The sequence below is a fragment of the Phaethon aethereus genome (assembly GCF_964289735.1).
Source record: "Phaethon aethereus genome assembly, chromosome: Z".
Lineage (NCBI taxonomy): Eukaryota > Metazoa > Chordata > Aves > Phaethontiformes > Phaethontidae > Phaethon > Phaethon aethereus.
Window position 1 is genome coordinate 32,083,212 of NC_138577.1, and position 144,179 is coordinate 32,227,390.

General features: G+C 37.2%; 1 protein-coding gene across 3 annotated transcripts; it reads right to left on the bottom strand.

The window, feature by feature from the left end:
• Positions 1–8,543: 8,543 nt before the first annotated feature.
• RFX3 (regulatory factor X3) lies at positions 8,544–69,740 on the bottom strand (the record flags this gene model as incomplete). 3 transcript variants are annotated; one of them, XM_082013538.1, is made up of 16 exons in its annotated part: positions 8,544–8,844; positions 9,777–9,819; positions 11,939–12,092; positions 13,087–13,295; positions 14,680–14,829; positions 15,139–15,236; positions 20,887–21,041; positions 21,526–21,641; positions 22,450–22,562; positions 23,806–23,927; positions 32,744–32,863; positions 33,416–33,597; positions 38,340–38,414; positions 50,010–50,268; positions 60,432–60,529; positions 69,616–69,740. In XM_082013538.1, the coding sequence occupies 16 exons, from the start codon at positions 69,730–69,732 to the stop codon at positions 8,606–8,608; spliced, it is 2,250 nt and encodes a 749-aa protein (XP_081869664.1). In that variant the 3' UTR covers positions 8,544–8,605. The 3 variants fall into 3 exon arrangements, with proteins under 3 accessions (XP_081869664.1, XP_081869666.1, XP_081869665.1); XM_082013540.1 differs by having other exon boundaries at positions 8,544–8,868; positions 69,616–69,732; XM_082013539.1 differs by having other exon boundaries at positions 9,777–9,843; positions 69,616–69,732.
• Between the last annotated feature and the right edge of the window lie 74,439 nt (positions 69,741–144,179).

Here is a 144,179-nt window from a genome sequence, read left to right on the forward strand (position 1 = left end):
GTTGGTGAAAGCGGGCTTTCCAGGCTAGGGCTGTCCCATTTCCTTGCTATGTTACTTACTGCACCATTTGATTTTGGCTGTTTGGCTTTCTTGGATGAAACTGGAGGAAGAAGGGGAGTCTAAACTTTTCTTAGGCATCAGAAACTGTTGAAAACCAGGGAAATAAAAGGATAAAGTGATTGCTGCTGTTCTGAACAGAAGTCACCTTGTCACTCACATGGGCCCGTAAATTCAATGCCTGTGTTGCAACTACACAATTGTTTGTAACCCTAACTTCAACTGATGTGTTATAGCAGCTTCTTCAGCCGTTTCTGCAGTCTTTCAATATTGGTGGAAGACAATACAGCCTCAAATTACAGCTTCTGCAAAGGACCAGCTCACAAAACCCTTCTTCTAAAGGGTATTCAGATATTCCTGTTCCCATTAATACTATTAGTAGCTCTCAAACTGAACAACTCAAGTATTATAAATATGCTTCTGCCAGTAATACTTCATGAAAGAAGATAAAGAATCTAAGAAGTGCTTTCAGCAAGTTGTCAGGACTTTCTAACCAACAAATGTCTCCAGCAGCAGAGACATTAGCACAGACCACTTTTAGCAGCAGTTTGCACAAAGGTGGCTAAACCAGAACTGTACCAGGACACCATCTATTCACGTGGCTTTGTTGTGGGGGAAAAAGGTAACATCCAGCTGCAAAGAGAGAACAGATGAGGCAGCAATATTTTATACCACTTCCAGCTAGATCTCTGAAAGTATGTCTGATTTATTAAGCATTAGTTACCAAGTAAGTACTGACCTAAACTCTGATAATGAAACTAGCAGCAGATCTGTGAACAGTGTGCCAGTGGAAAATGTCTATATTCACAGTGATTCTTACTAGAACAGTTCTGCTTATAAAAATGCTTAGAATAAACTGTCATCAGCAGCACATTGTGGTCAAGGAGGGGTTGTTTTGTTTTTTTGAAGAGAAAAGTCCTACTGGTTATGTTAATTTAGGTATTGGGGAAGAACATATACAATGGGATTTAGCAAAATTTGGAAACAGATCAGCAGAATCAAGTCAGAATAAAAACTCTTTCTAGTACACTGTTAACAGTGTCATCAATGTATCAAGGTTTCTTCCTTGCCTTGGTCAGACGCCTTTGTGGAAAAATAACTGGCTTATATTTCAGGTGGCTTTTGGCATAGACCTTGATATGCAACTAAACAACTGATACACATTGGATTGCTGCAAGCTGTATGGCATTTTACAGAATTAAGGTGAATGATTTAGGTAAGTCAAATGAAGTACACTTAAAATAACTTTATATAGAATGTATCTTACTTATTTGATATCATTAACATTGTGCAGAAAAAGACCTTACAGAAGTAATAGAAATAAACTTCCCTTATAAGCCTTCTTACACTCATATTTTCTTACAGTACCCAGTATTTCCAAATTTCTGCTATATTTCAGCTATGCTTCATGCTTTGAGGTCTGGATCGTAGTACCTTGGGATGCTGAACTGAACTTCCATTGATTAACTAATTAAACCACTTTAATATCAACAGCAGCAGAGGCTGAATTTGGTGTGGTCTTCGTGGAAACACTGTCAGTGGAAAAGAACTGAGTAGCGTAGCCTCTTCACTGTATCACCTCTTAGTTGGTGTGAGATCCCTCTAGAGGGAGATGTCCCTCTACAGATTGTTTCCTTGTGCATGTCTGCTGGAGCAAGACCTATTTAACCTCAGCAAGGCACCAGCTAGGAAATGAATAGATCTGACAGCTACTTATTTGAACTGACACTTCAAACTATTAGTTTCTTCTGCAGTCTGAGTAACACTCATTAATTAGTTCTGTTGCTGCTAAATAAAAAATTGTGGTCTTATTTAAAAGACATAAGTTGAAATAATTTTTGTCTCAAAATCAATAGTACTACAATCCAAAAATATCAGGCTATATAAAAATGGAAGCAATTCAGATATGTTTGTAACAAGAAAACAAATTTATTGATTTTAAAAGACAAGACACAATTTTGTTTTGAAAAACACAAGAAAGCTAGCCTGAGTTCAAGTCTGAAATATTCAGAAAAATCCTACTGTCTTTAGTATGTTCCAGTCATTTTTTTTAAACAACACACTAAAAGTTAATATATATTTTTATAATTATAAAAGTTCCCCAGTTATTGTACAGTACACAATACAAATCGCCCACAAACTATTATTTAGCTCCTGCCAGTTTTGAGAGGACATGATATACTAAAAGATTTAGCATTTCTCACAAAAATCACATCAGGAAATACGTATTTACAAAATCAAATACATTATACAAAAAACATCACGTTATTCTGTAAAGATGTCTCTTTAAATAATTAAAAAGTATATTCAACTGTAGTCCAAAAACTGGAAAAGAACATTACATTATCTCACACATACAATCTACAAAAAGTTGCTTACCTCATTTACATAATATATTCAGTCAACTGGAAAAGAAAAGTTTGAATATGTCCTAGTGTTATGATGTTTCTGTGCTGTGGGACTGAATAATGTAATCTGCCACTTACTAAGTGAAATTTAAATGATGGCACTTAAAAAAAATACAGTATAAAGTAAATGCAACAAAGGAAGTTTCCTAGAAGGTAAGAAAGCCCTGAGTGATAATAAAATTGCTGATTGGTAGCTCCAGAATTAACCTAATTGAAGTTTACCACCTCAGGCACAATTTTCCAAGTTTTTGAAAGGCACTCAAAGTTTCTTTAACAGCCTCATTGGTTATTAACTGTAAATCCAAATTTTCAGTGAAGATGAGTGGAGATGGGCAACTTGCTTTGGTACAAAGTGGTATTTTTCTAGCGTATTTTAAATTGCTTAATTGGGTTACTTTAAGATGGATATTTAATGTTTAAATACAAGGCAATCACTTTAACACTGTATTGAAGGAAACTTTACTTGGGGAACCCCTTAAGTATTCTTTGTGTAAAAATCTCTTGCTAGTATCAGTAAGCCAAAAAGAACTGAACTGAGTTCCTAGTAAATACTAATCCATGCGAGGTTGTTCCTCTGAAGTCTAAATTCTTCTTACAAAGACATTTCTTATTTCAGAGTAAAATTCATCCAGAACCGAAAATTCCTGTAAGATGTTTGCACCATAATCAAGAAAGTGCTTAAGAACATACAAAGAACATTTTCCTGATTTCGATTTAAGTGAGGCTTATTTTATGCTCATAGGCTTGTCCTGGGCCTTCTTTCCAACAGTGAATTTCAGCCTTAATGAGCAATCCACAAGAACAATTCTTACCAAATATTTAGCTACTCAGGGCTTCCAATCCCAAAATGCTAATTTATTTTTTCAATAGCAAAAGGAAAAAAATCAGAATAAAACAGTTAAATTATAATTTTCAAACTAAGGCATATTTTACTTCAAACAAACACTAGGCAGTCACTTTGTAAGTGGCTTTTACTATTTCTTAGTTAAACTGGTAAATTAAACTCAGGTCTACTGGCACATAAAATCACTAGCAGCAATGATCAAGGCATGCAAACTCAGAAGCATTTACAGTAAATTATGAATAAAAAAAGTTCTTAAAATAAAACCCTTTGAGTATTGCATTTATGTTAATTAATTATGCATGAATTAATTTGCATTAACTGACTAAAAATGTTTACAACTTACTTGCACTATACTACTGACGTAATTCCATTAAATAACTTAAAATGAGACCCTTTTTTTTTTTTGCCCTCAGCTAGACTTAAATAAGTGCAGCTGCACTTAGTGTTTGCTGACTGATTGGTATTGCAAGAAACCAGTAGAAAATGTATTGTACTCTCACTTACTAAGGTGGCATTTCTAACTGCAAGTTCGAAGAATCTCTACTTGCTACTACACTTGTTCCCCTGTTCTTGTAAGCAGTAAGAACAAAGGGGCTTTTTAAAATGGCAAAAGGCTTGTGCAATTTCTAGGTTACTTTTAACATTCTGACATTCAGTAAGGGTGATCCAAACTGTACCCCTGTAGATGAAGATTATTAATAAAATAGCTTTATTTAGCTATCTTTAGCTAGTCATTATTGCAGTGACTGAGTTTTAAAAAGAATATCAGCATAATTATGCACTTTTTGTTCTTGTTTGTCAAAAACACTGCCAAAAATTTCAATGCAAACATACCAAATATTCTGCAAAGTTTATTCTTCACTAAGCCTTCTTTTAATTCTAAAGATTCTCTTTCACAGTACCAGAGTATTCCAATAGTAACCTACCGCAGGTGATTTTCAAAATAGTCTGAATATATTTTCTAAACATTTATCTTCTAAAGGCATCTTAGACAACTTCCTATCTGAAGAAACATGTTTGATTTTCTTTATATATTTATGCAATCATGAAAACAAGGGAGCTGAAGTACTGTTTTCTGTTAGACAGTACACATCAATGGCAGTGAATATTTTGCCTACATTGATTGAGCTCAAAACCACTCCTGTATAGTATGCAAGTATTTACTTTAGACATAATTAAAAACAATTCTACAACACTATCAGCTATTTCAAAGTATATGCTCAATGGACTAATTAATTTATCTAAAAAGCTTTGTTTCCATCATCTAACTTACAATGCTCAAAGGGTTAATGCAAGACATTATATTAAATTAATTTTCTAATACTAGAACTAAGCATTGTGTATTTATGCTTCTATTCCAGTTTTTATTGTTTGTTATAAATCACCAAACAAATTATCAGAGATACTAGAATTTCATTTATTGATTTGTTTTAAACCATACAGAAAGAGGATGTCCTGTTAGAGAGACAAGGGCCCAATTTTCAGAAATTCATACTGCTCTCTCAATTGAATGTTTTAAACTCTGAAATTATTGTTGTAATATATTATATTACTAATAAATCTATTTTTCATCAGCACTTTTATGGCTATCAATGGTTGTTTTTATCTTGTAAAAACATTCTGAATTAAATTGGATTGCAGTGCATCTCTATTATAAAATTTTTTCTAAACAGTGCAGATGTCAATTGGTGATAATGACAAAGATATCAGATCATTTCTCCTACGGAAAACAAGGTGAACAAGAGAAGTGTTTTAGATATTTAAAAATACCTCGCTTTAAATTAAATTTGTATATAGACCTATACATTCCTAAATGACAGAACATTATCTATTTTCTTATTTTTGAACTAAAGGCAGCAATGCTGTAAATCATCATTTTATAGGTAAATAATTTAAAATCTATTTTCCAAATTTTTATGGAACTTTTTTTTTAAAGAAGGTGCTTAGAGCATGCTACAGTACAAAAGCAAAACATAGAAATAATAATTGAAAACAGAAAAAAAAAGGCAGCTTTAAAGTTTATATACCGTAAGAAATATGAAAAGGTACCAAGAAAGTTTAATAAATAAAAAACTTTTGAAAATTGGGCCCTGTGTTTTGAAAAGGTAGTTCAACAATACCCATTCCCCCACAGTGTTCACTGTGCTATTTGTGCTAATGGGGGAAATGCCTTGGAAATATTTTGGATTCCACGCCAAGATTAGATAAGAAACATAAACCATGTCAACTCTCATAATGTCTACCCTGTGGACACATGCTACACCCCTCCAGAGCATTAACAACAGACTTCAGAGCTGGTGTGGCAATGCAACCACATGCTACACATTATAGAATACGGACTGAGGTATTTGTATCTCTGTAGTTTAATGATTACTAAAACCCAACTATTAAATAGCAAGAGTGTGCAAAATGTTTTATCTAAGTGTTTGATTAAAATTTCAGTAAACGTAAAAACAAAACAGAAGACTCCCAAACCTGTGAGTATACAATGGCAGCTTACAGTAACATAATTCTAAAAAAATCTGGTAAAATCTTTAGAATTTAAGCATAGGAATACAAACTCCATTCAGTTTTCTGAACCTGGGATAGCTCCAATTTGTTTTGATAACTCATTATTTGTAGAAGCTATGAAATACATTCAATCTTTGTATTCAGATTTTTGTTCAGATTTGTTTTGCACTTTGTGAGCAGTGAACAACTGAGTGGAGTGGGGAGTTAAATAATGAAAGATAAGTCAGGTCCCACCTTCTTTAGCAATCTAGATTTACCTATCAGAATCGTACTCTTTCCTCAGCAACAACAAATCCAACATTAAACCAAGAAAAGACAAGAATAAGAAAACATTATAGGTCCATCAACACAAAAACTGAAACAAGTACTACAGTATTAAAAAAAGCTGCAGATGAAAAAATGTTGAATTATGTCACTTTAATTGTAAACATCTTATAATGCACAACGAAGGGGAGTAAATATCTATCACAGCTTAGTTTTAGCATTTTTGGTGAAGGGTACAGATGTGCTGATTTCCAGGGGAAAATCAGGACACACTGAGTGATATATGTGAGAACAAAATTTATAATGAGATTCAGTGCATTTATGAGTTTAGAAATAATGAATATAAGCCTCACTTTCACTTTTTACTGAAGCAAAAGCCATCTACTGACAATAGTAGGAATTATGCCTACATAGAATGAGCAGGATGGGTTCACCTCCCAATTCTGCAAAGGAATTAAAATTTAATTTTGTACACCAATAATGTTAGGACATTTTAGTTGATGTGCAGCTGTATTTGGAGCATATGTAAACTCTAGCAACAAACTTGTTTGCTATAAATATGCTGTTCATTTTACATGCTCTTCTCCCATTTGGTATATATGACTTTAAAGCCATTTTCAGACACGCTAGATAAACCAAAATAAAAGAATCCCTAATTTTCTTACACAGTCTTTTCTGTAAAGTTGATCTTTTTGTGCTCTCCCTCACTTTTTGGCTTTTTTGCTTATTTAATCCCACTATTTTAGTGTAGCAAATTCATGTGTCTGCATAATGAAATGTTTAAGAAAAATTTTAGTTGTTTAATGTCAATTAATATGGTCTCTATAAACTGTCATTATTTAACCATTAAAATGTAATATCTGGCTCATACCCCACAAAATATAGAAATTGAAAACATGCACTGCATTATGTACCTGTTCATTTATTTCATTTTTGTTTTTAAAATTAAAAGTAGGAAAGGGTTTAGAAAATATATAATCATGCTTGGGACTATGGTCAATCTATTTTGACATTTGAAGTTGGTATTAAAGCTAGTTTTGCTTTCCAAATTCCCAAGCAAATTTTATTTGTAATAAAGTGAAATCCAGCTAGAAACAAGAAAAAATAGGTTTATTGTCATTCCAAGAGGGATATTAACATCATTTAATAATAAAAAATTCCTTTTATTCTTTTGAAGGCTATGTAACCTGTCCTTACTTCTTAGGGAATTTGAAAATGACAGGCACACCTTGTTGAATTAATTTAAGAGTTAAGAATAACAAAAAGTACTAAGTCTTAGCTTCAGTTCTGTTTAAGGCACCATGTAATAGCCGAGGTACAATGATCCCTGATGTACATTCTTAAATGGCAATGGTCCATCTAGCCACCTATTCAAATTCTACACAATTGGGAATAAGTACAAGTGAGGTGTGCCAGCTACACTGCCTTATCTAATTTTTGTAAAAATTTAAATCCACTTTAGCAACAAGGAACTATTTTTGAAAGGAAAATGATGCAGGTTGCTACATTCCTTGCATTCTATAAATCATCTTTTCTAAGAGCAGCAGATTGAACCACTAGTAGGAAAAGACCTGGAATAGAAGAAAGTCATCCAAATGGAATGTTTTCCTATATGTCCAGTTCAGCATAAGTAGCATGTACATTTAAAATCAATGATAATAATCAAGTCACTTCTTTAACTTCAGTTTCTAAAAACTACAGTACCACTTGACAGCCAAAAGAACCTGGTCAGTGGCCCCACATATAGAATCAGTAGTCTTCAAAACAGAGGAACTGGTATGCAAATAATATCTGGAACTGTTGATTTTAAAGCAAGCTTGCATTGTTTGCATGATGGTCAGATAATTAGGTACGTTTATGACGTACACGTTACCACATTCTGTTATAATTCTGTCATTTAAACTCGCTTCTTGCTCACAGAAAGAAACGAGATCTTCCCAACTCTCCAGCGTTATTACAAAAATTCCCCCTGAATGCTCACAATTTTATCAAAATAGTGTCTTCTTGTTATCCAGTGAAAAGCACCTTTTATAACAAACTTGATACATCTGCTGTCAAATAAGTATGCCTCCAGTGTAAATCAAAGAAAATAGTTCTTTTGATATTTCACAGAAGTGCATCTAATTAAAAACCTATCTGACTGAAATCATCATAACTAATAATAAACATTAAAATATTTTTTAAAACTATGAAAAAAATTAAATTATTATTATAAGAGGACAAAAACATTAACATTAAGCTTTGCAAAAATCTTCCTTGCATTTGATACTAAGAAAACTCTTCATTTTGAGTGGCCAATGTAAAATGTTTCTGTTTACAAAAAAACTTTTTTTTAACAGATCTGGCAAAATACATACACCCATTCCATCTAACAACTCCAATAAAATAATGTTCAGCACAGCTAAAATTTGACAACAGTCGACTTTCAGACTCATTATCTTTATTTGGTTTTTTTTTTTTTCATATTAAACCCAAAGGGCTAGTGTAATGGGGGGGGGGTGTCACAGGGGGAGGTTTCATATTAGACTGCAGTATATGTATTTCCAGTAGCACTACATTGTCGGATAGTCTGAGTGGTTGCAACAATGTGCTCATTATGAATTGGGTTCAGGAGGTTCTGCTGTACTCCACTTTCAAGCACTGGCTGCATGCAGCCCACCTGGAACGCCTGGTTTAGCTCTGTTTTCTCCCTCTTGGCTTGTGGCTCTCCATTTTCATCCAGCTCTTCATCTATTTCACTTTCAACTTCACTGCCCTCATCTGCACAAACAAACCACCATGAAACTAACACAAAGGGAAAAATTCTAAAACAAGGGCCTTTATTTTGCAAATAATAGTTGGAATACAAAAATACAGGATAAACTAGCAATCTGACAAAGCACAAACTAAAAATTTAAACTTTTAATGGAAAAAGTCAAATCATTACCTCAAATAGGTAGACTCAGCTTTCATCACTTGAGTTACAGATACACTATGTGGAAAAAACAACTGCAATCTCAAAAACAATCTCTAACAATCTTAACTTCATGTTGCAAAATGCCTCTCTAAGACATGATGAACAAAAGAGTTGTTACTCTTAGTCACAGATAGGGAAACAGGTGAAGAGATTTGGAGTGACTTGACCTCAGATTTTGACATAAATTCTTATACTCACTAGTTGAGCAATCTGGGGTCAAGTCACCCCAAGTCACTCAACTAGTTAGTGTAAGAATGTATTCCAAAACATGGCATGAAGACATTAACAGGAGTTCATTTCTTTCTATCTTCTTCACTGAGAGGTTACTTGGCAACTATTTGCATGCAATTCTGCCTTCTTTACTTAGGAAAACATTTACTACAGATAAACATACATAAGCATACTCCTGTCTTCCCATAGCTGTTACCCTCCTCTGTCTTATCAGATACAACTGCATAAACACTGGAATATTTCTTGTGTCACTAATAAACATCTTTAAACTATATTCTTACCTTAAAACAAACCTACAATATTCTAGTCATTATTACATGCTGTATATTACATAGATAGCTTACTGTACCCATATAATATATTAGCATATCCATATACATTCAATTTAAAGCATGATACAGCTCTAAAGTCTGTTTTACTGCATTTTTAAAACATAAGGATGTATTTTGCTCAGAGACACATTGTTCTGTACAGACTTATACACTGGAGAGATTAAAATGCTTACCTTTATCCATGTTTCCAGGGGACACAGCATTTAAATCACCAAACTGCAAAATAAACAATAAAAAAACCTGGACACAGTCTTAAGCAATGTGAACTTAGAATTTCTGTGATGGAGCCCATCTGTGCTTCACTGGTTTGAGGCTAGCATTCAAACATGATCTTGGCTGCAGTCACATCCATAGTACAGCAATTCCTTTTCCATTCCATCCTAGCCTTGTGCTTATTAAGACAATTATCGTTAAGTAAACCCTCAAAAATTAAAATGGGGAAGTACAAACTTCTTAAAGATTTCTTCATCAGGGTCTTTGTTGCTTTAAGTGAGCTATTTCTTTGTTGTATAAAGCCATAAATTATGATGGATATCCATTCTGAACTGCCAATATTTTAACAAAAAGCTCTTTTTAAATTTTCCCAGGGACAACTTTATTTGTGCTGGCACAAAAATGAAGGTGTATCACAGTGTTGCAAATCTACCTGTAAGGTAGATGAAAGGCACTGCTGAGAAGGAGTTTACAATATGGTAACCAATTTACTTACATCAAAAAAGACCTTTTTGAAAAAGTTGCTCACAAGCTAGATGTACAACCTTCCTCCCTTTCCTTCCCCAAATCGTCTAAGTTTCACTTAAATAAGAATCGTCAGAGAAAAATTGCATCAATGTATCTCAAATGAAAGAAATACATTACTTGGATAAATACATTTCTAACCATATGTGATGAAAACAGTCTTTTTCAGAAGAATTTTGCCAATACCTGTGCCCAAAGTTGGGAGAAGAGAAAGGGAGAAAAATGAGAATGCTTTTCTCAGTTGCAACACCAGTTTATACTGTCTCATGGTGTTTGTCAGACCACAGTCTTAGACTTCCTCATTTTATTTTAGTCACAGTCATTGAATGCACAGAAACATAAGACGACACGCATTTAGTGAGTATTTACTACTTCTGTTCTGCCCCTCTTACCTCCAAAAGTTTTGGGTTACTTACTTCCTCATAATATCTCCATCTTCAGTCTACATAAACTTTTTAGAAGAGCCTGCACTACGTATATGTCTAACATATACAATGTCTATTAGTAAGACAAGAATGTAGTAGCTGTATACTTGAGTAGTACCTTATTGCAAATATAAAGCAGAGATTAAGCAAATATACTACTGGTGGGTCACTAAGCAGGAACATTGTTACTTAGTTTTTCTGAAACATGTCATAAATCATGACATGACTTAAAAATATGATATAAAATCATTTGACAAATAAAGCTAAGCCAATTTCTCTTCAAAGCATAGCACTATTTATAGTATTTAATGAGCCTATCAATATATCTTGAGGGAAGAATGATACCTGATGCCAAATTATGTGCAATTTATCGGTAACATAAAATATGACACAGTGACTCCCAAGTGTAAAAATGTAACAAATCTGTCCCATTAACTATCCAGCATATTTTCAAATATGTCCATTTTCCAGCACTTTTGAAGTGCAGTTCTTTGATGACAATTCATTCATTCTTCATTATGCGGGGAAAAAAGAGGGATAAGATAAACTTTGCATTGCAGATGCCACAGATGAGTATAAGAAACTAACTATGAGTTGAGACTCCTGCTCTATTTTTTTTTAACCGATAGTCTTTGAAAAACATGTATGAAAATGAACTGTCTTGCAGACCTCCGTGTATGTCTGCACTGGTTTTATTACATATATGTGAACAGTACCGTACAAGCCCAAACTCTGCATGTAAGCCATCTTTTTCAAGTCTATGGGGTACTAGCTGACATGTTAAAAATGTGTGCAAATACATATAAACAGATCCATGTAAGCAAAACTTTCCTATTACTCTGTTCTTTTCTTATATTCACATAAAATATTCAGTTCTCAAAAACTGGAAAAAGGCTCTGTGTAGATCAACATTTTTCAAACTGTGCACATGAATCTATATGCAGATTTGTAAAGGAGCAAGTTCATTTGGAAATAATTGGTTGTTAGAATTCAATGTGATTTTAGTACTCTGATGAAACAAGTTTGAAACTGTTGTATGTATTTGTAACCCAATCTATTGTTATATTGCAGAACATCCTACAGCTCCACATAAATGTTTAAAAAATTTGCAAAGACACATACCCAAATTCATCACTAAACCTATCAGTCTAGTCTCTTACATATTATCTTACCTCTCCCATAACTGCAATAGGTGTCTCTCCTGTTGCCTGAGCAACACGATGTTCTACTAAGTAAAACATGTATTCATCGTAAAGCAAGCGGATCAGATGAAAAGAGCCAAAGCTAGCAGCACTGCGCAAGGTTAAATCTCGAATCACCATTGAGCTATTCAAAAATAGAAAAATACATATATTTATGTATTATATGTCATAGCCATTTCAACACTTATCAATGTAGACATTTCACCTCAAAAGCAATATTCTCTAAACTACCATTATCCACAAATGTCTGATTTTTGGTGTCTTTAGAAAGTGATATCCAGGAAAGGCAACCATTTGCTTGTCTCCACTCTCTGAAGGTATTGTTGGACATCACATTACATAAGAAATAACCAGATTGTTTTCTTTTCAGTTTTTCATTGTTTTGATATACATATAACTACCGATACTCGAGCATGTGTAAAACCTAAAAGAAAACTTTGTTGAAAACATAAACAACTAAAATGTTGAGAAAAAGTATTCAATTTTAAACAAACTAATGCTTAAATTATGTCTGTTCCCTCCACCTTCACAGTACAAAGGTTTTAATTGCCACAATTTCAAAATTTTGAAACTTAAAATTACAAAAAGATAGCCTTGTGCCTATATATTACATTGACAAACTATAATATCTTCAGCAAGTAGTTGCTACAGCAATTTTCAAAGAACGAGGTTTACTCTGATAACTGTTTCAATAAGCAGCTAACATGGAATGCTTGTCTTAAAGTTCTTTTTAAACATTAAAAACAGGTTTTGACATCCTTATCTAATAAACATAGATAGCACAGTGTTTTAATAAATAACATTAAAAATAGTGGCTTAATAATTATGTAGATATTAGACCCAAAAATTCGTATTATGTATCTAACTCAGGACAAAATTCCACCTGCATTCATTTGCACATGGCCTTTAAAACAATCAACAAGGATCATTTAAATTCCTGCCAATTTGCAAGTAGCCCCAAGTTCAAGGTTAACAACAATAATTTTCTGAAAAAACCCCCACGGTTTTCATGACTTAGTGAGCCACTGTTTGATATTACATCTGCCAACTTTACTATAGTCAACAATTCAGTAAACAATAGAATAGTTAGAAAGTTTTAGAAGTCTATTACATACTACCTGTAGAAAGACCATTTTAACAGAAATTGCCGTGCTGCTTTAGGAAAGCTGGGCCTTCCTTCATATGGTTTCAGCGCTTGCATCATTACATTATCAAGCCAGGCAGCCCACTGCTCCAGAGTGCTTTGCTGTTGAAGAGTCATCTTGAAATCTGTTTCTAGTCTCTGAACCATGTTGTCATCACACTGGCACACCCAGGAAGCCTGCTCCTGTTACAGCACATGGCAACTTTTGAATTCACGATACAAGCCAAAACACAGAATGTAATTCTTTCTCAAAGATTAACCAATTCAATGGATAAAAAAGACAAAACACTTACTAGACAAGCTAAGAAGCAGTTTTTATTTTCATGTTTATCATAATTTTGTTGAAAGCAAATAGGTGGGAAAAGCATAACATATAAGAGCAGATAACAAATAAAGAAATGAGAACAAACAATGGAAATGACACAAGTATTTTGTAGTTTTCCACATTAATTTTCAAAAAAGGCTTCCACTTTCCTCATTCATCATTTTTCTACTGAAATATTTGGGACTTGTCATTTTTTCTGGGACTACAGGCAGGGCAAGCAGGAAGAACAGTTAAATGGGAGGCTAAAGTATTAAAAGAGGTAGCAAGAAATCAAGTGCAAGGTTCCTTTTGTTCTGAAGAATTTAACCTTAAAGACAATTTCTGTTATATCATCTTATAAAAGAAAGCTTTGTATGTAAACAAGGATTGTTTTGTTTGCTGACTATAGGCAGTAATAGATTACACCTTACTTAAAGTACAACATAATCTGCATACAAATGGAGAAATACACTCTGCATACAATAATAAGCAATTTAGTCAATGTTACCAAGTTTAAGTAAGTCTTGCTGGTCAATTCAGAAACTAAGAGACATAAATGAAGACTCAGTAACTGCAAGCCATGCCCTTAAACTCTAGCTATCACGTGCCAAGTTAACACCTCATTCACAGAGTAATGTGGATGTAAACTGGAACATTTCACTTTGCTGGGCAAAAGGAAAAAAAGTATTTTTCCTCAGACGAACAGAAACATGTGAAGAAATAAAGCTTAGTGAAAATACAGACTTACATTCTATAGCTAACTGGAAACTAGTTCTAATCTGTACTAATCTAATCTTGTAAATGTAAGCATAGGCCCTTACATAACATATACTAATGGTATTGTCTTTGAAATAATGAAACAGCTTCTAGTGAAAACAATATTGTGCATTTAATGGCTTTTAGAGACATTCAGGAGCTGTGCTACTATCTGAGATCCAAGATTTTCTATTTTGATATTCTAAGATATCATTTTTGCTGTTACTAAGACACCATTCACAGTACCCATTCTAAGAATGTATTTGCTCTACATTTGCACAGAAGTTGGAAGAATATCTGTACTTCAAGACAGTAAATGGAAACGGATAATGGTTCTGAGCTCTTACTTTCCTAAAGTGTAAGATGTCATGTTTGGACTAAATTACTGCATATATGAATCAACAAAATGGTCTCACTTCACTTTCTTGATAGAATAATGACAGCCAACAATAAAGTTAAAAGCAATTTTTTTTAAAAAAAAGCCTGTTATTTAAAGCTATCTTTTACCTGAACATTGGCAAAATCAACACGGTTAAGATCATTGAGCATCTGGTTGATCTGGGAAGTATTTTGAAGCACAGCACGAGCTGCTTGAGCCAGGTGATTAAGAGATGTGTATCTTCGCAGAGTCTGGGCAAAGGCACTTACAGCGGCAACCTATGAAGAAATTAATTTATTTTAAATATTGTACTCTTTAGCTGCAGATTAATTCTACAGATTGAGTCTTTACCTTCATTTTAATATTCTATATTAATGAGTCCTCATATGTGAATTATGTCCATGTAGCAGATCAAACAATGTCTTCCTTAAAATTTTTTGAGAAAACAAAGTTATTTCCTTTCCCACTATTTAATGTTTGATGCTAAACATGAAATTTAGCATTAAAGTTAAAATGTTACTGCTTTTAGATGCTACTGCCCACTTGGATTACCACTGCATGAATAATACTGCGTCAGTTTTGTCTACCTTGGTTTGTATCATCCTCTGTGGAATATTGTTCATGGCATTTGAAAGCCAACCTTCAAGGCTTTTTGCAAAATTGCGAATGGCTTGGGTCAAGGCACCTGTGCATTAAAGAATAAAAACAAATGAAAAGAAGGCAGTGTACCTGTCTTGAAATGTTTTGCATCCTCAGTACTTACATACTCAACATTCGGGTCCACTGCTTTTACTTACTAAATGACAAATCCAGTCTAGGTTCAAAATGCCTCATTCACATATAGATTATGCAACAATTATTACAGATTTGGTTTAATAAGCAGTTCTGACTTCCTCACCGAAAAATCTTTCCAAGAAGTTTGTGACCAGCAGTATTGTTTTGGGCAGTTCTATGGAAGAACATCAGTAATTGCAGCAGTTGTTGTGATGGAAATGTCCATCACAACCTTCCAATTTTCCATTTCATCTAAGCGCCTCTTTTAAAGACCAAAACTCTAGAAAAAAATCCGGTTATTGGAATACTGCAGTTTCCTCAAATAAGCCCAAAGTAATTTTAAGCCATGTCATGGTGCTGCTTACTTCAGTTTTAAAGAACAAAATCCAACATGAAGTGCTTAAGGGTACCATCAATAAAGCAAGACATAACAGTGTGTTTCACTGACAGAAAGATTATTCAAATTGCTGTGGAATCTGTATGCATTTTTATTTCTTTACTATAGCACCCACAGAACTGCCGAGTGGCTGACAGACATTCAGAGAGAAACTGAAGAAGCCCTTACAGCAATCTGCACTACTCAAAATGTAAGTTTTAATGTTTCAAAGGGGGAGGACAGGAAGTATTTTCCCAAAGAACTGTGGCTGGGGGCGGGGGGGGGGGGGGGTGGAAATCATACCTCCTGAGTAGCAGAAACCTTGCTTTCCCATACCTATCACTTCTTCATTGACATAGTAGCATCCACTCAAACGTTTGCAAAAAAGAGACAAAATGAAAAAACGACAGGTTTCTAACAACGAGCAGAGAATGAATGCAACTATGAAAATGAAGAGGAAAAAACTAGAAAGAGGAAATAATATTTATTTTCTAACTATTTTAGCTACATGTGAGAAGAAAAGTCCAAGTAAAAACTGACTGGATTCTGTTTATAAGGCTGAATACTCTGGTAGAGTAAGAAATTAAGGCTGATAGAACTTGTCTTTGAGAAATGCTCTATCACCATTTGAATTATTGATGATCCCTTTTTTAATAAAGCTTTCTACTAGCAAAGTAAATTTACTAACAGAAAAAATGTATTCTTCATGACATCTGTTTCACATGTCTTCAAATTTGCAGTGATAAGCAGTAGAATCCGTATCAGTAATTTACATAACTCACTTTTGATGCTTAGCTGGACACAATTTAACCTGACAAAGTATCTGTATTAGCTGAACACTCTATGGTAACAGGTTTTTTTCCCCCCTTGAGGTTTCCACATGAGGAACAAGCTTTTTTCTTCAATACTGTCAATTACTTAACTCACTTGTGCTGCTTTTTAAATGATTTGTGTTCACTTCCTAATTAACTATGCATTCACTCACATTTTCTTATCTATAGATCAAGGAAATGCAAAGCAGAAAGAATAATGTGAATACTCTATGAATGTTACTTAGACCTTTAAGCAAGACATTACCACTTTTTCACTTCTAATTTGCTTATTACTCTTCACCCAACCATATATTATAAAATTATTTTCGTCACTGTAATGCTGATCTCCTTTAAAAATACAGAAAAGCAGCTCAGGCCTTAAGAAAGGCCTTTAACTAGGCAGAAAGAGGAGCAAATGAAAGGAATTCTAAGTTCCGGAGAAATAAAATAGCTAAAGTAGATAATCAGACAACAATTTTATAGAACAACCATGAATTTCTAATTAGCTTTGGAGATATCATATTAAATACAGAATTTTTCTCATACTCTGTCTTAAGTACAAACCTAGCCATTACCAAAACCTTAAGTACCTACATGCTGAGAGACTTCTTTTAAGTTCATCTTGTTATAAGAGTCACTTCCTAGTTCCAACGGAATCCATTGTATAGCGTTAGTAAAAAGACTTAGACTGCAAGCTGTGAACTTTCACCTAGATACTGATGAACTTATACTGAACTCTTACTTAGTTACATGAGGGAAGGCCCCTAAACTGGTGTAAATCAGAAAGGTAAGATAGCCACATCCACGAGCAGAAGTTGCCTCCTTGAGGAAAGCAAAAAGAACATCTGGCCTGCAGACGGTGAAAGGATCCAATGAGGAACAAGGAGACCCCAGACCCAAATACTATTGGACCAAACAGTCTCACAAGAGGAGGGGAACTTAAGACTGTAAGGGTATAATTGCCCAGAGATTCTTTTGGTTGGGTTCTCTCTTCAGCGGCACCCAGATCGAGCTGTTCTTCACCGTTGTACCATGCAATAAATTCGTCTGGTATACGTCATGTCAGAGATTCTGCTTCGGGAAACCTAGGGTCGAGCCTGAGGGAAGAGGAAGCGCCCAAGAGTGAGTGTGTGCGTGCGAAGAGTCGAAAGGGGCACCCGTCAGCTCACTGGAGTCACCCACTGCGAAGGGACTCCAGTCCTAGCAGTTAAAGTCTCAGGTGGTATGTGTGCAACTCCTTGATTGGTGTGTGTTTGCTTGGGCAGCGGCTTCCCCCTTAATCTGGCTACCATATAAAAACAAGAAAACCATTTGAAAGAATCACATGATGAGTGTGGTGCGAAGTAACTGGCCTACGATAGTTAAATGTTACTAGACACACACTAAATGATTTTGCAATGGCAGTTACTGATAAAAGTTTGACTTGGATAAGCACCTAAAAAGCTTGAATTCTCAGCTGAAAACCCTCTGACATGCAAATCTTGTAAAAGAAGGCTTTACAGTCTTTCCAGTATTTGAAATTTTTGTCTGCCTGGAACTGTGTAATATGGTATGGAAATATGTTTAGCATAAATTCTCCACCTATGATAGAAACTAACTCACAGGCAAGTTTGTTACTGTCCATTCTGTCACTTGTGAAGATACAAAAAGTCCATTCTAACACACAGTTGCCCTGGTCTTTTGCCAAAGACATTAGGTAATTACGGTCTTCACTCCTGACTCAAATGGACAGCTTTTCACTTTTCTGAGGAAAAGGAACTTTGTTGTTTTATACACAGCAATTCCTCATTCATTCTGTGGGTGCTAAACATTTCAGCTGACAAATTCAACATAGAGGTTAAAAATAAAATAATTTTTTCCTCGGTCTTTTTTTCTACTCCAGTAATATGCATCACACAACTGAGTAGCACAGAAAGCTGTGTAAGAAAAACACTGTAAAGCTAGACATGAAAAAAGATAAACCTTAAAAAAAATCATATGCTTACTTCAAGCACTTTCCAAATTAATACTTTTTTCCTATTTTGAGCAGCTGCTGTTGATGTCTTTGTAGTCATTCAGGAAAAAACATCATAAACATGCCTTTGATGCAGCATTTACAGTCCCCTTTCCTCTACAGAGTCCAAACCTTCCTATAAACTGCTATTTTTACACAGAAAATGATGAATTTGTCCACTTCACCCCACTTCATTATTGTCATAGTCAGCTATTAAGCACAACCCTAAGTCTTCCTCTTGGTCTCTTGTAATGGCTGGAGATATTTTAATTCAAAAGCAGGAGTTAAAGAACTAATAATATTTTAAATATTTAACAGTGAAGAGAGAACTTGTATGGACCGTCATTACAGGAAAGCTGGCTAGAAAAAGCCACTTAGTTAGCTGGTCCTAAAGATAAAAGTAAGAAAATACATTAGCTGCGTTCCAAAGGTAGCTCAGTGGGTGGACTTCTAAGCAGAAAACCACTGGACTGTTCACAAAAGAAAGACAGAAGTCTCTCGGCATGAATTTTTCTGGGATTGGATGGTGTGTTTGCATCAAGAAGTCTGATAACCATACCCAAAACAGGAATGTCAAACATAGTAGGTGTCAATTATTCTAATATGACTGGTAATCCTAGAAAGAAAGAAATAGCATGAAAAGGACCTGATGCCTGTAGTTATTGATATTAAATGATTGTGTCCCATTTTCTTGAAGCCCTGTACAGGGCAATTCCCAATAAATCTTATGAAATAAGGCAAGTAGACACGAGAAACTAAGTAGCTATCATGTAAAAACTTCTTTAGAGACTGCTAGGCTGTGCAGGAGAAGCAAGTGAAAATTAAGGTGAAAAGCAGGTTTGGTGAAAAACCATGTCTGCACCACCTTTTTATTCAGAAAATAATGTGCTTTTGGAAGAGAGAGTTTTCATTCAACATATTAAATGTTGTAAATAAAATTAGTGGATTTTTTTATCATTGCCTATTCGCTTGTGATAGACTGTACTACTCTAAAATTAGTATCATATCTACTTGCATTGTCATTAGACAGCAAAGTAAAACATCAAATATAACCAATGCAAAATAATTTATACAAGTAATGGTTGTCAATAACTGCATGTATTTGAGAAAACATTTTTCCTTTGTTCTGCTACGTAGATGAAAAGATAAATTATGTCAATCTCTACCATGAACTTGCTCTTTCCTTAAAAAAAAAAAAAGGTAAAAATGCCTTTGTAAATGGCCAACCTTCAAGTTTTATACATTTATACATATACAAATTTTTTTTTGTATCATACATAATTTACTAATTTTATTTCACTGAGAAGCAAGAAGTTAATAAAACATTTCTGCAAGGCAGTACCTGCAAATAGATATGGAGTGCTTATTACTGCTGGAGTCACTATATCAGAAGAGGTTCAGAGCATGACAAAATAGCTTTGTTAGCTGCAAAACTACTTTAAGGCCCTAATTCTTAAAAAAATATTAATCCAACTTTATAAAAGTGACTACTGTTTTTTCATGGAAAGGATATAATATGTAGGAGTTATGAGGTTTATACTGGATTGCTAACATGATTTCTTTACAATATTTAGCACAGCATATGCAAGAAAGTAAATGCTTTATAAAGGAGTTCAACTTCCTCCACATAAATTAATTTTCTACCAAAAATAGCCATAAAAATACACTGGTGGAACAATGATGGATCCTATTAAAATCAACTTTGAAATGAAAGCCGTACTCCTGATAATGGTTGAATGGCCAGACAGTTACTGACACTTTCATGCGGGATGTATGACAGAAAGAACAGTAGATTGGAATAATAAATTGGACTAAAAATTTGTGAGTTAATTTTTTGTTGCCTTAACAGTAATTAAAATTTATTTCAGCAGACACTGATAAGGAACAAAAGACTAAGTGTGCAAAAATGGAATCATAAAGATCATATACATTTTTGTTCAGACTGATCAAAGTTTAATACGTAATGTTTAAACTAAAACCTACTGAATTTAGCGGAAGGACTGACTGACATTAGTACACACTGTCTCAGGGCCACAACACTTATGTCAAAGTCTATCAGGTAGCCTAGAGCCAGTGTAAAAGGAAAACATTTTTATTTGAAAATGTAACACACAGAGAAAGAAGTACCTTTAATATGAAACTATATCTTAAAAACTAGATCTTCCAACTGCATTAAAATCCTCAGTTACTTTTAAAATACAAAGCATACATCAACTCCTGGCACAGCTTCCTACACAACAAAATTAAGGATAAATAATACACAATACTTACTAATTTTAAAACTTATTCCTAAAGCTGTTCTGTGAGGCACAAGACCATCATCACCATTACACATGCATGCACAAAAATCCTTACAAAACTTTTCAGATGTTCAACTTACTAGGAATAGGTCTAAGGACGTCAGGAATGAGAATCTCCACCAAAGCCTGGTACATCACATGGTCACAGTTACACATCCATTTCAGAATAGACTCGTTCTTGCACAGAGTAATCAGCTTTGCTTTTGGAAGTCGACTTTCTATTTCACTCAGATTGCTGGTGTGAAAAAATGTAGCAGAGGAATAAATGATAATGCCTTTACAGCAGGTAAAAACCTGCAATGGGTGTTAAAATGTATTATTTTATAAAGATGTCATATATGTCTCAACTAGACCCAACAGAACTTCTTTACACATTGTGTCACATGCAAATGGATTTAAAAAATGCCTCAATAGCTCTCCTACAGCTCAAATTATGCAGAGGTATGAATGATCTTTTCGGCTTAAAAGAACTGGAGAGAATACTGGCAAAAGAAACCGTTACTGTAGTTGTCCAAGCAAAGAAAAAAAACAGACAATACAATCATTTCAAAACTACACTCTGGCATACACCCAGACTATACAAAAATGCCAGGCAACATAAATTTCATAGCATTTGAAAAAAATTATTACTCTGCAGGTAAAACTAAGAAGATTTTTTTGTTTGATACTTGTATTATATTACCATGAGAAGCAGTAAACAAAGAGAAATATTTACTGACCTTGGTTCAGTAATAGTAGTGCCATCAGGTGGAGCAGTGGGAGAATAGCGCCAGAAAGTTTGCCACAATTTTTCTATCAGGCTGAATTGAAGATTCACAACCACATCCAGTATTGCCTGAGAAAATAAAAACACAAGTACGGATTGTCTTCTATCAAGAAACTTCCCTCCACTCTCAACTGCAACTAGATCTATAGTTTTTCTTCCTTCATCATGTAGTGGAGCAAAGGCAAAGTGTACATTTCTCAAGTTACAAATAATGTTTTAATACCTTTGATATCCATCAATTATCCAGCACTATAAACACCAGTGCACAGAGACTTGAGTAAGGCCAAGTGCACATGCACAGAAGCCTCCACAAATGAGCACGGCCTATATAAATGTATCAGAGGAATTCAACCAAAGAAAACATTTAATGCTACTGCAAACACAAAGGAAACTTGCCGTTCTATTAATTTTCAATAAAGGTTTGAAAGCACTTCCAAAAATAATTTTAAAAGACATATTGTTCAGTATCAAATGTAACTTAAAAGTCTCAATGTTTCTTTAAAATGAGAAAAAAGTTACTGCTTTTAATATTAAAAAAAAAGAAATTATAATTTAACCTGATGTACATTTCCCATTGACTAAACCAAAAATCTGCACGTACAATCTGAAATCTAGTTTCTCTAACATTTTGAAAACATACACATAACTACATTTCATTCTCAGTATGTATTACTTTATATTACTTTTTTTCCTTTGTGATGGGGACCCTCCAGAAAAACCTTTTTATTAATGTCCTTTCCAATTAAATAATCAAAACATTCTGGGAGAAAGTCACATACCAGTAACACGGCTGCAATATATTTGGCATCACTGTCTTGTACGGACCTTCACCAGAAGTCATGAATTTAAAAAAAAATAAATGGTTTATAGGAAATACCTCACAGTGCTCTCGATAAAGACTCTGCAGTGATTTGATGTCCTCAAAGGTAGTACCATCTGGTAGAGAAGATATTTCAACTTCTCCAAACTCTGGAAGTACTCGAGATGCATCTGTTACCATGAGAACATAATGAAAGAGAGCTATTGTGAACAGTGCCAGTTACAGTATGATTAAGAAAAAATTTAAGGATGACACAAAGAAATAAGTTGCAAAAGTTCATAACACTCAAAGAGAAAGGTCTTTCATACCTGTTGTATGTTAAAATTGTAAACAAATTCAGCCAGTATTTTTTAATCAAAAAGAAATATAAAATTATTCTTGAAGACATTAAAGAGATGTCATGTACATATTACACCTATATAGAAAAGCTAACACACACGTTTTCAGAATATTGCAGGATGAAGGAAAATATCTATGTCAGTGTATGAAAGATTAATCCTTGACTATTTTTTTTGTTGTTCAGCTGAAGAGTTTCTATATAGCCAGGTATCATAGGGATTAGTAGACTCAATATACATTTTTATTTGAAATTTACTAGACTTCCAAGTAGAGCCAACATGTGCTTTTACTATTTGTCATGACTGTTTCCAAGAGACAAGCTGATACAAGAGAAAAATGCCGGACTGAAAGATACCCAGGAAAGGAAGATTCAAAACACTTTAATGCTGCCCTTATGTTCCCAATGATTTCAATAACAGCGAAATTAGACCAAAAATTTGGTGCTTGAAAATCCCAACCAAATAAGCCTACAATTTCTGCAATAACACAACCAAAGAGTCTTTCCACATAAACAAATAACTAAATTACCATTTCTTTCTATTACTGAGAATACATGCTTAGCTGGATTGATGAATCCACAACTTGGGACATTTTTAAATGTGAACTTTGGGGTTCTAGTTGAAACTGTTTGGTTCTTTCCACCTATAACACTACAGCACACTTTCAAAACAGCCCACTGGATGGCTAACCTGCAATAGAAATGCAATGCCACTGCCCTGCCTTTTATGAAATAAAATGCACTATAATGAACGTGCAGATAAAAACTTTCACAACAGAAATTTCAAAATGCACGTGTAATATAACTTTGCACAGCAACTGCATTGTGATTTATACAATATTAAATATATCACACAAATACATAAATTGCATATGTTCCATTTATACTTATATGATGCATATTACAGAAAGCTAACAACACAGAACATGTAATTTAAGTGCCTTTTTGTTCTGAAAAAGAATTTTGAAGAGGATATAATAACTTTAGAAGCAACTACTGTACTTGTGTGACTTGATATTCACGGTGGTAATGAAGTTCATCTTATTTATATAGCAGTATAAAACCTGCTTTCATACCTAAAAACTGTTGATGATGTTGACTTTGGGCAATTACAGTTTGTTCAACAGATGTGCCTGTCTGTTGACTGCTTCCTGTGAAGCCATCTGCAACTCCATCCACTTTCTGCATAGGCTTGTACCTACAAAAATATTAAGTGTAAAATTATCCTTTCTGTTCACTTCTTAAATAAGATCATACAATCTATGTTAGCTCTTTCTTCTCCATCTCAAAATAAAGTTTTGAGGAAAACTAACAGAAGAATTTACAGATTTTTATTTATTTTGTAAATAACAGACAATATTATTACTAAGGGAAGCTAGAGCATTAATAATACATTACAGAATTCATAAAGGTGATTTTACAGCACCACTACCAATTTCTCGTGGAATTTAGCTTAGGAACAGTATACCATAAGACCAGCTAATTTACACCAAAAAGAATCAAATCTTTCCCTTTCTGAATAGCTTGACCTCCCGTTGTGGTTCAACCCAGCAGGTACCTAAAACAACCACACAGTCATTTGCTCACCCTGCCTCCCCATAGTGAGATGGGGAGAGAATCAGAAGAAAGGTAGAACTTCTGGGTTGACATACAGAGAGTTAAATAGCACAGGAAAAAAAAAAGATGACAATAAGAATAAGAATATACAAAACAAGTGATGCACAGCACAATTGCTCACCACCTGCTGACTGATGCCCCGTTAGTTCCCGAGCCACAGTGCCTCCCTGGCCAATTCCCCCAGTTTATATACTGCACATGATGCCATGTGGTATGGAATATCCCTTGGGCTAGTTTGGGTCAGCTGTCCCAGTTGTGTCCCCTTCCCAGCTTCCAGTGCATGAGAAGCTGGACTGTCCTTGACTGCTTAGCAACAACAAAAACCAGCAGTATGTTATGAACATTATCTTCATCCCAAATGCAAAACACAGCACTATACCAGTAATCATGAAAAAAATTGCCTTTATCCCAGCCAAAACCAGGACACTTCCCAATAATGATGTCATTCAAAAATAGTATTTCATTATCTTAAGAAGAAAACAACACTACTGTCTAAAGATAGTGAAAGACTTTTGAAATCCAACAAACGTCTTGTAAGCATAGAAGGCCTGAGAGCTACTTGGAAACCTAAACTCTTCACTAGTCAATTCTCAGAATCTTTTATGAAAGTCAAAATAATACAAATGGGAATGCTGGTTTGGATGGTCAAGTGTTATCTTGACAATCAACTCTGACAGGCTAAAGATCATGCCTGCCACATTCAACACAACTGAGAATTTACTCTGTCCCAGGTCTTAATGGTAATTTCTTGGATGCTTTGCACTTTTGAAAAAGAATTGAGGCCACAGGAAAATAAAACAAGAGAAACCCCAAAGCTAAATAAAGTGTGTTTTAACAATCATTCAAATTGGAATTGTTGTGCTGACTGTAAAACTCCATGTTAACTTCAGAAATGTGGCAAGAAATTCCACACTAGACGCATTGCTTTGAGAAGCAGTTTGGATAATTTAATTTTCTTTCCAGTAAACAAAAAACAGCATTGTTTCATGTAATTACGAAATTTTACATTAAAACGAAGTTCCCATGAAAAATGTCCGTTCAGTATTCTAGGCATTCCTGACATGAATCTAAATAATACAATAACAAAAGATAGACAAAAAGTACAATTTTAAACAGAAAGACTCCTGGCCTGATTAACAAATAGTTTTATAACTTCAGAAATTTCAATGCTTGGGAAGAAAGAAGACCTATCCTATATCTAGGATATTTACATCAAGTTTCACCTTCTGTAATGGTCCAGTGTAAAATCCCATGCCTGTTGAAGACAGTAGTGAAACTCTAATCAACTTCAATAAAGAATAAAACTTCATCTCTGGTATCATGGTAGCACTGAACTCTTCTGGATGAGCTTGTTATTACTTGATAAATCTACCTGCAATCCAGTTCATCTGGGAAGAATTCTTATTTTCTCTCTCATTATACATGATAATTACAAATGCCAGTCAGATCAATAACTTCTGGAAATATTTGTAAATCTAAACCTATACTTTTACGTTCCACTACTCTCTGTAAAATGTATTATTTTACTGACCTTTCAGTTCATGAAATAGGATTCAAAATGTTTTGAGTACATAAAAAACTAACACTCCTCTAAGGGTTTTTCAATTATGCAAAAAACCTTTTAATTAAAGTATAAAAGGCAACTTAATCCTTTTGAGTACTCTACTGTGCTTTATATAAAATATGCTGGGTAAAATTCTTAATTCTGGCACTGTGACAGGTAACTCATCACAGCCGTTAATGAGTTTCAACAGCATTAGAAAATCACTTGCAAAATAAAACCAAACAACAAAAAGAAGAAAAAAAAAATCTTTTTCAGGAGCTTCAGATGAAACATAAGCAGACAGTGGTTAACAATTTTAGATTTGCTGTCTTTTAGGCATAAGTAGAGCTTTGGCAGCTTAGACATCAAACAGCTCTCCGGAATTCTTGAGTTAAATTTGAGCAATTTTTGGTGCATGGAAAAAATAGTTACAATTTCTTAACTGGTAAGAAAATTATCCAGACTTTTACTCTATTTCCCTATTTTACTTAGTACTAACCTACACCTTATTTCATCTTTCACCCTTTTCTTTTAAGTTACTAGGTGCTAGGAGACTGGAAGCATAAAATAACTGACCTTAAATGAATATTACAGATTTCTAATGATACTTGATCCAGAAAGGATATAATTTGAATTTTATGTAGCTTAGCATAAACACAATAAAAGTTTGCAAAAAGTCTTTAGTTAACAACAGACATTTTCTCGATTTGTGTGAAGCTATGAAAATAAAAAAAACCCCTAAACCACCGAAATCAGAATATCAAATCAGGTAATTCACTGACATTGAATGATATGCTGGATGTGCTGGTCTTGCTTTGCAGTTAATCTAGAATACAACTTCAATGACTTCCATAGCCTAACTGTGACACAACTTTATTAGCAGAAACTTCCCCTCTCACTGCAGAACAGATTAATAACTTCCTGACTAAAATGCATGTGCAGCAAACAATCCATATTCATTAGTAAGATAGAGCAGAAAAGGGAAGTATAATAAAATGCCTGCTTGCTTTGAAATACATATATGAAATTGGCAGGGAAAAGAAACAAGCTGAAAACTATCAAAACTATGAGAAGCCAAAATGGATAGACAAAGTCACAAGACAGACAAAAACCAGTTTTTTCAGTTGAATTTTCTGCAGATTTTATTGTTTGCTTGCACTGTTGCCATGTTGCCACTATTTGGATTTTACTCTAAGTCTTAGAATTTAGTATTTTTCTGAAAAATCCAACTCATGCTGTTATGCAATTCATAGTATTCTCTCTTTTTTTCTTAAAAAGTAAGGTTTCTATCCTTTTGGCTTGCTAAGAAACAAACCATAAGGGCTCTAGAAAGAAACAGAACTAAGCTCTAAGGACACACTTCCATTTTATGTTTACTTCAAATCTATTATTGAGATTTATCACTAGGAGTTCACTGACATTTGTGAGAAGTGAGTTAATGTACCAAACTATGTACGGTGATCTTATGCATAACAATGTGTAAAGTATGTTAAAGCATTTTACTACTGCATGCAAATAAAATGTTGCCATTAATGCTACTGAGGGAGGGGTGACGGGTGGGGAAACACCAGCTTTTAAAATTAGCAGATAGCAAAAGTTGATTCAAACAGCTTGCAACACCACAGGCAACACATACAAAAGCTGTTAACTATATAAAAATTGAAGAAACTGAAATGCTTAAAAAAATTATTGAAGATGCAAAACCTGCAAGGAGCAAAGAAATACCTGAGAAGCATTTGGATGCTATCAGAAAGTTTTGGTGTGTAGATCGAATTTGTACTAATTGGCTTCTAGTATTTGAAGAAAACAAACCCACTTCGAAGTACACTGTTGTGCATACATCATAAAGCCTCAAAAGTAATGCTGAGGCTATATTTCAGTAAAAGCAACATTATCTGAAATCAGGTATGGTAAAACTGTAAAGAAATTTAAGGAATGCAAATTCAATGTGTGTGCTTTTAAAATATCTCTCCTTGGTCCAATATGGATTGTTGAGATGCATCTAACCTAGAAGCCTAAGCAGAACTTTCTTTTTTTAGAAGTAAAAAGAACTTAAAAAAATTTTAGTTTTCTAAGCCACAATCACCTCAGCATCATAACCATACTATACACAAAATACCTGTGCTTGTTCAAGAGAAAGACCATTATTTTCTTCTAAAATTTTTCTCCATTAGAAAGTTGTTTAGTAGTTTATCATAGAAGTTCTCTTCTTATCATTTTAGGATATTGTGCCTTAACAAACTTGCAGCCCAGTTTTACAGATGTCAGTATTTGTTGGAGGATGATACCTTGCTCTCTAAATTCAAAAAGAATATCACTATAAAAATGTGTAATTTCTCTGCTGTCCATAGACCCAAGCCCCTTTTAAAAAGATCTATAAATACTTGATGCTTTGGACTTACAGCAGCTTCGTTTAAAGGTAATGCTTGACTGAACAGTATATCCAGGAAACATGAGAATATAGGAAAGAGAACAGTAGAAAAATACAGATTATTTTCTACATAAAATAAGTAGTAAAATATAGGAAAGAGTGATTAACTTCTCATGAGAACAATAAAATGTGTTAGCAGAATGTTATAATGTACAGTAAATAACAATACAATTATTATATTTATTAAAAAAAATCTTAGCTGAATGTTCAGCTCCCATAAATAAAAGCAAAAAGGTATAATCGTTGTGTGCAAGAACTGAAAAATATATTTGAAATTAACTTGCAAAGCTGAAGGTTTACTTCTGGAAATAGAATTAAAGACATACATTGTTATGAATGCCCTAAAGAAAAGACAAATATGCTTGTATTAATTTTCCTAGACTAAGCCATAAAGATAATTCAGTTTCTGAGCCACAAGCTTCTGCTCCTGAAGAGCTAAATAAAAACAGGCTAAAAATGGTACTTGACTTTAGTAACTGTGTATCTAATATATTTCCCTTAAATGGTCTAACAAAGAATGCTTATGGCAAAGAGATTTCATAATAATATTGTACTTTGAAGTGGCAAGTCTTTAGTGCCAGACTTAAAACTGTGCAAATGTATCTGGCATAATATTTGGGTTGGATATTATTTTATTTCTTCCTAACAATCTTTCTCTGATGTCCATTCACTGTTAGTCAGGAATGTGTTTGATCCAGAACTAATGGATAATATAACCATAATAAAAACCATATACTGTTTTTTCCTACCCTGGAAAACATCTAGGAGCAGGATGACAGAGGCAAGCCAGACCAAGTCTGAGCCATACAGCAGGTCCAGCTGAAAGGCAGGGTGTTAGCTATTATCTTCCAGCCAAGACTAATCATTAACTGTGCATTTTTTCAGTTCAAAGGTGCTTTAAGTCTCATGATACGTGGTTGTTGTCACCAAATCACTGTCTCAGCTGGAAAATAAGACTACTAGCATCTGTGATCTGTAGTTACTCTGGTTTTTCTTCTTACTGGAACAAAGAAAGAGTACTCCCACAGCTCATGCTGATCACAACCACGACTAAGCAACTAACAGTATTACCTTCTATCTGAAATTATGTCTGATAAATTTCAAACCCTTGAATTCAAGCCCAGAGCAAACTCTGAACAGGAACATACAAGAGCACTTTGGGATATTCAAGTTACACATGTAGAAAAGGTGCATGACACTCAAATTAAGAAAAGGAATGTAGAAAAATGATCTGTAGCATACATTCAGCCTACAGTCTTTGCCAAAAAGGACTAGAAGTGTTTATCCAATTATATGTGTCTGATACAGGTGGTACACTTGGTATAAACACACAGAAAAAGTACATTGACTGCAATTTACCACTGATTTAAAGGACAAAGGAAACTTCAGAAACATTAGTAAAGCTGGAGAAAGAGCAATGTTACCCTAATCATGCAAATAATAGTATTCAGTCCCTTACTTATCTCTTAATAAATCTTGCTAGAATTCTTCAATACACTAAGATAACTATGATAAAAAATACATATAGACATATATCAAACATTGAAATTAGATACTAAGCATGTTCTGTAAACGTGGAAAAAATTTTACTTCAAAAATACAAGTTCACTTTTTAATTTGTGGACTGGAAGTTTTAAGTCAAGCCATTTTTATAGTTAGCATTTCTTTTTCCCCAAAAAACCCTAGCTTCTGAGGGCTACAGAACACAAGCATATCTCAGCTTCCATTAAAGTTAATCAAGCAAAATATACAGACATTTTTATTTCAAAAATGTGGTATAAACCTTGACATTGACCAAAAACTACCCTAAAATTAATAATTAAGGCTACAAAGAGAGAAGAATGGACCAAAGCTCATGATTGCTGCATGCTAGAGGGTAGCTGTAGCGAAGTAAACAGGTTAGATTGTGGAATAATTTAATATATTTGTTAAACCTTTTTCTAAAATTATTATTATGATAAGCACATTTCAATAAGACAAAAATGTTCTGGAATCATCACATTTGGCCTTAAAAATCTCTCAAATACTGTTTTGTGGCTTTAGGTAAGTATGAATAAGTTACAGTGGCTCCATTTCCATTTTTCAATGAAAATTTCCAATATGATGTTGGATAAACATCTTCGTTCTGAAAACTTCTATATCCTATTCAGCATTGCTAGAATATTTGATGGTATGCAGAGCAGAAACAATACTCATTTTTCACAGTGGAATTGTCAAAGTATGGCTATCTTCTTGATCTCTGCATTTTATTTATTTAGGATGCTGGGATTTTGGAAAGGCAGCAAATATTTTACTGAGATTTGTGTACCCTGAACTAAGGGATGAACAAAGATCCTCAGAACTACTTTGTATGAATAGTACACCAGTAGGACTATGTGAACAATGCTCCTATTTCAAGGGTACCTAACCACACATCACAAGATTTCAACACTGTAAAGAGATCAGCCTGTCTTTCGACTTAAAAGACAAGAAGGTTAAGTAATGCAAGTTCCTGAGAAAAGAGATAAAGCTTCATCTAGGAAGGTATATTGGGACAGCTGCTTTTAAGGATTTAATAACAAAGCCATTGTTGTTATTATGATGTAACCACACGGTGGTCTTTTCTGCAGTCAATATTGCAGATAGGTGATAGAGGCTTCCACGTCTCTCCTTTTCCTTGTCTCCTCTGTCTTACTGCTAGCCTCAACTGAAGATAATGCATAATAAAATTTTCTACTACAGCACAATATTTTTCATGTAACAGCTACCTACTCAGCATAATTACCCAGTGCTTTGTGGTTCCCATCCTTCATCAATATCTTTACAGACTTGCACAGCACACCTTAAGATTGGTATGAATTGAGTATGAATGGGAACATGCTTGTGCATGTAGATATGTACTAACTGCTTCACAATGACGTATGTATGATTTCATTCAACTATAATCAGGGAACTAGCTCACATAAAGCTAATGTTAAGAAAATGCCACAAAACATACCTATGTAAGGAAAATAAGGGAACTACCTAAGACATACGGTGGTGTTAAAATAATAAAACAAATAATAAAGAAAAGTAGTACCCACTCCTAAGAGTTATATAATGCAAATTCAAAAGCGCTTTGTCATTGTGAATCAAGAAGACAACAAGAGAGGTGATGATGATTAGATAATTGGCATAATTTCTCCAGAAACAATGTCATAGAAACAATTCTAGTTAGAACATTGTGGCATATGTCTTCATGCCTACATGTGATTTTGAGTGTGGGTGAATTAAATCTGTAAGTGAATGAGCTCGAGTAGGTAAAATAAGCTTGCCTGGAGATTTTGTAAATATCTATCACCTTTTCTTACCATATAATCCCGTGACGATTTTTCTAAGAAGAATTTCCTACATGATCATATTGGGAGACACCTCATGCTTCTGTGTTATGACCAGTAAAAGATAGTTAAGACGATATGTCTTACAATGAATACGTATTTAGTGCTGTAACTACTTCTGGAAGTGATAGTAAAATAATTTCAGATTAAAGTGCTATCTGTGTTTGAAGTTAAAGTTAGAAGTTGTGTTTTCCACACACCAACTGTGTCCAAGGCCACAAAATATGCTTAGTACACTATACCAAACTGTTCATTCAACTGGATTTTTCTGGGGGTAATGACTCTAAAGATTGCTTATATCAAACTCTTGTTTGATATGCTGCTGTTCTGCCTATGAGTTTCATGAAATCGCACATCTTGGATATTTCACTTTAGGGTAATAGGGGAAGCTAGTGCCATCAGTCAAATAAAAATTAATTTCAAAGAAAGGTACTGATTTTCATTCTTTCCCTAGAATTTTCTGTTCAGGGTGGTTTTCCATATGCATATTCACACATTCTTTCACCACCAGCATAGCCCTTTGTGGTCATTGTGCCACTGCTTTCAAATAGTTTCAAATACTTCCGAGCTTTCACAGGATCCTCAGGAACAACATATGCTGAAGGAAAAAACTTAAATCAACTAACAGGCAAACAATTATGATCAATTAATTCTTCACAGGGTGAAGAAATAAACACCAAACTGAACTTAATCACAAGCTCTCTTAAAAAAGGCTTACATCTAAAATGCTATAGTAATGAGAATAAACAACAAAATTTGAAATTCAAGCTCTTACTGCCTTTTTTCAGCCTGTGGGGTAAGAAATCAAGATAGTTAAGAAGAGTCATATCATATCTCACTTTATCATTATTTATTTTTTCAAATTTATGACAATTTCTAGGTAAATATTCTTTCATGTTGACATAACTAACTTCAGTGACGTCAACAGGATATCTAGCACACTTATTTTTCACAGTAGAGAAGCTGAACAAAAGTTGCAGTAGAATTTCAACTTTTCCATGTAAGAAAAAGTAAGGCTTTATGAACTAGAAATACTGGTAAGTACTCATGTGCATTTCACACTTTACCTCTGTTTCTGCTGCATGGGCTGTTGTCTCATAGCCATATATTGCATGTCCTCTTGTAGTCGATTAAGAGGAGAGTCTGGCTTGACACGAATCCCATAGTAGTGGTATTTGGAGTTTCCCCTTTATGAAGAAACAATACTTAAGAGAATAGTAACACTAATTTTATGCATCTACATTACATTTACTTTACAATTTACATTGACTGGAAAATAATAAACACAAATCAGGCCTGACTCTGTCAGACCTGTTTTACATGGGTGTCATTTTACCACCTTTGGGAAATTAATTCACTTTCTTAAATATTATCCAGCATTTTAACTTGTAATTCACTTGAGTGAGAAAAATAAAATGTAAATAAATAGACCTTATCTAGTTATGGAGAAACACAATTCTTAGTAATTTCCAAACAAGCAGCTACATTTTATCTGTACTGATAAAAATCTGCAGTGTATTTATCAAAATGTAAACACATAAACAGTCAAAAACAGGAGAAGTAACTATAATAATATCTGGAAAAGCATAAACCTGTTTAACATTAAGAGACAGAACTGACAGAAAATGACTGTAATATATAAATACTCGTTTTACTTATTTTTTGACTAGGAAACAAGTTTCTTACTCATAATTATTACTTATATTTTCTATTACAGTGCAGGATTTCATTACACACACCTAGTTCCGAGTCTTCTGGTCCGTAATCCCATGAAGATTGACCGTATGAGTTTTCCAAAGGAGGCAGCATTGACTGGATCCAATTTATGTTCCTGACAATGTCGTAAGTAATGGTTGTAAAGGGTACTTCTTGGGAGGCTCACTCCTTCTGCAGTTTCGTAGTTGTCTAAAAGCCATTGAAGCTATATCACATACAAAAAGAAAAAATCATTATTATTTTATTAAAAATATCTTAGCCATACAATATTAACTTATGATAGTTATGAAACACTCTTCAGGTCTATTAAACAATTACTTCCTTCTTCAGATTCTTGAAATGCTAGCTATACCACAGTGCTTTAGGATCTTCAGAATTACCAGGAAATAGCAGAACTCATTGCACTTGTGACCTCAGATAAGTGTCCACTTCTTAAAATATTTTTGATTCAGTACCACACACCAATACTTGATAAAGGTATCTATGCTTTGGAGACAAACTTTTAATACTGCAAAGAAATAAAGTAATCATGAATGTAATTCACATAAATTCCAGAAAACAAACTCCTTTAACAATAGTTAGTTAATGTATATATAAACCTGGAATATTATACCGTTTTTCTTCGCCTGATGTTAAAAAACATTACAACACTTAACCGAATAGGATATTTTTTACTCTCAGATACATAAAAGAAAAAAGCTATTGCATACAAAAGCAACCTAGATAATGTTAAAAGTAACTGGTACATCTACAAAGCATTAGGAGTACAATCCCTTTCAGTTGTAACCTTTGACTTCCAGGAGGAGCAGAATAAGATTCTTGGAAAAATATTAATTTTTTCATGTAATTGTGATAGGTAATTTTAGAGACATGCAGGAAAAGACTTTTTATGTAACATCATTGAGTGCACACTCATGAAACACCTCTAGCTGTCACTAATATACAAAAAAGTAAAAAGGAAAATTTAATAGTCCTAGATTTAACATTATAGGAGAATGACAAAATAGACCAAAAATAATACAGGTTGAGAACGCATCTAAACTCCACTGTTTTAGTTTTTCGATATGCTAACATTTGCCTTATCTTTCCCCAGTACTTGCCATTGTTTCAGCTCCCCCAAATTTTCCTTTAGATATAGCTTGAATGATTCACAAATTTAATTTTCTGATTGAAATTTATTTCTCTGTTTCCCTAAGAGTTTATACTAAAATAATACAGTGTGAATATTCAAGCTTGCTAGGATCAGCGATCTTACCAAAACTCTCAATTTAATTTGATTATCCAGTGAAAATGCAAATTGAGGACATTGTGTCTTCAACACTTGCTACAAAACTTTTAATCTGATGCACTAGATATGCACATAAATGTGTAATAATTTTCAATTTAGACCAGCAAAGCAGTAAGTAGTATAACCAAAACACAAATTGAGTGACAATAAGAGATATTCATGGTCTGTGTGTTATTTATTCCTTTGCAGAATTATACTCTGTTAGAGCAGTGCACAAATTCTGTTCCACCATGTTCGGTGTAAATTATCATGTAAAAACGAAATATTTTAGTTTACAATAGCCATGAAATGTTTCAGTCCTGACCTTTTCTTAATCACAAAACTGAAATGTACTAAAGTACAGATGATAACAAAGATATTGACTTTATAGCTATATTTTAGTCAGAGCGAGAAATTCACCAATAGAAATGCAAAAACCTTACTACAAAACTTACTCTAGACCATTCAAACACCATTTTCATATTTGCTTTTTATTGAAAACATGCCCGTTAACTTTCCCATGTTTCTTAAACATAAGCTTTAGAAAAATATACTGAAGTAAGCTGTAAATTCTTCCAAGACATAAAATTTTTATCTCAGTTTTCAGGTAATTTTGCATTCCAAATAGACAAAATGAAAAGTACAGCTCATCATCTTTGTATTAGTTATCATATCATTATTTTATAAGTCTTAACATGCACAAGTGCTTCAAAATTGAGCATGTCATTTTGAAATAAAGCTGAAGAAGTATAATCATAAACATTAACTTTTAACTGAATATATTAAACTTACTTCACTAATGACCTGACATAAACAAAGGTAATTATATCTTTCAACTGTTGCATTTTATCTATTATTGCATCTATATTTATATTATATACAGTTATATAGCATTTGTCATATATTATTAAATCTATAACTTAATCAGAACAGATATGGAATGTGAAATATTCCTGTCTTCCCCAAAAGGAAAAGCTTTGTCAATCCCAGAAGACTGACAAACAAAAAATAATTGTTTTCCAATTAAGTTTTGTATGTAGCATTAAAGATATTTTCCTCCAGATGGCTTCTAATCTATTAAGAATCACTTTAAGTGCATTTCATTCATTATCATTAATTCATTCATTAATGATATGAATTTCTAACAGATGTTATTTCAACCATAACTTGCATTATTCAACATACAAAGAACCAAAAAGATAAATGCAATATAAGAATTTTTGCTCCTGGATGGAGTTACTTAGTAGCAAAGGCTTGAAGTAATTTCTTGCTAGATTATAGCCTGGAAGAAAAAGTGCAGTTAATACGTGATTTTAAAAGGAAAATTATCTCCAAACACTACAAAACTATTGTAAACAAATTAAAAAAAATTTTTTTTCTACCAAGATAAAAGATTCAAACCTGAACACCTCAGTATATTTCAATTCACAGTAGTGACGATACTGTATAGGTAAGATGGGTGAGGGTATGAAATATTTACAGTCTCAGACCTGCTAAATTGACTGTGACTCCAATTAAGCTGCAATGTTTATAAATCATTCAACTATCCGTTAATTAAATAAGTCAATCTCATGCAGAAATAAATCAGGAAAGAAAAGAAAACAGAGGAGAAGTGACAAACTCCTTAAAATGAGCACACATGAGTTGAAGGAAAAAAAAAGTTCCTAGAAAACCTCTTGGAGGTATCATAGGGCAAAAATCCCTATCTCAAAACTAGTATGTTCCCACAAATTAATAACGTCTGCAAAGTGAAAGTTAATCAAACATACAATTTAGAATTCTATTTTAAAACCTATTGAACACAACTATTTTAATAAATGCCAAACCAAACCATTAGAAGTCCAAAAACAGTTTAAAGAGGCAAAGACTAAGCCTGTACTTAAACTTCCTTCATACTGTCCTGAATGTTCCTTCATACTGTATGACTTCAAACTTCTGAGTTTAAAGACAATAAACGTTGCTTTAAAAATAGGCAAAACATCCAGTAAGTTTGACCTAGATTATTAAATTCTTCCAAAATGACCAAGGCTAGGAAAGATTAATTGCCACAAAAAAATTTACAGAGACCTTCCTCCCTTCCCCCCCTTACAGAGTCAAAGATATATCCCTATCGGAATAATTTTGAAAAAAACTTCACAGTCAAGAAAGAAGTTTCATGATAAGACTTGATAGTTGGATGCGAATTATTAGGAACATCTAGTGAACAGCGCATAGCACCAGGAATGAATGTAACAGTTTACTGAGGCACAGCAACTTGCAATTCTTCTTGGTTTTATACCAAGATTCCGGACTTCATAATAGGATTAAACACAAGCTTATTAACAGTTTAAGTGTTCCAAGTCTTAACATCTTAAAATAAATTTCTGACATTAGGACAAAAAAAAGTAATAGTCCCATTAGATATTACATTTAAATAATAATTTTTATACTATCTGCCTAATAACTATTATTTAAATAGTATTTTTGATACTGTCTTATCTTCAAAACAACTATTTTGTAAACATCCAAGGCAGAATCAAAAAGTCCTTCTGTATAACATTTTGCATAAATTCTTGTAATACAATTTTTCGCTTTCAATTTTGGCATTTTGTAAGGAAAAATAAAGTTTGCTTAAGATTTCCACAACACAATTCTAATTTTGACTTTGACATAACCAGACTCATACAGAAAAAAATCCAAAACCCAAATCTGCCAAAGCATAAATTTTTATTTGATTTCTGATGGACTGATATCTTACATTAAGACCACAACCAAATATAAATTTCTTCTGCAAAACAATAAAGGAATTTGAATTTATATAATTAGTAAAGCTGAGAAGGAAAAGAGAGGTAAGATGAATACAAACTAATCAATATGGTAAAAATACAAAACACGAAAACACAAATACCAACAGAAAAAAAAATTTTCAAGACAGACTAGTAACTTAGAAAGCAGTATTTTTTTTTTTACATAATAGGTTTAAAATTAACTTTGGGCCTTTTTCCTTTAAAGTTACATGCGATGGATTTATCAGTATATTTGGAGATCATGTTTTTACCCAAATATCTTTTATTTTCATATATTGAAAGTCCTTAACTGTAAGATTTGCAGAGTAAGATCAAAGCAAAAGGCAGCTGAATAAGACATTTTTGTGTACTTCAAGTTAAGCTAATTCTTTCATTTTTTTCCAGGTCATCATAAGGGTCTTTACATTCTTAAGTAAGTTATTTCATAATAAACTCTCTATTCAGAATAAACGAAGAAACACCTAAGAATAACCTAAAGATATTATTTAGGCATGCTGCTTGTTTCTCCTCTTCCTTTTGACATGCCCCAAAATTAATATAAGGTACACAGATGTTGCTTGGTAGACAACTTTATTTAAAATGTCAAAAGTCAGCTAATTTAGAACTATTTGAATTTTATCTTGCCATTTACACTATAATCTGCAAAACAGTCAAATGTGTTAAGTTTTCTTAACACAGATGTAGAGCACAGGAAACAGGTAACACTCTGCAATATATCGTAAAGACATTTCATCTGACAAAATAAAGCCATGGGAGATGTAGTAGAAGATTAAAAGCAACTAAGATGAGAAGATTAAGAGCAAAAAGTAGTAATAAAATAAACCAAACATTTAGAGGCAGGCTGAGCATGCAGAACAAGCAAGAGAGAGTGTATGTGAAGAAGAGACAACTTACATGGCTGTTGAGAAGAGAGCTTCTGTGAGTGGACAGACCATCAGACTTTTGCAGTGTCTCAATCGCCATTTCAATCTGATAATAGATGTCATTAAAAAAAGGACTCAAGACGAGATAGTAAAAAAGCCTGATCAGAGAAGTTTTGACAGGTTGCTTACAGATCAATAGAAACGCCTCCTTTATTCCTGGCTAGGGCATACGTTCTACTAAAAGGCCTCATTCCAGAGTTCCAGTAAACACAAACCTCCCCAATGAGGTCAGAAAGACATTTTGCTTGCATATATGCTGCAGGATCACAGCCTCAAAGTCCATTTTACCTTCCAACCTGCTCAGGATACTAAATGAGTAGATTTACTTGTGAGCTGCGCTGAAATAAAAATAACCCTTATTTAACAAAATTATAATTAATAAAATAAATAAATAAACACCTAAACAGAATTTTAGGAGAGGCCTGATTGTTTTCCCTCCAACTATATCAGAAAGAGACATGCACAGCTTGCAGTAAGAATCGAAGTAGAAATAAAACTTCATATCTCTGGAATCACAGAATCAAATCCCAAACACAAATAATTCAATACGTTTTCCACTAGTAGCTTCACTGGGACAGCACCCTTTGAATATCCACAGTTGTCAAAGTAAATGAAAAGTCAGGAGTTACACAGACTGCAGGATCCAGCCTTGGGAAAAACAGATTGATTCACAACAATTTTGCCTTTTAAAAGGAAAACACAGCACTACTAAAATACAAAGTAGTATTTCTTCAAATGCAAATGTATGAATACTCTCACATCCATTCCCATCCTTTTCTTTTTTAATATCTATTGATATTTTGATCAGTTATATAACTACAACATTAAAGAAAAATCAGAGCCTAACTGTAATTTAATTGGGAAGCTAGAAGTGCAAAAACAATGAAACTGACAGAGACAATGGGATGCGCAGTAAGAAAAGGCATGCAATTAATTAGCTACATTAAGTGGCCAAAATGAAAGCAATGGAAACCACCACTTATACTTTTAAAAACACTTATCATTCTCTGTGTAGACATTTTTTAATGAGCCCTCCCTAGCCTACTCTAAATATCACAGTACTATCCGTAATTTTAGTGGCATAATTTATCAATATTGACTGAATTCACTCTCTGTATAGCAGAAAATGAAAAATACTACAGTTGATATTTGAATTTACTGTACACATAAAATTAGCTTCTCCCTTTTTTACAGGGCAATTGACAACTATTTTATTGTAATAACTTAATTTCTCTCTTACAACTGTTTAATATTAGCCACAAAAGCCTTTTCCTAAAAAGTATGTTATTAAAAGTATACAATTACTATGTGAGAAAACATACTCTTACATGGCAATAATTTTTAAAAAGTATTCTGATTTCTTCTTGCTTTAGTGGAAAATACTGTAAGGTCAAAGTGTTCAGGCACACACGAAAGATAAAATTTTAAAAGCATGCCACATGACAAAACCTACAAGCTTAAAATACCATCACAGTAAGGTCAACTTACTACATAGCATAGCCACAGAATTTCCCTTCTTCACATAATGCTACCATCAAACAATGGAAACTGTATACACCTTTAAATCCTAATTCTGACTCTTAGGTTACTTGTTCCACAATGGTTAGTCCACAGCAGTATTACAGCACTGAAGTTACTGCTGCTCATTCCCACTACTGCACTACTTCATTTTGCTGCTGTTCATTATTTTGTTCATTATTCCTAGTCTAAATTTTGATAAATGAACTTCCAGCTTTATCTGACAGATACATACCTCTTTAACAACAGAAACCTTCTGCCTGTGTAGGCTATACAATCACTTCTTAACTATTTTTGAGCATAAAATACGTTGGATTTTCTAGACACTATTGTTCATCTTGCCCTTTCTGAAACTTTCCAGCTACTTCTTTTTTTCATCTATTGGTGTTCCGCAGGTCTCAATTCCAGGGCCAGTTCTGTTCAATATTTTTATCAATGATCTGGATGCAGAAGTTGAATGCATCATCAGCAAATTTGCTGAAGATACCAAATTGGGAAGTGCTGTTGACTTTCTCAAGGGATGAGGGGCCTTGCAGAGGGATCTAGATAGATGAGAGCATTGAGCAATGATTAATGGGATGAAATTTAACAAGTCCAAATGCCGGATTCTGCACCTGGGACAGAGTGATGCCGGGCACCAATATAAATTGGGAGAGGAGTGGCTGGAGAGCAGCCCTGCCGAAAGGGACCTGGGGCTGCTGGCTGACAGCAGGCTCAACAGGAGTCAGCAGCGTGCCCTGGCAGCCACGAGGGCAAACAGCATCCTGGGCTGCAAACGTGGCATAACCACCGGGTCAAGAGAGGTGGTTGTCCCGCTGTATTCGGTGTTGGTACGGCCTGACCTCGAGTACTGCCTGCAGTTCTGGGCCCCACCATGTAAGGACATGAAGGTCCTTGAATGCTTCCAGAGGAGGGCACCCAAACTGGTGACAGGGCTGGAAAGCATGTCCTGTGAGGAGCAGTTAAGGACATCTGGGTTCATCTAGTTTGGAGAAAAAGGAGGGTGAGGGGTGACCTCATTGCTCTCTCCAGCTTCCTGAGGAAGGGAAGTGGATAGGGAGGTGCTGATCTCTTCTCCTGGGATCCAGTGACAGGATGGGTGGCAACGGGTCAAAGCGTCATCAGTGGAGGTTTAGACTTGACATTAGGGAGCATTTCTTTACAGAGAAGGTGGTCAAACCCTGCAACAGGCTTCTTGAAGAGGTGGTCTATGCCCCATGCCTGTCAGTGTTTAAGAGGCACGTGGACAATGCCCTTCACAACATGCTTTAACTTTTGGTCAGCCCTGAAGTGTTCAGGCAGTTAAGCAAGATGATTGTTGTAGGTCCCTTCCAAATGAAATATTCTATTTTCTTCTATTCTCTTATTCCAAGCTTTTGGGTTTCAAGATGATCTATGTGACACAGAGTACTGTGTGTACTCTGTTAGGGAGTAACACCTACCTGAGTAAAAAGTTGTTTATGTGAAGGATCTCTTCCTTTAAGCTTTTAAGTTCTAAGTTTTGGACAGGCACTTTTATTTAGGTTCCAGAAAAATTGAACATAATTTCATCTCTATTCAAAACAGCATTTAAGCACATACACAGATTAATTACATAGGAAATGCAGTGGGTTTTGTTATGATATTTTGTGGAAAGAATACAAAAATAATTTTAACATTTAAAATACATTCTGCATAAATACAAAAGGAAGACTGATACCCTTGCATTTTAGCAATAAGCAGTGACAGATTCCAGGCACAACTAACTACATATACATCTGAAATGTTAAATGACAACAAGAATTACACATTCATTTATTTGAATATGTGATCAGTCACACATTTCTTCTATTCTTAAGACAAGCAAAAACATTACTTATTACAACATTCTGACTGATAACTGAAATGTACTGCATCTCTACTAAACCGTGTTAAATGTTACACTACTGGTAGGAATGATAATCAGTTCATATAGTAACATAAACATAGGTGGACACTAAATGAAAGCATGATAGCTATGAAAACTGATTGTAGACTTCTCCTTCAATTGACTGTTTACCAGCTAAAACACTGCCTTATGCTCCTATGCAGTTGTTAATGATTAAGGGTATCTCTGAAGGGGTTAAAAAATTCAACAGTTTGATCCCAGTATATGCATCCGCAATCCTACAATGTTCAGTCTTTATGTGATCTACTGATTTGGAAGTTATTAACTGTTTTTGCTAGTTTATGTCTTGGTGTTCATCAACATGTTACTAGATAAATAAATTACGTATAATAGTCTCAGATGTGTATAGCATAGACATAGTAAATACCTACCCCAAACCCCCTTTGGAAAAAAACTTTCCTCCTCTTTGGAAGAAGAAAGAAATAGTACTTTTTCATGATTCAACTAATTAACTAATGATTCAACTAATTAACACAAAGTATTTATAGTAAGTTGTTCTAAAGAGGTCAGGACATGAAGGAGACAACCAACAGAAGTTTAAGCCCTGAGATTTTACAGTTAATCTGGATATCCTACAATTTATTTTCTTTCATCTGTTTGCATCTGCAAACCACCCTCCACCATCTGCAGAGCAGGCAACTTTAGGTGGTATCTTAAAATTCAATACATTGTTGCAGCATGTTCAAAAAAGATAGCTCCTGTCTCTAACTGCACAGGCACCTCCTGTTCACAACGCCTTTTATCCACTTCCCAAGGTTTGCCCTTTTAAGCTTTAAAGGAAGTGAAATTCTAAAGGAGCTTTCCCCACATGCTCCATCATGAAGGAATTACTAATTCATCATATTTGTTCAAGAAAGATTAATTTGATACAGCTAGTTAAGTCCTGGGTACTTGTGACAACTGTGCTTACCTAAGTAAGGTGTATACACATCATGACATAACCTGAAGCTACAGGATAAAGGGGCTTGGGGCTTTTGAAAATGTGACGCTTTCACTCTTTTAAGATGCCACAAACATGCATTATTTACAGTGGCTTTCAATTCTGTTTCAGGACAGAGTATTCATGTATGTTTGTACTGTTTTCTGAAACTTATGCCAGAGGGTTGTGTTAGGCAGAACAAGCTTGCTCAGGAAAAAGAAGCTTGAAAATTAAATAGTATTGTCCACACAATTTGCTACAAACACTTAAAGGAAAACAAAAAAATCCACCCTTGTCAAGCTGATTATAAGGACTTCTAGAACATACACATTCTACCTAACACTGAAAAATACACAGGAACACGTTGTAGTTACTCACACCAGAATATCAGACTGAGAAACTAAAAGTAAAGTTTAGTTCAGATTATCATGAAAATTAAATTTGAAAACATTTATGGCAAGACAGCCTTAGAGAGAGGTAGAGTGGCCATTTTAGAACAGATGTGTATTTAACCACAAACAAAAGAAACCCCGTTCCTTTTTAGAAAGATGATGCCTCCATGCCATTGATAATAAGACTGTTATGAGAACATCAGTGGTAAGTCATCTTGCATCCAGCTTATGCATCTTCAAATAAAACGATTTAACAGAAATTCTTCTCATGGATTCAGAAGATACTTACTTTTACTATCTTATGACAAAAAAAATTGTTTCTTACAATATTTTTGAATCAATAATTGGAATGCTATATTGGAATAAATTGAGTTTCTAACAACACTACATCTCGATTTTTGACACACAAATACCAGAATAGATACTCAATTGCCAAAACTGGAAGCAACCTGTGAGGTACTACAGGGCTTTTACACAGAAAACACACTAAAAGCCAATGACTGAAAGCTGAAGCCAGACTGCATCAGAAGAGAAACAAACAGCATAGTCAGGTGAAACCAGAATGCAGACAGGGTAGGTGTGGCTGACCTTAGTAGGGTCATTCTCCCTTTTCCCCACACTCCTTGTCTTGTGAAAAGGGCAGTCTCAACTCAAGAAACTACAGTGAAGCAGCAAGGCACTCAAAGGGGCAGAGAAAGACTGAAGTTATTTTGGCCACATTGCTGGACTAAAACCTTTGGAAGTGAGAAGAAGCCACGATGCTCCACAGCTCTGAAGGAGAAATCAAAGCAGGAGGAAAAGTCTTGGAGGCAGAGGTTTATAAAGGCACAAGATCCACAAATCCTCTAACCTTCCCACCCCTCCAGTTAATTCATAGGACAAATGTTTTTTTTTAGCACTAGTAGTGATTAACCATTTTTATGACTCATTTAAAAGAAGAAAAAAATATATTATCTGCCTTCTTGTACCTCGAAATGGATGCCTTTTTTCACAGAAGAAGTCATTGAGCTCAGCTGAAGAAATCGTAAGTAAATGTCAGTATAAGAGGTCAGACCAATGATCTAATAGTCCTTTCTAACAAAAATCTGTGCATCTTTGATTTGATCAGAAAGGTTTGTTTTATGCTAAGATGGATCCAGCTAAATAAAAATTACCAGAAAATTTGGGGAATGGAGGAGGAAACAAGTTCCTCTACAAAGAAAGAGATTAATAAATAAAATCTCATCTCAAACTATTTTCCAAATGATAACCCCTCCACCTTTAACGGACCATTTAAACATTTGTTACTTTTTGTTCTTAATATAATTGTAGTGGAAGTATTACACTTATCTTATCAGGACATGATAGTTACACTAGGCCTTCTTACTTGTTGTTGTTGTTCTTCTCCCTCCATTAATTATGACACATTTTGGGTAGCTACCATCCTTCCTTTAAAGTTAAAAGCAAATTTTGCACACTGTGCTTGCTACCAAAAATAAGAAGTTGTGGTGATACATTATATCCACATTAATTTTGCTTTTATTTTCATGCACATTTAGATTTGTACTGAAATAGGATAAATTTCTGCAACAGCATGAGTGGAGACCTCCTGTGGTTGGTGATGACTGATGAATGACAACTGAAATTGGAGATCAGTCAGAAAGCTTGTTAGAAAACAAAGACTAATAGATGGGAGCTTCTCACTGGCTGACAAGCATAACACCACATATATTACTACAAACTCTATGACTTGTGATATTATGAATTGATTAGATCATCCAGTTTTACAGCAAGAACAGTCCGTAGACATTTACATACGGAAAAAAAATGGAAGGTGATTTAGATTTTATTATTAACATGGCAATCCAATTTTCTAGGTTAGTGTCTCAAATATAGCTGCCCCTTCTTTAATGATAGCTGCTAATAAACCAAGCATTGCTTTTTCATACGAGTTTCAGCATACAAATTCATTGCAAATAGACATCCAGCTAGGGTAAATCACTTCTTCAGTGCAATCACAATTTATTCTTGACCAATCCACATATATTCACATGAAAACAGTCATTTTGGAGAGCTGTTTATCTACCTAATATCTTGTATAGGAGGTCTTATAACCTGAATAACTTTGTTTTAGTGGAAAAATTCTTTCCAGTAGGTAGAGAAGTAGTTTAATAGGCCAGCAAAAGATATAATGGGAAGAAGCAGTGACATCAGTGAAAATTAAATTAATACTGAAAATGGTAGCAGAAGTTCTGCATGCATACTAACATAAACTGCTACCGTATACATGTTGGAATAATTTTGATAGTGCACAGTTCTTAATATTTTGGCTACAAAGACACTGCTATTGCCTGCTATAGCTTAAGCAGGACAGCTTTCTTAGATGAATATTTGACAAATTAAAATGAATGAAATGTTACAAACAAAATATTAGCTCTTTAATTAACCCAAAACAGAACTCAGAATTGCATTAAACTAAAGAAGATAGACGTAAAGTAAAAAGTCTCTGAGTCTCTCTTACTGAATTCTGCAGAAACCAAATAGTATACCTGGTGAAAAGTAAATTAGATTTTTAGGTTTAATTTATCTAAGACACAGTTACTAAAATGGACTTACTTTATAAATTTGACTTTTAATCTGAAATGGTTTTGTTTGTTTCTTTTAACTTAAGCTAGATGTACCAGAAAGAGAGAACATAAATAATACAATTAATTTGCTTGTTACTGAAGGTAGTGATTTGATCAATGAAGGTGAATAACAACAAAACAAGTGAAATTATCTATTGAAGAGTGAACAAAACTAGTACCTCTATGGCAAAAGTAAAGAGAGCTTGTGTTGACCACATGTGTCAGTCAGTAAATTCTTACTCATTTCGATATCCTTTGTCTCCATGTGAAAATTCTCCAACTAATTCAAAATTTGGAAATATTTTGAGCATTATACTAGCAAACTAGCCTGAATACATGTTATTTTGACGATTCCAATAAATTCTCTATACAAGAATAAAAGAAGTTATGATGGTAAAGATCAAATGAGGATCACAAGTGAAACAAGCTCTACCTATCTAAAGGTACAATACAAATAAAATATTACATAGTTTAATTATGTCCTCCAGTAAAATTAAAACAGACTTGGTGCTTTAAAATTGCAGTTTAAGATGAACCTTTTGTGTTTTGATTGACTCTTGAATATTCCACCTGATCCATACACACCAAGAGCCTAAAATTATAAAATCTAAAATCATTTTCTGTCATACTTCCTGAGCAAGAAATGTACTTCTAATATATTCTAATGTCTCATACTTACAGAACTATACTATACAAAATAAATAGCACCTTAAAAAACAGAGGAAACTATTTTAGTGGTAAAAATGCAATTTAGTAATTGTAATTAGCAGTGGTTTTTTTCTATTCTTAAAGACATGTTGATACAGCAGTATAGAAGTTACTTGAAGCAATTAAACAGGCTGCTTTATTGACACATGAAGCAAGAGGAAGATGGTGCTGAAGGCATGAACCTTAGATTTTGTTAAATTTTGGCAAATTTTACTTTTAATTTGGGCAAAAATCCAAAACAGTTTTTAATTTGCAAAATATAGCACAGAGTTTTGTTATCATTCAAATAATTCTATGATATCCAACTTCAAAGTCAGTCCACTACTCTTCATTTGTTTTTATTGGATGCATTTAAGTCTCATTTGATTTCACATTCAGTTAAGTATTCCACTGACTGAATGCTGTTGTCAGTAAATAAAATAAAACTTATAGCATAATATGCAAAACACAAAAATGCATTTCTTCTTATTTGATTAAGAAAACTAGCATGATCTCTAAAAGAGGCAATATTTGTATTCAAGTCTGGTGCAATTTAAAACAACAAAGAAAACATAGGAATATCATTACCATGTCACTATTTAAAGAAACATCACTTTCAAATTTCATTCCATCTAGAAGACCTGTTCCTTACTTATGCCTATAGAAAATTATTTGTTTTGCCTGTGTTTGGCAATCAAAGTCAGGTGAAAAATTGCATTAAATATCTTCCAAATAAGTAAAGTGAAAGAGTACTTTAAAGGAAAAAAGAAAACAGTCAAGTTAAAGTCTTGGTTTTAATTAAATGAATCTGAAAGAGGAATGTTGCTTTTTTCAGAAACTGTTTTTCTATTAAAGTAAAATATAGGGAAAAGTTAATATACACTCTTTTTTTTCTTAACTTAAATATAAAATTCTCTGTTGCTAGCTGAAAACTTCCATGTTACTTCTTTTTACTGATACTTATACTATTCATGAATCATGTCTCATTACAATTTTTATTCTCAGAAAATACTACTACACAGTTTCTGGATGAAATAATAGTTTTTTACATTGTACAAAAATTTTCTATTTATCCATACCAAGCACCTTAAGAATTAAAAAAATAAAAAAAGAGAGATTCTATCAGATCATCTAAATTATCCACTGCTATCATAAACATTGATCATAATTCCAAATAGAAGAATATTCAATTTTTACTCATTGAGTAAAATGTAATTTTTAACATTACATCCTAAAAAATAAAGTCCCCTAAATTCATTGCCCTTTTGAGTACTGATGAATCTGTATTATTCATGATGCTTTATCTCCTTTACTACATTTTTCAACTCTTCTTACTCTATGTTTCATAATTCTTTTCTGCATTACTTCCAAATCTCTACAACCCAAACCAGAATACTGAGAAGAATTATGTAAAAGTATTCATTAGGGCTATGCAACAAAGACAGACTAGGTATAAACCCGTTTTCCGAATTGAAATAAGAGTTGACTGAGAAAGCTCTTAAGAGAAAGTTCTGTGTTTACGTTGAAGTGTCCACAATATTATCTATGACAGTTGTAACAGAATGCATCTTCCCATAACATTGCAAGACATTTCCACAATGAGCTCTTAAATCTGGAACAGACTTTGGAGATATATCTTAGATACGAAAGAACAAAGTGTTAAAAGGTAGTATCTCAGTATTCTGAACAAGTAGAAATATTTTGAAATAAGCTACCACACCTACACTTATATTGAGAAAACAATATGAACAAATGCAGGGAAGTTAGAGATACCTATCTGTAACTTACGTTATTTAACATTTCACAGAATCACTAGGTTGGAAAGGACCTTTAAGATCATCAAGTCCAACCATTAATCCAGCGCCACCATGTTCCCTAAACCATGTCCTGAAGTGCCACATCCACTCATTTTTTGAACACTTCCAGAAATGGCGACTCCACCACCTCCCTGGGCAGCCTCCTCCAATGCCTGACCACCTTCTCAGTGAAGAAATTTCTCCTAATATCCAATCTAAACCTCCCCTGGCGCAACTTGAGGCCATTTCCTCTCATCCTATCACTAGTTACTTGGGAGAAGAGGCCAACACCCTCGTCGCCACAACCCCCTTTCAGGTAGTTGTAGAGAGCGATAAGGTCTCCCCTCAGCCTCCTCTTCTCCAGACTAAACAACCCCAGTTCCCTCAGTTGCTCCTCATAAGACTTGTGCTCCAGATCCCTCACCAGCTTCGTTGCCCTTCTCTGGACACGCTCCAGCACCTCAACATCCTTCTTGTAGTGAGGGGCCCAAAACTGAACACAGGATTCAAGCAGCGGCCTCACCAGTGCCGAGTACAGGGGCACGATCACTTCCCTACTCCTGCCAGCCACACTAGTTCTGAAACAGGCCAGGACGCTGTTGGCCTTCTTGGCCACCTGGGCACATTGCCGGCTCATGTTCAGCCGGCTGTCAACCAGCACCCCAGGTCCCTTTCCGCCGGGCAGCTCTCCAGCCACTCCTCCCCAAGCCTGTAGTGTTGCATGGGGTTGTTGTGACCCAAGTGCAGGACCCTGCACTTAGCCTTATTAAACCTCATACAGTTGACCTCTGCCCATCGATCCAGCCTGTCCAGATCCCTCTGCAGAGCCCTCCTACCCTCCAGCACATCAACACTTCCACCCAACTTGGTGTCGTCTGCAAACTTACTGAGGGAGCACTCGATTTCCTCATCTAGATCATCTATAAAGATATTGAACAAGATCAGCCCCCGAACCGAGCCCTGGGGAACACCGCTTGTGACCGGCTGTCAGCCAGATTTAACGCCGTTCACCACAACTCTCTGGGTTCGGCCATCCAGCCAGTTCCTCACTCAGCAAAGAGTAAACCTGTCTAAGCCATGAGCCGCCAGTTTCTCCAGGAGAATGCTGTGGGAGACACTGTCAAAGGCTTTACTGAAGTCCAGGTAGACAACATCCACAGCCCTTCCCTCATCCACTAGACGGGTCACCTGGTTATAGAAGGAGATCAGGTTGGTCAAGCAGGACCTGCCTTTCATGAACCCATGCTGACTGGGCCTGATCCTTTGGTTGTCCTGCAGATGCCCTGTGAGCACTCTCAAGACCAACTGCTCCATAGTCTTCCCCATGTTAGATTTACAAATAATCTTCCCATATGTTAGATTTACATCTAACATAGTTATATTCCACACCACTGTTTTTCTTATGTTTTCAGAAAAAATACAAAATGTTAAAGGAGGCTGTTTTAGTTCCAAACCTGACAAATATTCAGCTCAGACAAACTATTACGTGAGCATTCCCAAAACATTCACTGATATTACTTGAATGCAGAAATTTAACCTATGAAATGTAAATATTTGCAGGCTGTCAAGGGAAAGGTCTGCCTTCATGTTTAAGTTTTCATGATATACTTACTCCTGTATCTTACTTACAGATCTATATTTATTACTTTTTTAGAAAAAGTACTATGTACTACTTATTCTCACAACATATATTGTTATACATCCTGTCACAAAAAACATTTCAGTCTGCAAGAACATCTGAATCAAGTGACTGAGAAACTAGTCTCAAAGATTTTGGATCAGTCTGAAATACTTACTGTTGCTGGGGAGGCCCGCGTTGTATGAGTCACTGAATGACCAGAATTTTCCATTGAATTGCCAATCAGATAGGTCCCTCCTGAGCTGCTAATCAGTTGTCCTCCTGTGACACCCATCTGAATCCCTCCAGTGCCCACCATGCTATGAGATGAGACCACTGTTGTCACCTGTGCAGAACTTCCTTGAGTATCAAAATAATTTCCCCCAGTGTTTTGGCTGTACATCTGGGTTTCTGTGTAAGGATAAGTTGTTGATCGGCTTCAAGAAAAGAAAACAAAAGGAAAAGATATTATTTATATTGTTCCTTTAGCAGAGGGAAATGTTATAATTCTAGAAATCTAAGTACAATAGTTATAACCAAATCAAATAAGATTGGCAAACAATCCCTGCCTCCTTGGAGAATAATTTAATTTATTATGTTAAGAAACAATTAATCAAGTCAAAACACTAAATACCAAATTCAGTGATAACGTTAAACCAAGTATCCACCAAACCTTACATAAAAATTTGTCAGTCTTATGTGAAGAGGAGGAGAGAAGGGAAGTATGACAAAAATTGAGGAGACAGGCAGAAAGAGATCATCCAATTATCAATATATTACAAAGCAATTTATAAAGCTCCATCTGTTTTAACTTCTTTTAATCTGACAGTAAAATTCTGAATTTTAGTCAGACATTACATATTTTGCATACGGTACATGTTGCAAAATTGCAAACAATTCATACAAATGTCAGCTAAGAGAGTCCAGTGTTCAATAGTCCTATGTTATATATTGTTTTTAAATTCATTAAAGTTCTTGGCTGAAGCTTGCAATCAGAGTTCACTGGCATTTGGGGAAATGCAGTTATTTTTACAGAGTGGATTCAAAATTGGACACAAATTCATGTTACGATGAAAAAACTGCATTTGAGAAGTAAAACCAGAACAGAACGAAGACTTGTAAAAAGGTCACAAAGGTGAACGAAGTTAAAGGTATGCAATAGCAACATTTTTGAAATCACTTTCAACTATAAAACATTCATGCCTTATTAACCAGTTTACACTAACAAACTATTTAGCTACTGAAATATTCTATCATATGTTCCACGTTCTTAACTTATTTTGATTCATTACGTCTTATAGGTTAATACATTTATAGATTTGAATATTTATTTGTTCCTATGTACTAAATTTGAACTTCAAATCAACATACTTCAAAATTGTTAAGTAAACAGCATGTATTATTTCAAAGGCCAGATTCCTCATTTTGGAAAAGTCTATTTGGAAATTTTATCCTGTATTTGGAAATTTTATCCTGTTTCGTGACTGCCAAGCTTTGTATCTTGGCAAACATGATAACAGAAATGTCAAAAGGTAAAAATCAGTCTACCCAACCATTAATTTTCTTAATTAGCATATTTTCCTGCTTAAGAAATGCTGTCATATTGCCTGTAGTCAACAGGCAACATCATTTTGAAATTCAAAGTTCTCCGTTAACTTGGAGTTGCACAGTAGCCCAAATAAATAAATTTTACATGTATTTTAGAGTATGATTCAGAGAAAACAGAGATGACAAATCTCTGCTTAAGTCTCCAATTTGTTCAGTATAATCAAACAAGACATGAAATCATGTAACACCATGCAACTAAATGAGTTCAACAAAAAAATTCAGACACTTTTGTCTAAAAAATACAATAAGAAGAAGCAGCAGCATCCACAATTTATGCAGTAAATCGGTGATTAATAGACCAATCCAGGAACTTGAAGTCAGGTGCTTTTTTCTTCCCCTTTATCTAGACAGGGATTAGTTTCTTATCAATACATAGAAAAGGTCATGGTGAGTTACAGTTTGGTTTTGGTTTCTTTTTTTTAATTATGAAAACGTACACAAGATTAATTAATTAGGAAACAATGGATTCAGAGATAATGATTTCTCCTCTAGCTTCAGAAAACCATTACTTTTAAACAACTGAAGAACATAAGGCACCTTATCAACAATCAAAGTCAGAACTTTTGTTGTATTAACTATGGCTACAATAGTTTCTCTCTTCCTCTTCAGACACTTTCAGAAACTCCAAAACTTTAGTTTTAAAATCCTAAATGTTTCATAAGCCTCATACTACATTATTTACTCTCACCCCTCTGTAAGCTACTGAAACATTTTCCTTTTTATTTTTAGTATTTCAAAAGCCTCAAGATCAGCTGCAACAAATTTGAAGTTAGTCTAAAAGAAATGCCTTGCAATCTGCTGAAAACAAAGCAAATTAGCTCATTTAGGGACTAATGCTCACATGGACAGTTAATCTATTAACATTTCTTTTGGATAGTTAAAATCGGTTGTTGTTTGCATTGTAATAACCTATATATGTGTTTAGGTACCGCGCAGGTCCCAAATAATCTGTTTTATCAAGCCAAGGTATCATTGTGATACCTTGTGATATCATCATGCTATTGTTTATCTTGTGATAAGCAGGACAATCACTAGCAGAGTTGGTGTTGCATTTGTGTGAACAGTGCTATGCAGCAGAGGACAATTTAGGAAAATGTAGCGATGTAAGAGAAAAGAAAGACTTGGTATAGATATAAGATACCAGTTAGGAAAGGAATGAAAGGATAATGCCATTGTTGACAGTAGAAATGGACACGGCTGTGGAAAAATGACTGTCCAGAAAATGTGTGGAGAACAAATCTCACTTGCAAGTGGAATTGAAGAGGCAGTTCTTTGAAGCAATGCAAACCCCAGATATCAAAATTTCACAGGAATATTAAGTCACAGACTTGGTATGGAATAGGGAGAGAAAAACAAATGCTTATTTGATTTTATCTTGTTTAGTTTATGTATATCATGTATAGTCACTAAATAAGGACGGATTCTATCAGAACACCTACATCTGCTTGTAACTGTATTCCATATCAATGGATCAAGAGCAATCACTGGGGTACACGAATGGGTCACATTCCAAGAGAAACACATTCTTCCCTTTGTTCCAACAACCAGCAAGTTCTTCTAGAACATCTGATTATTGGAGATCATTAAGCAAATCTTTAGCAATAAAGATCAACAGGTTAGTTAGTAGTGAGATAAACCCATTATTATTATATGCAATAATAATTGCAACTTAGCAAAGAGCCTTTTAGCTTAACCAAAATACAAACTAATTCATCTGGAAATTAAAATACAGCTGGAAGAGATGATGTTTTGGAAAGCAGTGACTCAAAGGTCACTGCATACGGTAACATGCAATACTTTCTCAAATAATCTGACATATATGATATAGTCAGTTCCTTCCCATTGCAAAGGTTGTAAAAGCACTCCTAGCTCTTTTATCCTTCAACAGTTGCATACAAAGATTATCTAGGGACTAACCTCAGTGCCACTGAAGTCTTCTGGATCTTTATGAGAACATCTTGGTCATATACTGTGGCTTGAGATAGGAGCTATTAGATTCTGTTGCCTACCTTCTATCAAAGCACTGAAATTCAGTGTTTACTAGAATGTGGCATTAGAAAGTTCATTGGAGTTACTAATAAGTTTGAAGTCCAAGTAGTTCGGCTGCAGAATCATAGTTTCCAGAAGACTGTGAAAACTAGATGGTGTTTACCCCAAGAGCAAGTCACACAAAGTCAGACACTGCATGAATTCAATTTAGATTAAGCAAGCCCAGAACATGCGTCCAGTGTTGAGAACCCACAACTGGAAATTAATGAGACCTGCACGAGTTGGACTAGGATTGCAAGCTACAGTAGCTCAAGGCATCATCTATTATGCCTTACTGCTTTCATACATTTTATAATGATTTGCAACATATAATGCTAGAAATAAAACACATGCAGTTGTGATATAAAGTTGTTAATAGAATTACATTTTTTAGCACATGAAAACAGAAAATAACTAATTTCTAAGTTCACTAAGCCCCAGCACTACCACAGAAATTAAGTGCAATGTCTTGCACTATGTTACAGGCATGAACATAATGTTACTGAGCTTAACTTTCAGAGACACTTTCGTCTCTTTAAAGACACTAACACTTTGAAGAAAGGAGACAAAAACAATGTCACAGAAAGAGTAAACCTTGCTGTTGTCCTCCCTCAGTTTTCAGTGTGCACATGTACACATGGGAAATCATTTATTCCCAGCTGCGCCTATGATTTGGTTCTATGTAAATGTCAAGAATCTTATCTATTGACCACTATAAATCCAGTGTTCCTGCCACCCTATCATGTCTCAGTAATTTACAAAAGCTGATCATGGCCCCAAATTTTTTCTGATCAAGTAGTTGATGGTACAGACTTACGTTTCCCATATTTTTATTTGCCTAGAAAACATCACCTACAGACTTACGCTGGTTTTATTCATGTCTTAGAAATGTCTGCTTTGATGAAAGATTTTTCCATTACTCTGTTTTTTAGTGGGGAAAAAACCCTACAAACCAAACCGATTTATTTCCTTTCCCAGGAATTGACAAATACAGCGTGTCTTTAAATAAAAATTCTCAAATCAGGTTAGAAGTACAAACAAGTTAACTCAAGTGCAGTTTGTGTTTGTTTTAAATTAGGTTTTAACTTTAAATTCCATTCCAGTAACTTCTGTGTCCTGCAAAATAAGTAATTAACTACTGAATTCTTATCACTAGCTGTAGGCACTGACTTGGAAAATTTAAGTCTTGGGTAAAATGCACATAAATCTACTTTTTTACTTGAAGATGTATACCTTTTATACTGTAACTTGAAATAAATACCAGCATCCCTTCACAATGTCTGTACAAGAACAGCATTTTAATTCCAGCAAGAAAACCACTCTGTCAATTTTGCTCTTTTCTAATTCAATTCTAATTTAAACAAAAAAGTAACATAATAATTACTGTCTTACTCATCAAATAATAGCCTCCGAATTCTCTTGGGTTTTGGTATGGACTACCTCCATAGTTTAGCAGGCAGGCATGTAAGTATTTTTTCACTGTTAGCTCTGTAATGAAAGTTAGCCTTTTATGGTACGTAGTTAACTAAGGTATTTCCTGCAATCTAAATACGATAAACACTAGATGAAAATCAACATTTCAAGATACACTATTATTTATATGCAGAGTAGCTATATGCTCATGATAATGCTATGGTATTGCAATATGGTAGAAAACCTCCATGCACAAAAACCAAGAAAGTATTTCACACCAGAACAATATCCTCAAACTCCTTCAAGATATTAGTATAATCCTGTGGTCCTAAAGCTGATAGTGAGCTTCACAGGAACTAGAAAGAACAGAATCCTTTATCTAACACTGAGGGAAGGTCTTATCACAATTAATGCATTGCTACAGCCTCTGGAGGTAGTGTATCATAAGCAATAGGAAGAAGGGTAAGTGCCATATACCCTAATACTGACAGAACAGAACATGATACAGTAGTTGAATAATAACAGAGAGGGCTAAATCATCTGTCTCACCCTGTCTCATACAACCTCCTGCCCCCTCACAAAGAAATCTGCTCCTATAACCAGAATATTGATTCAGGGCTTTTTAATAACAGATCAAATCCCAGTGAAGCAATAACCTTCTTCCACAAAATCCTCAATTGATCTAAAGACAGAGATGTAAGAACTGGTAGGATAGTAAGTCATCGCTTCCTTCCACCAATCCCCCTTTATCAAATAAAACTGCTAAAACCAAAGACCAAAATCACACTATGAAAGAACAATTAATGCATCTATACCCAGAGAACAAAAATTCAAAGTAAGCAATTTCCTCTGTGATAGTGAATAGCTGATATGCTTTATGCATATACATGTTCTCTATCCGGACAACTTAAAATATCAGAAAAAGCTTTATAAAAATGTACCTAAATAGAATACATCATTCCATATAAAGAAATTCTTATTTGTCACATTCAAAAATTAAAGTAAATATGTTACTAAAAAGCATTCATTATCAATAAAAAAAGAACTGAGATCTTCAACACTCAGTCCAAGATCTTTTTCCACATGGAAATAAAGCAATAAAAGCACACACAATGCAAAACTGCCAGAAAACCCTCTAAACCAAGGGACACAGTAGATGAAAACAGAGGAGAAATCTTATAAATTATATTGTCAGGACCTGTAAGCTAGATAGATAAGGGAACCTTAGTTACAGACATCTAAAAATTCTGATGAAGTACTCCAGACCTATAGTCCAAGAAATATGGTATTGCCACTGTTAGGAATATGTCACAGGGTTTGTACTAAATCTGCAAGACCTCAAGACTTGGGCTTGTCAAGCTTCCTTTGTCTAGACTTGTCTGTCTAGAGCTAGCCTAGAGCTTTGTTCTAGCTTAGCTGTAACAGTAATTGTCAAACAATCAGATAAATGTTACTATTTCCACTTTAGCTTAGCTTTTCATGATTGTGTTGCATAAAAACGCTGATGCACTGCTCTTAGAGGCAGTAATATTAAATAGCTATTCTGCGTAGAATAAACAATTCATGACCCTAGATTAAAAATGTAGCAAAGAGGATCAACGAGCAAACAATATTCACGAAGTATCTAGCAAATGTAAAACACACCATATATAGTAAATTCAGATGTAATACGGAAATGGAAACCAATGAAGAATGAATAAGGTGTGGACTGTGCTAGAAAACATAGTAAAAATAGCTGCAGGTGGACCCAGTGTGAGCAGAGAGCCCCCACCATTCTCCAGGCATAACACCTGTGATAGTGGTAACTTGCTGTAACCCTTTCTCAGATGAAAGACACTGACATTAGTATGCAAAGGGGTAGTAAAAAGGCAAGCACAATGCCAGAGAAAAAGGGATGGATACTAGGAAGGAGTAGGAAGATAACAACTTTAACTGCATTGATAATAATTCCTTGATCTGACAGCTAAGATTACAAGTGGAGTAATAATAAATTCTTGGGTTTGCATACAAGGTGTGTGTTGGCAAACAAACCACACAAATTGTAGTACAACAAATTGCTGAAGAATGTGGTTTGGATGCAACAGCATCCATAATTACCAAGTAAATGGCTACATTTGATTAATACATTACAATTTATGTAAGAAGAAAGCTCATGTCAAGTATAGGGGATTCACTTGGCTTCGTAATACAGGTGCAGCCGTAATATTCTTTATCTGTTCTAAACTGCCAGGTACACCTATGTCATAATAACAACAATGCATTTCTGTTTCAGGATAAAGTGACACACTTGACAAGCAAAATTGTTATTAACCAGACACAAATGTAGATAACATAATTCAAATATTCTCATATTATACAATGTAGGTGACAACTTGTAAGTTACACCTCTTGTATTATTATTATTACCCCTCCCATTATAATAAACCCAAGTAACTTTCAACTGTAAACAAATCACGATATAAAATGCATGGGAAGAATTGCGTTATAAGAGTACAACAGTTACATTTGACAAAGACAGTGAAACCTAACAAACTTCTTACGTTTCGAATCAAAAGAACCAGGTAACACTCTCCTCATATATATTCTAACTGCGTCCTTTGTTACTATCATATATGGGCTTAAATCAATGCTAGCTTGCAAGTGCTTTACTTTGAACTAAAAAATAATTCTTTCATCAGATATGATGTAATATTTATTCCAGAGATGTCTGTACACTGAATTAATGTCTTCACCCTAACTATGGGTTGCAGACTTCTTATTGCATTTGTTAGAGCAGTACTGTCACTTGATAGATTATGGAAGCATCCTATATCTGATTTTGAGTTAGAATTAAGATTCTGATTTAGCATGGTCATAAAATAAATCAAACATATAATCATAGGAAGACAACCCAAAACACAAACCAGTGATCACTCTAGTCAATCACATAATTTACAAACTAATCCTATTTTCTGAAAGTGAAACAGACAATTACTGGAGGGGGAGTAACAGGACAAAGTAACTGTAACACAATTCTGTGAATCTGTCAGGATACACAGGCTCATCTTTCACAGATTTCAGTATGAAGAATAGAAAAAGATGAACTGCAATCTGAACATTTTCCTAAATATTTTAGCAGAAGAGAAGCTGGCCTCTGTGTTTTCTGTCACAGCAGAACTCACAGTCTATGCCAGCTTTGTTTAGGAATATGGTAAGTTTTTTGTTCGCTTCCAAAAATTCTGAAATGTCACTCCCACATTGATACAGCTCTGAACAAGGTAATCCAGCAGCAAAACAAGAAGAGAAACAAATGTAATTTTTTTCAAAATATAGAACTTAGGTAATGAGAAAAACAATTCTTTAATCTCTGAAGGCAGCTGTCAACCTAGAGCCCCACTGTCCTTCACCTATCAAATAAATGGCATTGTAACATGTAATACATATTTTCAATAACTTCAATTTACATAAATGACATTTTTCCATTCTTAATCTAGAGTATAGAAGTATATGGCAAAACATGTTTCACATAGTCTTTAAAAATTCTGAGTAGTGACACAGGCTGGTCCCACCCTCTATGAATGAAAGCATAATCTGTAAAAAGGTTAATCTTCCTAAAAGCACTGAACAACAAATCGGCTGTTCACAACGTTGTTCACAACAACATGGGTAAATTCTTCCGCTGTAGGAAGGGAAGACAACCTGGATTAGGCTCACCTGCTAAGGACAGCTTTCTTACTGTGTTAAGGAAGTCTTTTATATCCCACTGACTGTGCAGAAGCTGACAAAGGGATTCAGATATAGAAACACAATAAAATCACGGAAACCTGAAGTTTCAAACAAAGAAGTCAGTAACATCTGATTCAGTTTTTTCCAGGGACTGTAAGCAGTCATGCCGTATGTATGTCATACACTGCCAAAAGTGCACATGCCAACAGCTCACATAAGAATTTACAAGTGATAAACGAAAAGAGAATCTTGAATAGCCTATTTAAGAATGACCGTTGGAGGTTAACAGTGGACTATCGTGGTTGCATGAAGTCATTCTGATGCTGAGCGCTGCTGTACGGGACATGCTAGAACTCCAGTATGAACTGTATTCAAATGATAATGCTACAGCTGATACCCCTAACACATTCTTCTCAATCCCTTTGGCAGCAGAGTGCAGGCCACAGTTTGTTTTCTCTTGGAGGGGCATCCAGTACACCTGGAACCACCCAAATATTAGTGTGGAAACACAGTCCTAATTATTTGCCATGCCCCCTTTTTGTACATGTTAAAGACCAATTTTGTCTTTTGCAGTTATGTATGGGATACATACTGTATGTATAGGATATCCCTTTGGTCAACTGGGGTCAGCTGTGTCCCCTCCCAACTTCTTGTACACCCCAGCCTACTTGCTGGTGGGGTGGTGTGAGAAGCAGAAAAGGTCTTGATGCTGTGCAAACATTGCTCAGCAAGAACTAAAACTTCCCTGTATTATCAACACTATTTTCGGCACAGATCCAAAACATAGCCCCATACCAGCTACTATAAAGAAAAGTAACTCTACCCCAGTCAAAACCAGTACAACAGGGAAGTCTAATGCATATTTAAGATACATTGTTCAGGATTTACAAGTGAGAAGAAAATAGACAAGACAGTATTTGAAAAATTAATTAAGCAAAATATGCTAATAGAGATGACCAAATCTGCTGGTGTTAACACCAGAAGTCTCTGATCCAAATAGTATTGCTCTTTTGAATCACTTTTGGATTACTTTCAACAAGTAAGTACCTGCAGACAATAAAGCAGCTTTCTAAATCTTATTTCTTCCTAAAGCCAGTAACACAGCAAAAATGGCAAAAGGTAGCTAAATGAAAAAAAGAGGTAGAGACGGTCCTTCCCAAGCAACATGATCTTACTTTGATGTTAGTGCCAAATTGAAAGCTGGTGCTGCTCCAAGTCAGGGATTAGACTAGGTAACTTCCAGAGGTCACATCAAACCTAGATTATTCTTTCTACGTTTCAAATGTGTATTGGAGAAAAGAACTTGGTGATGGAAAAGCATGTTCAGGGAAGGAGGAAATTCAAAATAATGTGCAGAAAAGAGGTCTACAGAAGTAGCAAAAGGAGACCCTCCTAATTCCTCTGGAAAAAATACTTATCTCATTTTATTAAACACAGGAATGAAATTACGTTACTACTTTCTTTAAATAGTAACTACAGCTGCTGCACCTTTCTATGCATTTGCCACTAGGATTGCAGCCAGGAAGACAGAAGGCCCTGCCTTCCGTCCTGAGGACAGAAGTTCCACGGTACATCCTATGGACAGAACTTACCCATAAACTGAAACTTTTTCAAACAATACTATGCTGTATATGTAATTTCATGTGAGTCCAACTAGAACAATCACAAGAATTCTATTTACAGAATTGTGCCTTAGTAAAAACTGTATGAATTCAGCTTTTCATCCAAGAAAATATTTTGACAATAAAAGAGCTTTGACTGAATAATTTTTCTTTCCAACTTAAAACATACTAGTTGGTAGAATCTAACTGAAAATATATATTTAATTTCACATCACACAACTTACATAGCTCCATTAGTGTAGACTGTGTCACTTCCCTCCACATACTGAACCTGGGCTGGGTAGACATGCTGCACCTGTTGCACAGTCTGCACTTGCTGTACCTGAAAACAAGAACACCAGAAATTTGGGATATTGTAACGAAGGACTGATGCTTCAGTGCACCTAATGGCTTCTAAACAATATGAGGTATCTCTGTTCTCATAATTACTGAAGGTATGTCATAGCAATAGCAAAGAAAGTTACTGTTCTAGAATATTTGTGCTGTTAAGTCTGGTAAATGGAGCCCTAACATTGAAGATGCACGCCCATGGAGCAATACATACCATCAGTGCCAAAGACAAAACTAATTGGAAAGTATAGTAAGGATGAAATGATGCATAACTTTGCACCAAGCTGACAAATTACATTTACTATGGAAGATGGTATCATCTGGCCACATGTATGCCTCTTCTTATTCCATTTCAGTCCTGAATAGAGCCTTAAAATCACAGCTCAAGTGTGTTGCAGTAATTATAGAAATAAAGGTTCTCATTAAGATGGTTTAATTATTGTTTAATTGGAGTTGAACTACAGTGATATGAGCTTTTTTCTCAGCAATGCTTTGGCCCAATGTACAATTATGGCTCAAAATCCCCCGTCTGAGTAACCCCTTTCCTGGAATATCATCAGCTATAACACACTCTGATGCAACGCAGTTTTACATCAATGAGCTAAACAACAAGAGGTAGTAAGGGATGGATTATCGTCACATATATTGCTGAGATGGCATGCCTGTTTTGTAAAAGCACACAAAGTCACAAATTAATTCCTTTGATTCATATAATATGTAGGGAAGCTCCAGGTTATGCAAATTTCCTCCCTAGTCTCAATGTTTTGTCTTCTGCCACAGCAAAGATTAAGAATTCCATATTTTACACCTGCCATCATTTAGAGAAGCTGTATTTTGGTTCAAGAGCAGTCCCAGAATCTAAAAGATGCAAAAGGACTTAAGAGATTTCACAGACTGGCATAATTTTTGCAAGGAACTGAATCAAGAAAGTGACAATGCACATACATAGTAAATAGATTTAACAAACTACTTTTAACTGACCGTTATTTTTCTCAGATATTTTGTTATGAGGCAACTTCAGCCTGATCAGTTGGTCCTAAGGCTTGCAAACACCATAATCCCAGATGAATCTGGGTTTCACGCATTTGGTGCATCATCTCCAAGAGCTCTTTGAGAATACCCTAGTTTAATAACTTCAGCTCTGCTGTGTTTTTAAAAGTTCTGTAAATAAGCACATTTTCCCTAATCTTTTATAGTATTGACTCAGACTGCGAAAGGAAAATTAAGATTTTCACAGAAACCTCCCCTTGAGGTTGACATTAAAACCCAAATTCTGAAAAAACCAAAACACCCAAGCTTTTGAATGCAGCTATATTAGCAAGAAAGAAAAGCAGATGTTTATGTTCATTAACAGCAATAAAACAAAACATGATGATTAAAATATCTATTAAAATCCAAAGTCTTTTGATTTCCCACAAGTCATTACATAAATTGACAAATATACCTGAAATTCAATTTCTCAACTTCAAAAACTGTTTTTTAAAGATGTTTTCTAATTATTACGGTAAGGTAAAGCTGTGTACATTTCCTATCCTAATAATATTTAGTTATTTAACAGAAAGATTCAGTTCCCAAAGTCAACACAAAAACCTCCAAATTACACCTGTTACTAGGCTTTAGAACAATTCTTTTAATTAAAAAAACCCAAATAGCTGTATTGTGCAAACATATTTTTAAAGAACTAAACTACTTCTATTTCTACCACCTTTGACTTCATTACTTAAATTAACTAAAATCATAATTTTATAGAACGCACTTGATCCAAATCCACTATAAGGAAGTTACGCCTGTAAGCCCGCTATGTGTCAGTGCCTCTCCGATCTGTGACAAAACTATCTACTCATGCAATAATTGGCTAAAATGTATACGTGCTTTACTGTGAAACATACATGCAACATATTATGATAGTTTTTAAGTTTGTCTATAAGAGTATTTCCTCCTCTTGGGTGACTCAAGTTCTACAAACTTTAATCAACAGGAAAAGGAAAGTCATTGATCAGTCTATTACAGAGCACCAAACTGATCTACTTAACCTATACAGTGAGAAAACATCTTGAAAGCAGGTTTAGTTCTTAAAACCAGTAATTTGTCACCTGCCATGTAATGTATATGCTCCATTTTCTGCCCCAGGAGTACGGCTAAGGAAACACTGTGGAAATAATGCTGTTGCCAGTATGAATTCCATGTTCTTGTCCAACCTCTCCCAAAATGCACTTTGTTCCTTATTCACACACACTGGATATGGCTTACTCCCTATTAAAACCCCCCACACTATTTTTCTATTAAAGGAAATGTGTTTTTCCCCCTGAACTTGCATACAGATAAAATGGAACTCGACAGTATGTACAAATACAACATTAAAAACTTCCTATCAGTAACTGCAGGTCACATTCCCTTTCTATATAAGGCATTACATTCTTCCACTATTCTTGGATACCATCTGCCACCATTTCAAAAACAGTAGATTCGGCATAGTGCAAGACCTTTATCATTGAACTGAGAGGACACTGCAAGGACAAAGTGGTATAGAGTGTATCAAAGCTCAGTGTCTACTGGACAGCAAATTGAAAAATTCCAAAATATCTTCATTTTCGAATTTGAAACAACAAAAAAATAATTTACCATAAAACAAAATTATCAAAAAATGTTTAAATCAAAATTTTCATTAATTTCAAATGTTCATCAATTTTTATAAATTCTTTATTAGCCTAATATGCACTACTACTAGAAATGTCATGACTGTTTATGCAAATAAAGTAACTTATTTCTTAAATCAACATTTAAGAACGTATGCATTATAGTGCTATTAAAACACCTTACCTACTTTTGTATATAAAAATGTTTTTCTTTTAAATTTTAACAATTAAGTTCAATACAAAAGGGCCATTGAATTAGGTTAATTTTTTTCCAATACAGTAATTAAAAAAGACTGTTTATAAAAAAAGTTATTTTGCTTCATCTTCTCTGAAACTCAGCACTGCTATGGTTAAATTGGTTATGGTGCCCAAGGAAGCTTTATTCACTACATTGTTTTGCAATGTACATAACAACCTTAAGGTAGAGCTAGAGGTAAATATTTTTCCTGCCAAGCAGTGACAAATAAAATAAGCGGCCTCTCGCAAGGCCTTGTATATGAAAATTATGCCATGCTCAAAATCTTTTTTATATGAAATCTCCAATACTGATTTTATTCCCTATTTTACTTCATTTTGGGAAAAATGTTTTAATGATAATTAAATCTAGTGCCTCTGGATTTTCATTTTAGTCTTCAATGACAGGAAGAAATGAAATGCATATATCTACTCTCAATAAGCACAATATTATTTGAGAAAAAATTGATTATGAAGAAACTGAACACCACCAAAAAACAACCAAAATTTTTTGTGGTAATTGTAAAAAATAAGAAAAAATTTCTTGTGTTTCATTTATCATTTTCCTTGCACCTTTTATTAAGCTGTTAAAAGAATTGTATTAGCCACTTTCTTTAGTTTTTGAGGAAGAGCAGAAATAGGATATGGCAGAAAGACTATTCAACAGAGATCTAAACCTAAATGGCCTTTTTGTACCAGAAAAACACTCCAAGAATTAAATTATTTGGGCTGAAAATAGAAAACAGAATGAAATATTTATTAAAAAGTGACAGTATGCAAGTTCAAAAATTGTATGTTCTGGAGTAGACTGGTGAGCTAATCATGGTAATTGTTATTGTCTCTCTGGAAAACAGAAAATTAACTGACTTGTATAGGAAATAATGAGTTAAGCAGGGTCAGAGAGAAGATCTTTCATTCCTCTTGCTTCAGTGATTGTAGCCTGAAATAAATAACTGGAATAGGATTAAAAGCAAGCAGCTGAAATGTTCCAGGAGAACAAAAGCGAAATGAAAAATTATTTCAATACACATGTATAATTATAATTACTAGTTGAAGGGGTAAAAAAGAAAAATAAGTTATATTCTTAATTATATTACCACACAGGAACAAATGAGGGACTAAGTTATATTGTATCTATGAGAGTTTGTCAACAAAAATAAAGTGCATAAAAGCATGAAATGCAGAAATTATACTGAAGCATATAAACAAAATTTAAGAAAGAATTTTGACTTCCAGTTTACGTTCAAAGTACTACTAAGAAAAGAGTAGAACAATAGGGCAAAACATATAAGGATTTTTAAATTCCATTTAAAAAATAACACATAATTACCTACAGTGCCTATTGAAACAGCTTGGATGTGCATAGTTTTGTGTTCTCAGAGATAAAAATCATTTTTGTGCCTTCATTAGTCTGAATTACTTTTGGCAAGCAACATATAAATAGCACATGTTGTAATATTCTAAGCACATTTATATTTATATACTGGGTAATGTCAGTTCATGATTATGTTTTTCATATGCTAAACATGATTTTGCATTAAAAGCAATTTTGATTAGCAGAAGTCTCCATCTCCAGTTAATGACACAATGCTTTGTGAACACAAAGGCTATCGTGTATGGTGAATATGAAGAAATGCTTTACTCAACTTCTGATACATGGATATACTTTCATAAATTAAAATTATATGACTGTTTCTAGTTTTATTTCTCCAATCATTCCACATTGCATGGCATAAACTATAAAGTGAAGTTAATTTTGAATCTTTAGAAGCTTACTGCACTGTGCTAAAGAGTGCCTGTTGAAAAAGCAATGATACATTAATGAAAAATCTCCACATCTAACGAAACAAAAGCCTAGGAAAATTCCTCAAGCTATTAAAATAGAATTTAACTACAATCCCACCTTTTTGGTCTTACTCTTGTTGCTTTTTGCTTACATGTGGACATGTTTGTCCCCTTACCATTCCCCTCTATCCCAGCTCAATAGTGACAGCTGCTGTGCTGCATGAAACCACTTGCCACCAGTGCCTCTTTTACCAGAGGGGAAGCGCTGGTTTTCATTAATGGTACATTTTTTTCCCTATTTTTGGAGCATCACAGCAGACTTATGAGCGCTACATTTATACTAGATATATGCAGATTAGGTTTTTGTTCTAGTTGAAAATATCAAAAAAGTTACTTTTAAGCAAATGCGAAAGAGACAGCAAGCTTCTATAAAAACACAGTTGTAGGAAAAAGGATCTTACTCCATCCTTCCACTTATTCAGCTTGCTCTTCAGGGCAAAAATGTTTAATTCTGAAAAAGATATCACACATTTTGTGAGCATAAATAAATCACTGATGCTATGAAAATAACCCCAAATTAATGCCTGCATGAGATGTCATTTAAGTATGGTATATATACACGAATGGAAACATGGGAAACAAAGACCTCACTAGGATAAATTAAGTACTATACACTGCTTTAATATGAAATAAAAAAAATGTATTATTCAGTAAAAAGTACTAATAAATTACTGTAAACATGATAATAGAGAAGTTTCAGTTTATGCCAAATTTTTGGGTATACACAAATGCTTATGTTACAGGATATTTGAATTTAACAGAACTCAAGAAGTGCCCTATTGTTTTAGCAAATTACATTCACAAGACAATATAATCCAAAGGTGAATATTCACATATATTTTGGATACTGCTGACATTATTTAATGTCTCTTGTAAGCCATAGAAAAAAATGAAAGCATATCTTGTATACTATGCATCTAAAACCTTACCTCCAACTTTCAACATTTATAATTTGAATATGCAGAAATAATAAGCCCTTCCTCTGCTATCAAAAGAATGACTTTATGAAATTACAACTCCTTCTCCTGATTTTCTGTAGGAAAATTGGTCTATTCCTATCAAATGTACATAAAACCAATATTAACTTTAGGCAAACGTGACCTATACACAGATAATTCCTCAGGGTAGATCACACCTACAATTTCCTCAACACAGTGATTGTTTCAATGTTTTATATTCCTTTTTTTTTTTTTTAAACCCTACAATTGAAATTACCTATCACAGAATCACAGAATAGTTAGAGTTGGAAGAGTCCTTTAAAGGTCATCTAGTCCAACCCCCTGCAATGACCAGAGACATCTTCAACTAGAGCAGGTTGCTCAGAGCCCCGTCCAACCTGATGTTGAAGAATGTTTCCAGGGATGGGGCATCTATCACCTCTCTGGGAAACCTGGGCCAGTGCTTAACCACCCTCGTTGTGAAAAATTTCGTCTTTACATCTAGCTGAAATCTACCCTCCTTTAGTTTAAAACCATTACCCCTTATCCTATCGCTACAGGCCCTGCTAAAAAGTCTGTCCCCATCATTCTTATAAGCTCCCTTTAGGTATTGAACAGCTGCCATAAGGTCTCCCTGGAGCCTTCTCTTCTCCAGGCTGAACAACCCCAACTCTCTCAGCCTGCCCTCATAGGAGAGGTGTTCCATCCCTCTGATCATTTTGGTGGCCCTCCTCTGGACCCACTCCAACAGGTCCATGTCTTTCCTGTTCTGAGGGCTCCAGAGCTGGACGCAGGACTCCAGGTGGGGTCTCACCAGAGCAGAGTAGAGGGGCAGAATCACCTCCCTTGACCTACTGGCCACGCTGCTTTGGATGCAGCCCAGGATACAGTTGGCTTTCTAGTCTGCGAGCACACATTGCCAGCTTGTGTCCAGCTTTTTAGCCACCAGTACCTCCAAGTCCTATCCTACCTACATTTTTCATCACATTACCTGCTGGCATACCGCATTCACATCTCCACTCTTCCTTTTCTCCTCACCACACATCCACTTCCATAATCTATCCTCTCTCTACACAAATCTCACACACACACTGTGTTTTAATCACTGCAGTACTGTCTGCACTGGATTTCCCAACATTCTTACTGCATCTTCAATCCCTACAAAATTTTGAAGAAACTCCTATTCCTTGGCTGGGCTGATCCCTTAGCTTTCCTTTCTGAAACATTATGCTGATTCCTACGGTCAGTGTTAAGAGTCAACTGGGAAAACATAGTCTGATGTCCCCACAGGGAAAAATAAAATACTGATGGAGTATTCAATAAAAGGGAATACTCAGGAACAGCAGTACTACAGGAGATGTGAGGTTGATCAGGGACAGGCTTACATACTCAGATAGTGTAACAAAATATTCAGTTTCCTGTTCTCATTAAGGTACAAGCAAGCAAGAAAAAAAACCAATCTCCTTCTAGGCTTCTGTGTTTCGATATGAGTATCACGTTTATAAAGGACAACCGGAGTAACTTCAGAAAAGATACAAACAGTCAGTGACAAAGTTTAACGCATTATTTATCTGGGAAAAAAAGGAGCCAATTTTATCCTAGAAGTTTTCAGAAAGGTAGAAACTTTGCACAAGCAATGTTTATAAACACCAAAGCCCTTGCTCATTCTTCAGTTGCTCGTGACAAAAATAGAACAGAAACGCATAGAAGATCCTATCCTTACAGTTCAATAAGTCCAATTATTAGAACTACTATACTATAACGTATCCTATATGCCACTAACCGGTTACCAATCTTCAATCCCTCACACTGATCAGTACTTCACATGGATAAAATTCAGTACGTAGTATTAGACCATCGTATGTATAACCTATTTGCTTAAACCAAGCAACTGTGTAGCACTACCAAATTGCCATCTTTCATCTGAAAAGCTGAAATACATGAATAACAAAGAACAAATCACATAAACTACATCTATTAAACACCTGTCATCACGAAAGAACATAAAAATCAGACAACTTATCCAGAGAGTATTTCATGAAGAAAAAAAGTCTTGCACTTCACAAACTTTAGGAAAGAGTTAACTGGACAAAATCTCCTACAAGGATTAGCTAAACTCAAGTATCATGGTAGCTTCAGTTAAATCTTAACATAGTATTCAAAAGCCTCTATCCTAAGCAACATTCAAGCAAAAAGAGAGTGCGCTATTTAACAGTCTGAACTCAGGAGAACGTATTTCAAACGATTCTTGATTCACTAGTGGTGAATTCTGAGCAAACACAAAGACAAGCATTTAAATAACATTTCTAAGTCCAAATTCAATACTTTTCTGAGTATTTTTTTTTAAAAACAAGCTTGCATCCTAAAACATACATGAAGATATAAGCAGAAACTATAGTAATGGAACTATGAGGCATTACAAATTGAGTCTGTACATCATGAAAAAAATGATGTGAAATGTATGAGACTGTGGAACACATATATAAAAATGCACCACCTGGAATTTTAGAACTTAAATGCTGAAGAACTTAATTTCATTTAAGGCAAAAATTTTCTGTGCTCGACTGGCACAGAAACAAATTACACTATTTTATAAACTATGACCAGTTCTCATATTATTGCTTCTGAAACTGTGAAGTCAGTTTTCGATTAAAAACAACATCAGACGTCACCCACAATACCAGTCACACGGACAGCTAATTTCTGTGTATTCCAGAAAAGTCTTGGGACAGCTGTCACAGCTTTCACATTCAGTCCTTGTTTTCTACCTCCATACTTCTCCTTTTTTCCTCCCCATTTTCTTCAGCCACCACTCTTTCCAAAGCTTGTGGGTGCTGCATAGGTGAATGACTGCCTCAGGTAACAGAGATGTGCACTGTGCTGGCTGCTACAAAAGTCTTCTTACTTCCCTGGCAAATGCACACTGTGAATTACTTATTATCATACCACACATACTTTCATGACATAGTGCAAAGTCTGCGGTGAGTCAAGCCTAGAGATGCAAAGGACAGTGCTTTTCATTTTTACATTTGTATTCCACTTACTCAGACAACCAAATGAAAGGAGAAATTATACAGCCAATAAAATCAGAAACATACTCACTATTCATTATTTCAATAAAAAATGTAAATATTCAGTAACATAAACTAAATTTCTATGAGCTCTTATATGAATTCCATAACAACCTCCAGTTAGAATCATGTATGTGTACTACTGGTGCTTGTCAGATGCTCCAGCAAAAAGAACAGACCCTGAAAGCTTGCCTTTCTCTGGCTATTTTAATTCCAGAAAAATATAATTGATAAAAGCAGAGCAAAAGAGTTAATTTAGCAGCCTTGTACAAAATCAAGTTCTTCACCACAATGAAGAACCATGCTTCCTGATTATTAATATTTTTAATATTCCCCAAACTAAGAGTCACCTACCTGTTGCTGAACTGGTACTTGCTGTACTACCTGTGTGGGCACTGCTGCCTGGCCAGCCACAGATGTCTGTAAAGTCACAGTTGAACCTGTATCTGATCCAGTCTCTGATGTCTGCATTGTGATCTCTGAATAAAAGATGTAAAATTAAAAGGTTAGTGCATTAATTTTTTTCTTTTGTCACTTATATTAGCACACTAATTTGTTGCTTGTCTCTATTTGGATCTCAAAATTAGCTAATATCAACCTTGGTATAAGCCAAAAGGTTTTTCCCCCCTAGTAGCATATGAATTAGCACAAATGGGTTTTTAGCTTGCTTTATCTTACTTATATTAATAATGTATTTTATTTACATGTACAGAAACATATCACATCTCTGCATTTTGTCACTTTAGACAAACTTAACCCAGTAAAATCAGCACCAAATCTTCTCTGAGCTTCAAAGTAACTGGTCATCATTCAACACTGTTTTTCCTCTCGCTTACTGAATTATACTAAAAACTCTATACATTCAAATTCAAAGTCAAATTTCTAGAAGGCCACAGGATGAAGGGCTGTGATCTGGAAAGCAAACTCTGAAAAGCATTTAATGAGTCACAGTGAAGAAGCAAATTAAATAACATTCTTCAGTAGAAAGCATTAAAGCAACCACCATAGTTTAAAATCTGAGAAGAAATTTTCAACACTAACACCACATAGAGGTCCATACGCAGTAGAAAAGTACCTAAAGATCATGGTCTTGACATGTAAAGGAACAATGGAAATTTCTCTAGAATACAGAAATGGTTTGAGAAACACGGAAAATGCCTTACAAAGAAAACTTATCAGAAAGACAACTGAGGACGACTTATGCTTTCATAGGAAAAACTACAACATTCCTCAATTTTGCACAGCAGAAATGACAATATAATTGACTAGGTGACAAACAAAAATTTATTAAAAAATCAGGAATTAAATAAATAAAAAAGTCTAAGTAGTGGATGATTAACTGGTGAAAATAAGCAAATGAGGCAGGTTCTTCTCCACCTGGAACCTTCAAAACAGAAGGCTGTATGCTTCTGTGAAGAAGTACAGTAAACAAATACAAATTACTAGTCTGTAAACCAAATGTTCTGTGTAAAAGTTTTAGCACCCTTAATCTCTATTAATCTACATTAGCTACAGAATACTTTGGCAACCTGAGGACCAATGTAACTAAAAATGATTAGCTTTATCACGGACAATAAAAGAAGTTATATAAAAAAAAAAAAATCCTACAAATGCTTAGAATGTCCTATCCAGGTAATTTTTTACTTTAACTGAACAGACCCAGATGGCCAACATGGAAGAAAGTAGACTTTAATCCCTGCCCCCAACAAATAACACCCCCCCCAACAATATTTTGAGACAAAATCATAATAAAAAGTGTGTCTATTCAGGGGTATACCAATATATACCAGGAAAAATTCATCACTGTACAAAAAAAACTCAAAGTCTCTCGGAAAATTCAATGTTCTCCTTACTTAAGAGCTGAAACAGCTGCAACAACAGATCTTCCTTTCAAGGCTGGGTTCCACAGCACTTTAAGCTGATCTACAGCTGGGTTTCTGCAGTCCCTCCCTCCAACTACTTCTGATTCATTTTGCACTCAAATTTAGTCAGTGCAAAGCAGGAAACAGCTATAAAAATTTGCAATGGAGGCGGAGGATAGTGGAAGTACCTTGCCAACTGGGACCATCATTGTTTTAAACTCCATGGAACCATGCCTGTGGTACCTGACAGATTTAACTGCTGCTTCTGAAATGTTCTGAAAGACTGATAAATTGTTGATTAAACCTATTTGAGATTAATCAATAGGCATCAGACACATCAAATAGATTAATCTATTAGATTAATCAGAGTTGTTGACTGAACCCACTACTACTTTCCAGCATGACTGACAAAAATCAGTATACAAAATGAAAAAAGGAATAAAACTCCACAAATAACTATTGAAATGTTACAAATCCTAACAACGAAAATGGATGTGCACAGGACAAATATGGAGGAGCTGGAAGTCACTGTGATGCTAGAAAGCTATGACCTGGTTGTCATTACTGAGACTTTGTAGGATGAATCCTGTGACTTGAGTGTGGCTATCAATGGATACAGGCTGTTCAGAAAGGACAAGTGAGGAAGGAAGGGCAGAGGCGTTGCCCTCTACATGAAGAAATGGGTATAGTGTGAAGAGCTGTCTCTAAGGAATAGCCATGAGCAGATTTGAAAGATTATGGGCAAGAATTAGAGACTGAAGCAACAAAGATACCTTGTGGCTGGTGTTTACTACAGGCTGCCCAATCAAGGCGAGTCTGGTGATGAAGCGTTCTTACTCCAGCTACAGCAGATGTTGTGCTCGCAGGCTCTCGTCCTGCTGGGGGACTTCAACCACCCTGATACCTGCTGGAAAAGTAACACGGCGAGCAGTAGGCAATGCAGGAGACTCCTGGAGTGCATGGAGGATAACTAGTTAAGCCAGGTAATAGACAGCCCTACAAAGGGGGATGCCATGCTGGACTTGTTGGTCACCAACGCAAGTGACCTTATTGGTCACGTCAAGATTGGAGGCAGCCTGGGCTAAAGTAATCATGCACTGATGGAGTCTGCAGTCCTGAGGGACAGGGGGCAAGCAAAGAGTAAAGTCAGGACCCTGAATTTTAGGAAAGCAAAACTCCAGCTCTTCAAGGAGTTAGTCAACAGGACCACCTGGGATACTGCCCTCAGGGACAAAGGAGCAGAACAGAGCTGGCAGATCTTTAAGGAGGCTTTCACAGAGCACAAGAGCTTTTGATCCCCAGGTGTAAGAAATCAGGAAAGGAAGGCAAGAGACTGCCATGCCAAGAGTCCAGACCTGCTGGTCAAACTAAAGGGCAAGAAGGAAATGCACAGGTGGTGGAAGAAGGGACAGGTATTCTCAGAAGAGTACAGGGACACAGCCCGGTTGCGTAGGGATGGGGTCAGGAATGCCAAGGCATGGCTGGAGCTGAACTTGTCAAGGGATGCGAAGAACAACAACAAGGGCTTCTACAGCTATGTCAGCCAGAAAAGGAAGGTCAAAGAAAGCGTATCTCCCCGTCAGTGAATACAACTGGCAAACAGGTAACAATAGACGAGGACAAGGCTGAGGTACTCAACGACTTCTTTGCCTCAGTCTTCAGTGGCAGTGTCTCTTCCCACACCTTGCAAGTGGATGGACCACAAAACTGGAACTGGAGGATCAAAGTCCCTCCCATGGTAAGAGAAGATCAGGTTCGAGACCACCTAAGGAACCCAAACATGCACAAGTCTATGGGACCTGATGAGATGCATCCCAGTGTCCTGAGGGAATTGGTTGATGTAGTTGTCAAGCCACTCTCCATCATATCTGAAAACCAATGGCAGTCAGGTGAAGTCCCTCACAAATGGAAAAGGGAAACATTGCATCCATTTTTAAAAAGGGCAGAAAGGAGGACCCTGGGAACTACCAACCTGTCAGACTCATCTCTCTGCCTGGGAAGATCAGGGAACAGATCCTGCCTGACTCACCTAGTGGCCTTCTATGATGGAGTGACCACATCAGTGGACAAGGGAAGAGATACCGATGTCACCCATCTGAACTTCTATAAGACCTTTGACATGGGCCCCCATGATGGGGTGGGAGGGGAAGAGAGAACATCCTTCTCTCTAAATTGGAGAGAGATGGATTTGATGGGTGGACTGTTGGGTGGATGAGGAATTGGCTGGATGATCACATCCAGAGGGCAGTGGTCAAAGTCTCAATGTCCAGATGGAGATTGGTGATGAGTGGTGTTCCTCAGCAGTCTGTACTGGGACCAGTACTGTTTAATATCTTCATCAATGACAGAGACAGTAGGATTGACTGCACCCTCAGCAGATTTGCTGATGACACGAAGCTGAGTGGGGACAGTTGAGATGCCTGAGGGAGGGGCTGCCATCCAGAGGGACCTAGACAAGCTCGAGGAATAGGCCAAGTGCAGGGTCCTGCACCTGAGTCAGGGCAACCCGGCACCAGTACAGGCTGAGGGATGAAGGGATTGAGAGCAGTCCCTGCTGAGAAGGACTTGGGGGTACTGGTGGATGAAAAGTTGAACACAAGCCAGCAATGTGTGCTCTCAGCCCAGAAGGTCAACCGCACCTTGGGCTGCATCCAAAGCAGCGTGGCCAGTAGGTCAAGGTGACTGTGCCCCTCTGCTCTGGTGAGACCCCACCTGGAGTCCTGCGTCCAGCTCTGGAGCCCTCAGAACAGGAAAGACATGGACATGTTGGAGTGGGTCCAGAGGAGGGCCACCAAAACGATCAGAGGGATGGAACACCTCTCCTGTGAGGGCAGGCTGAGAGAGTTGCGGTTGTTCAGCCTGGAGAAGAGAAGGCTCCAGGGAGACCTTATGGCAGCTGTTCAATACCTAAAGGGAGCTTATAAGAATGATGGGGACAGACTTTTTAGCAGGGCCTGTAGCGATAGGATAAGGGGTAATGGTTTTAAACTAAAGGAGGGTAGATTTCAGCTAGATGTAAAGACGAAATTTTTCACAACGAGGGTGGTTAAGCACTGGCACAGGTTTCCCAGAGAGGCGGTAGATGCCCCATCCTTGGAAATATTCTTCAAGGTCAGGTTGGACGGGGCTCTGGGCAACCTGCTCTAGTTGAAGATGTCCCTGGTCGTTGCAGGAGGGTTGGACTAGATGATCTTTAAAGGTGCCTTCCAACCCAAACCATTCTATGATTCTGTCATTTTATGTTTACTGTAAAATAGTAAATGCCATAGCTTTTTTCCTAAAAAAAATGCTGTATAAGATCCAGAATAAAATTGTTTAACCCTAAAATCCATGCCACAATTCCAGTATCAGTCCACCCTAACTGAAAACCAATAGTATTTCACTTAATTCTAATATTAATGAGAACATTCAACTTCCAGTCATAACACCCAGGAAAAAATTTTCTTTACTTTCCAATATGCGAACATTTTAAATTTTCTGCAGATACATTAATGTGACAGTGTGCCATAGAAGACATCCTTAAATGCATTAGACCAAATTAATCCAGAATGTAAATGTATGAGCTTAAATAAACTGAGTCAGAGATTTAGAAAACTATTTTTTTAAAACAAAGGCAAAAAGGGAACTTATGCTTTATATACATATGCCTAAACATGTATATGCAAGTAATAACCATAGCAGTGATTATACTTTTTGAAGAGAGTTGCAGCACAGCACAACAGGATACCAAGTACTTCCTGTAGTTTCCAAAACATAACAAATGACATAGACAATGGCAACATTCCTAATGGAATACTGAGTTGAGTATTTTAGATCTATACTTAAACACACTTTCTAAATTTGATTAATTCATGTTGTACTCAGTCCTTGCACAGAACAAAGTCACTGCTAAGAAAAATGAACTTAAGCTGTAAAAATATCAACATTCTTAAAGGAAGAAATGTAATGAAACTGGCCTTTAAGGGAAACTATGAACTTCAGACTACATTCACCTGACCTGTAAATGAACTTTCACTTCATGAAGTCAGGTTTTAATAAACGAATATTCTTTGTGTTTAGAAAGCAACGCCAACTATTATTTTTTTAAAAAGCTAATTTCTTTATATTTAAATTATTTAGAACACAAAATCTTTTTGTAATTGCCATTTTCCACAATCATAAATAAAAGTCATTGGGCAATGTTTTATGCATAAATATTGAAAAATAAAGAGAGGGGGGAAAAATGTGTGGTATAGACACAGTGCTGTTTGGTCAAAACAACAGTTCTGCCAATTAGGAATTTAAAATTCTTCAAAACTATCAGAATAATCCCATGGATATGTCTACTCCCTTAGGGATGTACCTTCTCCCTAATTCATTAACCATTTGTACTTTTTTCTCAACCCACTACCTTTGACTTGGAAAATTCCTTCTAAAATTGAAGTAAAAAAAAAGAGCCAGCTTGTCTGAGCAAGCCTGCACTCATATATAAAACCCAGACAAAAACATTGGCAAACTGGCAAAATAGTGGAAATTAAAAGCTAAACACCGAATGACTTCCTAAACCACCTCTCTGCTATGAAAGCACTTCCAGTTAGTTTCAGAGCACAATTAAATGGGTCAGTTCAGGCCACCAATTCCACAAACGATCATTTAAGATACTGCAGCTCCAATGGGAAGCAAAAGTGAACACCTGAAAAGAATTAAAAGGCATTATAGCCCTTAGCTCTGCTTGACTATATGTTGTTTTCATGGTTACAGTGTACAAACATGTCAACCACTGCAAGGGAGGAGGAATTCTACTACAGTCAAATACAGTTTTGACTGCTGAGAGCTTGTTCCTTATTTCCATGTATCAGTTAATTGCTATGTCACATCTCAGGCATTGATCATTACAGCTGCAATTCAAAATGCTCAAGAAACCAGAGCCAGGTACTCTCATCTAAGTGAGGAACATAATGTATTCATTTCCTTTCAGCAGTTGTCATGGATTGTTCCTGGCTGACATTAGTGTTAGCCCTTTAGGAAAAGGGAGCAGCTTTGTTATAAGAACAGAGGATGCTTTGGTTGTAAACACAAGCTGTCAGCCGCTGCAGAGAAGCTTTGAGATGGGCAGACTGCAAGTGCCAGTGACAGCCAACAGTCTGCTGTTAGGCACTGAGGGATGCTGAACAGGGATAGTCAAGAATCAGGTATTCTCTGCCCGGTCCTGGAAGTGACAATGTCCAGAGACATATCAGGGCACAAGAGAAAGAATCCAGAGTTAGATGGGAGAGAAGCCCCAGAGGGAACTGGAGAGACCCCAGAGGACTCCACAGCCCAGCCTAGGACTACCCACTATATAACTGGCACTGACCTACCAAAATTTAGACTATGTCATACCATGCACAGGACAGGAAAGCCATGTAATTTGTAAACTGCACATAAATTTTTGATCAATGTGTTTTGGTGATTGAGTCCATTTTTTCTCCACACTGTCTATTTGTTAACAGCCCTGTATTTATGCATACAATCTGATGTGCTACTTTACCTCAGAACTGTAATACACTTTTATTAATAATCTGATAGGTTAACTGGTTGCTTTATAGACTGATTTATCAGTAGGTAAACTAGGATAGCTAAAGCATGGTTGTGGAATGTAAACTTTGCCATCTGTTTTGCCTAAGCAGAAATCAACCTAATGACTTAATATCAATTCACTTAAGAGTGTTTAGGCTGCTTCTATTATTCTGCTCTAAGTGTCTATCCTAAATGCAATTCTTTACTACAGCTTACTACACAGTATAGACCTTTCCTTGTAGATGCCATACTGATACAGAGACATAACTATCTGCTTTTAAACACGTAGATATTGATATTTGTCAAGGACTGACTGGCTAAACAAAGGAAGTGATAACAGGAACTACAATGATAGTCTTATCACAGAACCAGCTAGAACTTGTTGACAACTGTTGAAATCATCAAGTAAGAAGAGAGCATGTGTAAATGACTAAAGTTCATCTAAAAGACAAAAGAGGAAGGTAAGACCCCTGAAGAAGTAAACGACCACCGGAGACAGATCATTGATAACATAAACTGCTGACGCAAACCTTTTGAACTGCTCCGCCTCACTTCATATGTATGTTTTCTATTGTGTAATCATATGAATATGTATGCTTTTGTGTAATAAATATTTGCCTGCTCGCCGAAATGGTGAAATTAGGAGGAGCGATACCCCTTGCACCTGGCACCGTAATAAACATACCTGCTTTATAACTCTTTTGAGTTGTGAAGTTTGTTTCTGCACGTCAATACAATCTGTTTGACAGTAAACCTTTGTAGTCTTATTCACTGGAAGTTTTCCTAGCACCATGTTAGTGAGGCAGTCAGTGTAGTTCTTTTACATTGCATCAATATTGAGCAGTTACATGAACACATTTTATAATCTAAATTAAATCTCTTCATTTTTCACTGATACTGCATATAAGTAAAGGAACTGCATATTACAGCAGCAAAGACATCATCCTTGCCTAATGGGACTGTCAGATATATCACAAATAACAGATGAATGTTTGACAAAGATCTTCTTTATTCTGGGCAGTTGGACACACCCATCTGTTAATGGTTTTGCTTTGTATAGCCTGTGCTTGTTGCATCATGTGAATGTAAGCTAAGCAGGCCACATTCTGAAAGAAGGCTAATTTATCCCTCCAAGTGGGATAAAGATATTGTCCAAGCCCAGCTGCTGAATGTGACAAGATTAGTACTTCAGTCTAATGGGCAGAACTCGGGCAAAGCTACGATGCTGCAAATGACCCCTTTCCTGTATATTCTGTGCAATTTCATGTTGCCTGTTAAATTCCCTAAAGATTTTCGAATACACTCAAATTCTCAGTTGGAAACCTTCTGTGTTCTAGACTTGAAATATCAAGACTGAATGGTTTAGGAGTCTAACTTGGTCAATTACTTATCAAATGAGACTGTTAAAATGTGGCAGATTAGTGATTACTGTTTATTTTGTTCCTGGACTACTTCACCCTGAAGTAATTTACTTAATTTACTTTTTTTAAGGTAACCAGAGTTTGCAAAGTTTTGTTCAGCTACATACGCTTTATTGTCTAGATCAAATAACAGGCTTTAATTCAATGCAGAAAACGAAACCCTGTAATTTACTGTCAAGTGCAGCAGGAATTCCTTTATTCTCCCCTAGAAGTCTAAATAAGACATCACAGAAGGTAAAGTGAACTAGATCTCTTAATCACATGCAGTAATGGCAGGCTTTTAATGGTCAGAATAAAAGGTTAATCTTAAAATCTTACCTTTTTATAATGATGAATCACCAATATACTCATTAAGAATTTCTGGCAAAATAATGTGTTTCACAATAAAGGAAAACTTTTCAAAACATCAAGTTTCAACAAGTAGTAGAGAATGCTTGGTTCCTGAACAATAGTATAAATAGTAACAAGTTTCAATAACACACTAGAGTTTTAGATAAGCATTTCTTTTCAATTTCTGCTTAAGCAAAAATTTTATGAATAACTGCTTTCAAACAGGCAATGTTATGAATGTGAAGGAACCATTTATGTGCTGGCAGTAAAGCAGAAGGTTGTTTATACATGCTATTCACAGGGAAAAAAGAATACTATAAATAATTTTTAGATACTAACGTATTTCTGTGTTAGAACACCAGTTTCTTACTAAACACTATTTGATTGTTTGTCTTTGTCCTCTCCCAAGGTTCTTAGGGATACCAAAGGAGGCAGGTGGACTCTGCCTATAAGGACTCCTGCTATAAGGACTAGTTGTTAAAAATTTCTGTTAGCAACATGAATTTCATTACTCTTTTTTCAGCTTTTCACAGATTTATGGGAGGAATAATAGTTAACTGAATGGCACAGAATAACATATAAAAGTTGCATCTCTGGATTCACATATAATTTCCAGTAGCAAAACCCTACAACAGCAGAAAAACAGAAGGGGGAAGTACAGAGATACACAATGGAAGGGACCAATGCAAGTGGTAACTCTTGGCAACTTCTTCAAGGAAAGTTCATAAGACCAAAAAGCAATGTCTTGACAATCAGATTATTAAGTACTTAAGCAGTACTAGTCAGCAATATTCTGTTCTCTGTGTGTTATGTCCATGTTACAAATTTTCTGTTTGTGATACCTCCTGTGTTACTTTCACTGAATCACAGTATGGCCCCAGAGGTTGGCAGGGACCTGCTCAAGCAGGGCTACCTACAGCCTTCTGCCCAGGACCATGTCCAGTTGGCTTTTGAATATAGCCAGGAATTGGACTCCAGAACCTCTATGGACAACCTGTGCCTGTCCTCGGTTACCTCACAGTAAAAAAGTTTTTGCTTATGTTCAGAAGGAACCTCCTGTGTTTGTTTGTTGCCTCTTGTCCTGTCACTGGGCACCACTGAAAAGAGTCAGCTCAACTTTAGAGCCCATGTCATAACCCTCAGATATGAAAGTTATTAAATAAACTGCAACTATTATCACTATTGATAACTTATATTGTGATTACCCCTAAAGGCCACATAACACTTCATGCTTAAAAGTTATGGAATTAGTAATACACTATGGCGTCTTCCAAATGCTTCACTTGGCCATTTCCTCACCAGGTAGAAAGAGAAGGAAACACTTCATGCCTGTATTATTGCCCCAATGCCTGTTCTGTTAACTTTCTTCCTTTAATTATCACCTCAGCAGTAGTAAAAAAAAACAGATAATGGGACAGGTGAAAATCCTGGTTTTCCTATGAGTAGAGATGGGGGAAGTCAAAATAAAGAAATGAGAAATAGTACAAATAGAGAGAAACACAGGTTTCACCCACTAATGACCTCACCACACCAGATTTAGGTTCTCATCAATACCATTTGCTAAACTAGAATTTATAATTACTGGAGAGTAAAGAAGGCTTAGAAGAATAAAAACTGATGAAAGATCTTAAAGGGTTCTAAGCACAGCTATTTAGAGCCTTCAAGAGACTAAAAGTGGTCCAATATTAAAACATTTCCTTGAAATCTAGAGACATTTACAGAATGAAAAGTTAAACAGCTAAAAGTAAAAAACACCATGTTCCTGCTATGCTACATCAAGTTAGAGAACAACAGTTCTAATATGAAATTCTGCATTTGATGGAGAAAGAAAAGGAAGAAGCACACCTTTGCTTTTGTTCTGAACTATATAAAGATTATTTCAAAGTCCACCCATCATAAAATGATCAGATTCCAAGTGGCTAAAGCTTTGGGTTGTTTTAATTAAGGGATGCATAAAACTCAATACTTCTTAATTTTCTGAGAAGTTGAAGCAGTTCAAAACATTGCATTTAGTGTTACAGGCTTATACATAGTTCACATAATACTAATGCTGTCTGCATGAAAACCATCATCCTAACCCATAAAATATTTAACTGAAGTACCTAATGTGTATACTACAGTAACTGGATAACTATGTGATGAGACCCTATGAATGCAATGCCTTCAAAGTGAGTGAAATTCTATATTCCATTTTTGCCATATTTGCTGGAAGAACTGCATTACAGTACAATGGAAATTTTATATTTTTAAAAAAATTAGTGTTTCAGTAATTAGTAGCAACCAACAAACTAAGCCTATGCTAGAAAATCTTACTAATATGTCTATGTCAAATGGGAATGTTTAAAGAAAAAAAACCTATCACATCTTCTGACACTATTATACCAGTTCTTGCACATTTACTTTCCACTGCTCCTATTTCTACTACATGATACTCTTTTCCTGACTTACCAAGATATAAAATACTGCTCTGAGATTTGAGAATATTAGTTAAAAACACTGTTGACACACTGGAAATTATTGGGAGAAGAATGTTCTAAACATATCAGGGTTACTGTCTGAAAAATACGTAACAGAAAAGATGAATTATGCAAAATCCATTCAGTTACTGAACACAGAAGTTACAGTTGTCTTATCTATGGAAAAATTAAGGAAGGAGATTTCAGTAAGAATGCAATAACACTGGCACCAGTAAATAAAAATATTGGCTTAAAACAAGCAAGTTAAAGCAAATCCTTTCCCTATTGAACTGGAAAACATGCAAACAGACGTACAACTGGGGTATCTGTTGGCTTACCGCAGGGATACCTACATGTAATCTGTTTAAACAACAAATGGACTGGATAAAATCTCACCAGTTTTTCCCACTCCTATCTTCCTCAATCTGCAATGTTATTTTGCAAGAGGAGGATGTATATCATGCAGGTCAGCAGATGGGTTAGTGATTACTTTACGCTGCCAAAGATAGAGGGAATGGATGTGTCTTTCACTGGTATCTTTCACTGGAGCCTTCCTCCCCTGTAGTATGAAGGCCTATTTGTGAATCATACCCTTTTATTCTTGCTCCCAGATACAAACTTTTCTTTAAAGCAGAAAAATGAAAAAAATCTTGTTTGCCCTATACCCAGACACCTAAAAAGGCTGTTTGAATTAGAATAGAAAGTACGGTATTTTGTCGTATTTGCTTGCTTAGTATAGTCTGCGACTATTTAAATGAAACAGGTAACTGGAAAGCAGTCTGCAAATAGGTAATATCCCTTTCAAAACCAGAATACCGCAATGCCCATGAGGCTGCCTTTGGAATAGATTTGTCTTGGACCACAGAGAAGTGTTTAAATGCCAGTGACACCCAGTGGAGGCTGGAGAAAGAAGAAAAATGCCCTGCTTTATTCTGGCTTTCCATGCCAAAGAGCTCACAAGCCTGATCACCCTGACTTCAGAGACTAAGAACCGTGAAAGACTGTGGCCAGAGCCAACAATAACCATCAGACTTACGGTACTGTAAACCTATGGCTTAACTAATGTCTTTGATTCTTGAATCTTGGCTTTTAACAGACTAATTGGCTAGTAGTTGAGCATAAATAAATGCTTGCCTGAAATTTGGCGATTTGGGTGGTGTCTCTCAGAATATTCCCAATTACAGCAATCCCCAATTACCCAGCAATAATAGCTGCAACACGTCACACTACAGCTGCACCTGAAATCTGCTTGGCATGGTGCCAACTCACTGCAAAATGGAGGGGAAAGCACTGGGAACATAACTAAAACAGACTTAAGATTTATGAACAGGCAGGGAGTGTGGAAGGGGACAAGGACACGTAATTGAGTCCAGATGCAACTCCATCATACTGATCTACAGCTGTCATTCTGCAGCTGGCAGCTGACTAGCCAAACTAGCTCAGAATCTTGCAGCATTACAGCAGCAGGCCTGTTGCTTGCTGAAAACAACTGTTGGATTCCTACTGCAATTTTTCTCACAGCTTTTGCTCTATAAGAAGGCGTCATCCTTATTTTGAGTCTTCCTTACTTTTCAAAAATGACACTGATGCTACTATATTGATTTCTTTTCACACAGAAAGAGAGCAAGCTTTATGATGCCAACGTTTGGAACCTGCACTGTATAAGTGAATTCATATGACCTTGCAGTACAAAAATAGTTTTACTGTTCTAGAGCTAATATTCCAAGTCTCCAATTTCACCCTTATTTCAGAGAGCAAACTCCTTTCCTTTCCTAGAGATAGCAAAGTAGTTCTTACTTTACCTGCAACACAAATAAAAATGAAATTTTTTTTGTAACTTGAGGAGCACAACTGTAACATGAAGAGCTGAAAGCCCCAACAGCTCTCCACTGTTCACTCATTTAGCATATAGAGATAAACACTACAGGCAGTTCTACTAAGTTGCAAAGCAGCACGCAAAAAACTGTCAATCATTATATGGCGAGTTCCTTGACTGCAAAAGAAAACTTGCCTATCAGACCCCACATAATTAGCTATGTGCTTTAAACAAGTTTGCTGAAGTGTTACTGCTCACAACACATATGCCAATGCAGCTATTAGATTTACGTTTTATTATCAGAGATCAATTGACAGGTGGCACACTGACTACAACATACCTAGAAAAGTGCTGATTTTTTATTTCTGTTGAAGAGCAGCTTTCCTTTAATTCTGTGGATTCAAGTTTCTACTACAAGGTAGAATAAAGTGCCAAGCCACTGCAATATTTATTTTCAGCTTAAGCGAGTCAACATTGATTCACTATGCTGCATTGTGTTATTCTGAAGTAAACAACACTACCTCCATCCCAAATACTTAATTTGTCTTCCTTCTAATTTTCCAAGTGAAAAACCAAACAGTTCCCTGTATTATGATAATGTCAAGCAAACAGAATTCCCTCTTCTATTCCAAGAAAGAACAAAACCCCCACAGAATTCTGCAACCATAGTGCAAATACTTACAGTCAGTTAAAATACCAGAATCTAGTATGTTTCCAAGTGATCTTCCATTTCTGGTGAATCAAGATAATGCAACAACTACCTCAATTGCTTTGAGAAGGCAGGAGAGAGAAATGCAGTTCAACTGACACCAAATATAGAATAAAATCAGTGACAATACTTAGAGGAGTTAAAAAAATTAACAAATTGATGTTCTGGTTCCTGTTGTGTCCATTGTATTTTCATAATGAATAGGTCTGCAAATAAGCAAAATCTAAATGGTTTATCCACATTTGAAATGTCAGGGTTCTTTATTAATTAAAGAAGCAGCCATTCATATTTGGTACTGTTTTTTAATTACTGTATTTAAGCACTTCAGGCAAAACAGAAGTTTCCTTATGAAGTGCAAATTACATGAAACTATTACACCAGGTTGAACTGCACATTTATCACACACTGCAAGAAAACACACTAAGAAAATACTAATGAAATTTTCTTCCCCTCTTTTTAATTTATTTACTAGGAGAGACATGGTGCATCTCCTAGAATAGCAGTAAGCCACAATAACTTCCTTATCCGAGTTTTGTGACATTTACAAGAATAGGTGTTTTTCTCAACTTTCCCTTCCTATCTCTCCTCACACTTTCCCAAGATTCTCAAGTTCCTGGACAGAAGTCCTCTACCCTGCAAAAGACTACCTGCAAGTTACTCCTATCAAACGCCAACCTTTAAAAATACAGTAGTTTTGCACTTTGAAAAAAAAATCCATTGTATATTTTTCCTCTTGGTATCCGAAATGTGTCACATCTTATATCAACACAGATAATTCAACATTTGTATGGTCTCCATTTACAGATGGTACACAAAATTATGTAATTATCACCTAGCCAGATACACCACATTAAGGTGAAAGAAGACGTGTGAAGTACTTAGTGCAAGGTGTATGTGACAAAGTGAAAATGTTCCTCTCAGGCTTTGCTGTAGGACCAGAAATTTGCTATAAAATATAAATAAATTGCATGTGTTTTATGTTATCATAAATGTAATCAGTTGTTACACAGAATGCTAAAATGTTAAAAAACAATACAAAGTTCTGTGCAGAAATAATAAAAATATGTTCCTGAACTATAGGACAGAAAAAATAAACAGGAACATTTATATATGTGTTACCATACAACCTAAAAAAAAAATTTATAAAATTATTTTAAAACTTGCCTCCACAAACTAAGTTAAAACAAATTCTAAGATAATCTAGATATTCCCAGTAGAACTACCTCATAGGTTGTTGCATGCAACTCAACGTCGGTAGAGTTGCGTGCGAAAACCTGGGCTCTTAGTGTGCAAAGGAAACACTTCCACGTTTAAATTATTGACATGCACATGCATATGCACCACAGATTCCACCCTGAATTTACAGAACACCCCAGTGCAAGCTCTCTTGAAAGAACTAGCTTGTATCTTTTAACAAAAATCCTCAACTGCATTACGCAAAGACGACAGGTCAAGGGAGGTGATAGTTGCCCTCTGCTCAGCACTGCTGAGGCCACACTTGCAGTGCTGTGTCCAGTTCTGGGCTCCTGTATGGGGTTTACATAACAAAGTTTTGGTAGGAGGACAGCTAAACTGGTGGCTTCTGTGAGAAGTTGCCAGAAGCTGCCCCCATGTCAGACAGAGCCACTTCCAGCTGGCTCCAAGACAGATCCACCGCTGGCCAAAGCTGAGCTAATGAGCAATGGTGGTAGCATAATATGTATGCGATAACATATTAAAGAAAAGGTAAAAAAAGGGTAAAAAAGCTATGCAACAGCAGCTGAGAGAGAGGAGTGCAAAAATGTGAAACAGCTCTGCAGACACCAAGGTAGTGAAGGAGTCAAAGGAGATGCTCCAGGAGCTGAAGCAGATATTCCCCTACAATCCACGGTAAAGATGGTTGTCCTCCTGCAGCCCAGGGAAGCCCACGGTGGAGCAGATACCCATTTTGCAGTCCATTACTGAAATGCAACAGGTTCTTGCTGAACATCAGCAAACACTTTTTTTACTGCAAAGGTGAAAAAGCGCTGACACAGCTTATGGCATCTCCATCCTCACAATCTTCAAAACCCACCTGGATATGTTCCTGGGCAACTGACTCTAGGTGGCCCTGTTTGAGCAGGGGGGTTGGAAGAGATGGCCCTTCTTACCCCTGGGGCTTTCCCACCACAGACAAGGGTCAAGTCCTGCTCCTCTCAAAGCTCTTGGAAAAGCCAAGTCAGGTTGCTCCACTGGCACCACGGAGGTCACCAGCATTCCCCGCCTGCATTGCTGCGCTGCCCACTGCTGGGCCGTTATGCTCAGGGGCAACAGTCTCTCATAACAGGATGTGGCAAGCCTGAGGCTAACCCCTGCCCAAAAGGCCACCAAAGAATGGCAAACATCCTGTGAAGCAGAGGCTTTCCACCTTTGGAGTGTTTGCCATCCTTGCCAGGCAGTGCTTGGGGAGCAGCTGCAGACACCATGACGTTGCTGCGGGGCATTTGTGAAGGCCCCGGCCTCACTGCTCGTCATTAGCTGCAGGCTCTGCCCCAGCACCTTTGGCCCAGGCCTCCTGCAAGTGCACATGTACAGCACGTAACCTCCAGCAGAACTGTGAACCTCCACTTGGAGTGCTGCCTTTGTGCAGAGACTTGGCGGGCGTGGCTGCTGTGGGTTCTGCACAGGGCTGTCCCAGGGCTGCGGGCTTGAGGAAGGCACAGGGACCCTTGGCATCGCTGAAGGCTCCCAGGCAGCTCCTCTGCCTTCCCTGACCCTCTCCTGCAGGTACCCTGGGCTAGCTCAAGTCATGCTGGCTGTCTGGTGGGAGTGCAGGGGCGGAGGGCCCTGGAGGGGGAGCAGCATGCTTGGGAGGAGCTGAAGGGGGCAGGCACATGTAGAAGGCAGCCTGTGGGGCTGGCTGCGCACTTTCCAGCCTGCAAGGAGACCCTCAGGAGGCCCATACCTCCCCTCTCTCACCACTTGCTGGGGCTTTCCTTGCTGTTCCGCTCCTGGTGCCAGAAAAGCTCAGGCACGTTGCACATCTCTTGGCAGAACATGGCGTCAGGCAATGAGGAGGCTCTGCAGGACAGCGGCTCCGCCACGACGGCCAGGACGAGCCAGCTGCAGCGGGCAGGGCGGCAGGAAGCAGCCTCAGATGGCCTGTGCCCCATCTGCCTGGACAACATGGACAACGCAGCCTACGTCAACATCTGCTTCCACACCTTCTGCTTTGACTGCATCCAGTGGTGGGCTGCCTCGACAGCCGTGTGCCCGCTCTGCAGGCAGCCTTTCAACCGCATCCTGCGTGTGGTGAGGGTGGACGACAACCTCCACAAGTTCGTGGTCGGCTTGTCCGCCCACCAGCAGAGGACCGCGGCCGGGGAGCGGGTGTGCAGCAGATCCCCGCAGCAGCGCTACCACCTGCGCCCAAGGCCCAGTGGCAACGAGCCCACCGCTGGGAGATGGGGGCCTGCAGGGAGGGACCGAGCGGCACGGAGAGACACAGCTCCAAGGACCTCCAACACCTCCACCCGACAGGCTGCAGGGGAGCGCCCGGCCAGCCCTGCCGATGGACCTGTTCTCCACTATGATGTGCTGGCACTGCAAGCTCAGATGATTGGCTTCACAGACATTGAATGAAGATCCAGAAGCTTTTCAGAGCATGTGTCTTTCAAAACCACTTGGTACCCTGTACATAAACACACTAAACTGGTTGTGGGTGGAGGTGTAATTTTATCTCATCCTCTAAAGATGACAGCTTTTATTTATATAATGGTTTACATAGTGCAAATCCAACTGTTATTTACTATGCCAAGAGAGATAGACTGTAAAAAATCCCCTGCACCTTTTAAAATTAGTCTTACAGAGCTGAATCAACACATTCAACAGCCCTTATGCTTGTAACACAGCAACCTGCTGAGAGCCAGTACACACTGCAAACTCCATACACTCTTTTGCTTATATTGTCTATTCTGAATAGAGAGTTTACAACAAAGCAGATATGTAAATTTAACCAGGTTTACAAATATACCCATTTTATCAGTGAAATTAGTTATTGTAATGACCCATGAAAGCAATATGGCTCAGTAGCAGTGTGGCATGAACTACCTTTGAATCAACACCCCACACTTTCACCCTGCCTGCTGCACACAGCGGCCACGTGAGCAGGTAAAGCAAAACAACAATCTCCCCTTTCAGGGGGTCAGCAAAGTGCCAAAGCCACAACTCCAGAACATGGTACCCAAAGAACAAGCACGATGGCCAGCACCATGCAGTGTTCTGAAAGCTCAGGAAAGGAGAAGGATGCAGATGAGTTGCAAAGCCACGTGAGTGGTGTAAGGACAGTGCTGATCCTGGACCAGACGCACCATTTGTTAGCACCTAAAGGGAGATGTGCTCCCTCCACTTGTCACCATGGCCACCTGCCCCAAAATCCCTCACCATCTGTCCACATCACAGGTTTGCTCCACGCCATCCCCTCCTTTTTGGCCCCTGGGAGCCACCATTATGTCATCACTGTCTCCCCACATGTGCATTGAGCGCACTGGGACTGGCCAGAGTAGCCACCCCCAACAGTTTGCCCAAAGCCCCTTTAAGCTTAAGAATACCTAAAGAATGGAATGTCTTACTAACGCCTTGGCTGTGGTGAATGTCCCACCTTCTGTCACAGGTAACGCAGCAAACCAGGGTCTCTTTGAACAAATAAATGCAAATGAGAACTGAGAAGCAGCACACATACCATGTTAGAAGAGAAAGCTACCCAAAAAGCCCACTGCCTCACCATGTAGCATTCAGTGTAATATGTAAATCATCACTAAAACTTTCAACTTGGATGTCTATATTGCTTATTTAAAAAAAAAAATAATTGGGGGAATAGCTGAACATACACAAAAACTTTCAGTTGGGTTCCAAGTTTCATTTACATAATACATTTATGAATAGCATTACAAGGGATAAAGGTAAGGATTTTCATCCATTTCATGCTGTTTTCTTTATGACAGGCTCACAGGCCAGAGCAACAGCTGGAGAGTCGATGGCTGAAGCTCTGTTGTGGGGGTTAGTAAGATGGTTCGTACATCCATCACCACAGTGCGGGATGGTAGCAATAGGATTTCTGCAAACAGTACTGCCATGTGTTATCCAGCCATATCTTACCGTGCTATTTCAAAGCTGCTGTCTTCACTGAGGTTATTCCTTCGGTGCAGGTATTGTATTTTTGCTAACCTCACCTCCTACTTGCCAGCGAGCTCCAGGGGTCTCACCAAGGCTATGGTGAAACTAGATATGTTTTGAAGGAAAATTCTGGTGCTGGGATTGCTGGCTAGCATAAGGTAGAAACTGCCATCTTCCATCCTTATTTTACCCCTACTTGAACTCCAATCACTACATGTCATGGACTTGGGCTGCTGTTTCTTTCTTATTTTCACTTTGCAGCAACGATTTTGTCAGTTTTGTAGATTCTGTCCTCACCAAGATTCACTTTTTAAGATTCTTCAGAGTAAAATGTCCCCTCCATTGCTTTATGACCATAGTCTATTACATTGCGTGGGTGGGTACCTATTCCCTTCCCACAGTTTCAGCTATTAAGAAGATTTCACTCATGAACATCTGATGGTAACCCTTCTCAAATCTCTTATTATAAACACTGTGGTATGGTCTGCCTCTGAATAAAAGGCACATATTCTTTAATTTTAAATCAATCCTTGGATTTGATTTTCCAAACCCTCTCACAGTTTAAAGGGATCACCTCCACAGGTGGTGGAGGATCACCTACCTCCTCTAATAGCTCTGTGGAAGCTATGGTTATAGTCCTCCATGAAACCTGGTAACACAACAATGTTAAGATCAACACAAAGTGTCACACACTAAAATATCTCCACATTTTAGTTTTAAGCAACCTGTTAAAACACTCTGCAGTGGAGGCTTTTGCTTCATTGCTAGTAACAAGATGGTGAATATTAAACAAGCTGTTAAAAGAGTATAAAGGCTGGTTTAAAAAAAAACAAAACAAAACTTTCCCCCATCAGTTTGTAATTTCTGACATGTGCACTTCCTACTAAAGATAGTTTTAAAAGCCGCAGCTATATCAGAACCCATTTTGTGTTTCACACCAATGGCAGAGACCTGCTTATGCAACAGGTCTAGCACTGTATTTAACTGTACTTAACAGCAGCATCATGTTTGGACAACTACTGCACATCCACTAAGTCTGCTGATATCGCACATCTACCTCTGCCACAACCATCTTATTTCTCTTAAAGCACTTTCTTCGTTGTTTGCATGAGGAACAGGTATGGTATTTTTTAGAGGGCATATTAATCTTTGGTAAGAATTTCAGTCTGTCTTCTGAAAAGAACTTCCTATGGACTCCAAATACTGAAACAAATTGCACTTAAATGACAACCTTTTATCTGTTTTAAAAAAAATTAAATGTTCCTTGCCCTCTATGAGATTACTGTATGCAGATAAATTGCATAGTTTAAAAAGCAGTCAGATGGATTTTGTTGTTTTTTATTTTAGCAAGTTTCCAACAAATGCTAACAAGTTTCTAGGTATATCTATGCAAGAAGTAAAAGAGGAAAAAAAGGGGAAGTCAGTGAGGAAGTAGGCAACTTTAACAGGAAATATACAAGCAGTATACAAAATGCAAAAGTAGAATCTGACCTTAAGCAAACAGAGGTATACTTCCTTTAGCAAGCTATCAAAAATTAAATGGTTGCTGTCATCGCACTCTGCAATAAACGTCAGATAAAAATATACATTCAGCAGTTAATATATTACATCAAAGTCATGATATTTTAACATCTTATTTCAATTTTTGGGAGTTATTGTTTAACTTCTGCATGAAGATTGTGCATCTTGATGATAATCAAATGATTAAAAAATTCTGTTGTGTATTAGTTTATGTTAAGCAGTAGAGTATTTGAACCATTACTGTATTAGGGCCAGAAAGCAGACAGAGAATGGAAGGGGAAGGTAAATAACTAAAAACACACACAGACACTGAAACTGTCAAGCAGCAACTGTATCTTCTGCAGTGTGTCTCATGTACTAGAGAACACAAAGTGAACTTTAGTCAGATTCTTCCAACCTGTACAGGAAAAACAAACGTGTGATAAAATATAATAGCTTAAGAGCTGATTCTATCAAGTTTCTAGAATAGTCAGTCACTACCAGCAATTTATTCAGACTAGGCTCTTCTCAAAGCTTAGATCCCACCTGAATTTGCAATTCATTTCAACATGATGTAGTGAGAGCTTCAAAATAAGAAATAAGAAGGCTGAGAAAGATTTAGGTAATTCCACTCATGATTTTTAAGTAAATGAGAAAATTACCTAATGCATTAATAAAACAAGAAAAAGCAGAGGCAAAGATACTATTACTGATGAGAGCATAAGCAAGGACAATGAAAGTTCATGAAAGGATTGCATGTAATCTGATTAGCAAATGGATTTGGATAATTACAACCTTGTATGTCAAAAAATTATAAGATTTAGAATCCTCTCCTCCTTTCCTGCCCAAAAAGGAAATAGAGTTACTTTGGTGAAACACCTGAAACTTGGTACCACCATGTCATCTGAAACACAGTAGCATAGCCATCATTACAGGAAAAGGAAAAAAAAAGTGATAAAATAAGAGATTTGCAAGAAGAGCCAATAAAGATTATGAAGTTTGAGAATAGGTTGAGATCATTTCGGCCCCAAGACCTCTAATCATTCGCTTTACTGGGTAAAATTGCCCGTTGCCGAGTGCCAGCTATCCTGAGGGAAACTTTAGAGGAAACCAGCTACTAGATGGTTCGATTAGTCTTTCACCCCTAGACCCGGGTCGGACGACAGATTTGCATGTCAGGACCGCTACGGACCTCCACCAGAGTTTCCTCTGGCTTCGCCCTGCCCAGGCATAGTTCACCATCTTTCGGGTCCTAGCACAGACGCTCACACTCCACCTCCCCGGCCGGGCGGCACGGGCGAGACGGGCCAGTGGTGCGCCCGGGGCTTCTTGCTTGACGCGCCCCGGGATCCCACCTCAGCCAGCACGCGCCGGCCCTCACCTTCATTGCGCCACAGGCTTTCGGGACGGCCCCTGACTCACGCACGTGCTAGACTCCTTGGTCCGTGTTGCACGTGCGCGAGTCAGGAATCAACACATGGCTCAGGGGCTGGTGCCGTCATCAGAATTTGGGGTTTTTTGACCACGGGGCAGTTTACACAGCACCGGGTCTCTTCGCAGCAGATGGAGTGCAACTGACTCCAAGGGGCAAAAGGATTCTTGCTTATGAACTGGCAGGCCTCATTGAGAGGGCTTTAAACTAGATTTGGAGGGGGAAGGGGATAAAACCAGGCTCACTAGAGTTGAGCCTACGGGTGGCATGCCGGAGTTGAAATCGATAGCCCAGCTCAAGTGCACCAACACAGGCAGCATGGGCACCAAACAGGAGGAGCTGGAAGCCATTGTGCAGCAGGACAGCTATGATGTAGTTGCAATCACAGAAACATGGTGGGATGCTTCTCATGACTGGAGTGCTGCAATGGATGGCTATAAGCTCTCCCGAAGGGATAGGCAGGGAAGGAGAGGTGGTGGGGTGGCTCTGTATGTTAGGGAGTGTTTTGATTGTATAGAAATCAATGATTGTGAAGACCAAGTAAAGTGCTTATGGGTAAGGATGAGGGGGAAGGCCAATGAGGCAGACATCCTGCTGGGAGTCTGTTACAGACCACCCAGCCAGGATGAAGAGGCAGATGAAACATTCTATAAGCGACTGGCAGAGGTCTCGCATTTGCTGGCCCTTGTTCTTGTGGGGGACTTCAACCTACCGGACATCTGCTGGAAGTATAACACAGAAGAGAGGAAACAATCTGGGAAGTTCCTGGAGTGTGTGGAGGATAACTTCCTGACACAGCTGGTGAGTGAGCCCACCAGGGGAGGTGCCTTGCTGGACCCGCTGTTTACAAACAGAGAAGGACTGGTGAGAGATGTGGTGGTCAGAGGCCATCTTGGGCTTAGCGACCATGACACGATAGAATTCTCGGTTGTGAGCGAAGTAAGGAGAGGAGTCAGCAAAACTGCTATCATGGACTTCCGGAGGGCAGACTTTGGCCTGTTCAGGTCACTGATTGAGAGAGTCCCTTGGGAGACAGTCCTGAAGGACAAAAGGGCCCAGGAAGGCTGGACAGCCTTCAAGAAGGAAATCTTAAAGGCGCAGGAGCAGGCGATCCCCATGTGCCTTAACAAGAGCTGGCAGGGAAGGCGAGCGGCCTGGCTGAACAGGGAGATTTTGCTGGGACTCAGGGAAAAGAGGAGAGTTTATCACCTCTGTAAGAAGGGGCAGGTAACTCACGAAGAGTACAAGGATCTCATTAGGTCAAGCAGGGACAAAATTAGAAAGGCAAAAAGGCCAGCTAGAGCTCAGTCTGGCCACAGTTGTGAAAGATAACAAAAAATGTTTTTACAAATATATTAACAACAAAAAGAGAGGCAAGGAGAATCTCCATCCCCTACTGGATATGGCGGGGAACATTGTCTCCAAGGATGAGGACAAGGCTGAGGTACTTAATGCCTTCTTTGCCTCAGTCTTTAATAGCCAGTCCAGGTATCTGCAGGGTATTCAGCCCCCTGAGCTGGAAGATGGGGATGGAGAGCACAATAATCCACCCATAATCCAGGAGGAAGCAGTTAAAGGACTTGTTAAACCACCTGGACACCCAACAAGTCTAATGGACCTGATGGGATCCACCTGAGAGTACTGAGAGAGCTGGTGGTGGAGCTTGTCAAGCCACTCTCCATCATTTATCAGCAGTCCTGGTTAACAGGGGAGGTCCCAGAAGACTGGAGGCTTGCCAATGTGACGCCCGTCTACAAGAAAGGCCGGAAGGAGGATCCTGGGAACTACAGGCCTGTCAGCCTGACCTCTGTACCACGAAAGATTATGGAGCAGTTGGTCTTGAGAGTGCTCACAGGGCATCTGCAGGACAAACAAGGGATCAGGCCCAGTCAGCATGGGTTCATGAAAGGCAGGTCCTGCTTGACCAACCTGATCTCCTTCTATGACCAGGTGACCCGCCTAGTGGATGAGGGAAAGGCTGTGGATGTTGTCTACTTGGACTTCAGTAAAGCCTTTGACAGCGTCTCCCACAGCATTCTCCTGGAGAAACTGGTGGCTTGTGGCTTAGACAGGTTTACTTTTCACTGGGTAAAGAACTGGCTGGATGGCCAAGCCCAGAGAGTTGTGGTGAACGGCGTTAAGTCCAGCTGGCGGCCGGTCACAAGCAGTGTTCCCCAGGGCTCAGTTCTGGGGCCGGTCTTGTTCAATATCTTTATAGATGATCTGGATGAGGGAATCGAGTGCTCCCTCAGTAAGTTTGCAGATGACACCAAGCTGAGTGGGAGTGTTGATCTGCTGGAGGGTAGGAGGGCTCTGCAGAGGGATCTGGACAGGCTGGATCGATGGGCAGAGGTCAACTGTATGAGGTTTAATAAGGCCAAGTGCAGGGTCCTGCACTTCGGCCACAACAGCCCCATGCAACTCTACAGGCTTTGCAAGGAGTGGCTGGAGAGCAGCCCGGCGGAAAGGGACCTGGGGGTGCTGGTTGACAGCCGGCTGAATATGAGCCAGCAGTGTTTCCAGGTGGCCAAGGCGGCCAACAGCATCCTGGCCTGTATCAGAAATAGTGTGGCCAGCAGGAGTTGGGCAGTGATTGTGCCCCTGTACTCAGCACTGGTGAGGTCGCACCTTGAATACTGCGTTCAGTTTTGGGCCCCTCACTACAAGAAGGATGTTGAAGTGCTGGAGCGTGTCCAGAGAAGGGCAGCGAAGCTGGTGAGGGGTCTGGAGCACAAGTCTTATGAGGAGCAGCTGAGGGAACTGGGGTTGTTTAGTCTGGAGAAGAGGAGGCTGAGGGGAGACCTTATCGCTCTCTACAACTACCTAAAAGGGGGTTGTGGCAACGACAGCGGTGGTCTCTTCTCCCAAGTAACCAGCGATAGGACGAGAGGAAATGGCCTCAAGTTGCGCCAGGGGAGGTTTAGATTGGATATTAGGAAAAATTTCTTCACTGAGAGGTGGTCAGGCATTGGAACAGACTGCCCAGGGAGGTGGTGGAGTCGCCATCTCTGGAAGTGTTCAAAAAAAGAGTGGATGTGGCGCTTCAAGACATGGTTTAGGGAACATGGTGGCGCTGGATTAATGGTTGAACTTGATGATCCTGAAGGTCCTTTCCAACCTAGTGATTCTGTGAAAGCTGTTGCAACAACTGTGTTGCATAGGTAAAAGAAAATGTGTTTGGATCAGAAGCATGACAGGTTAAGAACTGCTATGAATAAACAAATCTGTGTCATTTAAGAGAGACAAATATTACTGGAGAAGTTTATGACAAGAGGAAACTGATTTTTGAGTTGTAGCTCAGAAACATTTTTTACAAATTACAGGTAAGGTTCAGATATTCATGGATATCATAACTGCCATGTTTCATCACTAAGCAGTCCTAAATCTGCTTGAAGCACCTCGTGCTACAACCCCTAATGGTGTAGTATACTGTTTTATGTCACTGGCAGCTAAAACGATTTAGTCACAGATCAGCCTAACACGTTGTATGAGTTTGATAGAGATGCCTGTCCTGAAATCCTTAGGAACCAGTTACTGAACGAGGGCATACACACTTTCAAGAATCTCTTGTGAGTGACAGGCATTTTGTATAAGCATACAGGTGCAACAATAAGGCCCAAGAGAGAATCCTGCACCACTAATGACCTCTTATGACTAGAAAGTGTGTGTCTTCAAGTCTGCAAAGTTCTGAAAAATGTATTTGGTGGTACACATCTTTCAAAAAGAAAGGATCAATCTTTGTGAAATACATGGATAAGATTAAAAAACCCCACTGATACTCAAGTCCCAAAACATTTTTTTGGAGGCTGATATATGCTAAACAATTTTAGCACTCAATTTAGCCCAATTTCTTCTCTGTTGATTATGGTATTCTTAGTTTTGTACCAATATATTATTTTCCTCAAATGGAAGCTCTTCAATCCGATTTGAAAAAAAACATGGAATAAATACTGAAGAAAACATAGTGAGCCAAGACTCATATATCTTAAATCCTAGCCATTTTCTTCTAAATTCAGCAACATATGCAAGATTCTAAATCACAATATGAAATTATATCAAGTGTATTGACAAACTTAAAAAATCCCACACTTTTGGAAAAAAAAACAAACTAATACTTAAAAACTCTAAGGATTAGCTAAGAGGAATTAGATTTCTAAATACTTTTGGGTACATAAGCCTAAACAATGTGTTCTGGACACCACATAGATAATCAGCAACACAGGGAACAGACTGCAAGTTTCTAGAGTAACACCCTTATTTCTGGATCTTCTTTCATCTTCAACTAGACATGACACATACCAGAGCTAAGTTTACAATTTACAAAAACACATTAATGTAAATCATAACCATATCTTATAAAAGGAAACTGTAAATCCTAGATTATTTCATATCAAAATGGTATGTTTTTAACATACCTGCTTATGTTCCTGTGCCTCGAGAGTATATATTTGGATTAGTTTTGAAAGAAATCAAATAACAATGTCAAATGTGGTAAAAATGTTATTTTATACCCTAAAATACCTATTTTTGTCTGTAATTTCCATTACTGGTAGTGCTGACAAATTTCTAAAAAGAGATCATTTTAGCCATTGTTGTTTCCATACTAAAAGGAACCAAAGTGGTAATTACTTCTCCAAATTAAATTCCAAGGTCTGAAATGTTAAGGATTATACATTTAGGATATTTTTTAGGCTGTCCAACACAGCTTTTTCTTGTAAAGAAGAATGTAGCCATCAATCATTCCTCCTCTTGCAAGACAAATATGCTTTTGCAGCTTTTACTTGTCACTCCCATTACATGTAATGTAAGCAGCTTAGCACTAAAACAATTTAAGAAACTGCGGAAGTTAAATACATAAATTATTGTTATGATGACAGAAAAGGCAATGAATGTCTTGCAGCTCCACTTGCTTTCTTTGTTAAGGAAGAAAAAGCTAATTATCTGCAGCCGTCAACCATGAAGATCTGGACCTATTTCAGTCAACATAAGCCCTGGACAAGCTAAAGTATTTCTCACATTTGAACTTCATCTTTTTCCCCCTTTTCTGGATTTTATTATAAAACAGTAAGTATCTACCCAAGACTGAACAAGGACAAATCAGGCATAAAACCTGTAAGGATTTAATTTTTCATTAAAAACTCCCTGTATTATTCTAAAGATGCATATTTCATATAATGAGTATATTCATTTTTTAATTATCGCATCTAGAATTTTGACAGTTGTAAAGAATCTCTATGTATAAAAAATTTTAATCTAAAAATCACAGAATGACTTGTGGTTGCAAATTTAAACTTTATGTTGCATTGTTCAATTTTTAGACCAGAAAGGTTGGATATCTCAGAAAAATGGAATATATTACAATTTATATCTCAATTCAAACTTTGAAGAGAAACCTGAAGTCTTATTAAACTATGAAAGGTATGTAGAATACATCCTTTACAAAGTTTTAAGGACACTCACCCAAGGTGTGACCTTTTAAAATGCTCATCTTTTATTGTCGTCTTCTATCACAATTTTTCATCCAGCAAAGTATAAAAAAGGGAAAAAAGCAGGAGAGGAGAGAAAGGAATGGGGAGCGAATGAACGGGGGGGGGGGAAGAGAGAAGGGCAAAAGGTGTACCTTCTGTCCTCACTTTAAGTGGTTAACCTACAGAAGTTGCTGCATCTAGAGCTTTCAGGAAACCTGACATTTTTTTTCCTTACAGATTTGTTTTTACAAAGAATTACTATATTTTATAAGAATCCATCTCTGCCACAACAGTTCTCAAACTTTTCCTTCCCTAGTCTTATACTGAACATCTTAATCCTCTCCCACTTTCATTTACAGCACATACTTACCAAAACATGCTTTCTCAATTTTCTGTGCTGTATTCGAAGTCTGACCAATCGGCCTCCCCTTCCCTTCTGTCTGCTTCCACAAACTCATTGATTCACCTCTACAAAAGTTGATTTTCCAACAAGATCTTCCCTTTTCAAACCACTGTCACAGACAGTCAACTATTCATAGAGGAAGCTGTCAAGTACAGGATGCCAAATGAACAGACCACTTTGTCAGAAAATCATCTGAGAATTCAAACACCTGTCCACTTTTAAACCTTCATTCTTAAATTGCCACAATTTGCTCCTGTTAGATGAAGAAAAAACATGTTGATAGAAGCCTTTGAAATTCGATACTTTGAACTTTTGATACTTTCACATTGACATTTTCATATTACCACTGTAAGACAAGATCAGGTTTGAGACCACCTGAGAAACCTGAACATACACAACTCTGTGGGACCTGACGAGATGCATCCCAGAGTCCTGAGGGAACTGGCGGACGTAGCTGCCAAGCCATTCTCCATATCTGAAAAGTCCTGGCAGTCCAGTGACATCCCCGGTGACTGCAAAAAGGGAAACATTGCACCCATTTTTAAAAAAGATAGCAAGGTGGACCCTGGGAACTACCAACCTGCCAGCCTCACCTCTGTGTCTGGGAAGATCATGGAGCAGATCCCCCTAGAATGTATGCTAAGGCACATGGAGGACAGAGAGGGAATTTGAGACAGCCAGCATGGCTTCGCGAAAGGCAATTCCTGCTTGACCAATCTAGTGGCGTGGAGTGATGACTATGATGGCATGACTACATGAGCGGACAAGGGATGAGCTACCAACATCATCCATTTGGACTTCTGTAAGGCCTTTGACATGGTCACCCACAACATCCTTCTCTCTAAATTGGCAAGAGATGGATTTGATGGGTGGACAGTGGGGTGGATAAGGAATTGGCTGGATTGTTGCATACAGAGGATAGCGGTCAAAGGCTCAATGTCCAGATGGAGATCTGTGATAAGTGATGTTCCTCAGGGGTCCATATTGGGACCAGTACTATTTAATCAGAGACAGTGGGATTGAGTGCACCCTCAGCAAGTCTGCAGATGACACCACCCTAAGTGGTATGGTTCACACATCTGAGGGACAGGATGCCTTCCAGAGAGACCTAGACAAGCTCAAGGAATAGGCCTGTGTGAGCCTCCTGAGGTTCAACAAGGCCAAGTGCAGGGTCCTGCACCCGGGTGGGGGCAACCCCCCATATCAGGAGGATGAAGGGATTGAGAGCAGCCCTGCCAAGAAGGACTTGGGGTTACTGGTGGATGAAAAGCTGGACATTAGCCATCAATGTGAGCTTGCAGCCCAGAAGGCCAACTATATCCTGGGCTGCATCCAAAGCAGTATGGCCAGCAGGTCAAGGGAGGGGATTCTGCTGCTCTGCTCTGCTGAGACCCCACCTGGAATACTGCATCCAGCTCTGGAGCCCTCAGCACAGGAAAGGCATGGACCTGTTGGAGCCGGTCCAGAGGAGGGCCACAAAAACTATCAGAGGGACAGAACACCTGTCCTGTGCGGACAGGCTGAGAGAGTTGGGATTGTTCAGCCTGGAAAAGAGAAGGCTCTGGGGACACCTTATTGCAGCCTTCCAGTGTTTAAAGGCAGCTTATAATAAAGATGGGACAGACTTTTTGTCAGGGCCTGTTGCAACAGGACAAGGGGTAATGGTTTTAAACTAAAAGATCATAGATTTAGACTAGCTGTAAGGAAGACCTTTTCAGAGTGAAAGAGGTGAAACACTGGCACAGGTTACCCTGAAAAGTGATAGATGCCCTATCCCTGTAAACATTCTTCAAGGTCCAGTTGGATGGGGCTCCAAGCAACCTGTTCTAGTTGAAGATGTTCCTTCTCATTGCAGGGGGTTTAGACTAGATGACCTTAAAAAGTCCCTTCCAACCCAAACTATTCTATGATATCATTTCAGATGTAGGCAAACATGGCATGAACAAAAAAATACAGCAAACATCCTCAATTGTATCTTTAAAATGGCTCCTTCTGTCAATCACGTGTCTTACCATAGACAAGGAATGTTGACTGAGGGTCTTTTGCTTGACACTTTTGTGCTGATATTCATCATTTACTTCTATACATTTTTTCAGTCAGCTCATCAGCAACGCCATTCAGATACCTCACAGTTAGATTACAGTGAACTGTCTTTCCAATGGCATACACACTTAGACATGATATTCAAAGCCATTTTAAACACAAGTTACATGAAGCACTCAAACTTCTGAATTCCATAAATGGAGAAAGTTAATTAAAATCTTGATATATCTAGAGAAAAAAATTACAAGGATATAAAATTAACAACTAGATTATTATTACATATATTGTAGATTAATTTACATCAGTGGATAGAGAGCAGGTTAACTTCCATCAAATGCAAATGTAATACTCGGCAGTCCCACCGGAACATATACTGAATAAAACTTCAGTGCTGTTGCAGGACAACAACTTGATTACAGAACAGATAGCTGAAAACAAACACCCATGGTTTTTTACCTTCTAAAGTTACATACATACTTTCAACTGACTGGATTAATTCCTGCTGGAACATTCTGTCTTCATGGGAATCAAGAGGAACACATACTAAAATGTTTAATTCTGCAGAGATGAAAGGGAAGCAAATGGGATAAGCAATCTAAGTTTTTTTTCTTATCCAAGAATTTTATGACTGTAGAGTATTTCCAGTCAGAAGTCAAAATTCATTCCTGTATTAGGTCTACATATTCTTCTGGTATACCTTGTATACCTTATTCAGAGATTTCTGCTCAGTTTGCTTTATAAGAAGTTAAAGTAACATTATTATTATTATAATAAACAAACTACATACATTCTGGTATCTTGAAACATATATTGTAAGAACAGTAATTACAAATTATGTCTTTTCCTCTTGTTGATCTGCTTACAAAAGTTCAGGAAAAAAAGGATAGAGATGAAGCCTTTAACAGAAATTTAATGAATCAGCTTCCCAAAACAGTTAATGAAACATTTAAAATACTAGGAGAAGTTCTGTTAAACTTCAGCTCTGAAAGCAGAAATGAGTAGAAAAGAACTGCAGAAAAATCCATGCAAGAAAACACATAACTATTCTTTTCCAGGAAATTGAGGAAGAATCCATTCTAGAAATAAAATACATTGGCCCACAGGGTGGCAGAAAAGAGACACACAATCAAAAACAGAAAAATTCCTGAATTCTATCTAAAGCAAAATATCTAACTTTAGTAGCACTTCATCTAGTAGCCTGACAAAAAATGATGATTAGGGATAAAAATGAGATAAGTTACCAATTTATTCATATGGCTGGCTTACATGTTCATTATAGTGTGGAAAACTAAGTAGGTAGTATATTATAATGTTGTAACCACACAGTTTACAAATACTTGCTATACAGTTTCTACCATAGAGGAGTACTTAGACATGCACTTTAGAAGGTACAACTGTTTCAAAAGTGTGTTCTGTCTCACCCTTAAAATAAAAGCACTCATTCCCAAACTGATAAATCTTCATTACAGTGAATGCTGTATAGTTGTAGTTATAGTTGTAGTTTTAGTTGTAGTTTTAGCATTGGTATAGTGGTATTCCAGTTTAGCCCCCAAAAAATAATCTGGACTGAGGTCCAAACATTTTCAAGCAAAGCGAAAAAAAAAAAAATCCCACAACAACAAAAATCACACAGAACTTAACATTTCCTCACTAAAATACCCATCACCACTATCCTCATAGTATCTAAATGATACAACTACAGAAGCAGCAGAAAGAAAGCAAAAGTTATTCAGACAAGCATACCTAACCAGCTTATGGCATAAAAGCTCAAAAGAAGTCTTTAACTCCCTTAAACACCAAGTGCACAAAAATATATAAAAGGCTAGTGGAGAGCTATTTCACTTGGGAATAAGGCTGATACACCAATCCTTATTTCTAAGACTAGTACTATCAGAAATACTACACACACCTAGTAGTTTTTAATTCCAAATGCATGCCTATAAGAAATCTACTAAATACTTAATTTCTTTCCCACCTTCCCATGATTACTGAGACAGATTAATACATACACAGTCTTGGAAGCCATATGACAAATATTTCACTTGGATTGTTTCATTGATTTTTCTTGTAGCAGTAAGCAGAAATTTCCTTAAAACATGAAACATTTTGTATTAATGAAATATGACAGAATATTAGTAAAAAATAATCACGGTTACGCTCTTTCTTACCTACATATCACTTTAAATGCTTTTACCTAGCTATCTCTCTCAGAGTAGATCACATTGATAAATCAGTTATCTGGCCTACTCCAGTAAATGTTCCCCTACAGTGACTAAGCATGTGAAACTTATTTCTTAAAATTCAGTTAATGAAGATGTTAATAGGTCAATTCCAATAGTATCACTGAAGACAAGATGATAAACTGATTCAGCTCTTCCTACTTTATGTTACAATCATGGACAAAGATAAATGTCAAAAATTTCATTAATTATGTTAGTTTCTGAAATTTCATTATGAACATGTGAATTACACAGACCTAAATACACTAAGAATGTAGCTAAGCGGGACTAAAACTTCCAGGATTAGCTGCATGGAAACTGTATTTTGGCAGCTTACTTGCTTCATTTTAGGACAAGCTGCAGTGGCTTATTATGCTGTTTCAGTAGATTTGCTGATTTAGACAACTGCAAGATCATTACAGAAGGTGTGCACTGTGCAACATGATAAAAATAAATACCTAAATAATTAATAAAGATTTAGATTTTAACCAATTTATTTAGAATGCAACTGATGCACTAACCCACTTGCTTTTCTCACCACTTTTTAGCAAGTTTACAATTCAACCCTCTAATGGGTGATACAAAAGAAATTATATTCATCTTATCAGAGATTAATTCTGAATTCTGAGCTAAGAGCAGAAGGGAGCCGCTTCAGCTCTAGGTTCTAATAGTATACATAACAACGACCATCTAGCTCCATAAACCACTTAATGGTTTACATAATGTAATATATTTCGCTGACTTAAGGGTAGGAAAGGAGTTGTAAATATGTCTAGTAGACAACATATTTCATTCTCTACATTGCCTCTAGGCTAGAAAGACCAAAATAACACTCAGGAGAGTCCTGGTCCATGCAGTGAAGAACCTTGCCTAAGAGGATCTTTAAATTCAGTACCCTGCTTTCCCACAGTCCTTTTCATGATCTTTGGTATGTCACTTCGCAAGCCTGAGTTTCAATCTTCCCATCTCTGAAATGGAAAGCACCGTATTTCTCTGTTTCACAGAGATGTCAGAACAGGAAATACACTGACATCTCTGATCTACTGAGATCCAGTAGTAAAGAAATGGCAGTATACAGCACAAAGTAGGTTATTCTCAGATTTCTAGGACTGAAACTGTTAACTGGAATAATTGAGTCCTGACAGATACTTCCCATTGAAATATGCTCCAGATAACGCATATGACCAATAAATCAATTCCCAAGCACCCTGTCATTTAAATTCAAGTAGCCCCAAATGGATACAAGACACTGATAGCAATTTTGTAATCTGTAAAACTTAGATTTCCAATTTAAAAGCAAATCAGCAGGAGGAGTAAGTTCGTTGCTGAACAGTATATCACTTAGTAAGATAAGCAGTGACAAAGCCTCAAGTATGTTGACAAGTTCAGTGATATTTTTCGTCAAAACAGCACAAATGAAAAGCAAGCAATTGTTCTACAACAATTTATTTTTATCTAGCCAGAATCAAAGCAGAGCACAGTGATAGTCACTTAGTCAGATTCAGCTCAACAGGCTTTAAAATTAAGTTCTTTAACTAAATTAATGAAATCTAACCCACTGTGGGCAATTCTATTGCTTCATTTACTTCCTTATATTAGTCTTTTACCAGCAGAGTCTAAGCTATCATAAAGCAGTTTTAATAAACTAGAACCAAATACCAAAACCGCTTTGAAAGCATTCTAACTAAATCATATCATGTTGCATTCAGAATGAGCTTCAATTTTCTGAAACTCTGATAACTGAATAGTTTAATTATCCAACGCTAGAGCAGCTAGAAACAGAGAAACAGTCAAGATTACCAATACCTCTCCGTCAGTATGTTACCATATGTAAATATAATCCTAAGCAAAAGTGAACACTAAGTACATATCTACTAATCAGGGAAAAACGTTTAATAAAATGAAGTAAGACATGTGGAAGAAGGTGTAGTTATTTTTAATAAGAATATACACAAAACAATTATGTCTCTGATAATTGAATATGAACAGCAGTATGGATCAAAAATGCAGTTAAAACACTTACGCCCATCCCCACACAGCAGGTTTTGTGAACTGATCACCCTGAAGATACAGGCAAAATGGTAGGTTAGTGTTTTATACCAGCTGCAGCTATTTGATATTACATACCTAAACTGATCACTTAGGCAGGACTTGTTAAGATTCACTACAGAGTATGTTCCAAAACTATAGTTTTAATTTATAAAAATATCTTCTAGTTTTCAACATTTTACAATGTGATATACCGTAAAATAATCAAAGACATGACAGAGTTTGAAATTCACAGATCTGAAATGGTAGCACCCAGTTCAACAGCTTCCCAGATGAATTAATCATTTTGTTGTGACTGCATGCACCCCCCAACCCACTCCCTGGTCTTCAGGTCACATCAAGATTTCTTACATATGCCTCATGCTTTTCCACTGGATAGTAATGGGATGTTCTGTGCTGTTCAACTGTCCAGACATCACATAAATCTGGACTGCAACAAAACCAGTATTTTCAAAGTCACTGTCAGGAAGTAGGTGAACAAAAAACATAGACTTTTGTTGATCTTGACTGATTCAAGAATCAGTCAGAACCAGCGATGAAATTGACTAGTCATTTGTCCTTGTATACAAAAGGAAGAATATACTGAGCTAGCTGCAACAACACACACAATATGGAATCTACCAAAAGAACACCTGGAGGGACAGTATTGAAAATACTAAAAATAATCAAAGATTAATGTTTTGTTACTATGTATTTTCACCAATGAGCCAGGAGTGTCTGGAGATCTGTAGAAGTGGTAGAAATGGAAGAACTACATTACACCTACATTTCAAGAAACCAATCTCTGAAATGTAGTGTTGACTTACATGCAACTGATGGGAAGATTATGCCTTTTGTTGCTGTAAATGCCCTCATGCATTTCACATAATGAACAACTGCCTCCTCGGTCCTTTTGCCAACTGAAATGCTAGTACTTCAGGACTCTAACGGAAACTGATAAGACTATAGAATAATATAAACAACACATCCCCAAGACCAAATTGCTGTAAAATAAGTACGTTTTTCTTCAGATGACTGTATGTATTTTACTCATTCAGAAGCTTCAAAAGTGCTTATACTGAAAGAGATCAATATGAAGTCTCAAATCACTGCAAATTCAAGGACACCATCTGTTCTAGGATTTTTGTCTATAGAACAGTGTTTATGGAAAAAAAACCTGAAAGTTAAGCAGCAGATCTACAAATCTCCCAGACTATTATGTTTCTAAGAGGCCTCTGAGGCTTTTGGAAGTGCAGCCTGAGAAGATTCAACCAAGTCTAAAACATTCAGAAACGATATTCATAACATTTGAAGGGGGAATGTTTTCCTTTTAATTCCTTCCTTATATAACCAATGTATCTTCAAAACTGTCTGAAAGATTTACCTCTGAAAAAAGTACAATATTACCCTCACATTAGAAGACCAGGTCATCTCCAATGAAGAAATTACAGTTACAAACACAAAAGTATTCACAGTAAGATACTAAATAGACAGTAAGAAACTAATGTAAGAGTTTCTGCCTCAGTGGGCAAAAACCCGCTAAAAACCTTCGAAGTGAGTAAAAACATTAAACATACCACATTGCTAAAAGATCCTGACAAGTATAAAAATACTAGAAAATTGATACGGATTCCATTGCTGAAGAACATGCTGGTTTGGAATGAATTTAAGACACAAAGTCTCTCTGGGCTGAGTAACTCAACACTGACTTTGCTGGTAATGACAGATTGTGCTGATAAAAGACAACAAATACAAATTTTGGAGAGCCTACCACAGTCTTGTTATTACAAAGTGTTCATTCACGAGAATCTTGGTATGTCTATTATCTTCAGGAACTTTGTTAGAAAACTCAAGATGGTTCTAAGAAAAATATATTCTTCTATTCACCATTTATTAAAAAAATTAAAATTTTAAATAAACCTCTTTCTTTGCTCTTTAATGGAGCAGTAAGATACCTCTTTTGCAAGTCCAGGAACCAGTACTGTTTGCCAAACGACAGAGCCTAGCACACCTTCAGAGGAAGCAAACTGAGGAAATGGAAACACTTTAAAGACAAATTAATTTGTATATGCAGACATAAGTATTACAAATGCCCATAGACATAATAGCTTTCTGCATGATAAGACCTAAAATTCCTCAAAAGTTTCTAATTTTAAAGTAAAAAAGTTTATTTATCCTTATACAACAATGAACTATCAGTAATTAAGTGCAGGAAATATCTGTTTTCAAAAGAACAGTCACATCTGGCTTAAGGTTATGTATATCCCTTCATTTCTGTCTAGAGTGAAATTTAAGAACAGGGACAGTTGGCTGTTCTATTCTAAAGTAATTCTTCCTTTACTCCTGTCTCTGTGTCTTTCATGTTGTCCACCTTGTTCTACCCCCATCAGATATGTAAAGAGGGCAAAACAAACTACTCACTGTGAAGACAACAGTCCAAAAAATAAAATGGCTGATACAAATACCAGCTCTGGATAAGCTAACCGTTTGCGAATAATGTCAGAAAAACAAAAGATGCATCATGGGAGCAAATATAAGAGCTGCCAGCAGATTTCAATCTCAATATATTCTTCATCTCTCTTCAAAAGAGCAACCCAGAGAATTGCAAGCCTCTGGAGTTCATCCAGTCCAACACCTCTGCAAACAGTAGAGTCAACTAGAGCAGATTGCCTGTGACAACATAGAGGCAAGTTTTGAAGTATCTCCGAGGACGGAGACTCCACAATCTCTCTGCACAACCTGTTAAAGTGTTCTATTATCTTCACAGTAAGAAAAAAGTGTTTTCTTATGTTCAGATGGGATTTCTTGTATTTCAAATTTTCATGGCCAATTCTGTGTCACTGGACACCACTGAAAAGAGTCTGGCTCCCTCTTCTTTACACATTCCCATCAAGTATTTCTGCACATTCACAAGTCTTCTCTTCCCCAGGTTGAGCAGTCCCAGCTCTCTCAGCCTTCTGTAGCAAAGATGTGCCAGTCCATCATCTTCATGGCCCTTTGCTGGACTCACTCCAGTATGTCCATGTGTCTCTTGTACTGAGGACCCAAGGGCTGCATTCAGCACTATGTGTGTCTCTCACCAGAGCTAAGGAGAAAGGAAGGATGACCTCCCTCCGCTCACTGGCAATGCTTTTCCTAATGCAGCCTAGAAGGCTGCTGGCTGCCTTTGCTACAAAAGTACACTGCCGGCTTGTGGTGAACTCGTTGTCCACCAGGACCCCCACGTTCTTTTAGGCAAAGCTGCTTTCCAGCCAGTCAGTCCCCAGCACATCCTGCTGCATAGGGTTATTCCTTCCCTGGTGCTGGTCTTTTTGCTGAGCTTCATGATGTTCCCGGTAGCCCATTTCTCCAGTCTGCCAACGTCTCTGTGAATGGCAATGTACCCATTTCATCTACCAACCACTCCTCTCAGTTCTGTATTGCCCAAAAACTTGCTAAGCATGCACTCTGTCTCACTATCTCTAGGTCATTCTTAGACATAGGAATATGTTTGAGAGTATTGGACCTAGTATCAATCCTCATGGCACACTACTAGTAACTGGCTTCAAAGCTGGCCTTTGTGCCACTGATCACAACCCTGTAAGCCTGGAAGTTCATCCAGTTTCCAGTTTTCCTCAGTGTCCACTTATCTAACTCGTACTTCATCAACTTGCCTATGAGGATGTCATGTATCAAAAAACCTCGCTAAAGTCAAAACAAACAAGATCCTCTGCTCTCTCCTTATCCACTAAATCAGTAATCCCATTATAGAAGGCTATCAGGTTGGTCAGCAACTTTCTTTTCCTTTATTCAGTTTGGAAATTATTTCCAGGATTATTTGCTCCATCACCTTCTCTGCAATTCTCTGCAAGGTGAGGATGCTCTGTCGGTAGTTCCCTGGATCTCACTCTTGAAGACAGGAGACCTTTGCTTTCATCCAGTCCTCAGGAACATCCCCTGATCACCATGACCTTTCAAAGATAATAAAGAGTGACCTCCCAGTGACATCAGCCAGTACCTCAGCATTCCCATGTGCAGTCTACCAGGTCCAATGGACTTGTGTATGTCCTACTTGTTTAAATGGTCATAACTTGGATCCTCCTCCACAGAAAGCAAGCCTTCTTTGATCCAGGCTTTCCCACTGGTCTCATGTATCTGCAATTCCTGAAGACAGGTCTTACCAATAAAGACCAAGGTGAAGAATGCACTGGATACCTTGACCTTTTCCATGTCCTTTTCTATCAGATCTGCCCAAATTGCATCCACAGAACTTACCTTCAATTACTACCTGGATATTTCATTCCCCCTCCTCCCTTCCACACATTTCAATATTTAAGTAGTCCCTGAAGAGAGTGTTTAGAGCAACTTATCTTGTAATGATCTGCTGTTCCCTTGTGATCAAACTCATTGCAGGGTATGCAGGATTCTGACATCAAAACTGTTTTAGTTCTACAGCTTGAATGATATTTTACTTATTCAGCTCAAAACTAAACAACTTGCTTTACCCATTACACATTTGTCTCACATACTGAAGAAGAAATACAGAAGGGAAGTGACAAGTGCAGGAAAAAACTGCAGTGTGCAGCCAGAAGTGACTGCACTTGTAGTCATGTAGGTCCATTCAGGAGTCAAACACTAAACATTTAAGTCATCATTACCTGGTAAAAAACTTTTTCAATGCTACAATGGTTTCACTTCAGAAATTAAAAACAGCAATAACAAAGCTGAAATAGTATTGGAACTTATTTGGGAAAAAAAAACCTCAAACACATGGCACAATTAACATGCTAATAAATTTTTATACAATAACTTAGCCAAACAATTTAAGGAAGCAGAAGTTGTTTAAAAGGACTGATGAAAGTCTGAACCTACAACACTAATTTTTTTTTGATAAGCATTACTGCAGCTATAAAATAACATTACTTTGAAATCATAACAGCACATCCTTCCTCTATTTACCACTTATTATAAAAGCACTGGCATGCTAACTTATTATTCAAAGGAATGACACTGATTTTAATGCTGTATTTGTCATGTCAATGCAACTTTCAAGTTCAAAAGAGATTGTATCTTCTACAGAAAAGGAAAAAACTAGCCCTAGCTACCGACATTTCAATTAATTACAGTATTATTTATCTAATGACTGGAGGTTTCATTTTCTTTTTTCAACCATGTAAATAACTGCAAGGTGGTATCACTGCTATTCTGCACATGTAAGAATTGCATGACATATTTTCTCAAGGCATGAATAACCTTGTGTTACTGACTGATTTTGGCTTGGTGGTTACATTCCGTGATCAGCTGAGAAAATTAAAGTTTGCCTTACAGGTCAGCACCTGCAATCGCTGCAACAGGAGATTTCTGTGCTTCTAGAAGGAACTACAAATTATCCAAGTTCCAAACACAGGACTTTTTGTTCTAGAATTCTTCAGAAAAATCAAATACTGAGACACAGCAATTGACACACTTTATCTAAAAAATTAAGCCCTCAGGGACAACTTTCTTAACAATAAACTAATACAAAATAGGTAGCAGCAAAAATTGTTTTGCCCCGAGAGTTACATGTACTATTGTATCATCATGGTCAGCATTTTCAGAACAGTCAAAAAATTTATTAAAACAAATCAACAAAATGAAATGCAATTAATTAGTACAAGAAAGTATGGATGTTAAGCTATATGAGACATTTAGCAAAATTTAGATAGCCTCCTATTTATTACAGTATTCATTCATTTTGCTTCCAAATGTCTTTGATATTTTCTTTCTCTGAAGCCTAAAGAAATCTGAGAGATTCTCCATCATCAGAAATATAGGAAAATACCAAATAAAATCTGTAAAGCTTTGGCACCTCAGAATTTTCCAGTACTGAAAAGCCTTGTAATAAAAGTAAAACATGCACATTCTGAAGAATTAGTTTCCAGAAATCCTACGGTGATGCCTTTCAAAACACAAAAGTTTAAGGGAAGAGAATCCAGCAATGATAATTTAGTTTGAGCAGTAGATCATATACTAGCTTGTTGAGGTTTATTGCCAAAAGTACCTTAATGATGAATGAGCAGACACAGGAAACAATGAGCACAAGCACAGAGGCACATAAATGCAGATACCCCTCCTCAGCACAAAAACTAAAGGTAACAGCTGGATTAAGACCATAAGTACTCCTTTAAAGTAGCTGCCTTCATCTCCTTTAGTTATCCTGCCAAAGGCCTAAACAAGGACTATTCATCTGACAGAAGCCACAACTCCTTCCTGTAACTGCAATGCACACCAGGCAGGTTAGTATATCCAACCAGGCATTGCACAATGGACCATACTATTTCTGGTGCCCAGAAGAAACCTGGTCAAGAATTAAGTTTTTGTTGGCTTCCAGTACAACATACACACCTAACACTGTTTTCAAAAAGAGTTTAAATATCTGCACAAATACCATTCACAATTGAACTTTACAACACTTACTCAAAGTTGAACATGTGTTCCTCAACCTAAAGGAAAAATCAAAGGAAAGCCTACAACTTTTGGGTCCATGTCAAATCTTCACTTACACCTTTGAACGCTTATCCATCTCTGCTGATTTCCACTTGTGCACACAGCCAAATCCTTTGTGAGGCCACTGTTACTACTATTTCTCTTTTAGATAATACAAGTGACATACAAAGCTGTCAGATTCCTTTCAAAGGTCAGTACTATAAATATACAATGTTAAAAATTATCCCACATTATACTTGAAGTTCCTCTATACTTTTTTATTGATATCGTAATCCAACAGAATGTTTTGGCTTCATTAGTCTTTGAAATATCTGCTCACTTCTTAGCAACTGAGAAGCTAGAAACTTTAAGAAGATTGTTTCCTAGACAATTGGAAAGCAGGCACACACACACACTTAAGCGTTCTTGCAATTAAACACAAGTTACTTTTCTAATCAGAAAGTGCTGTCCTGGACTTCAGCCTACCAATGACCTGGCTTCACCCATAGTAGAGAAAACTTAAGTGCTCACATAACGCTCACATTTCGTTAAGTCAAGACAGATACACCCATATAATGGAAAGTTGTTTCCCTGTTTGAAATTTAAAAAGTAAAACTAAGTTTCACAAACAGTATTTTTAATAGTTCTCTAGTTGCACAAATGTCCAATGGTGTCCTGAATTCTGCATACTTTCTGTACTTGTCCCAGGCTCACAAGAGAACTCATTTTGTTTTGCCCATTTCCTTAAACATTATCTATTGTTTTTGAACTAATAGATGTAAATCTACCAACTTGAAAATTGGTAGGTCAAATATTGTTTTTGTACACCTTTGTCTTCTCTAGACAAAGGCAGGGCTGATTCGCAAGAGTACTGCATTGTAGCTTCCTACACCTACCTTTCCCATACAAGTCACTGAAGAATCTTCACAGGCGCATCGAGAAGAGATACTGACATACACAAATATAGCTTCAATGCACAAACAGCATTCTGTACTTAATATGTGATTAAATGCTATGTTTATGTAATGTAGGCCCATTAAGTTGGGTCTTAAGTATTTAATTAAGCAGAAAAACAGCTCATTTATGTTCTTCATTCTTCCTGGCAGATAATTGTGCCATAAATACAGTATATGATCCCACAGTGTATATTGTATGTTGGTAAATTCATTCAAGAAGAATATCATACATGCTTTAGTAGCACATAAATAGCAGCTGGGTCCCAGAAAAACCACTTACATCTTCTAGTCATTCATACACATACATCTAATGCCCATATAGGGTTTTGCTTGAAAGTGTTCATTTAAAATTCTCTCTTTATCGAACTGTATTTTTAAACATCTTGTAATTTTACATAATTTTACACAGCATTTCACTAACACTACATAAACTAACATTATCATTTGTATTTGCTATTCTAGTCATGGTTAGTGTATTGAAGAAAGGAAGACATCACTACAAAAATTAAACAGAAAGCAAATGAAAAGTTTGTTTCAGAATTGGTGTCTGGCCAATTATTTCAAGCTATGCTTTTCAACATACAGTCATTAAATAAAAGAAGATAAATAATCACTTCAACTGCAGTACAACTGTTCTTACACTAAATCAATATGAGAATAAAACATGTTTTACAAGATATGGAAAATTCTGGAAATAAATTTCCAAATCAACAGCAGTAATTAAAAAAGAAATTAGGAGCAAGCACATAATGAGATGCCACAACACATTAAACTGCATTGAAATTCAGCTAGAGGGGTAGACACACAGGCAAACAGACTAAACAGATTTTTTTACCAAAATTATGGTTTTCTATTGTCCTTCGAACTTTAGTGGTCTACTTCCTCCCAGCCTATTTTTCTACATTTCCAAACACTTACATAAATATCCTAAACTTACATAATGTTATATTGAAGAATTGATAAATAACTAAATAAAATCAGGAATAAGTCTATTCTATTTTCTTTGCTTACCTTCCTTTTTGTTCATCAGTCACCAAGATTTTCCATTGTTACATGCTACAATACACCACATATGATTGTTTTTCTGACCTCCCAGTTCTTAGTTATTATCTTAAATACTGGGAGGGGGGGGGGTTATTTCACTTTTATAAAAATGGTAAAGTTCTAAGACATGCAAAATAACCTTTCAGATGCAATTTTCATTTGAACTCAAAACATTTCCTGAAAATATAGGAAGCAACGAAACGCTCATTACTATCATCTGGCACAGTGCATTATCTAACCTCTGCTTTTTTGTTTTGCATAGGAAGGTGGTTTGTTTTGTGTTTTTTTTTTAAATCATGAAGCAGCCCAATAGGTTAGGTCTGGATGCATGGAAGCATTAACCTGCAAGTCCAGTTATTCAGGTTTGTCCAATAAGAAAACTATTAGGAAGTAACTATTCTAAGGAACATCATCTGGTCTAGAAATAAAGATAAGCACTAATACAATATATAGAGATCCAGCTATTTGGAAGAAGGGGCTCAGGGAGTTGAACAAAGGTAATAACTGCAGTTCGGGAAAGTAAATTACATCCTTACGAAAATTCTGAAAGTAATCTACATGATTTGTGAATATGTATTTGCCATAACAAATACTGGATACTGAGGTTTTATAATGTAAAGTTAAAATACTTCAGGCTCCTCTGAAAATGTCAGAACTGTAGTATATAAAACAACTCTTAGTAAAAACACCTTTAAAAGGGTCATTCATCTATGGATCTGAACACCTTAAAAAGTAGGTTCTTTTTTTAAAAATTTCTGCTTTTTATACACTAGCTAAAATTTCATTATCAGGTTTTAACCTCTTTCTAAATTATAAACCTCTAGTTTTCCTAAATCTCTCAAACTCTCCAGGCTGTCCAGCTGTGGCAGAAGTAGTTACTTTGCCACATAAATACCTCCATAATACACAAAATGAGTTAGCAAACCACAAATGCTACTCAAAAGTTTTTGAGTAGGTATCATACTCAGCCTAATCACACTGCTAAATCAGTTTTTTAAAATCTTAAAATTCTGGAGGTTGAGAGTTGATACTCTAAGTTACAATCATCGTACAAATTCAGAATGCTGTTCAGACTAGCACTTAACGCATGTTTAAACTCACAAACCTGAAACTTAGCATCAGCTGAGCAGTTTGCCTAAAGACTGCTCAGATGATCTAAAATACCTTTTTAAGATTTTTTTTCTAGATTTGAATTTATATATGCCACATTTTAATACAATTTTCAAATACAATCATATAAAACCATCTTGTTTCATTAATACATCCAAAATACTTCTGTCACTATACTAATACCCTTTGCAATGAGGATTCCAGTGTTAAACGATGTGGCAGAAAAACATTCTGAGGTGAACAGTTAAGCTGGAGGATACTATCTGCACAGTCAGATCTAAGAGGTCTATTTAAAAGAAAAGCTTTTTTCAGAATTCAGCTTTTAAAATTCCTGCAATAAAACACTATTGATCAACATCTGAATCTATTGAAACAGTGGAATCCAGTGAAACATCCCAAGTCAAGTCTGTAATATTTAGTGGTTTACATCTTATAATTTTCTCCTACACTGTGTAGCCCCTAGAGTTGCCCCTTTTATCAGTAACTAAAGACCTAAGTTTTATACTCTTAGAATAGCTTTCACCTAATCAGAAAAAAATGGTGCCATCTTAATGGATTATAACAGGTTACAAATAACTAACCTGGGCTTTCTATTAGAGCAACTGGCTTTTACCATAGTGACACTTCAACCATCATTTGCAAAACCAGACACAGGAACTGAAGATAGGTGTTTATCTACTGTAGATCTACATCTTTACTCAACAACCAGTGTTTTAATTTTCAACAAGGTTAGTCAGGTCAAAACAGTTAAAGTCAAATGTAATCATCCAGAATTACATCTGTTACTATTTTGGAATACAATTTCTGTGTCTCATCCCAAATCACCTGCTTGCCCATGTATTTCTACCTTTCACACGTAACAGGTCTTGAAAACATGAAATACTAACAGATTTGTATGACATAAAATAAACTTGCCTGGCAGTTACTCAGTTTTATTCACTACCCCTTTTTACAGTATCTTCACAGGACATTTCCAAACTTTTCTAAATAACACATTAGAACTCCAATGATTTAAAATAACCTATTTCATTGTGCATCTTACAAAACAGGATCTTCATACACGGATTTCTATATCAGCATGTGTCTCCAAAAAAGTTAGAACTGCTGCACAGTGTCTGATAGCTGAATCAAGAGAAGATAACAAAGCAAATACTAACTTCAGAGAGCCTGACTGTGACTAGCAACCACTCTCCAGCCGTAGCTAATACCACATGCTCCAAAGGTAGACGCTGCGAATCCAAATAGGATTGTTACAGAATAGGCAGTTACAGAATAACCTCCTTAGGGGAAGTCTCTTTTCAACTTCATTAATTCAAATGTGACAGATCCTATTCCTTCTATAATATGCATCTACCTGTATAGCTAGGGACTTCTATGAAGTTCCAGTACAGATTGATTTATAAAAGAAGTTGAGATTTACAAGCCATTTAAAGTAGGTATTAAATACCCTCTGTCCTTGATAACTCATTCCATGTTTCTTTGTTTTCTCCTATGTTTCAAAATACTAAACTTTAAAGTCACTCATTCTGAGTAGTTCTGTCAGGGTTTCGGCACCACAACATTTCAAGAGTACCATCATTTTGCAAAGAGGTTCGCCACTTTCAGAAACAGAATCTCCCTAAATTCAGACTAGTTTACTATGAAAAGAAAACCATGACAACTGTTTGTACTCTTGCTTTATTATTACATCCGGCCTGGTCACTATTGGAAATTCAATCTATTATTGTTGCTAGGAGCCTGTTGCTATGCAACCTAAAAGGGTTATGCAGCACTTTCAGGCTGAGAAGCATTGAAAACACTGCAGGCCTCCTCCTATGGCTCTAACCAGTTTATTTAAATAGATTAACACTTTCCTGAGTCAACCTCCAACTCCAGGCATACCGTTAAAAAAGTTACAATGGCAGATTTGAGCAAACACCAAAACAGAAAAATTACAGAAATGCAATATATCTGATCTCTACTGCATGCTACAGCAAAGTAAACAGAAATATTTCCTCTAATTCATCATTTATGTTAGGAAAGTTAAAATCTGTAAAATTCAAAACCCTTCAAAGTTTAACTTTGAACAGCTAATATAATGGAGTTCCATAACACGCTCTGTATAGATATAATGTATTGTTCTGTCAAAGTTTATTAAGCTTCAGAATAACTCTGGATCATAAAGTGGGACTTCAAAAAAAAAAAGGCCCTAAAAATAACTAAAATGGCAGAATAATACATAGTATTTATCCTCTATGTCAAAAGATGTCCAACAGGCCTGTAAGTTGGATTTAAGACCTTGCTATCAAACTGAGTTCTGCCCGTGTCTGTCTTTGTCACCTTTGCAGACGATGCAAGCCAAATTAGACATCTACGTACATCTCTGCAGATTCATTTCTTTTTGCAGTTATTTTTGCAAATCTGTTGGAGAATGTCTAAGAAATGACATGGAGAAGAGCTGAATATTATGGTTTTTCCTCTGCTCTTTCTAATGATCTGAGGCTGTTCCAGCCTGCACCAAAGAACAAGTTGTTACACCAGAATTAAGAAAGCTGTGTTTCCTCCAGATTGGTCCTTTAAATGGATCCATACTACAACACATTAACACAGTTTGTGAGTGTCTGCTGACTGACTCAACAGGATGCTGGGAGTGTAAAATGAGTTGTAACTGCCTTTTCTTCAGTGATAATATACATTTTTCCTTACCTTCCCAAACTAAGTTTTTTTGTTGGTATCTGTTTGTTTTTTTTTTTAAACTTCCATCCCTCTTTTCAGTGAGATGGACAGCCGTACCAGAAAAAAAATTGTTTCCTTAAGAGTACACAATGATGCATTCATGAATACAAACTCTTCTAACTAGAACCTTGCCACTTCTCCAGAATTTGTAAGCTTGCAGAATCTTTTTCTAAAGCAAAGCCAAGCTTCTCACCTATGTTAGAAGACTCAAACCACAAAGAAGTTGGCTTATCTCCTATACTTGGGAGATTTAGTCTAGTAGAGCCAACAGTCACTACTCTAGAGTCCACAATCAAATACCACAATCAAACATGTCCCATCAACTTTTACAGCCAAAACCATAAATCTAAGGACTTACTGAGTATGACCACCATTGCTAGTTTACTTTTTATAATTTGACAAAGAAAAGATCACTGTAATGTTAAGTTACCCTAGTTGTCATGACCTCAAAGATGACAGACAGCTTGGAAATCGTGAACAGAGGTATAGCTAGAACAATTTAAGTGCATCATGTTGTAAAACTACCTACTGGTTTGTAATTAAAAACTAGACATTGATTACCTGAACTAAGCTTTACAGTCAACATTTTGTCAGAGCTTGTTAAGTGCTTCTGTGTTGCTCAAGGATTTATTAGAGACAGGATGGACTTTGATAAAGAGAGCAGAGTGAAAGCTATGTCCATCTACCACTTTTCCTTAAATAACCTTTCGTAAGTATGATATTCCCTTCAATGTCACCAAAGCAAATGAAGCTTGTAGACATCAAGGTCTTGTTTACACAAAACAGAATAGGGCCTTGATTTATTAAATTTGGTAAGACACCTTGGTTGTCTTCATTGACAGCTCAATAAAAGAAATTTTACCAGAATCTGACCATAATGAGCTTACAGCTTAGCCTAGCATTCATCCACCCTTTATTATAGAAGATATGTCACCTGTAGGAGTGGTCGTTCAAGGATGCTGTGCAAGCTGAATGTTCCCTTGGCAAGCAGCAAAGTAAGTCTAGGAGACAGTTCCACATTACCAAGTTGATTTAAGAAGTTAATGTTGCCTCCCATAACTCTAGAACCCTACTCTTAGGATATAATTCACTACCACCACAATTATACCAGAGAAAATGCACACACAACTGCTTCTCTATGCTTCCAGTTTGATGAATGATATGAAATTGATAAGCTGTGGCTACTGCTACAAACAAAAAAAACCCAAAAAACCCCAGGAATCATTTAAGGTACACAGGTTATTTCAGCCTTCAGAAATAGTGCATGGGGGTAGGGATCTTGAAGAAAGTCTTCTCCACTAGTTTCTTCTAGATGTCAAATCACTTTATTTAGATGGACTACATTCGGTTCCTACATACTCTCTATATAAGTAAACAGGAGATACATATATACACACTGTCACTCTGCATACACATATAATGTATGTGCAAATATACATACATAAACATACACCTATCTATACATACAAAACAGCTGCTTCGTGCGTAAGACATATATCCAGACATCTAAAGTGGCATATATGTTGTTACCCATACTTCACATTTTTTAACATTTTCCATTATACTATTGTTTTCACTTCATTGTATTAAAAAAAAAAATGCATACATAGCTCCTCTCATCCATAAGTAGTTGCAGAAGAAAAAAGTTCTCAGCAATGCTGAGAATAATGTACAGAGAAAAAAGTTATTTGCCTGTATGTATTTAAATATATACATATTTTAGGATACTTAAAACACAGCTACTTAAATACTAAATTTTAGTAAAAGCAGAAATTCCAATAGTAATTTGAATGTAGCACAGCCATAAAACTTCATTACCAGAAACTGGCAATATCAGGCTTTTATCTGTGACTCAACTAAACTGCTATATTTCTCTGGAGATACTGTTTAACAATGCACAAATTGCTCACATAATGATCTTCCCCATACAGACTACTGACACCATACCCTCAGATCAGTAAACACCACTAGCCAAAGCTGTGATTTTCTCCCAAACGCCTTTCCTACAAATTTATTAAGGTGTTTAGCCCTAAAGTCAATGATTGAGAAATTGTTGTTGCTATATCCCCAACACTCCCGCAGCTAATACAGAAGCATGAAAGAGAAGCGGAAGACAAAGAAAAGAACAAAGGCAGGATGAATAATTGTAAAAGGCCATGCACATAAGAGTAATAAGGAGCAGAGACGTAAAGTATATGTAGAGGAACAGCTATTAGCTGATATGTAACTGCAAGCTAGTAGTGAAAAGCAGGAAAGATATTTGAAATTAATGCATATAAATTAATGCTTCTCAGCTTTCTAAAAAAAAAAAAATCTCACTTTTCCTACTTTAGAGCTAAAAAGAAGCACAAACACTTTTAAAGACACTGTGCATATCATATATCCTAGAATGATTGTAAAATTGGTGCACTATACACAAGAAAAAGCAGCAGACACTTTGCAGGCACAAGTTTGACTCTCCCTAATATGGATAATACAATGACCATACAGAGAGGTCAGAAACATACAAAATTTACAATAATAAAACTGTATTTCACTTAAAACTAGATAAATTTCAGTAAATTGTTTATAATTCTTACTGAAATGTAATGCATTATCAGTATTTTCACTCATCAAAACTATAGTGTGTTCAATCACATCACTCACCATTTGCAATGGGTATTAAACTTTTAGGACCACAAGAGCTAAAAATTTAATATTCAGAAATAACAGGCTTAGGAGGACATAGGACCAAGTGCTACAGGAACAGTGATCAGAGTGAAATAAAAAAACTATGCGCTTTTCACTTTGTACATACATGTGGCTGTAAAAATCACGTATTTGTATCTGCTACTAAAAATATTGGCAAAGTTTAAATTACAAAGGTTTTTAAATATATGACAGGCGACAGTATTCTTTTCACATCTCCAAACATAAAAGGATGGCCTTAAATAAGACCTATATATTCTATAAACGATCAATAACAAAGCAAGCTGATTTTAATTTGTTATAGTTCCACTGAAAACTTGAATTTCTCATTACAACAATGAAAGTCAGTCTAAATTATCAACATACTAATGTTATAAAAATAATATACTCTGACATGAATTAAAGTAACAGCTGTAAATTATTTAAAAAAACTATACCTGTCTATGGATAATGCACTCAAAAACAAAAACATACATTAAAATTTATCACATATAAAGTCTAGAAAGGGTTATGAATATCTATACTATATGAATATGAAGCATTATGCGAATCCAGAACAACTCTTGAAGAAACTCAATCTCTAAACACCCATAACTTCTCATCTCATTATAAAAGAGTTCCAAACTGAAATAGAATTGCCCAATCTGAACATTCCAAATCCTAAAGCTCAGTTTTTCCTGAACTAAGGAACACCAAGCTAGTACCTTAAAGCTGATGAATATGGTCACACTTACTTAAACATTTAAAAACTTCTGGGGATGAACTGTTCTAAACTTTGACCAAGAAACAACTATGTGTGGAAGGAAGCATAGAATATTATGGCTGCAAAGAGTATGATAAATAATGATACCTTCGGATTAGTCACACAAGTTTTTCAAAAGTTCGCCTCTAGTTGCCTTGGAGGATTGTACATATGTTTTCAAGGACAGATTCTGACAAACCCAAGCAAGCAGCAGCAGCGACTCCTTGGTCAGGCCTATCAGGTGTGGGAGCTTGGCTTTGCCATTCCACAGAGGCAGGTATCAATAGGCTCTGCACAAAGTCTTAGTAGATGTCAAGTGTGCACAATTCTGTAAGTTCAAAATGATTAAAAAAACCCAACAAAAAAAAAACGAAACCACCAAAACACCAATCAATTCAAGATCTTATTTTAAGATATCCTTGGAGCTTCCCACTCCTCAGTATGATTTTTTCCCCAAAGTCTGGAGGTTTACCTATTCTTAGGTTGCTGGTAAGAGAAAGAGATTCTGAACTGCTCAATGCATGTTCTTTCGAATTATATAAAACTGGCTAACTGAATGTTCCTCTGAATATATTTTTAAGTGTCAATTTTGTGTACATTGACATGAAGCAGGATAAAGCACTCTAAGAGAACACCAGAAGTTAGTAAACAAGAAAGCAAAGTGGCAAAGAAAGAATCATGCAGTCCCTGGAAGCAGAGATCAGTAGCTGTAGGATATCCCTACAATCCAGCCAGATATAAGTCATCAATGTGTGATGCTTAGCAGCCTTGTCACACCCTGCTATCTCAGGTAAACTGTTAAATATTAAACCACATGCAAGCCAAGCATCCAACAAGGAATGGGAAAAAACAGTGGATACTGAACTGCAGAGCTTAATAACGAAAAACAAGTGGAAAAAATACTGCAAATATTATTGTAATTACAAAATATACATAAACAGATATTTGCCATTAATATAATAAGGCAGCAAAAAAGGACTAGATCATAGACTGCAAAGGAAAAAAAAAATGTTGACATAAAGGAAGATTTAAAGAGTGGTATATACTTTAACTTCCTGTCTAGGAAAAAAGAAAGAAAAATAAGGAAAATGAACAATCAATCCTTAAGCATATATACAAAGAAAACTTTCAAATAAGTATTCACAGCGAAATTACAAAATTGGGTACACATTTAGAAAAAGCTACCTCATTTTAAAGTACTGCTTTATGTCCTAGAGATATCTTTTACCCTGCCCCATCATCCGAATTTTAAGCATCTCTTTAAAAATCTACCGCTTTGTTTTGTATCTATGTAAAGTACAGTAATTTATTAATTACTGTGAAATTAAATTATCATTTTCCTAATACTGTATTAAAGTTAGCTCAAAAGGAAGTAAAAACAATCTCATTCAGCTTTGGTGAAAGAATATGAAAAAAAACAAAGACAGATGGTAACTGATGATAAAAGTAATCATGTCCTTTGCCATCTGAGCATAGTTGTATGAGGCAACTAATTATTTCACAGTGTTTATCATGTTCTTTTTTTTTAAAGAAAGATATATTCAAGTTAAGAGCAAATCCAGTGACAGCAATTCTACAGGAAATAACAAATGTATTATGTTGAAAGCAACGACAAAGAAATACTCTCACTGTAAGAATATTATCAGACATGCTTGAAATAAAATCACACTGGACAACTACATTTAGGATATTAATTTTAACCCTGTTTGCCTTCTCATGTGATTTTTCCCAATATGTTAGCTTGCACAAGCACATATTTATTCACAAGACACTGTCATTACCATAAACATTTCAAAAATAAAGCTTGATTTTGGTGTGTCATGAAATGATGAAATACTTTTAATGTAAAAATGGAAAAAAGTTATTAGGGGGAATCCATTAATTATAAAAAAAGAAAACATCATTAATCAAGCTAGTACTGTACAATAGTAAAGAGTTAACAAATCTCAATGTTTACAGTAATTGTACTTAGAATACAAATGGAATATTGAGAATTATACAATTGGATCCAAAGCATGTTTGTTTTCTGGCTTCTAAGGTTACAGAATATTCCTAATAGATATTTTCATATTACTGGACAAAAAGCTTGATGGTAGGTAACATAAATACTATTCCTTTCAAAAGATTGTTTAATGAAAGGTAATAATAACTGATATTTGTAATTGTTTAGTAAGATTGGTTTTATTAGGCTCCATCCTACTGCACAGATGGAGAATCAGAAAACAACTCAAATATAAACAACTTTCAGTGACAATATTTATTAAAGATCTCTATCAGAATACTGGATTTGATTTCTAAGTTTCAAAATAAAGACATAGGATATGCAACTTACACCATTTCACTGTTTTTCATAATTGTCAAGTAACAGTAAAATAAAATTATCAAATAGATAGCAGTAGCTATTTTATTTATAATATGGCAACATAAAAATCTAAACTATGACACATACAACACTGAATATTGCTCATATAATTTTCGAGATAATGCTAAAGATTATTCAGTTTGTTTTTCTTATTGAAACTCTTTGCTTTGCTCAGCAAGATTTGTATCAATAAATTTTCTTGTTATTCATTTTAATCACTGGCTTGTAAGAAGTCAGACATGTAAACTTACTTTACAGGGATGTTCTTAAAGACAAGCAGAGTAGAATAGAGCACCTGAAAAAAGTACTATGTTACAGTATTAGATCTTTCAGGACATTTTAAGTTTCACTTGTGCATTCAGTTTTTCAGTTCAACTGGAAAAAGGAATTTTCCCAGGAAAAAATCCACTGCAAATGCTTGATAGAAATCTTACCTCCCTCTTCCACTGAACTCTCAACTTTGAGGAAGGTAGGCTGCGTGGTGCTTAGTTGTCAGCTGGGGCTAAACCACGACAGTAGGTTCAACAACTTATGAATAAAATTAAAATGTAAGTTCTGAATAATGCATTTGCTTGTTTATGCCTTAATCATTGGATTCAATTCAGCTAACAATGAAACATCTGCATTTAAATAAAGGGATTACCTTCTAATACTGCTCTGATTATCAAGACTATATTTATCACAGTTACTAATATGTATATATGTTTTCGCTTAACCCTTATGCAGTGTTGAGCAAGAATAAGATACATTAATTTTGCTATGAACTTCAGCATCTGAATGCCTCACAATGATCAAACCCCAGCCAAAACAAACACAACAAAAACCCCAAAGAGCACCACTTCAATCAATAGAACCATTAATTCCGAAACTATTTTTCTGATTTCACCAATACTAGTTACTGCCATTACACATTTCCTGAGACGTCTTCTCCATCATTGCTTTTCATCTTATATTGCATAGAATCATAGAATAGTTTGGGTTGGAAGTGCCCTTTAAAGGTCATCTAGTCCAAACTCCCTGCAGTGAGCAGGGACATCTTCAACTAGAGCAGGTTGATCAGAGCCCCATCCAACTGGACCTTGAAGAACGTTTACAGGGATGGGGCGTCTACCACCTCTCTAGGCAACCTGTCCCAGTGTTTTACGACCCTCAGCGTAAAACATTTCTTCCTTACAGCTAGTTGAAACCTACCCTCCTTTAGTTTAAAACCATCACCCCTCATCCTAATGCAACAGGCCCTACTAAAAAGTCCACCCCATCTTTCTTATCAGCTGCTTCTAAGCACTGGAAGGCTGCAATAAAGTCTCCCTGGAGCCTTCTCTTCTCCAGGCTGAACAACCACAACTCTCTCAGTCTGTCCTCACAAGGAGAGGTGTTCCACCCCTCCGATCATTTTTGGGTCCCTCCTCCGGAGCCACTCCAACAGGCCCATGTCTTTTCTGTGCTGAGGGCTCCATAACTGGAGGCAGGACTCCAGGTGAGGTCTTACCAGAGCAGAGTAGAGGGGCAGAGTCACCTCGCTTGACCTGCTGGCCACGCTGCTTTGGATGCAGCCCAGGATATGGTTGGCCTTCTTGGCTGAAAGCACACATTGCCAGCTCATGTCCAGCTTTTCATCCACCAATACCCTCAAGTTCTTCTCAGCAGGGCTGCTCAATCCCTTCATCCCACAGCCTGTACTGATACCAAGGATTGTCCCTACCCAGGTGCAGGACCCTGCACTTGGCCTTGTTGAACTTCGTGAGGTTCACACGGGCCCATTCCTCAAGCTTGTCCAGGTCCCTTTGGAAGGCATCCTGTCCCTCAGGTGTGTCAACCATACCACTCAGCTTGGTGTCATCTGCAAATTTGCTGAGGGTGCACTCGATCCCACTGTCTCTGTCATTGATGAAGACATTAAAGAGTACTGGTCCTAATACAGAGACCTGAGGAACACCACTCATCACTGATCCCATCTGCATATTGAGGCATTGGCCACTGCCCTCTGGATGTGACCATCCAGCCAGTTCCTAATCCAACATTCCAACATCCTCAAGAGTACACCAAGTTAGAGAGAAGGATGTTGTGGGTGACCATGTCAAAAGCCTTACAGAAGGCCAGATAGACTACATCCATAGCTCTTCCCTTGTCCACTGATGTGGTTATTCCACCATAGAAGGACATGAAGGCTGGTTAGGCAGGACTTGGTGAAGCCATGCTGGCTGTCTCAAATCACCCCCCTGTCCTCCATGTGCCTTAGCGTAGCTTCTAGGAGGATCTATTCCATGATCTTCCCAGGCACACAGGTGAGGCTGACAGGTCAGTAGTTCCCAGGGCTCTCCTTCCTACTTTTTTTAAAAATGGGTGCAATGTTTCCCTTTTTGCAGTCACTGGGGACTTCACCTGAGTGCCAGGACTTTTCAAATATTATGGAGAGTTCCTTGGCTCTCATCAGCCAATTCCCTCAGGAGTCTGGGATGCATCTCATCAGGTCCCATGGAGCTGTGCATGTTCAGGTTCCTTAGGTGGTCTCAAACCTGATCTTCTTTTACCATGGGAGGGACTTTGATCCTCCAGTCCTCACCCTGAAGACTGGCCATCCACTTGAGAGGTGTGGGAAGAGTCATTGCCAGTGAACACTGAGGCAAAGAAGTCGTTGATTTTCTCAGCCTTCGCTTTATCCCTTGTTAGGAGTCTGCCAGCCTTGTTTATTGGCGGCGGTACGCTCTCCTTGACCTTCCTTTTCTCGCTGACATAGCTGTAGAAGCTCTTCTTATTATTCTTCACATCACTTGACAAAATCAGCTCAAGCCGCGCCTTGGCCTTCCCAACCCCATCCCTACACAACCAGACAGCATCCCTGTACTCTTCCCAGGATACCTGTCCCTGCTTCCACCACCTGTGCATCTCCTTCTATCCTTTTAGTTTAACCAGCAGGTCTTGACTCAGGCATGCCAGTCTCTTGCCTTCCTTTCCTGATTTGCAGCTATATGATAAAGAAAACATTTTTTTCTAAGCAAACACCTCTTCACACTAAGAAACAACCACCACCACTTCCCAAATCCTTTTTTGGACACAAACAAGTTCTTATTGAAATTAACAGGAATACTGGTGAGTTATAGGAAAATATTTTCGAGATCATTATCACAAAAAAAAATCCTGTTCAGAATCCTGGCAATTGTATTTGTTCAATACCACTTACAAATCATCAGGCAGTTGGCAAAATATAGAATGTTTCATCAACACCTCTGAACAGGTCTCAGCAAAGCAAGGAAATTATAAATTTTTTTTTTTTTACGTTTTTAAATAATTTCCAATTAAAAAAATTAACTTTGCTGGTTTCCCCTCTTTTTCTATATTTCCCTCTTTCACTGCAACAAAAGAACTAAGAATTGCAAATTAACACCCCAATACATACAGACAAATAAAAGTCCAAAGAAATCAACAACTAGAGTTTGGATTTGTCAGGTATTCAACCAAGGTCGGTCCTTCTTGTTTTTTAAATTCCTAGGTTCACAGCCACATTCTCCTGAAGAGACCCAACAAATTTGGTTTACTTTTACCTGCAGTTTTCTATAGTGCTATTACTTTTGTCTCTGCAGGGCCCCAGTGAAAATTCTCAGGGTTTCATTGTAAAATATTTTATAAATAAATGCACAGAATCCAGTCTATGTCCAGTCCTAAGTTTGTGAAATCCAAGGAATAAAATATTGTAATATAATAATATAAAAAAATAAAGTAACTTTAGTAATGCGCTGCATGAAAAAGGAACACGAGAGTTCTGTGTTGTTAGGGAGATTGTCTCTTGGGCACACAAACTATGTCTTCGTTATATATATATAGACAACTATTTTTTTATTTTACCTCTAGACGCTATCCCTCCTCTTTTACCTCCAGAGGTGAAGATTCGATTGCAGTCCTAAGAAACAGAACTGGCCAACAAGAAAAAGGCGACAAACTAGATCAGTCTAGGAACTTCTGCTGTACAGCAAAAGTCACAAGTAAAGCCATAGTATAGTTCAGGTTGCCAGGGATTTCAAGAGCTCTCAAGTCCAACTTCCTTCCCAAAGCAGGCTCAGACTTGGCATCAGACCAGCTCTGCAGGGCTTTATCCAGTCAGGGCTTGAAAATCTCTAAGGACAGAGATGGCAAAACCTCACTTGGCCCCAGCTGCATTGTTGGGCTGTCCTCATGGGGAAAATAATTTTCCTTATCTCCAGTCTAAACCTCTCTTGTTTCAACTTATGAACATTGTCTCTCATCCTTCCACCATGAATTGATGTGAAAAGCCTGGCTCCATCTCCTCTCCAGACTGAACAAGCTTGGGTCCCTCAGTGTCTCCTCACAGACATGTGTGCTCCAGCTCCTGACTGTTTTAGTGGCCTTCTACTGAACTTACTCCAGTTTATCAACATCTTTCCCATAATGGTGGGTGGGTGAGGACAAAACTAGACATGGATGTACATATTGACAAGTAAGTGTGGAGAGAGGTGGTATAATCATCTCCCTCAATTTCTTGCCTATACCTGTGTTCATACTGTTCATACATCTCATGCTCAAGTGATACTATTGATATTCCCTACTGCCAAGGCACACTGCTAGCTCATGTTCAGCTCACTGCCAATGGGGGACCCCAGGACCTCCTCACTTTCCAGTCACTCTGTACCCAACCCATAGTCTATAGACTATTGGCTGAGGGCTTGGGAAAACCTAGTAATACCAGTCCTGTGCAGCTGTCTATCTCTTTTGGCCAATATATTACTGTTGAAGTAGGTTAAAAGAGTGTCTTTTTTTCAGTGATCACTTTTGTACTAGATATCCCTAAGTAGCAAAAAATACCATGTTCATAACAGATAATCCGTATGTTTGTGGTAAGAAAAGATGCACTTTCTAACACTCTGTGAAGGATATTTAACAGGCTATTTGAGAAAATATACTTAATACAGAAATGGCATGATAACAGTCAGTGATGTGAAAACCACCAGTTTCACCCATTGCCATAATGCAAGTAACTCCATTTGACAAGGCTGAACCACCTAGATTAAAAAGCGATGCCCTGCTAGACTATTCTTATACCTACAAAATTATCTGCAACATTTCTTTTGCTCTTTAACAGAAAGAAAAAAACAACAACCACCAAACAGGACACCACAGACCACTGAGTGGTCTAAGCATCTTCTGTTCCTTTGGTTTTGTGGTAAACTTAACCATTTCCATACCAGAAAGTGAAATGCTGTAACTAGAGCATGTAAAAAGCTTTTGAATCAGCACAGGAAAGACAGAAATACTTCATGCAGAATAAACATATTTTCAAAACCAAAATATAAAAATTGACCAATGAGAGGAGGTCCTTACGAGTTCAGAAGCATAACTATAAAACAAAGTTACACTTGCGACCAGGCAACCTGGTTTATGGAGATGACACAGCTAATTTTATTAGAGAACTTAACATACTATCAATCAACATCTCAATCCCCATCATTAACACCCAATTACATTTTCAAGCCATTTTTAATGGCCAAACCCTGCTATGTTGTTCCAAAGTTTGTTGTATAGAAAGAGCAAGTACTTTGGCATTTCTGATTGAAACTTCCATACCCACACCCTTTCCTTTACCATAAATGACCAAAACACAACTCCCAACTTCCTATCTGCCAGATACATCTGGTTTTCTGCCTTGGACATTGTATCTTTTCCCAATTAAAAAACATGGGAAGAAAATCTTGTACTTTATTAAAAGCCTTAGTTATTTTCAGTAAGGAAAAAAATGAACTGCTAGCTCCAGCTTAACCTTATTTCAGTGGGCTACAGATGGTCATCATCAAGCTTTATATTGAGCTTTCAAGAAATTCAGCTGTCTGAAATGTTACTGTCCTTGATACAACATGTAGCCAACAACACAACTATGCTGACACAGCAACTTTTGAGTATCCCAGGCTTACGACTGTGCTGTGGACACAAGCCATTAAGAGCTGCTGCGATTCACAGGACTGAGTTGTTCCAGGTCCCAACCAAAAAATCTAATATGTCATCTTGAAATCAAGCAGTAGAACCCTTAAAAAGCAGTCTTCCACATGCAAAGTAATCCTAAAACTCCCCTTCATCTCAGTTGCCTGAAACATGTTTGTGATACACAACTTGTGACCCAAGGCCACGTGAAGAATTATCTTCATTAGGTGACAAAAGTCGGTCACAGCACTGAAGTCATGATCCTCTGTCTAGCTCTTCCCTTAAGTCAAGGAATATCAGTTTCTTCAGAATTCAATCAGGAGAAATATATACTAAACTAAGTACAACCAGTGAAGATACTGAACACCTTAAAGCCTGTTAAAGACAGGAAACTTGACTCAGTGGCTCATATCAGGATCATGGCAGGTAATTTTAGTACCTGAAATTTATATCTTAGTAAGACCTGCCTCCCCAACAACTATTGATATAAGATGGTAACTGAAATTTGAATACCAGACCACACAAGTTTGTTAGGTTATACTGTTTGACTATGGACCATCTGGATGACTTAAAACAGCAGCATTAAAAAAAAACCAACACACCAAACAGCTACAACTGAACCAGCATAAAAACACAGCCTTTAAAATACTAGAAGCAGCTCTGTTCCATAAACCAGAATCACTACCTGTATGGTAAGTTATGCTCTTGCTTTGTAGGACCAACTGTAATTCTCAGCCTATTGCAAACGAACCTTTCCTTAGTTTGATATGTTTGCTAGCAAAATGTCCTTCAGCCACAAAACCCGAATTCTGTGAACCAGCTTGAGGTTTGAAAAGCCCTAAGTTTCCCTCATCCCCACATAACTACAGACTCAAGCACCAAAACCTCTACAAATTTACCTGCCCAGTATTGTTGCTTGAAATACCCAGCCAGGACTATGCTCCTTACAGTACAAAGGAGTTTAAAAGAGTTGGATAAAAACAGATCAACTCAGGACAACCTTCAGTCAGAAAGCACCTGGAAAGCTGGAAAGAGGCAATACCATGAGGAGTTGTGCTTTCATCTTCACTAATTCACACTTGCCTCATTTCAAAACCCAGAACCTGAGCATAAAAGGATTTCCACAAAGGGAATGGAACCATACTTTGTGCTACATATCTCCATTCTAAAGCTAAGGATGTTTTACTCCCTAAAAACCTGTAAGGATGGTATAGCTTACAGAAAAGCTTTCACACCTTTCAGAAAGTACACAGAATAATCTTCCCTGAAGTTACATGGAATTGCTATTACTATTACACAGAATCAACTCTAAGGAGTTAAAAACATAATAGATTTAGTCAATGGAAAAACATTGAATCCGATAGAAAACAATAAAATGAATATGGAAGAGTTATTTATCAACTCTCTTGCAAATTGCAACTCAGTTGAAGTGGTTTAACAGAGTGGACCAAATAAAATAGGAGTAAACAAGATCCTGAACAGAAACCCACATGACATTAGCTACCACATGCTCAAACTAGCATGTTAATTTCATGTAACTATTGATTTGAAAAGTCAGCTACTATGCAGCTAGTTCAACTGCTCCTCACTAGCCAAAGCTAATGTAACTTTGAATACAGACAGACCTTTCTGCAGAAGTAATCTAAATAGTTTTGTGTAACAGTCCACAGAGCTATAGATATTTAGTTAAAATATTAGCTTTCTATAACAACTGTAAAATGTGTATGATCTGATCATTAAATTATTTTAGATTTTTTAATCAGAAATTTTGAGTAAATTTAGTTTAAAAAAGGTGATTACAGAACAACTCGCTTCATAAAAAACACTTTGAAAAGGAAGCATGGGCTTTTCATTAAGGAAAGTAGTTTTAAGGAAAGTTTTTTTCATTACTGTATCTTTCCAAATTCTCCAAGGGGCCCAAAGTAATTAACACTGAATCCTAATAATAAACATAGTATGTAAAAACTTAACTAGAAATACAAATTAACAATTCTTTGTGTACAGCCACATGATCTTCCTAATGGAAGATCTACAGTGTACATCTGATCAACAAAAATGTAGAGTAAGAAACATTCTTCCTTCAACCTGTAACTGTTGTCTCTCCTGTTTATGTCAAGCTACAGAACAATAAAGAGGTTAAGAATACAACTTTTTTTGAAAACAGTCAGTTAGGGCTCTAGATGGAGAATTCTGAACTTTTTCCAGCAGTTAAATAGAAGGTGAATCTTCACATTTATGCGACATTTAACATGACAGATATTCACCACTCCCTCCAATGGCAAGAGAACTACAATTATTTCATCATTTTTGCTTTCACCTACCTATAATGAGTAGACTTAGTCCTCCTTAGTAAATACTAGTTACTTTTTGTAGTTCAACTGACTTGCACTGTCAAATTGCACTCCCAGCTGTTCGCAGAGCAGAACACTACACTACTGAGAGATAAGGAAGAAAAAGCTCAAGTAATAGTATCTCATTTTGTTTAGATGAGGCTACACAAACCAGTAGCAATTTTTGTAAATGCTTTCTGTATAGTGTGCAACAGGTCACACCGAAGGGCGTTAACTCAAATTCACAATCCTGCTCATCTAATCCAAAAGCAAGTAAACCCTTCAGATAGCCTATAATCGTTGTCGGATTAAGGGAGCTATGTAAGCAAGACTACTCCCCCTTCTCCCCCTGACTTTAGGTACACTTTTGGGGTGGTGGAAGAAAAATCAGACCAAAGGTACTCCAGAAACAACACCCAATGCATCACCTGAAAATTGAGTAGACATGAACTAGAAATTTAGCTCGCTAAAAATTTATTTTATTGCTATCACGGAAGCACTGATAAATAATTATCTTCAACCTTAAACAACTGTGTTGTAAGTAATTCTGACCTAGAATCCTATCATGCTTTTCCAATTCTTTGTAAGGGAAGTATAGTTAACAACACAGAAAAAAGAGTAGCCAAACAAGAAAACAGAATACCTTAACTGAAGTAGAATGAACTGACTCAATAGCACCTGCAAAGTGACATACTGCAACTTTTAACAATTTCCTTGTTTCTATTTCTACTTTGCAATGTTGCATGATTTAACTACACTGAGTTTAAGTGTTTAGAAAACATCCATGAGGTGGTATGTAAGAGAAAACACAGTTACATTAATTATGAGGTAATAAAACAGAAGAGAGAGGTCATTTGCGTGGCAGATAAACAGTAAACGTGGCTTTGAGTCTTTAGTTGTAGTGGCGGCATCCAAAGCCTGAACAAAATTCTAAAGACATGGTTCTTGCCTTAAAGACCTTATAAGGTTATTTGAAATAAGACTTCAATAAGAAGAAAATGAAAGAATTAAAGAAACTGTTTACTCAGAGAAGGTCTAAGAAGCTGAGACATACACAATGTACTGGGTCCATGGGTGGATGAAATCACCTTTAAAAATAGTGCTATATTTTTTCCTCTCATTAATGAATGAATAGAAGTCACAAATATTACAAGTACACTCAATTTAGTGATTAATACACAATCTTTGGTGTTCACATAGCATTGCCTTATAAGTTAGGAATTTACAGAGGAAGTCTGAATTGCAAGAATTTAAACTTCTTAGCTTCATTAAAATTTATGTTGTAAGACAGGAGATTCCTTGATTAAATACAACTCACATTTGAGTCCATCCACCACCTCTTGATTTTGGGCCACTAATCTGAAGTTAGGGGACCGAAGTCAAACAACTTACCATGCTGGAACAGGATAAACAACAAAGATAGTACACCTTAAATTGCTTGGTTTTGCACACTATGACACCTCCAGCCCACACCCTTTCATATGCTTCCAAAGGGAAATTATACTGAACTAGATGCCATTATCCATCCACACACACAAAAAAGCACTGCCTTATTAATCTTACAGTGTATGGAAAAACAATATGTATTATTAAACTACAGAAGTTACAGCAATGAAATTCTAATCTGTCAGGTTCATATACCTGTAGAGAGATTTTTGAAATAAAACATAGTGGTATTCTTAAATATGCTAAGGATACTACTTTTATACTGGAGTTTGGTTTTGTTTGGGTTTTGGGGTTTTTTTGTTTGTTTTGGGGGTTTGGCTTATTTTTTTGAGGGGTTGGATTTTTTTCTTTCCCAGAACTAATGATTTACAGAGACAGATATCTGTCCTAACCAACTACAGCTCCTGTCTCTTTTGCAATTCAGAAGTAATCAGGTAAGCTTCAACCTCAGTTTCATCCAGGCAGTTTCATCAAGTAAGAAGAAAAAAAAAAAAAAAAATCTATAAACAGCACCGCATTTTTTTAAAAAAATAATCCAGCTATAAATGAACAAGTTACATAAGATGTGAATATGGACTTATAAATTAAAACTATAACATACAATAAACATCACTCCAAAATGCATACGTCTTTCAGGTAAGTTTATCTAGCTTTTCAGATGAGCAATAAGTTTAAACTGTTTTAGCTGTATGCTACACAGACATAATTTACATATAAATACTTCTTCTCTTTCAATGAACAGGGATTGTATTTTAAGTGTGTATATACAGACATACTCAGATACGGAACGGCCAGTTTCTTCTATGATTTTTAGCATAATATTGCCAAAATAGTATGTTTGCTACATCTCAATGTACAGAAAAAAGTAAAAAAATTTCAGTAAGAATTATTCAAGTCCCATATACATTTTCAGGGTATTTCAATGAAAAATTTTTTAGAATTTTCTTTTTGTATTTCAAATAGCATAGCACCCTCTGGTGCTTTTACAAGAAAGAAAATAACTAAGAACAAGCACCAGTCATTGTTATAAAAAAGACAATTTAAAAAAAAAGAAAAAAGGAATGCTTAGAAACCAAAAATGCCTAAGAATTGCTAGAAATCAAATTTAAATTTTATTCTTTCTTATTAAAAATCTTTTATAACTGAGGAAATTATAACTATTGCAGAATAAAATTTATAAAAAACCAAAGAAAACTATAGGTGTGCTAATATAGAAGGGCACCAGAAAAAAAAGACAGAAGTTTGAAAATAATTCTGTGTTCTTACTAATAGATAATTTTTATTAAAAATATTCATAAGTAAAATATTATTCAAGGAAAAAAGTAAAGGTAAGTAATTTAGTGAAACCAAATGTTACATCAAGCAATATATCTTGGTCTTGCAAGAATGAAAATTATTAGGACTGCAGCTGTCCACACAGTCATAAACCACTAAATTTCACATGCTAATAGTCACATCTCCTTTAAAAGTTCAATGAGAAAAAAATTTTTAAAATAACATAATGGTACTATATTTAACACTTCAAACTCTGATATGACATGTTAACTAGTAAAACATACCTAGTCTCTGGGAGAACGATTTCCTACAAAAGTACATTCTGCTGATCACAAAAGCGGAGAACACCACCTGCTTTAGTCAGCTCTTTTGTAAACCTCTGGAAGTCTCAACACAATGAACAAGAAATTAGTGACACCTGTTTAAATCAGCCATCTGTCCCTAATAAACTAGATTTAGCCAAATCAGTATATGTACTGCTACTTAAGTTTCCAAAATATGGGTATACATAGCATCTGTGAGAAAAGAGAAGTATTGTTATGATCGACAACCAACTTTATCAGAAATATGTAAATAATAAACCTGTGGCTAACAGAAAAACATCATCTTAAACATTAGCCAATCCATTTCAAAAGCCTTATTAAATTTGCAGCCCTCATTCTTAGTAAAAAAGTAAGTAGTTCCATCCATACTTTAGAATATAAAAAGCAATATGTTTTTAATACATTTTTTTGACAAAGAGTTTGATTTTGAAATGGAACTCCAACTACAAGGACACTATAGTACCACTGAAAACTTATTTTTTATTCTATCTGTATTTGTGATGCATTCACATGTCATTTCAAGGGAAAATAATCTTTATAAAAAGGACATTGAGAGTCATATACCTTATATTTTTTAAAAGCCTATTCATTTTTTAAGTATTCCACATGACAATGCCTGCAGCTAGTAAGCTTTTGGAGACTGCAGGTAAAAATACAACTAATATGGAATATTTTAAGAGGGAAGGAAGCCTTTCAATTAGAGGACAAAGTAAAGCATGAAAAACAGAAACACTAGCTAGAACACCAAAAGGAACCGCAGTGATATTGCATTTTAGATACTTACATTTCAAGTAAGAGAAGAAAACAGTTAACCTTCCCTCTCAATGTAAAGTTTAGTAAATTAAAAGAAACAGCAACATTTCTTTCCATAGACAGTTTTGCAGTTAACAAACTACCATATCAGGCAGTAATGAGAAATGGGAGAGTGCTAACAAAACCGAGCCTAATTATCAAAGAAAGCACCCTGACTTTAAACTCAACAGCATTGTACCTTTGATTCCCACTTCATTTACCTACACTACATTACTGAAAGGGTTTCTCCACAGCAGCACAATGTAGGTTAGCTCACTAACAACACAACAGAGCATATGATCCAGATAAGACTCATTAGGATATGCTGAAACTCAGATAGTTACACAGTCCAAGTCCTGAAAACCAATGAATACAAAAAATAACAAGCCACCTCATTTTCAAACAGTGGTTAGCATCACAAACACCAACTATTTTGATAGCTGCGGGCATTAGGGAATCAGATTGCATAAGGCAGGTCTCATCTGTGATCATTACCACATTTCAGAGAGAATAAAGAGTCAATACTTTTCTCAGTCAAGCCCACAATACTGAAAGAGGTGATTACAGCTGCATTATTATTGTCCAAATTGCAGTCACTGCTTAAACAAAATGTGGCTAAATAGTACTAAAAAAAGTCTTCATTTTTAGACAAAATCATGTACTTTTAATCCAATTTTTAAGAAACTTCTGTACCCTCGCAGAGTTAAAACAGAAAGTCTGTCTCACAGCCTATGCACACACTTTCCTTTGCTACCAGGGGTCTGGGTACATGGTCTGCAAAGACCGATTTCAACACGCAGGATGAATGCCATCCCGAGTAGTACTCTGTCCCGCTGCAAGAGGGCTACTCAAGAAAGGCATGGTGCAGAACTGACATCTTCTCTTTCCAATAATAGTAGATGCCAGGAATGACTTCACAACCAATGAATCATATAAACCACCCGATAAAACTAATAACAAATGCATTAAGATTTAAACGTGCCATACAACTGATACAGTACTGTAACTCACATTGGAAATTCTTTTCATGTCTTTAGAACTTATTTGACAGCAGGACCTAGAAAATTAGCACTCAGTGGTTTCATCTTGAGTAAAACCATAAAAAGATGGCAACATAGAGACCTTTGGTTATTACTCAAAATAATGTATTTTCCAAGTTCTTGTTGTCCCATGAAATATACACTAAAAAAAAAAAAAAAAAGATCAAATATGCCTTAGCTCAAGAAATATTAATATCAACAATGCACTAACTGCTTAGCACATTTTGTAGGGGATAGCTGCTTGGAAAAATTGCCCGTCACATTTGCTGGTAGTTCCAATGTGAGACAAACACACTGCTGTTGAAATTGTAGTAAGAAACCCTGCATTTTACACAGGGTTCTACAGATATGAAAGAATAGAGAAAGTGTATATACAATTAAAATGTAGGATTTAAATTAAAAACAAGAATATAATCTTCTCTAACTATTTTACTAAATAAAGCAATAAGGAAATAAGTCATCACTTGAAAAAGAAAAAAGCTTGCCACAACGACACATGATTTGACAAGCCAAAGGGAAAAGTGCAACTGGATACAGAAATGGTAAGAGATACTTTCATTAGCGCAATAGATGCCAAAAAATCAATTTATCCAGAAGAATTTTAAAAAGTATACAAAGTATGATTTAACGCCACCGACAACACAAATCTTTAAATCTTAACAGGCAGTCAGAAGAAGGATGAAGAAAACAAGCATTTTGGATTAAAAATAAATAAATAAAAACATCCTTGTAAATAACACGATTTCTACTACAGCTCCTTGAGAGGGAAAAAGCTGCCTCTTCCCTCTTTTCTGAACGTACTTTTGAAATACAGTAATAACAAAATTCACAAAGACTTTACTACTATTTCTTGTTTTCTGCTTTCTTTGCTGCTCAGCACACAAACTTGCAGTCAGTATATTGAATTTCCTTCATTGTGGAGAGTTTAAGGAAATTGAAATGGATTGTCTCCACATGAGCATAAGCTAGATCTACACATGCAGTGTTCAATACTACACTGGCAGTATGAAAGTATAATTTAAATAACAATCCCCTGCAGGAGTGCAAGAAGCAAAAAAACCCTGCTACTCTGTGTGCATATGGGTGGTGGTATCAAATAATCAAACAAACAAGAAAAACAATACAAATTAAATACAGCTTACACTAAAAGAAGCAGAAACACTAATTATGAATAAAAGAAAAAAATTACATGGCTACATAAAGCACAGAAAAGTGACTGATATGATCTACAGCACAAGAGCATCATTAAAAGACAGAGCAAGTTCTCAAAAATCTGCAACATTTAGCAGTCGCGTCAAATCAGAAGAAGGCCCCTACATAAGTGAAAGGGGAAAAACACCTCCTGCTCTTGGTGTTCTACAGGATCCGTCTCTGGCTGCATCTTTCTTCCCACTCCCACGGTCTTCTTCGGGTTTAAAGTAAGTAACCTTACACTGTGGCCGGAGCCCCGTTCCCCGATTTCTACGTTCGCCCCATCCGTGCAAACCGAGAGACCGAGTAAGGTGCATACCCACCGCATCCAAGCAATTGTCCTGCCGATCCCAGAAGCGTGCCTCCGTCCCCATCATCGCCAAGCCTCTCCTCCTCCTCACTTCGCACGCGGCCAGCTCCCCTCCCCGCCCAACAGACACCCCCATCCCAACGGCCCCTCTCAAGAACGCGCTCCCCACCCAACCGCAAAGTACACCCAGGGGCAGCGGGGCAGGAGCGGGGGCAAGCCGGGAGAAGGACAAGGAAGAGGGACGGGGAGGGGGAGGCGGTAGAAAAAAGCGGGGGAGCCGGGACGACGACCCACGTCCCCCTCGCTGCACCGCAACCAACCGCGCAGCCCGAGGGAGCAGCCCCGGCCCGGATGCTGCGAGGCGGGGGGAGGCAGCGGCTGGGGGAGGGAGAGCGGAGGGAGGGCCGGCGTGCGCCCGACAAGCATATTCACCTGGGCTGAGGCGGGCTGTGGCGGTGTTCCCGCTGTCGTTGCTGCTGGAGGTGGCTGTTGTTGTTGTTGTTGTTGTTGTGGGTGACGATGAGGAAGGGGGTGAGGAGCAGCAGCAGGAGGAGGAGGAGGAGCAGGAGAGGAGCGGTTGTTGTTGATGGGTAACAGTCGCCAGGACTACGGTGACTATGGCGCTTGATTCACAAGGCAACGGTTGCTATAACTCACAAAAGGGAGAGCAAGCGAGGGAGGAGGAGGCGGCGGCCCAGCCGTAGAGGCCCGGAAGAGGCGGAGCTTGTCCTAAGAGACGACGCCAAGACAAGCAGAAGCAACCACCTCAACCAGACCGGGCACCGCCTCGGCTTTTATGCCGCGCCAGGGCCGCCGGTGTGGGCGGGCGCAAGCAGGTGTGGCGAGGCTGCCGGCGGCGGAGGCGGCTGGAGGCCGGGACCCGCGGCGAGGGGCGTGGCGGCGCGGGTGCTGCCCGGGCCGGGTCCGCGGCCGCCTGACGCCACTTCCGGCGGGCGGGGAGAGGGGACGCGGCTGCGGCGCGCTCGCCGCCGCGGGGGTCGAGCAGTGCTCGCCGGCGGGCGGGGGAGCCGCCGCCAGGCGGGACGGGCAGGAAGTTCGGCCCAGCTGCTCTCCCCCTCCCACCGCCGCCTGTCACAGGCGCCTAACGCCTCCTTCCCTCGGAAAATGGCAGCGAGGAGCTGCTGGCGGTGGGGGAGCTGCACGACTGCCGCCATTTTAGGGCGGGAGGGACGGCGGCGGCCGGGCCCGCAGACCTGTGGTTCCGCGGTGGCCCTGCCCACCCTGGACTCCTGCGGCGGGAAGGAGCACAAGCCTGCGATGTGGCAGAGCCAAGGCCCTGGGGCGCCCGGTGGCCGGCCTGAGTCCACTTGGCCTTGCAGCGCCGATGGGCCTCGGCCCTTGGGCAGGCGGTGGGGCCATGGGGACCGTGGGTGCGGTGCTAACACACACCCGTGAATACCGGCTGCTTTCCTCCTGACAGCTTGTGTCTTTGTTTGTTCTAGGTGTCTGCTTGGGGAACTGGTGTAGGTGGTTGTTCTGGCTAATGTACAATGCCACTACAGTGTATCTTTGTAGTCCCAGTGCATCCCTATCTGCACATCTTTATTAACCTGCAAAGTAGTTCCGCAGCTGTATATATAGCTGCTGCTGTCTGTGTGGCCAGTGATGCTCGCCTGTAATCCACGTAAACCACATAATTCCCTCATGACTGTTTCCTATGTACTGGTCTGTATGCTCATGTATTCTGTTACCACCACATGGTTTAAAAATCTTTACATCTTTCTCATATCTGTCACTGTAAGCACCTGATGTTTGCCTCATATACCCTAAAACCACTCTACTACACCTGTCCTTACAAGGAACAGATCAAAATTGTTCTATACCACAGAAGCATTTTTAAAATACCAGTAGATTTACTGTGATTTTCAGGACCCCCTGTAACCATAGTAGCCATAAGAACTGTTTAAAAAAAATACTTAAAACTATAAGCATATAAAAATAAAACCTTAACTGATGGAGCTTTAAGTCTGTAACAGAACAGACTTGAATTAATAAAACTGTGCATTCTACAGCTGAAATTATGTCTTCCTACCATGGAACCTTGTCTTCCTGAGATGCTAAACCAGTAACTGCTCTGCTGGGATCTTCAAGATCAGTGGATGTCTGGGTGTTCTAAGAGCTCACACTCACTTGCTTGCAACAGTAGCCTTGTCAATCAATCAGAAACACTAAGAAAATACACAATCATAAGCAATCTAATTTAATAACAATACATAGCAATGCATTTAAACAGTCGATTCATTTGAAGGTAAAAGATACTTTGATAAGCATCTTTCATTCTATCTATCCAGCAAATACAGGTAGTTTAATTTAGCTGATAGTACATTGAAAAGTTTGAGGGTTTGTGTTTTCATCGAATTTTAAATTTCATGTGAACAATATAAAAGACAAAAAGGGGTGTTGAACACTGAGTAGCTTTACCAGAAAATTGTTGCCAGAGTGATGTGACTCAATTCCATGGTAAAGTATTAGCAATGTTCATCTCATCCATGTTGCTAAAGAAAGGGTTGATCATCAGTTTTTTACTTCTTGATACTCTACGGTTTTTCTATTGTGTCGGTTGTCATTTGCATGTAGATTTCTCTGGCAAGATGAAGAGGGTGGGCTGTGGTAATTGTTGTAAAGTTGAAGGACAGTTTGATGGAAGCATTCAAAACATTGAAGTGATTACATAATTTCCCTGTTACAAAGGTAGCTACTAACCTCTTTGTGACACAGCTAGTGATCATGTATTTATAGACTGAAATGGTGGTATAGACTAAAATGTTCTGCAAATATACTGTCTCAAGGTAAGAAGGATAGTCATATTTATATGTGTATGTTTTAAATTTCTGCCAAGGCTTGAATTAGGGTTGATTTGTTCTTTCCACACAGACAGACACATAAAGTTGCATGATTTGAGGGCACAATATAGATCTTATGAAATACAAAATACTGAAGTAAAGTGTCTAAGAGCAATCACGTGTAAGAACGGATTCAGACCATGGGTACATCTAATCCAGTATTCTTATTGGCCCAGTTAGTATAAGTTAATGCCTAGAGGAGTGCAAGAATACGCATATATGTGCATTTCACTTGTTAACTTTGCCAGCCTATGACCATTTGCAGGTCATGCATTCTATGACCAGGATTTTCTGAACCCTGCATCATGTGTCTTTTTTGTAACCTTCAGGGAATCTTTTCCAAGAATTTGTCCAGTCTCCCCTTAAGCTCATCTAAGCTTTGCATTTGCAATGCCTTTTGTCAAGAAGAGCCAACAGTCTGTTACATGAAGAAACAAGCCTTTTTGCTTTCTCTGAAGGCTAGTCCCATTGGTTTCTATCCTTTCTGTTCTTGTGAGTGCTCAAGATGAAGGGGAGAAAGCAAAGGAAATACATATAAATGTTGATGTTAAGGGATAAGCAACTTAGTGCAGATCTAGAGGCTACACTGTCTGGCTGCTTGTCATGGTTCTTTTGGATACTGTGGTAAATACACAGACCACCATGCAATTCTGCTTAAGTAAATTAGTTATTTATTATGTACCTAATTGGTAGATACGAGTACACATAAGAATCTTACACTTAATCTTATGCTATCTTACAGCCATGACACATCATTCACTGCTCTCTTGAGTATTTTCTACCTCTCTCTCTCATGATGTGGATGTCCCCTCTTGCTTGGTGATCTGCATACCTGTAGTCCAGCTATGTGTCATATACACGTTCTCCAAATGCCTAATAATTAGTTGGTTTTTCATAGGGTTGGGTGAGGTTGTCTTGGACCGTAGGGTCAGTCTCTTGCTGTTTGCATGAACAGTATATGCTTTTTTATGTTGTCTTATCTTCTTCAGTTAGCATCCTGGAGTCTCACAGAATCACAGAATCATGGAATAGTTTGGGTTGGAAGGGACTTTTAAAGGTCAACTAGTCCACCCACCCTGAAGTGAGCAGGGACATCTTCAACTAGAGCAGGTTGCTCAGGGCCCTGTCCAACCTGATCCTGAAGTTTTCCAGGGATGAGGCATCTACCACCTCTCTGGGAAACCTGTGCCAGTGTCTCACCACCCTCAGTGTGAAAAGTCTCTTCCTTATATCTAGTCAAAATCTATCCTCCTTTAGTTTTAAAACCATTACCCCTTGTCCTGTTGCAACAGGCCCTGCTAAGAAGTCTGTCCCCGTCTTTCTTATAAGGCCTCTGTAAGTACTGGAAGGCTGCAGTAAGGTTTCCCCAGAGCCTTCTCACGTCCAGGCTGAACAACCCCAACTCTCTCAGCCTGTCCTCACAGGACAGGTGTTCCATCCCTCTGACCATTTTTGCATCCCTCCTCTGGACCCGCTCCAACAGGTCCATGTCTTTGCTGTGCTGAGGGCTCCGGAGCTGCATGCAGTACTCTAGGTGGGGTCTCACCAGAGCAGAGTAGAGGGGCAGAATCCTCTCCCTCAACCTGCTGGCTACATGTCTTTGCTGTTCATTCAGGAACGCCAGGATTCCTCTATCAATCTGTACCCAGATAGTTGAGGAACCAAGACTCCCTTTTCTCCTTTTAGTGAGTCAGCTACCAGTGCAGCCTGCATGCTTGACCATGGGGTGGGAACAGACGGCCACACTGCTTTTCTGGGCAGGAGGCTCAGTAGTGTGCCCACTTCATGGTTGCGTATGCCCTCTGTTATGTGGACAGTACTGCCATGCTGCTCTGGAAGTCCTGGGTTCTGATGAATTTCAGTTTATATCTTTTCCACATAGAAATTACTTCATCTAGCTGCTGTTACTCTCATCAGTGGTTGATGAGATGATCACTGTCAGACCATCAGTTTGGTATCCTCCTGGTTCTGCGAGCTCTCTGTCTACATGTTTTACAAGTGCACTTTCCTGGATTCCCTGTAGTTTTCCATGTGGCACTCTGTTGACAATTCAAGACAAAAGCCTTGGACAATACCATCATTTGCAGGGATGAGGAAGGAACAAGATGGTAAGAACTGACTGTAAAGAACAGGTGTAAAACTGGTGACACCTGGCCTTTTCTGTGCATGAAAAGCTCTTCAGGATGTGGCATATGCTGTGCATACTGAGAGCTTTCTGCTGCTACCTCTGTGCTTGCTATACACTGGTGGACTTAAGGAGGTGCAGCCCACTCACTGAGTTGAGGCTTATGCATCTGCATTAGGAACTGGAACATATTATGTGCACTCGCGGAATGCATCTCCCAGTTTGGTTGTGTTGGTAAGGTGTCTTGGAAAGGCACATGAAGTTTGCAGGCACCAAGACTGCATCATGAATAGAATCAAAGCATGGTAAGTGGAGGTGACAACAATCCACTGTTGATATGAACTAAAATGCTGTAGTAGGCACATCCATAGTTAATTTAGAAACTTGACATGTTAATCAGTATTTAAAGTCTCTTACAGTTTGTTTACACTAAAATAAACCGGTATCATACACAGAAGTATCAGCAATGATTTTTAAAACGCTATTGAGATATATTCCTAGAGCAGCTCTACCTATATAATGAGTAAAAATAATCCAGTATAAAAGAAATTAATCATTCTTCACTATCTGATGTAACAAATGTAAAAAACACTGAGTAGGTATATGATAAACCATGTTGTATGTTAAATAAACAAACACAGATTTATTTGGTTGCCATGCAGAATCTGAGATTATACCAGCCATTGAGAATCCGCTTTTCTTTAAGAAAATTACTAAAACCTCCAGCCCTAATCCTGGAAGAAATTCCTTTGATTACTGAATTCAGAGTTTGTAGTTGTTTAACCAAAGTTAGGGTAGCTATTTAAACAATTTTTACAAAAACCAAATTGTTCCAACTTCCTAATGTCAGGAAATGGTGCCAAATTGATGACCTTTGTAGGTGTGGCAATGCCAGAGGTTCCTGAGTCTAAGCACTGGATTTTGTACAGAAACCAGAGAAGGTGTTCAGCTCTCTGGCAACACATGAGGCTTTAAAATTTCTCCCTTATGCTCAAAGACCATGGCAGAAGAGACCAAGTGGGTTGGATGGAATTATCCTGTTGACCTGTTCTGATTAAACCAATCCACTCCAGACAGTGACAAAGGATAAAGTAATTAATTGTCACTTTCTGCATTCTGTTGTCCTGTGGCGTTAGTGCAAGTCTTTGCCTTCACCAGGCTGTGGCTGGGCTTCGGAAGACCAAATGAGCATCATCCTTTCTAGAAAAAAAGTTCAGACAGCTGAAATAGTAAATGAATGTTTTCTGAGAATTCAACACACAGTACTCTCTGTGAGAACTGTACTGCCTACTCCATGAGTGGGTAATTTTGCAGATGAATTAAAAATATAACAGAGAACTTCTCTAATACAACTGTCCACCCTCAAGAACATATGCCTAGTAGATCTGAATTTAGATTCAGCATGCAGTTATAAACCAAATCATACACTTGTTTACATAGATCTGGCTTCTTTGTTGAAGTCAAATGGGGATACTTCATCACAAGGCTGGGCTAAAGTAAACCAGTCTAGGGTCTTTTGATAGGTTTGGCATTTGTAAAAAACAGTCTTTGTTTGTGGTATAAAGCTTTGTATACTGAGTCAGTTAGCCAAACATATACAATGTTATGAAAAAACAAATTTGCAGTGGGAGTTGTGGTATACAATCAAGTGCATTGTGGCCTGCTTTTGGTGTAAATATGTGCAGTTTTGCATGACACTTTTTTCCTCCATTGCAGTGAGGCTAGAGATAACATTTATTCAAACCTCTTATGTGTATTTTCATTTCTTTCATAATTTGTACGATCAAATCTGTCGAAGTAAAAACCTGTTACGTACTAAAGCTTAAAATCCATTGCTATTTTGGGATTTATTTTTTCTTTTTGGTAGCATCCAAAATTGCAAGCATGTAAAAAGGCTCAAAAGTGCCTGGCCCCTTCTATGCAGGCAGAGTCCTATTGACCTGACTGAGGCTCTGTGGGGTTCCTCAGCGTGTTTTCACTGCCCTGTGATACCTATCCTGGAGGCTGATCCTACAGAGTACGCAGAGCTAACATGACTGCTGTGTGTCCAAACCACAGGCTTATAGGCTGCCTTGCAAATACTTGCATTACCACACGCTGCCTGACGTGGGGGCAGCTTTGGGCACATCAGTCTTTGTGGGAGCCCTTGCTGCCTCTTGCTGGCTCTGAGCTGCACCCCAGCAAGCCAGGCATGGGTTGGTGTGTGGTGGTGGGGAGCGGGTCAAGATACTGGCTTTGGCCACTGATGGTGGCTGCAGGGCCGTGAAATGTCTGTCCCAGCAACAGTGGTCAAGCAAGGTGGGCTGTGACTGCCCAAAAGGGCTGTCCCAAGAGGCTGACTGGGGGACTTGGGCTGCAGGACTGTGACAAACCTGGTGCTTGTTTAAAGGAGGAGGAGGCAGGAAGAGCAGAAGTAATATTTCCAACAGCTTGATAATCAGGGCAAGTGTGGTTGCTGCCAGCAGCCTGCTCCATAACCTTGGCTCATCACCCTAGGGGTGAAGCTGCTGAGAGCATTGCATGAGGTTCCTCAGCAAGGGACCCCAGTAGTGCAGGACCAGCCATGTGGGTACCTGTGAACCAGGGTAAGCAGGGGCATCCTGGGTGTGCAGAGCCCTCTCACCGGGCTGCCGGCCACAGGAATGCCAGGCAGGAGCGTGGGGTGGCAGTGCAGAAGGCAAGCCAGCACAGGGGAGGCCTGGGTACTGTGTCCCCTGCCACAGCATCTGGGAAGGGCAAAGGCCAGAACTCAAGGCAAAAAGTGAACGGTCAAGAAAAGTGGCTCAGACTGCCGTTAGAAGACAGAGGCAGAAAAAAATTATTCTATCATCCCTCTACAGGCTAAACCCTTTCCTCCAAGTGCTATCTGAGTTTG